Source organism: Dendrobates tinctorius, unplaced genomic scaffold, assembly GCF_039654945.1.
Source record: "Dendrobates tinctorius isolate UK_male_01 unplaced genomic scaffold, ASM3965494v1 ptg000128l, whole genome shotgun sequence".
Lineage (NCBI taxonomy): Eukaryota > Metazoa > Chordata > Amphibia > Anura > Dendrobatidae > Dendrobates > Dendrobates tinctorius.
Window position 1 is genome coordinate 6,614,511 of NW_027361796.1, and position 144,179 is coordinate 6,758,689.

Sequence of the window (144,179 nt, forward strand, 5' to 3'; positions counted from 1 at the left end):
TAGACAATCTATGGGGTATTGTCAAGAGAAGATGAGAGACACCAGACCCAACAATGAAGGCTGCTATCAAAGTAACTTGGGCTTCCATAACACCTCAGCAGTGCCACAGGCTGATTGCCTCCATGCCACGCCGCATTGATGCAGCAATTGATTCCAAAGGAGCCCAACCAAGTATTGAGTGCATTTACTGAACATACCTTTCAGTAGGCCAACATTTCAGATTGTAAAATCATTTTTTAAAGCTGGTGTTATAAAGTATTCTAATTTACTGAGATAATGACTTTTGGGTTTTCATTGGCTGTAAGCCATAATCATCAACATTAACAGAAATAAACACTTGAAATACATCACTCTGTTTGTAACGACTCTATATAATATATGAATTTCACTTTTTGTATTGAAGAACTGAAATAAATTAACTTTTTGATGATAAGCAAATTTTGTGAGAGGCACCTGTATACCAAAACAAAAAAAAAAAAAAAAAGTCAGGAGAGCCGACATGTCCTTTTAAAATATAGTTGTAGTGCAAGATCTCAAGTACTTTTTTGTTTTCTGCCTTTAGGATGGATTTCAACACTCCAGAAGATTTCCTTTGGAGGGAAGAATGAAAAAAGTGGTTTGGTACCCTGTTAGCCAGTAGAAAAAAATATATAAAGTGCTCTCAGTGAGAGAAACAAAATAGGAATCTTGTGGGTGCGATACCTTTTAATGGCTAACAAATAATAGTGAATGATGTTACAAAGCTTTCAAGACAACTTAAGTCTCTTCATCAGGCTGATATAACAAAATAATTGTTTCTTCAAATATTTTGTTATATCAGCCTGATGAAGAGACGTAAGTTGTCTTGAAAGCTTTGTAACAACATTCACTATTATTTGTTAGCCATTAAAAGGTATCGCACCCACAAGATTCCTATTTTGTTTCTCTCACTGAGAGCACTTTATATATTTTTTGGAGGGAAGGAAACTCCTACTTCCCATGTATTAGAGCACACCTGACAAGGCAGGCACCAACACCCTCTGCCGGTGAGACGCTGCACAGTGACCATTAGGACTAAGTACGGAACATGATATAACACAGGAAGTACAAGTAACATTAGTTTAGACCACATTAATGTTATGTAAACAGAGGTAATCCAGTGTGAACATTTTAAAAAGTCCAGAAATAATGTTCTCATGTGCATGAATGGAGTTCATAATACATATCCAGTTCAGTAAATTCATAATTATTTTTCCACATTCCTCTAGAAAATTCAGTGCAGTTTTCACGATTATAAAATAACCCTCTTCCCTCGGCATCGTAGTTAAGAATTGCCATCATCCATTTGTGATTATAGTGGTATAGTTAATGCAAATGCTTTTCCCATAGCTCTTTCACCGTCGTTGGCATGGTACATGCACATAGCACTATGGTGATGCTGCACAGAAAGACATCAATACACATACTGCTTGTATGAACTGACCCAACTGGATGGGAAGCTCCAGTCAGGGAACCTCCGCAGTAAGGAGTCAAGCTCAGGGGAGCGCCGATCCTCCCCAAAGAAATAATGTGAAGCTGCTGCAACCGTCACTATTCCATCGAGATCTTCATCTGAGCCCTAGACAAGAAAAAGCAAAAAGTCAGTGGTATACAATGTACACCATACGCAGCAAGAAAAGTGGGTTTGAGCACCCATTAAGGATGTAAACATTAACTAAAGAATTTATTACATCACCAAAAGAATTTGCTTTGGCATAACTTTTTGATCAGTGGAATCTTCACTGATCCTCAGGGCCGATGTACCAACAACACCTGTGGACACACGCTGTCTAGGGAAGTGCTGCATGATACATTTTAGTAGATCTAGTCATACCCCCCTACTGACCAGAAATTTGCAATTGAAAATCCTGGGAAGGCCACTTTAGTTCTATGCAGTTATATTTTGACATTGTCATGTGCTAGAAACTGGTTTGACTTTTCCAAGACCACTGTGTAAAGCCACCTTTATGTCTGAAAAGTTGGTTTTTAACAATGAAAAATGCAAAGTACTACATCTGGGGAATAAAAATGAAAAAAGCATATACAGAATGGGAGGAATAGGGCTAAGCAACAGCACATGTGAAAAAGACTTGGGTATACTAATAGATCACAGACTGAATATGGGTCAACAGTGTGATGCAGCAGCAAAAAAAAGGCAAATGCAATTCTAGGATGTATTAACAGAAGTATACAGTCATTATTTCCCTCTACTCCTCTTTGGTCAGACCTCATCTTGAATACTGTGTCCAGTTTTGGGCACCACATTTTTAAAAAGACATCAACAAACTGGAGCAAGTTCAGAGAAGAGCGTCCAGAATGGTGACCGGTCTGCTAACCATGTTCTATGAGTAACGGTTGCAGGATTTGGGAATGTTTAGCTTGCAGAAGAGAAGACTGAGAGGAGACTTAATAGCTGTCTACAAATATCTCAAGGGCTGTCACATTGTAGAAGGATCAACTTTATTCTCATTTGCACAAGGAAAGACTAGAAGCAATGGGATGAAACTGAATGGGAGGAGACACAGATTAGATATTAGAAAAAACTTTTTGACAGTTAGAGAGATCAATGAGTGGAACAGGCTGCCACGAGAGGTGGTGAGTTCTCCTTCAATAGAAGTCTTCAAACAGAGGCTGGACAGACATCTGTCTGGGATGATTTAGTGACTCCTGCTTTGAGCAGGGGGTTGGACCAGATGACCCAGGAGGTCCCTTCCAACTCAACCATTCTATGATTCTAAATTATACAAGCAACAATGCTGCCATAACATCTGGTAGCGTGAACTGTATAGGTTTGACTCATGGTTTGTCTGCCCATAAATATATGTGACTGTTCCACGTATAGATCTGCAATATTTGTTATTGGGTTACCCAGGGGCGTATCTTGGGGGGCAGACAGCTGGTGGGCACCATCGGGCCACCTGATGTGTGGGTCCGAAATGTCGCCCAGGGAACTACATTTTGCCACCCCCCAGAGTGAGAATCGTCCATTTTCTTAGCCAGCTATCAATGTGGGAGAATGTGAGTAAACAGTATGGGTAGGGTGGCTGGGAATGTGCAATGTGTTAGTAGACAGTATAGGCAGGGTGTGGTGTGCTAGGTATTTGTGAGGGGCAGTATAGGAAGGGGGAATATGAAGTGAACAGTATGGATGGGAATTGTGTGAGGGAACAGTCTTAGGGAGAAAAGTGTGCAGGAGCACAGTATAGAGACTGGGTAGTGGGGGGCAATTTAGAAAAAAGGCAGCATAGGGGATAGTGTGAGGGCACAGACAGAAGGGCGAGTGTGAGGAGACTTTGTGGCAAGGCCCAGTATGCAAAGGAGAGGACAGTGTGGAGGCCATGGACCATAAGGAGGACAAAGCAGGGGTCATATTTTGTGCACGGAACACAGTGAGGGGCAACTAATCATGGGCACAGCATAGAACAGATATTTTTATTCCATAGCATAACAATGATACTGTTATCTTTAAAGGGCCTTGTGTCAGGGTGTGATGCTGAAGACCGGAGAAGACTGAAGTCTGCAGAAATGAGCTGTGGATGTGAAAAGTCATCATGCCGTCTGCAGAAGATGGAGAAGGAAAGAAAGTGAGTGACTGCAATCAAAGACAATGTCATCTATAAAGGGTACCTCGAACTAGACATTTATTTGTGGTACTTACTACATCTCATCAGTGCTTTTGTTCCTGTATGGTTCATATTTTGATGGTGAGTGGTAACAACTCCCAGTATTCTCCTTACCATTTTTAAGGACATACTGGGAGTTTGTACATTCATGTGATTTACAATTGTTTATGTAGTTGACCTGACATTACAATTGGTTGCTGTAGTAAGCTTGGTATTGTATTCATGTACTGATACTGGTTCTGTTGCTGTATTTCTTTACTGCTAGTCTTTCTCGTGATGTATTTCTGTCTTGTTTGTGGTTGGGGGGTTATATTTCGCTACTTAAGGCGGTTATGGTACTGCATTTCTGTACTGATGGTTGTTGTGATGCTGTGTTTCTACAATGATGATGGTTCTAGTGATGTATTTTTGTACTGATAATTGTTCTAGTGATGTATTCATATACTGTTGGTGGATATGGTGATGTCATATACTGTTATTGGTTGTGATCCTGTACACATGTTGCAATCCATAACTTGTCAGATAACAGGATAAACGGCTGTGTTAATAAAGTATTTATGTTAGTAGCATTATCAAATTCAGCATTGTAGTAAACCATTAATATACTCACAGTTAGGATACATGTCTGCTTTCCGGTTCCAGCGGACATCACGTAACCTCTCATATGCAATTTTCATACTTACAGTCACATGCAGATGTGATTCAATTCCCTCTTCTCTCAGTGATACATGGGCTGCAGTTTATCACTGAACATTGACAGAATCAGGAAGAGAAGCTAGTCTGCACATGACTAAATGTGCAAATCACATATGAGTAGAGATGAGCGAACCCCTGGATATTCGGGTCGGGCCGAACAGTTATTAAAAAAAAAAAGAAAAAAAAAAGTTTGGGTACCAGAACAGTACCCAGATCCCATTCATTTGAATGAGGAGCCCGAACATCCAGTGTTTGCCATGCTGTCATGTGCATGACAGTGCGGCAAACATTGCTTCTGATGAGCAGTAAAATCATTACCGCCGGCCAGACCACCGCGGTTCCTGCAGCTGCTCCCATCAGCTGATGCCTGTTGCCGCTAATAACAGCTAGAGCAGGCGCTTGCGCTCTAAATAATAATAATAAAAAAACAGAGTGGGTTCCTCTAATTTTTGATAACCAGCCAGGCAAAACTCAGCTATCAGCTTTAGCAAGGTTGGTTATCAAGAATAGAGGGGTCCCCACGCTGGTTTTTTAATTATTTAAATAATTTGACAACCAGCCTTGCTAAAGCAGACAGTTGGGGGCTGGTATTCGCAGGATGGTAGGGGGCCATGGATATTGGCCTCAATAGTGCAAAAATAGCTGCCCACAGCCGCCCAGAAAAGGCACATCTATTAGATGCGACCAATTCTGTCATTTTGCCTGGCTCCTTCCACTTGCCCTGTAGTGGTGGCAAGTGGGGGAATATTTGTCACCTTTGTATTGTCCAGTGACATCAAGCCCACTGCTTAGTAATGGAGAGGCGACTATAAGACACCTATCCATTACTAAACCTATAGTTGTATTGCAAATAAATACACAGCCAGAATAAAGTCTTTTATTTGATATAAAAAAAAAGTCCTTCTTTAATTTAGAAATAACAAAAACACAGCTCTGCTCACCATTCCATTGAATCCCTTGTCTCCTTTTTACCGCAGTGAAATTCTCCGGAGGAACTCACCTCTGCTCATTGGCCCGGCTGGGTATGCAGCCTCAGTGACCTGTGGTAACCTCGATGATGTCACCACTGCTCACGGAGGCTGTGCTCGCAGCAGCTCATTCATCAGTGGTTGTCAGCTTGGACAGTCGCATCATGGCACTGTCCAGGTTAAAAACTATTAATCACCAGACATGAATTACGGCGTGAGACAGAACATCGGACAGGTGAGGGATACGGTTGTTTTTTATTTTTGTTTTATTACAGGGACAAGAGATTCAAAGAAACTGAGGGTGAGTATAACGGTGTTCTTTTTAAATAAAAAAGGAAAAGTGTGTTTTGTAAGATTTTATACTTGCTGTGTGTTTATTTACAATATAACTATAGGATTAGTAATGGATAGGCGTCTCATTACTAAGCCGTGGGCTTGATGTCACCAGACAATACAAAGGTGACATCAATCCCACAAATATGAACTCCACTTGCCACCGCTACAGGGCAAAGCGTAAGAATTGGCGTAAGAATTGGCGCATCTAATAGATGTGCCATTTCTGGAGCAGCTGTGGGCTGCTATTATTAGGCTGGGTGGTAGGCAATATACAAAGCCCCTTACCAGCCCCCAGCTGTCTGCTTTAGCAAGGCTGTTTGTCAAAAATAGGGGGGATCCCACGCAGTTTATTTTATTTACATAATTAATAAAAGTGTGTGCTTACCTTAACTTCAATCCAGAATTTCCATGCAGGAGCCTGCAGGCCATGGGAATAATATATAAAGTAGTCGCCTCCACTGCTGGATACTGGTATCCCATCACCCAGTGACCAGCTGGACAGCACAGATGTTTCATGTGGACGGATGTACACTGTGATATGACTGGGTCCTGCCAGAGATGTATGTAACAAAGTGTATATTTACACTGACATCAGGAATGCACAACAACGAGCAGTATGTCTGCTATTATACAGGGGTAAAGAGCTGGTATCCAAAATTACTAAAGATTATCTACTGAATAAAAAAAATATAAAAATATAATTTTATTATGCACCAAATGATGCCGCTTTTTTCGCTTCTTAGATATTACTCTGTTTTAATTCATAGGATTATGGGAAAAAAGAGCAAGGTACCTTTAACTTCAAAATTCAGACGTACAGCACCCCACGGCATTTCTTCTTTCGATTCTAGTTTAAAATCCATGTCCTCGGAGACTGGAGGGGGAGCAGCAGGTATGTACCAATTTTTTCTGTTGAGGAAAAAAAAAAAAAAAAATCCATTTGAGCTGATTTGATCTAAAATAACTAAATTAATACATTCACATTTCTTTAAAAACTTCATGAACAGCAAATGGGTAGACAGCCATATTCTCTACCTTGTGTACACATCTGTTCTCTCAGACTACGATAGTTATAGGACTAAATGTGGGGTAACAAAGCACCGCAGTACAAGATTAATGGTGGTAATGAGACAAGTGCACCGACATACTAAATATCTGCATCTTTGTGAGCACATACTGGAATTACATTTATTCCCATTATCACAGATCGATATTGTTCAGTAGTGCTTGTAAAAAGAAGCACTTTTCCCATTTTACTGCTTAAATTTGTGGCCATTCTTGTGATATTAACTTGTTCACGACATGCACAGTATAAGTATAGCACAAGTCGGCAGTGGGTGTTATGGGAGTGGGCTTGTGAGCCCAACGCATACCCAGCAGATGATGGCTTTTTTGGCTCCGCACCACCTGCGACTGTTAACCTGTTAAATGCCGCTCTCAATTTCTAACAGCGGCATTTTCACACACATCAGCATGGGGGTACGTTACTCCATCCACCCATGACGTGTGTGGCCTGTTTGCTATGACAGCTGGGGGTCTATTGAAGACCTCCATGCCCATCAATATGGAGCTTGAGGCCAGGCTGCAAAGGAGACCAAGATTTCTGCTATATTTAGTAGACGCAGATTCAAATTCCTTAAGGGGACTATTAAGAACAGTGAAAAAAAATGTTTTGAATAATAAAACAAAAACATAAGTTCATATTACCCCCCATTCTCCCAATTAAAAACAAAAAAAGTGTAATAAATTTATATATACACACACATATACATACACACACAGTGTAAAGATATGTGGTATCGCCGGGTTCAAAAAAGTCCAATCAATGAAAATATAAAAATAACTACAGTAAACGGTCTGGGATTAGGAGGCAACAGCAAGTTCCAGAGATCTTGGCTAGCTTAAGAGTTCAATAGAAAAGAACTTGTAAGCACTGCACATGTTCTGCTGTCTAGTAGCAGTGATCAGGCTCAAAAGCAACAAGCACTAAACAAGAGAAAAGTCTGACTATCTCAAGAATGGCTGAAAAAGCTCAGTAGGGTTAGTCCTACATTAACCCCTTAATGACCGCCGATACGCCTTTTACGGCGGCAGTTAAGGGTACTCAGCGCTACTTTTTCACGGCGAATAAAAATAAGTGTATACCGCCAAAAAAAAGTCAGATTTTCCATTTAATTTCTCTTTCATCTGATGTGATTGTACATCAGAGGAGAGCGAAATAAGATCCCCCGATACCTCTGGTGTCCCTGCAACCCCCCGTGAAGTTGCTATGGCCACCGGAGTCTTCTTCCCGAAAGAAAATGGTGGACGCATGCGCAGTGTGCCCGCTGTGATCTGACGGCCGGCACCCGGCAATAATAGGAAATTTTTCCTATTGGTTCATTTTGATCACTGTGATAGACCCTATCACAGTGATCAAAATAAAAAAAATAGTAAATCAAATCCCCCTTTAATGCCCCCTTAGTTAGGTAAAAATAATAAAATAAAAACATTGTATTTATTTCCATTTTTTCATTAGGGTTAGAGTTGGGCTAAAGTGAGTCGGTCTAAAGTTAGGGTTAGGGTTAGGCTAAAGTTAGGGTGGGGGCTAAAGTTAGGGTTGGGATTAGGGGTGTGTTAGGGTTGTGGTTGGGATTAAGGTTAGGGGTGTGTTGGGTTAGGGTTATGGTTGGGATTAGGGTTAGGGGCATGCTGGGGTTAGGGTTGGAGTTAGAATTGGGGGGGGAGTCCACTGTTTAGGCACATCAGGGTGTCTCAAAACGCGACATGGTGCCACCATTGATTCCAGACAATTTTGCGTTCAAAGAGTCAAACGGTGCTCCCTCCCTTCTGAGCTCTGCCGTGTCCCCAAACAGTGGTTTACCGCCACATATGGGGCATCAGCGTACTCAGGACAAATTGCACAACAACTTTGGGGATCTAATTTCTCCTGTTACTTTTAGGAAAATAAAACATTGTGGGCTAAAAAATCATTTTTGTGGAAAAAAAATGGATTTTTTATTTTCACGGCTCTGCCTTATAAACTTTTGTGAAGCACTTGGGGGTTCAAAGTGCTCACCACACATCTAGATAAGTTCCTTGGGGGGTCTAGTTTCCAAAATTTGGTCAAATGTGGGGGTTTCTACTGTTTAGGCACATCAAAGGCTCTGCAAACACAACATGATGCCCGCAAACCATTCCATTAAAGTCTGCATTCCAAAACGTCACTACTTCCCTTTCGAGCACAGATGTGTGCCCAAACAGTGGTTACACCCCCACATATGGGGTACCAGCGTACTCGGGACAAATTGGACAAGTTTTGGGGTCCAATTTCTCCTGTTACCCTTGTGAAAATAAAAAATTGTGGGCTAAAAAATCATTTTTGTGGGATCTAGTTTCCAAAATGGGGAAAGCTCTGCTATGCACCCAAACTGTGGCTTTTCCCCACATATGGGGTATCTGCGTACTAAGGAGAAATTGTATAACAAATTGTGGTCCATTTTCTCCTGCTACCCTTGTGAAAATAAAAAAAAATGGTTCTAAACTACATTTTTTGTGATAAAAGTAAAATGTTCATTTCTTCCTACCACATTGCGTTAGTTCTTGTGAAGCACCTGAAGGGTTAATAAACTTCTTGAATGTGGTTTTGCGCAACTTGAGGGGTGCAGTTTTTAGAATGGTATCACTTTTGGGCATTTTCTATTATATTGACCCTCCAAACTCACTTCAAATGTGAGGTGGTTCCTAAAAAATGGTTTTGTACATTTTGTTGGAAAAATGAGAAATCGCTGGTCAAATTTTAACCCTTATAACGTCCTAACAAAAAAAAAATTATGGTTCCAAAATTGTGCAGATGTAAAGTAGACATGTGAGAAATGTTATTTAAGAAGAAATTTGTGTGACACCACTCTCTGATTTAAGTGTACGAAAATTAAAATGTTTAAGATTGCCACTAACATGAAGTACAATATGTCACGAAAAAACAAACTCTGAATCAGTGGGATACGTTGAAGTGTTCCAGAGCTATAACCTCAAAGTGACAGTGGTCAGAATTGTAAAAATTGGCTTGGTAGGTAAGTACCAAATTGGCTCTGTCACTAAGGGGTTGAACAAATACTAACCTTATTAAGCTGTGCACAGGGAAATACCAAGGGAACCCGCAGCATGGACCTTCATGACAGGGAGCCCTTACTGTATCATTTAATTCCGGTATATGAGGAGTGATGTGCGTTATTCCATTGTAATCAAAGCCATTTATCCATATCCCAGAGTCTCGCTTTACCAGATCTCCATTCAAGTTGTGAAAATTTCGGGTGGTGTGCTGGAGGGATATAGAATGGGAAGTGAAAGACGGTTCTTCAATACACAAGAATACAATGGGTGAGATTTACTAAAAGGTTTCATTTTTAAAAAGTACAAAGAACAGACAGGAGGACCTTTCCCCAAGTTTTTAGTGTTGAACAGGACACATGATGCAATAGTGGTGTTATCAGATAGGGTGCCCCGGCATTTGATACCCCTTTATACATTTCAAGTGAAGTAGTACGTGTCGGTTTTATTAGAAACTAGCTGAAGAGCCCGGCGTTGCCCGGGCATAGTACTTAACTGTGGGTCCCGCTGTCTTCCTTAACAGCCCCGCTCTCCACCTGCAGCCCCGCTCTCCACCCGCCGTCCCGTTCTATCCCTCCGCAGCCGCGCTCTACATCCGTGTCCCGGTGTCCTCCCACAGCCCCGGTCTCTTCGTTCACAGCCCTGCTCTCCCGCTCTCTCCCTATACAACCCCACTGTCTTCCTTCCTCCACATCCCCGCTCTCCATGCACCACATGCGGTGACGCCGGGACCAGGAGAGGTGCGCAGATTGTTAGTTCGGCCAGAGTGGGCGGAGCTAGAACGGAGCTGCAGCGCATGTGATTGGGCGGCCTGCGGGAGCATGGCCTAGCGCGGTCGGCCAGAGTGGGCGGAGCTGCAGCGCGTGTGATTGGGCGGCCTGTGGGGGGCGTGGCCTAGCGCTGTAGTAGGCCGCAGTAGAAGAAAAACAAGAAAACCTGGAGCAGCACCACAACAATACTTTATTGAAGTGCACGCTTCTCCAACCAGTGTTCAATTGGCATAGCAGGATAAATAGCAAAAAACAGGGAAAAAGCACATGAAGTCAAAAAGACTGAACTTTAAAGTTCACTTATTTTGACTTCATGTGCTGTTTCCCTGTTTTTTGCTAAATATATATATATATATATACACACACTAGCTGAAGAGCCCGGCGCTGCCCGGGCATAGTAACTAACTGTGGTTAGTTATAGCAAATTATAATTATCCTCCATCCCATAGTCCCGTGCCCATATACCCATCATACATATCCACGATCCCATAGGCCCGTGCCCATATACCCATCATACATATCCTCCATCCCATAGTCCCATGCCCATATACCCATCATACATATTCTCCATCCCATAGTCCCATGCCCATATACCCATCATACATATTCTCCATCCCATAGTCCTATGCCCATATACCCATCACACATCCTTCATCTCATAGTCCCATGCCCATATACCCATCATACATATTCTCCATCCCATAGTCCCGTGCCCATATACCCATCATACATATCCGCCATCCCATAGTCCCGTGCCCATATACCCGTCATACATATCCTCCATCCCATAGTCCAGGGCATATATATATATATATATATATATATATATATATATATATATATATATATATATATATATATATACACACATACATATACATATACATATATATATATATATATATATATATATATATATATATATACATATACACACACACACATATATACATACACACACACTAGCTGAAGAGCCCGGCGCTGCCCGGGCATAGTGGCTAACTGTGGTTAGTTATAACAAAATATAATTGTCCTCCATCCCATAGTCCCGTGCCCATATACCCATCATACATATCCTCCATCCCATAGTCCCATGCCCATATACCCATCATACATATTCTCCATCCCATAGTCCCATGCCCATATACCCATCATACATATTCTCCATCCCATAGTCCTATGCCCATATACCCATCACACATCCTTCATCTCATAGTCCCCATGCCCATATACCCATCATACATATTCTCCATCCCATAGTCCAGTGCCCATATACCCATCATACATATCCTCCATCCCATAGTCCAGTGCCCATATACCCATCATACATATCCTCCATCCCATAGTCAACCATTATGACATCATATTGCGAGGCGGGGCTTGCAACCTATGATGACATCAGCATCGCCATGGCAACCATTATGACATCATAATGAGGGGCGGGGCTTGATACACACTTTTTCCCCATTATGTAGATAGGGGCAAAATTGTTTAGTGAATTGGAACGCGCGAGGTTAAAATTTTGCCTCACAACATAGCTTAGGACGCTCTCGGGGTCCAGACGTGCGACTGTGCCAAATTTTGTGGCTATAGCTGCGACGGTGCAGATGCCAATCCCGGACATACACACACACATACATACTGTACATACATACATACACACACTTGAGCTTTATATATATTAGATAGATACATCTATCTATCTGAGCGTATTGTCCCACCCATTCCGCATAGCCACATTCACTATATTATCCCACATCATCCCGTCAGCCAGAGCCACTGGGCTACTATCCCCAGTTTCCCACATCATCCCGTCAGAGCCACCAGACTACTTCCCCTAATATCCCACATCATCCCGTCAGAGCCACCGGACTACTACCACTAATATCCCACATTATCCCGTCAGCCAGAGCTACTGGACTACTACCACTAATATCCCACATCATCCCATCAAACAGAGCCACCGGCTACTACCACTAATATCCCACATCATCCTGTCAGAGCCACCGGACAACTACCCCTAATATCCCACATCATCCCGTCAGAGCCACAGGACTACTACCACTAATATCCCACATTCATCCTGTCAGCCAGAGCTACCGGACGACTACTACTACTACTAATATCCCACATTATCCCGTCCGAGTCACCGGACAACTACCCCAAATATGCCATATCATCCCATCAGCCTGGTGTCAGAACCAGAGTGCTGAGTGGAACGGTCCTAACTTCCATACCGGGGATCCCTTTAAGAGAGGCCTGGCGTCAGTACCAAAGCGCAGAATGGATTTGCCCTCACTTCCATACCAGGGATCCCTTTAAGAGGGGTCTAGGGTCAGAACCAGAGTGCAGAGTGGATTTGCCCTCACTTCCATACCAGGGATCCCTTTAAGAGGGGCCTGGGGTCAGAACCAGAGCGCTGAGTGGAATTGCCCTAACTTCCATACCAATGATCCCTTTAAAGAGAGCCTGGGGTCAGAAGCAGAGCGCTGAGCGGAAGGGTCCTAGCTTCCATACCGGGGATCCCTTTAAGAGGGGCCTGGGGTCAGAACTGGAGCGCTGAGTGGAACGGTCCCTAGCTTCCATACCGCGGATTCCTTTAATAGAGGCCTGGGGTCAGAACCAGAGCGCTGAGTGGATTTGCCCTCACTTCTATACTGGGGATCCCTTTAAGAGGGGCCTGGGGTCAGAACCAGAGCGCTGAATGGATTTGCCTTCACTTCCATACCGGGGATCCCTTTAAGAGAGGCCTGGGGTCAGAACCAGAGCGCTGAGTGGATTTGCCCTAACTTCCATACCAATGATCCCTTTAATAGAAATCTGGGGTCAGAATCAGAGCCCTGAGGGATTTGCCCTAACTTCAATACTGGAGATCCCTTTAAGAGGGAAGATGTGCCTATGGGACTATGGGATGGAGGATGTGTGGGTATATGGGCACGGGAGGGGGTGATTCATTTCTCGCATGTGCTCTTTGCTCCTTTCTGGGGGGCAGACAATGGCTGGGAGCTTATGTTACCGGGGATGCTATATTTCTCCCACCCGGCCAGTGTCTGCTGAGGTGTTGTGGAGTGGGAAAACTGTAGCTCATAGCAACCAATCACAGCTAAGCTTCTTTTAAACAGTTCTGGTGAAATGAATGATGCTTAGTGATTGGGTGGGGCTCTGTGGAGTCGGCGTGGCCGATACATTCATCTATTCTATTTCTAAACACTGTTTTTCAGTGATCACTTTGTATCTCCGTTCATACTGCACCCACACACACAAATGATACACCATTTGAAAGGTAAACTTGCCCCCTTCAGCAAGAAAATAGCCAAACAAACCACACATCCACGATTTGATCTCAAAATACAGTTTAAACATTAATTTTCATAAACCTGCAGTAAGGAAAAATGACCTGCAGGTGGCACCACAGTACCCCAAAGCACACTACCACAAAGCTGCTTACAGACATCACAAACAAATCCAAACATTTGCCTTGGGGGCTTTCCAGCTTGCGGAACTGCTTGCCCAGGGTCTTTTAGCCAAATTGGAGGATTGCACACTTCACTGCAGGTGAGGCACATATGCAAACACATTTGTAAACATGCACTGCCTATTGAATTGCACACTTGCTCTGTTCATACTCCACCCACATAAGCAAATGATACATCATTTGAAAGGTCAAATTACCTGCAGGTGGCAGCACACTACCCCAAAGCACACTACCACAAAGCTGCTTACAGACATCACAAACAAATCCAAACATTTGCCTTGGGGTCTTTCCAGCTTGCTCAAGTGCTTGTCCAGCCTATTTCAGGCACATTGGAGGATTCCACACTTCACTGCAGGTGAGTCACATATGCAAACACATTTGTAAACATACACTGCTTTTTCTCTGATTACTTCGCCCCACACACACGATACACCATTTGAAAGGTAATTTGCTCCCTTCAGCAAGAAAATAGCCAAACAAACCACACATTCACGATTTTATCACTAAATACAGTTTAAACATTAATTTTCATAAACCTACACAAATACACAATGACCTGCAGGTGGCACCTCAACCGGAAGACTTTTTTGGCCTCTACTTATCAAACCAATTTATTGTATTACCAATCTACATATATAAATACCTGTCTGTGTTCATCATTTCATGAAATACATTTACATTTGACCAGCTTGCTTTTTCTGAAATTGCCTGCGCCCCCGACGACCAATGTGCAAAAATTTTGCACGGGCCAAGCTAGTTTTTATATATATTATTGCAGTCCTCCTTTTTGATCCATGTTAATTATAATAGTTTTAAAGCTCTTAACAAAACTATGGGTTTTTTTTTACATTTTTTTGTAAAACCGATTACCTGCAGGAAGATCCTCTTTGGTTTGGGGCTGTCCATGTTGGCACTGTAGGGGAAGAACATCCCTGAACACACAAGGATAAATGTCACACCCGATAGAACTAATAATGACAGCATTATTGTTTTAGTGCTTTTAACAAGGTAGACAAACTTGACCTACAAGAAAACAAATGTTATGACATCTAAAACTGAAAATAATTGAAGTTAACAATAAAATTTAATATGTATAAAATTATAATGACCAGATTTTATTTTATACAAGAAGCTGCATTTTTAGTTAGGATTAAAAAGTGTGCGAGTCCAACGCCATGTACACAAGTAGTGCAAATGCTGTTTTTTTATTTCTTATGTTTCTTGTAGGTGTCCGTAACAAGATACAAAATAACAATCTTCTCTGATTATTGCATTTTTGCTGCACTTTCCACCTTTAATTGATGCCTTTTTGGTGCAGAAATGAAGCAACATTTTAAAGTGCGCTTTTTTAGTACAGAAAAGCTTTGATACACATCCACTTTTCCTTTAACTGTAAAACACAACAGATTATCAACACACAAAAAACCCCACAGTGTTAATGTCCCATGAGAACATGGGTGTATAATCTAGATGCAGCTTCCTATGAGCGAAAAGAATGCTGACATGACATCCTTCTTGATCACAGAGAAAAGTGTGCAAGAGCACAGTTCTCGCTCTCCTCCTGCCAGACACTGATCTGTCTTATCGGTACAGGGCAGGAGAAAAGCCCATTAGGACCTGCACATCACAAAGGCTACAGGTCCTGAGCGGCAGAAGCAATTTTCAGATCATATGATCAGTGAATGCCTGGAAGGAACATCAAATTGGTGTAGTTTATGTTAGGCGTCGAGTTTCCCCCCACTGCACAGGGAGAATCTCAAGCCATGTCCTCTGTGGTCTCGCATTCCTCTGCAGAGACGTCGGTCCAGGCATCTTGCCCAGGCTGATGCTAGGCGTCTGGTTGCTCCTTCTGGCTCTGCTATAACCCCATGCTTGAGTCAGCAGCAAGTAGACGCCTCTGGGACTAAGCCCTGTCTTTTGGGTACTGAGCATGCCCGTGGGACGTCCGCTCATTAGAAATCGGAGGTCACATGCGCAGGTCCTGTTCCTGCTCGGATTGGTCCACTACTGGGAAGGACGCCACATGGCCGCTCTGCCATGCGCTAGTATAGACTCTTGTTGGTATATGTGTGAGTGATGATGGATGCATGTAACTGGAGACTGACTTATTAAGGTTCCCCTCCCTTGGATATGCATGTGTTAGGGAACTGTAGTAGAGTCAGCGCCTATCAGTGGCATTGCCTTTGTGCCACAGCGCTTCCATTCACAGCACTCCACTTAGCGCCATATTGTGCCATCCAGCCGCAAGTAGCTGCAACAGCCAGTATTGGCGCCATGCGCAAGCTGTGTTCTTTCCTGGCCCTAATCAGGGAGGTTAGTGGCGTCTGCCAGAGCGGTGCAGCGTGCACCTTGTGTGCTTAAACTTCCATTGTTCTCCCTGGCACCGCAGTTTCGGTGTCAAGCACTAGTGTGTCTAGAGGGACTCTAACCCAGCGTCTCAGGGGCAGAGTCCTGTGACTATACACTATTGCTCATGCTGCCGAGCTCTGTGAGCATTAACAGGCTCCGGCGTTTATGTTGCAGCGGCTCTGTGAAGCAACAGAGTTCGCTCCTGTACACACCGGGTCAACGGTTAACCTGCCGGTGTGCAGTTAGTGCTCCGCCATTATTTAGCTGCAGTTTACCATCTCTGCACGGTGGACCCCGGGCTGCGAACGCACCTTATACCATCTCTTTTATTCGGTGCGTTCTGCAAGCCCTTAACAGTATACATGTATACAAAGAGTGTAATATGCTAATTGCCCCTTCAGAGAGAAAGAGGACTTGAACTCTATAGCGCCACCTGTTGGAAGTAGCGATCTTACAATCACAATCGACCCTTTAACGATATATATATATATATATATATATATATATATATATATATATATATATATATATATATATACACATACACACAGTATATATATATTTTTTTTTTTTTTTTTTTTTTATTACATAATGCTATAAAGAAAAATTGACAGAAAAAATCTATTACCAATTACACTACTTCTACACAGATAAATATACTTACAAAACATGTCATCAAAACGACTGTGCAAATGACGAGGAAGGAGGCCATAACAACATCTGGTGGGATTTCTGTACCACTACGGCCAAATATAGGGGTGAACATCTCAAAAACTGCCCATACATGATAGGTTGTGTGCAAATAAGGGTAAAATAACCCAAGCAGATACACCGCTAAGTATCTATAAGAGGAACCTGCGGGAAAATAAATGAAAAATTATTTTATGCAGGAATATTAAAATCAAATTCCAGGACATATAATGGTAAATTATATATCTAGCCATGTACAATATTCTGATTTGTCCCATTCACGGTTTATCCTTAAGGGTATGTGCACACGCTGCGGATTCTGCTGCGTTTCCGCAGCGTTTTTGGCTCTGCGGGTCCACAGCAGATTTTGCTGCGTTGTACAGTACCTTTATTTCCTATGGAAATAAAAAAAAGCTGTGCACATGCTGCGTTTTTTTCCGCGCGGTTTTGCTGCGGTTTACAATCCGCAGCATGTCAATTGTTTGGTGCAGAAACGCTGCGGTTTTACACCTCATCCATTATGAGGTGTAAAACCGCAGGGCAAAACCGCAGATAATCCGCAGATAAACCGCAGAAAAACCGCAGCACTTTGTCCTGCGGATTTCCTGCGGTTTTCTCTACAAAATCCGCAGAGACTAAAAACTACGTGTGCACATAGCCTTAGTATGGGAAACTGTAACTTGTGATCTCTAGTATAGACAACACAACACTTTTAAACCCCTTCCCGCCTGAAGCCTATTTTCACTTTTCTGACCAGGCAAAATTTTTCAATTCTGACTTGTGTAACTTTATATTGTAATTACTCTGGAATGCCTTTACTTATACCAGTGATTCGGACAGTTTTTTTGGGACAGATTGTACTTCATGATATTACCAAATTTAGGTTGAGATGATTTGCGATTAGTTATGAAAATGTGTAAAATTTGACAAATCTAGAAAGATTTGCAATTTTTGAAATTTGATTTTTATTGTGCCCTCAAAACAAAAAGATATGTTGCACAAAACAGTTAATAAACATTCACCACATGTCTACTTTATGTCAGCATCACTTTTGAAAGTTTTTTTTTTTTAAGGAATTTAGAAGGGTTAAAAAAGTTTAGCAGTAATATTCCTTTTTTTCCAATGAAATTTACAAATCCTAATCCGCACACATGTCTCCCATACATTAGCTACTTCTGCTGTCCTGTCTCTATTGAGAAGCAGTAGTAGTATGGAAGACACTATACAATCCAGCACTGGGTTGTGTCTGTCTGCTCCTCCGCATTGCTTTACCTTCCCCTCTACAATGACTTCAATAGGAAGTAGTAATCTGATCTCTCAGTTAGCTGCACTTCTGGGTGAATGATGCTTTCAGGGGGCAGGAAGAGTGGCTCATGTGGCTGCAAAGCATATTGTTGATAGTATATTACTAAAGGTTATTATATTGGCTTGTACTATATATATATATATATATATATATATATATATATATACAGTGCCTACAAGTAGTATTCAACCCCCTGCAGATTTAGCAGGTTTGATAAGATGCAAATAAGTTAGAGCCTTCAAACTTCACACAAGAGCAGGATTTATTAACAGATGCATAAATCTTACAAACCAAAAAGTTATGTTGCTCAGTTAAATTGTAATAAATTTTAAACATACAAGTGTGGGTCAATTATTATTCAACCCCTAGGTTTAATATTTTGTGGAATAACCCTTGTTTGCAATTACAGCTAATAATCGTCTTTTATAAGACCTGATCAGGCCGGCACAGGTCTCTGGAGTTATCTTGGCCCACTCCTCCATGCAGATCTTCTCCAAGTTATCTAGGTTCTTTGGGTGTCTCATGTGGACTTTAATCTTGAGCTCCTTCCACAAGTTTTCAATTGGGTTAAGGTCAGGAGACTGACTAGGCCACTCCAACACCTTGATTTTTTGCCTCTTGAACCAGGCCTTGGTTTTCTTGGCTGTGTGCTTTGGGTCGTTGTCTTGTTGAAAGAAGAAATGACGACCCATCTTAAGATCCTTGATGGAGGAGCGGAGGTTCTTGGCCAAAATCTCCAGGTAGACCGTGCTATCCATCTTCCCATGGATGCGGACCAGATAGCCAGGCCCCTTGGCTGAGAAACAGCCCCACAGCATGATGCTGCCACCACCATGCTTGACTGTAGGGATGGTATTCTTGGGGTCGTATGCAGTGCCATCCAGTCTCCAAACGTCACGTGTGTGGTTGGCACCAAAGATCTCGATCTTGGTCTCATCAGACCAGAGAACCTTGAACCAGTCTGTCTCAGAGTCCTCCAAGTGATCATGAGCAAACTGTAGACGAGCCTTGACATGACGCTTTGAAAGTAAAGGTACCTTACGGGCTCGTCTGGAACGGAGACCATTGCGGTGGAGTACGTTACTTATGGTATTGACTGAAACCAATGTCCCCACTGCCATGAGATCTTCCCGGAGCTCCTTCCTTGTTGTCCTTGGGTTAGCCTTGACTCTTCGGAAAAGCCTGGCCTCGGCACGGGAGGAAACTTTCAAAGGCTGTCCAGGCCGTGGAAGGCTAACAGTAGTTCCATAAGCCTTCCACTTCCGGATGATGCTCCCAACAGTGGAGACAGGTAGGCCCAACTCCTTGGAAAGGGTTTTGTACCCCTTGCCAGCCTTGTGACCCTCCACGATCTTGTCTCTGATGGCCTTGGAATGCTCCTTTGTCTTTCCCATGTTGACCATGTATGAGTGCTGTTCACAAGTTTGGGGAGGGTCTTAAATAGTCAGAAAAGGCTGGAAAAAGAGATAATTAATCCAAACATGTGAAGCTCATTGTTCTTTGTGCCTGAAATACTTCTTAATACTTTAGGGGAACCAAACAGAATTCAGGTGGTTTGAGGGGTTGAATAATAAATGACCCTCTGAATAAACTTTTCACAATTTAAAAAAAAATTAAACAAAGAAATAACATTCTTTTTTGCTGCAGTGCATTTCACACTTCCAGGCTGATCTACAGTCCAAATGTCACAATGCCAAGTTAATTCCGAATGTGTAAACCTGCTAAATCTGCAGGGGGTTGAATACTACTTGTATATATAGAGAGAGAGAGAGAGAGAGTTTACTGAAATGACAGTGACCATTTGAGCACAGACAATACCTTGATGGACAGATTCTTGTTCAGCAAACAGTTTTGTGACAAACGGGAAAATCACCCACATGGCGAAGAAGTAGGCAGAGCAAAGACCTTTCTGAGTAAGAAGCATCATCGGTATGCCCCAAGAAAGTAAGGAAACATCGAAGAACAGGTCTCCCAAATACTGTCTACTTGTATTCTGAGGAACATGAAAAACAAGTATGGTCAAAACACATCTACGTTCTATGCCACTTCCCGCATCCACTATGTGATTTCTAATAACTGTAATCTCACAAAGGTACATTAGATAAAGACATACTGAAATCGTAGAATATAGGACTCCTAACAATTAAAGGGATTATGTGGCTACAGCTACAACTGTGGTCATGTTGCGCGTGTCCAGATAAACATAAAATCATAAACCAATCTGCACCAGCACGAGTAAACTTTACTGCACACTAGTGGGTGGCTACTGGGCTGGAGCACAAGTCCCAGACACTGGATGCCAGGTGGGTGGCCTTGCATAGAATGACTTACAGTTCAGGACAGCAAACTGAATCTGCCCAGGTAAAGAAGAGTCTAGATAAAACTTCTTCATCTTAAAATTGCCATATAGAGGTGATTGTTTACATAAATAGAAACATAATTCAGATAGACATTAAAATTGTTTTTCCACTACGAATTTCACCAACTTTCAAATGTCCCAACTCTTTCTAACAATCAACTTTGTAATATACTCCTATGACCTGCCCTGCTCCTGTAAGCTCATCTCTACGGGAGCCATCTAGTCTTTTGTTGCGATTCTGGCTCTGCTACTTTAGGTTTGGCAACCGGAATTGGATGGACTGCGCTGCACAAGTCATTGGTGGTGGCGAGGCTACCTCTCAATGAGTGACAGCACATTTCACGCTCCTCCTCTGCACAAATCCTGCCGATGCTTTGGAGTGCCATTCCTTCAGCTGACAAGTGCTGCTTGTTATTAGAAATTATATATCACCTGGCTTGTCAGCTGAAGGGACTACACTTCAAAAGCTTCAGCAGGATCCAAACAGAGAAGAAAGTGAAGCCTGATCTAATGATCAGCTCATCACAGAGCGGTTCAGCTGCATTGGCAGGACACAGGAAGGAGGAGGAGAGTGAAGTCTGATCTGGGCATGCTGTCACTCACAAAGGTAGCCTCGCCTCCACCAATGACTTGCACTACTCAGTTCCTCTGATTCCCGTTTCCAGACCGGAAGTAGCAGAGTCAGAATCACAACAGAAGACTAGATGTCTCACATAGAAATTAGCTTATAGGAGCAAGGCAGGTAATAGGAGTATATTAAAAAAAACTGATAGGAAGAGTTAGGAGATATGTTAGGGATTAGTAGTGGAAAATCTCTTTAACGCGAGTGATCCTTTCACCAATTTGAGCTTGTTAGGCCTCTTTCACACTTCAGTTTTTTACAATCAGTCACAATCCGCCAGGTTTTGAAAAAAACGGATCCGCAATTTTCTTTTGAGGATCCGTTTTTTGCCCCATTGACTTCCATTAGTGGCGGATTTTGACGGATTGCCGTCCGTTGCATCCGTTTTTTTTGCGGATCCGCCAAAAGTTCCTGTCCGTCACCATCCTCAAAGATTTCAAAACGGAGCTTGCAACGTTTTTTTCTGTGGCGGATCCTCCAGACACTCATTTAAACCGAAATTCTTTCTGGGTGCCGGACAAAAAAAAAAAAAAAAATTCTCTCTCTCTCTCCTTTTCCAGGATCCGCCATCCGTCCTTTTGGCGGATCTTGACTGATGCAAAAAACTGAAGTGTGAAAGAGGCCTTAAGCTGTCCACATCAAGGAATGGTGGCTGTAGAGCTGAGTTAGACAAAAAAAAATGTATTTCTCCTCTCCTTTTCAGAGATAATAGCTTGTAAAGTATAAGTTGACTGAATGGAACCAAAGCTAGTCTCTGGGAGCACGTACTTCTTCAAGTGCATGAATTTAAAGAATACAGAGCAGACAGCGTCAATTACGGGAGAAAAGAACACGCCCTCTTCTCATGGCTGATCTCAGGAGCTACTGAGTAAAGAAAGCGAGGAGCTACGCAGCCATGGCTTTACATGGAACCCTCCTTGGCTCTTACAAGAGTTTATCCAATTACATTTACAGTGATAAAAACCCATGTCACCCTAAACGCTGGCCCCTTAAAGCAGCGGCTCAGGCATGGGAGGTGCTTAGAACCATGCTTTATATCATTACAAACATTTCCAGATCTCATTCCACAGCAGTCAGTGTGGGAGGTATGTGAGAGCTGACAGAACCGTGAGATGAGAGTGGGAAGTATTTGTAAAGATACATAACTCAACTTAGCTGTATCTCTGCAAAGTAGCTGCCACATTATGTGGCATTACAAACACTTACAGCTCTCATCCCACAGTGCGGTCAAGTCTCACCCTCCCCCACACTGACAGCCATGAGACGAGATCAGGAAGAGTTTATAATGATACATACCATATTTTTCAGACTATAAGATGCACCGGACCATAAGGTGCACCCCAAATTTTGGGGTGGAAAAGAGCATAAAAAAAGATTTTTATAAGATGGGGGTCCGTCTTATTGTCTGAATTTAAGGTATCTTACCTGAGGGCTGTCGGTGGTACAGCGGGGTCACAGGAGGCATGGTCCTTCCTTAGGAAGTCAGCAGTGGCAGAAGTGGGGCAATACTGCAGTCCCGGGGTGCGATGCTGCGGGTCTGGTGTCGGCGGTGAGGCAGAGCACCGGAGCAGGGTTCCCTCGTCAGAATTCCAGCGGCAGAAATGTGTCCACGTCGTGGCCCGGTGTATCACCGGTTTCCCTACGGCCATCTTCCTGAAGCTGTGGGCCGCCAGAGGCTTCAGGAAAATGGCCGCCGGAGGCCACTTTCCGGAAGCCGAATGCTGCGGAGATCTCAATATGTGCACGCTCGGCTTCCAGCGGCCATTTTCCTGAAGCCTCCAGCGGCCCACTGCTTGAGGAAGATGGCCGCAGGGAAACCGATGATGCACTTGACTCTGCACGGCGTGGACACCGGGCTGCGGCGTGGAGACATTTCTGCCGCTGGCACCATGAGGAAGGGACCCTGCTCAGGTGGACTCCGCACCGTCCACTGCCGCAGCATCGCCACACCTCTGCCGCCGCTACACCACTGCTGCAACCCCCTGGTAAGCCTGCGTTCGCATTTTAAGACGCACCCCCCATTTTCCTCCCAAATTTTGGGGGAAAAAAGTGTGTATTATAATCCGAAAAATACGGTTACTCCGCTGTATATTCACACAGTAGCTGCAAAGATCAGTGAGAAGGTGAAGTACGTACCTGAGAGAGAAATCTCTGGTAATGCCCAGATGAACGATAAATTACAACACAAACTTTAAAAGCTAATACCTCCACATCATAGAGAAATTATAAAAAATTCTAACTATCTTTTACATTTCTCTGCAGCCACTATTCCAACATGCTCAAACTGGTGAAAGGTCCTCTTGAATTGCAACTAACATTTGAAAAGAAAATATTAGTGACGAGTACTATGGACAAGCAGAACAACAGACTCAATAAAAAATTACTGACAAAGCCTAGAAAATATTGAGACTTTTGGAGAATGGTTTTGGTCTGCAAGTTTAATATGAAAAGTCATGGAAGATTAAAAACTTTTCACTACAGCCGATAGCCCCATTCGACATTCACAAACTAATGATGATAACATATGCTATAAACTTACAGCAAAATAGAAGATTTTAGCCATGGTGTGTATCAGTATGAGTTTAGCCACAGCAGCGGTGCCATACAGACCCACAGCGACATAAAAGTGAGTATACCAGGACAAGGCATTGCCAGTGAGAGAAACCAGCACAGACAGAATAAGGACCGTGACAAGCGCAGAGATCCAACTTGTTACATTGATGAACAGTCCAATCATGAGATCTCGTGCATAGTTTGTACCTAAAGCCATATAAAAATATTTAACATATCACAATCTATAATAATAAAACATTTTCAGAAGTTTTGCAATTTCACAATGGCCACCAAGAATATATAATATACCCGCGCTTTAACAAATTCAGCAGTCTCATTATCCCCATAATAGTGATGTTGAGTAGGCAAATGTTGGATGAGCTTTTTTTCCCTAAGCAACATTCAAGTAAAATACATTTGCTACAGCATCCAATAATTCTCAACATGCTTCATTATGGCATCAACAATACAGAAACATAAAAATTAAGTTTATTGGTGTATACAGTTAGGTCCAGAAATACTTGGACAGTGACAAAAGAGTTGTCATTTTAGTCATTTACCAACACAAATTCAAGATACAGTTATATAATCAATATGAGCTTGAGGGGAGACTCTCAGCTTTAATTGAAGCTAATTTGAGTAAGGGTTTAAAAATTACAGCTCTTTAATATGAAGTTGCCTCTTTTAATGGGATCAAAAGTAATTTGGACAATTATCTCAATATTTCAAAAGCTCTTTAATGGGTTGCATGAGCCATTCCCTCATTAGTCCATCATCATTTAAGCAGGTAAAATGTCTGAAGCAGATTCCAAGTGTGGCATTTGCAATTGGATGCTGTTGCTGTGAACCCACATCAAGCGGTCAAACGAACTCTAAATTGTAAGTTAAACAGACCATCATTAGGCTGAAAAAAAAGAAATCCATTAGACAGATAGAAATGTCAGGAGTGGCCAAATCAACAGTTTGGTACAAACTGCAAAGAAACAAAGAAAAAAAAACAAAAGGTGCACTGGTGAGATTGGGAACTCAAAGAGGCCTGGACTTCATAGGAAGACAACAGAGGTGGGTGAAAAAAAAAAAAAAAAAAAACACCTTCACAACATCCACCCAAGGGAAGAACTCTATACAGGAAGTAGATGTTCTTCTATCTTATTTTGACCATAATGAGAAGTCTTAATAAAAGCAAATACAGACAGTTCACCACAAGAGGCAAAGTATAAATCAGCCTCTAAAACAGAAAAGCCAGATTACACTTTGCCAAAAGACATCTAAAGAAGCCAGTCCAGTTAGGGAAAAGCATTCTTTGGACAGGTGAAGCAAAGGTCAACCTGTACCAAAATGACGGAAAGCAGAAAGTATTGAGACGGCTTGGAATGGCTCATGATCCAAAGCACAACACATCCTTTGTAAACATGGTGGAGGCAGTGTGATGGCTTGGGCATGTATGGCTTCCAGTGGCACTGGGTCACTAATGTTTATTGATGATGTGACTGAAGCAGCCGGATGAATTCTGACTTGTACAGGGCGATGCTTTCTGCTCAGACTGAACCAAATGCGGCAAGGTTGATTGGACGACACTTCACAGTACAGATGGACAATGACCCAAAACATACTGCGAAAGCAACCCAGGTGTTTAAGGCAAGGAAGTGGAATATTCTGCAGTGGCCGAGTCAATCACCAGATCTCAACTCCATCGAGCAGCATTTCTGCGTTATTTGTCTCATTATGCATTTCAAAACGTTTGTGGATCTTTCTGCCTTTCAACGACTAAAGTCAGCTGCAGGATAGGCAAAGCATCACAAAGAAGGACACTCAGCATTTGATGACGTCCATATATTCCATACTGCACGCAGTCATTGCCTGCCAATGATTCTCTACAAAGTATTAAAAATCAACATTTTATTTAGGCAAAGTTAATTTGTCGAATTACTTTTGAGCCCCCGAAATGAGGTTTTGTAGAAAAATGGATGCAATTCCTAAACATTTCACAGGATATTTTTGTTCAACCCCCCCTTAATGAAACCTGATAGTCTCCACTTCAATTACATCTCAGTTGTTTCTTTTTAACCCCTTAGTGACAGAGCCTATTTGCAGCTTAATGACCGGGCCAATTTTTACAATTCTGACCACTGTCCCTTTATGAGGTAATAACTCTGGAACGCTTCCATGGATCCTGGTGATTCTGAGAAGGTTTTTTCGTGACATATTGTCCTTCATGTGAGTGTTGAAATTTATTCGATATGACTTGCGCTTATGAAAAAAACGGAAATATGGCAAAAAAGATTTAAATTTTGCATTTTCCAAACTTTTAATATTTATGCCCTTAAATCAGAGAGATATTTCACACAAAATACTTAATAAATAAGATTTCACACATGTTTACTTTACATCAGCACAATTTTGGAAACATTTTTTCTGTTAGGAACTTATAAGGGTTAAAAGTTGACCAGTGATTTCTAAATTTTACAACAAAATTAAAAAAACCATTTTTCTTAGGGACCACATCACATTTGAAGTCACTTTGAGGGGTGTACATGACAGAAAATACCCAAAAGTGACATCATTCTAAAAACTGCACCCCTCAAGGTGCTCAAAACCACATTCAAGAAGTTTATTAACCCTTTACGTGCTTCACGGGAACTGAATTAATGAATAAATGTTAACATTTAACTTTTTTTTTTTTTTACAAACATTTTACTTCAGAACAAATTTTTTTTTAATTTTCACAAGTGTAAAAAGAGAAAATGAGCCACAAAACAGCGCAGCAAGCACGTAGTTAACCCCACCCATCGGTGCCCGTGTCACATGACCGCGGGTCGCCGATGGGTTGGCATGACAACCCGGGGGCTGCAGGAGACGCCTGTGGTTGTAATAGCCGGATAGCTATGAGCGCCGCCCAGCAAGCATACAAAAAGTAAAAAAAAAAAAAAAAAGTTTTTAAAAAAATATAAAAGATCAAATCACCCCCCAATTCACCCATTCAAAATAAAACAATAAAAAAAATGAAACATACACAAATTTGGTATCACCACGTTCAAAATCGCCCGATCAATATATAAAAAATTAATCCGATCGGTAAATGGCGTAGCGAAAAATCAAAAGCCAGAATTATTTTTGGTCGCTGCAACATTGCAATAAATGGTGATCAAAAGATTGCATCTACACTAAAACGGTATCAATAAAAACATTAGCTCAGCGTGCAAAAAATAAGCTCTCAATCAGCCCCAGATCCCAAAAAATGGCGACTTTTTTAAATTATTTTTGCCATCTTTGGATTTTTTTCATCACTTAAATAAAAAAGAACCTAGACATATTTGGTGTCTGTGAACTCGTAATGACCCGGAGAATCAGAATGGCAGGTCAGTTTTAGTATTTAGTGAACATGGAAAAAAACAAAAAACCAATTGTGGAACTGCACTTTTTTGCAATTTCACGCATTTTTGCCCGTTTTCCAGTATATGACATGGTAAAACCAATGGTGTCGTTCAAAAGTACAACTAGTTCTGCAAAAAAAAGCCCTCACATGGCCATATTGGCGGAAAAATAAAAAAAAGTTATGGTTGTGCGAAAAAGGGGAGCAAGAAATGGAAACACAAAAACAGAAATATCCCTGGGCCTTAAGGGGTTTTAAATTACTGTTTTAGCGTGATAAAAACCCAGATTCATGCTAGGGGTCTGCTGTCTCTGCATTTGTGATGCCAAAATAAACCAAGTTGATTATTAATGGATACTGAAAACACCTTCTTTTACGATTATCATCCGCACAGTCAGGACTACACCGACAGGTCATGTAACATCAATTCGAAGGAGATCCAGCTCGCGGGCAATGAACATAACTTTATTCACACAGTTTATCTTCTGTGACGCACCTATGTGAAGAGATGTCTATTGCCCGTGAGATGGACATCCTTCGAATTGATTGATTCCACATTGTGACAGAGCTGCAGGAATATACTAACAGTGAGCTAGATACTTTTCCATAACACCTTTATACACAGCTGATAACACAAGATCCACTATTCACAATAAGAGATGGTCACAGCTCCCCTCCTCCCCCTCCCCGCAGAAAAACCATTGGCCGGATGAGAGAAGGAGCAGAGAATACTTTAAAAATCTGAATTGGTCCAGAGCGTGAAAAAAAAAAAAAAGCAGGAAGCATGAGTCTTGTATTAGGACTAACGAGCCATGTGAAAAATATATTTAATATGAAAACCTGATGTCAGGAATAGGACACTTTTCGACGACACATTCTCTTTAATGCATAGTAGGAAATCTTACCTGCTCTTCTATATTTAATGGTCTTTTTGCTCAAATAAAATAGTGTGACAGCCGCTATAATATAGTTTATAATAGTTCCAATGCGTGCCGGATAAGACACAACAAACAAGCCACTGACATCAAAGAAGATCAAATTGCCATGGCGGAATTCTGACGAGTCAGCGAGAAGGGGAGAGGACGCTAAATATTTTACAACACCCAGTATGTTGTCACCTAGGAGGAAGCAGACAAGTAATGTATCACCAATGTTTAGCATGGGACAAGAAGAAAGCAATCAGAATTTGCAACGACCATGAGATCTTATATCTAGTATGAAGAGCGAAAAGCAGACACATCCTTCTCCCCTGAGCACATCTGCCTTCAGAGGAGAAAGAACAAACTTTTCGAATACCTAATGACTGCTAATAAATTATAACTTTTCTACAAAATTAAAAGGTTAAAATCTGCACATTGGAGAGCTAGAAGGTAAAAGGGCAACATTAACTGTTCATTATTAGAGGGGTAACTGGAGAAATTAAAGGAAAGTCTCACGTACCTGCCCTTTGAATAGAGTCCGTATGGATCCTGTCTGCCGTGTCATATTTTGTGTGATAAATGTAACCATTTTCAATAAAAGCCAGATCAATACCTACAACGAATTCAATAAGTTTTATAAATGATCTATCATTTGCAAAGAATGTCTGATTATATATATATGTACAGATGTGGACAAAAGTATTGAGAATGGCAGTTTTGGTTTTCATAAAGTTTGCTTCATCTGTTTTTATAGTGCCAATTTGGATTACCGTATATACTCGTGTATAAGCTGACCCGTGTATAAACCGACCCCCCTAATTTTGCCACAAAAAAACTGCGAAAACTTATTGACTCGTGTATAAGCCGAGAGTGGAATTCATAGACTATGCCCCCATATGCTGCTCCATAGAATATGCCCCCCCATATGCTTCTCCATAGTTTATGCCCCCCATATGCTGCCCCATAGACTATGCCCCCATATGCTGCCCCATAGACTATGCCCCCATATGCTGCCCCATAGACTATGCCCCCATATGCTGCCCCATAGACTATGCCCCCATATGCTGCCCCATAGACTATGCCCCCATATGCTGCCCCATAGACTATGCCCCCATATGCTGCCCCATAGACTATGCCCCCATATGCTGCCCCATAGACTATGCCCCCATATGCTGCCCCATAGACTATGCCCCCATATGCTGCCCCATAGACTATGCCCCCATATGCTGCCCCATAGACTATGCCCCCATATGCTGCCCCATAGAATATGCCCCCATAGGCTGCTCCATAGAATATGCCCCCATAGGCTGCCACAGAGAATATGCCCCCATAGGCTGCCACAGAGAATATGCCCCCATATGCTGCTCCATAGATTATGCCCCATATGCTGCTCCATAGATTTTGGCCCCATATGCTGCTCCATAGAATATGCCCCCATATGCCGCTCCATAGATTATGCCCCCATATGCTGCTCTATAGATTATGCCCCCATATGCTGCTCCATAGTTTATGCCCCCCATATGCTGCAAAAAAAAAAGCCATACTCACTTCTCCTAGGTCCATCGCCGCTGTTTTCCGCTTCTTGTGTCAGTGACTGTTCAGCCAGCAGAGGGGCGGCGCGCACTAATCACGTCACTGCGCCCCCTGCTGCCTAAACGTCACTGACATAGGATGCAGCAGAAACAGCGATGAGCAGCGATGGACCGGGGGACAGGTGAATATCGCTATACTCACCCATCCTGCCGCGGTCTCTGGAGCCTCGCTTCTCCACTGTCTCCCTTCTTGTCTTCAGCAGTCACGTGGTACCACTCATTACACTCATGAATATGCGCATATTCATGAGTGTAATGAGCGGTACCACTAGACCGCTGAAGACAGGAAGGGATACAGTGGAGAAGCGAGGCTGCAGAGACCACGGCAGGACAGTTAAATATGATCTCTGACACCCCCGCTCCCCCTCCCCCACCGACCCCCAAGTATATGACCCGTGTATAAGCCGAGAGGGGGACTTTCAGCCCAAAAAAATGGGCTGAAAATCTCAGCTTATACACAAGTATATACGGTAACTCTAAAGTGTTATAAAGAGTGATCAGATGAATTGTAAAAAGATACAAAATCCTTGCCATGAAAAATGTACATAAATCAGAAAAACACATTTCCACTGAATATGCCCTACTGCAAAATTACCTGATTACATAATTTCAGTGATTTTCTCGTTAGCTAAGGAGAAAGTGTAAATGAGGACAAGGCAGCTGATACCATCTGTCATGCTGAAGCCAGCAGACTGGTTTCTAAAAAAAAATCATTGAAATAATTTTCTTCTGTTAACCATGGTTACTTCCAAGGAAATGCATGCAGTCATCATTGCATTAAATGAAGAGTGCTTTACAGGCAAGTACAATACTGCTTGTAATATTGCCCCTAAGTCAACAATTTTTTTGTGGTTATCGAGAACTTCAAAGAGGTTCAATTGCAAGGAAGAAAACTGCAGGCACCTAAGAAAGTCCAGCAAATGCCATGACCAGTTCCTAAAGAAAATTCAATGGAGTCGGTTCAACAGCTGGGCAGATCTTGCTCAGGAATGGCAGCAGGGAGGTGTCAGGGCATCTGCAGAAAGTACAGAGATGGACTTCAGAGGAGTTATTTTCTCCGATAAAACCCCTTTCAGACTGTTTGTAATATCTGGAAGACTGGTTGTCCGGAGAAGAAAAAGTGAGCGCTACTATGAGTCACGTGTCATGCCCACAGTAAAGCATACAAAATCATTTATGTGTGGGGTTGCTTTTCATCCAAGAGAGTGTGGTCACTCACAATTTTGCATAAGAACATTACCATGAATTAACAATATCATGTAAACATCCTTCAAGAGCAACTTTTCCCAGTGATCCAGGAGCAATTTGGTGATGAACAATGTTTTTCCAGCATGAAGGAGCATCAAGTCACAAGACAAAAGTGAAAATTTAGTGACTCAAGGAACAAAAGATTGAAATTCTGGGTCAATGACCATGAAACGCCTCAAATCTCAATCCCATTGACAACCTGTGGTCAATACTCAAAAAGCAGATGGACAAACAAAAAACACAGAACATGTGATACATGTCAAGCACGGATTAAACAAGAATGGGTTTGGCCATCAATCAGGATTTGGCTGATATTCAGTTCAAGGGGAAAATACAGAAATCTTGAAAAATAAAGAACATCGCTGTAAATATTGAGCATTTCCATAAACTTGTCAATAAAATCTTAAAAACTTATTAAATGCAAGAGTTTATTTCTGTTAATGTTGATGATTATGGAGGGGGGTGGCCTGGCAGCTGACTAAAATGGCTGTGTGAGTACTGAGTTCCCTCTCACCCAGAGCCAGTTCAGCAAATTACATAGCGTTCATTCTACTTTTTATGGCTCATCCCTCTCATCTACCACCTGGCTTGCTGACCTGAAGTAGAAGAAATCAGAACAATCAAGGAAAGCTGGAGTTTTACTTCACAGAAGACAGGAGCTAAGAGGGCACTGAGACCTCCATTAACAGCAGGGTCTCCGCAGAAGGCGTGTTGCCCCTGTGACCCCGACAACTCCGGCGGAGTTGTGCTTCCCACTCACCGGGTTCAAGATATAGTTCCCTGGCAGACATGGAGGAGGATGTAGTTCCATCGGGGAGGCAGAGGGATATTTCCTCTCCCACGGTTAATTTTAGCTGCACACAGCCAGAGACTGAACGAAGAGCTGCAACTGTCAGCAGGGGAATCAGCCAGCTCTGTTACCTCCAATACTTCACTGTTGTGAATTCCCTTGCTTGGACTTCTGAGCAGGAGCTCCCTCTGGTGGTTACTGGGCATAGTGGAGATAGCCAGTTTGATGGAAGTTTGCCACCTGACGACAATGATTGGGAATCTGGGATTACTGGCTGGGAGCATATAAGTGAGCAGGCTTCCCTTAGTGGTTGCTGGTGATTTCCTCCTTGTGCATTTGGAGTTTTTTTGTCTCCTGCCTGATCTGCATGGTTCAGTTAAGTGATTCTTTTGCTAATCCTTTGCATCTAATCTGGTTGTGCCTTTTTTTGCTTTCTGCTTTGTAGCGAGGGTTCTGCGTACTCCTTGCTGGAGGCAGTGCTGGGCCCCACTCCATATGTTACAGCTTGTGTCAGTTTGTTCAGTCCCCTGTTATATTAGTATCCTTTGCTTTGCTTCCAGTTCACACCAGAGTGCTGATCTAGCGGGGGTGAGGTCGTGTGGCCTCAGGTTTTTTGTATATCAGATGTGTTGGATTTTTTAAGGTTTTTGCGTGATTGCAGACAGTATCTTTTCTGTCCTGTCCTATCTAGATAGCTTGGGCCCCACCATTTGCTCAGTCTATTTTCTGCCTATGTTTATGTCTCATCTTGTCTCACCGACAATATATGTTTGGGGGCTGTCTATTCCTTTGGGGGATCTGCTCCGGGGCAGTTTAGATTTCCCCTTTCTGTCTTTAGGCTTAGTTAGTTCTCCGGCTGTGCCGAGGCATCTAGGGCATCATAGGAATACTCCAAGGCTACTGCTAGTTGTGTTGTCACGATCAGGGGTTTGCAATCCGCTTAGTTACCAACCTCTCTGGTTTCCTGGTGGGTTAGCCTGTTCCTGCCATCCTCCTTGGTGACCCATTCATAACACTTGCACTGGCATGTTTCACTACATCAGATGAACTATCATCAGGCAACTTACTTAGAGACATGCTGGTAGCCTTGAGCAGTTCTATGCAAAAGGATTTTGCCACTTTAGTATTGCCTATACAAACTCTAACTAAGGAACTAGATGAGAGTATCTCACATGGAAAAAAAAATGGGAGACTTTGCCAAATCACAAAACAAGCTGATAGATGCACATAATGAACTCTCAAATGATTTGGAAGCCATTCAAAATAAATTTGTGGATTTGGAAGATCACTCTGGTCAAAACAATGTAAAATTGCGAGGAATACCAGAAGATGTGCCTCCTCAAGAACTGAGGGGATTCATTCAAGGTTTGATTAAAGCAGCCATCCCTAACTGCTCCCCATTAGACACCATCATTGACAGAATCCACAGGGTACAACGTCCAAAGCACATACCTGAATCAATGCCCAGAGATGTCTTTGCTCATATCCATTTCTTTCATATAAAAGAAGACTTACTACTCCTTTCTAGAAAAAAGGGAGAACTCCCACACCCTTATCAACAAATTAAAATCTTCGCAGATGTTTTGGCAGCGGCTCACAGTTTCCGCAGATTATTAAATCCCATCACTTTTACGCTGAGAGAAAAGCAAGTGACATATAGATGGGGTTTCCCGCAGAATCTTCGCATAAATTACAGAGGAGAGTGGCACACGGTTACCTCCTTGGAAGAGGGAGAAAACCTCCTGCGCAACTGGAACATTACACTAATAGAACCCACTCGCCATCACAGATCCCACCCACAATTCGTGGAAGCCGGCTGGCAACTTTCTTCAACTAAATTCAAGTCTAAGCGCTGAATGATAGAATCTTCTTTATCTGGTTAGAGAGGGAATCGTGTACCTTTTTCAGCCAATCAGGCAGATCTATTCCCCCCCTCATCTGGGTTAGTCACACAGAATAACTTTACTTGATTTGCTACTTAATTGTTAATGATGGTTAAATTAATGTTTTGTATTTTTATGTTCTTTTTACATACAGGCCAATTCTGAACATTTGGTGGATTTTGGTTAAGATGGAGTTGATGTTGCACATCTGTATATGGTTGGTCACAGATTTTATCTGGCTTCAGCATTTTCCTAAGTATAAATATGGTGATTAAGATATGTTCAATTAATGTTAATGGTCTTAACAGTCCACAGAACAGATCTTTTATGTGGAAAGAAGCGGTTTCCTCTAAATACGATATCTTTTGTGCCCAGAAAACTCATATTATCCATAGAGATGCTGGTATGCTGGCAAACTGCAAAACTCCCTTTTTCCACATGTGTTACAGGCAAATTATAAGAAAAAAAGAGGAGTATGATGCTAGCTATCAGCAGCTCTATGGCATTCTCTCCAATATGCTTGGATTCTGACTCACAAGGGAGATACATTATTAATGGAACATGCAAGAATTATGTAATATATACCATTGTAGTAATTTATACACCTAAAATTTCTCAGTTAAACTTTCTGCGTAAGTTAATGAAAAATGCAAACAAAGTAAAACAAGGCCATGTCATCTATTGTGGAGATTTCAATTTAACACATGATCTTGAATTGGACTCTTTATCAATTTACAAAAGACACTCCCCCCAGTTGGCATCTTTAATTAACAAAGAAGATCTATATGATATTTGGAGCATCCATCATATGACTGAAAGAGATTATTCCTTCTTCCCATCGGTCCATAACACATACTCATGCATTGATTTATTCTTGGTGAGCAGATCGCTTCTAGATGATATTGTACTCTCGTCCATAGGCCTCATTACATGGTCGGACAATGCCCGTTAATGTTACACGTGGAGGAGAGACACTCGTCTCCTCCCACTTATCTTTGGAAAGCTAATTCGTATCTTTTATCTTCTACACAAAATGTAGAGTACCTCCAAAACAGTCTACAAGAATTTTTTCAAATTAACGCCAATTCAGTGGATATTCCTTTCCACCTACGGAACTCACACAAGGCATACATGAGAGGGATTCTTATTAAACTAGGCCATAAAATTAAACGAGAAAGGGATAAAAATCTTTTATGAAATTCTCTCTGAAATCCAGAATCTAGAAGACTTAAACAAACGTTCCTTCAATAGAGAAAGAGCTGGTAAACTATGTAAGCTTCGAATTCAAATCTTCAAAAAATAAAAGCACATTATTATTCTCAAGACAATAAAGTTGGGAAATTATTAGCGAATAGACTAAAATCCAGAGAAATTAAAGCAAAAATACCCTATCTCAAAAATGGTCCTCAACAACAGAAATTATACAGCCCTAAAGACATTGCAAATAAATTTAAGGAATATTATTCCTCACTTTATAAAACTTATCCTCTGCTCCTGACCATATCCCTCCCAATTTGTTGGACATTGAGTCCTTCCTAGCAAATCTTAGTCTACCTTCCCTGTCTAAGGATCAGTTGGTACAGTTGAGTGCCCCTCTTACTAATGCAGAAATAAAAAATAAAACATCTTATCTCTACCATCACATAAAGCACCGGGCCCTGATGGTTTTTCAAACATGTATTATAAAGTCTTTATAGATCAGTTAACTCCATATCTGACAGAGACCCTTCAGTATGCGGTTCTTCAGGGTTCATTTCCCAAAGAGATGTTATCAGCTACAATAATAACATTACCAAAACACGGCAAGCAGCCAGACATCCCACAAAATTTTAGACCTATATCCTTATTAAATACTGACATTAAGATCTATACTAAATGCCTAGCGACACACCTCTCCCCCATTCTCCCATCGTTAATATCAATAGATCAAACTGGCTTTATAAAAAGGAGACAGGAGGCGGATAACACAAGGAGGGTCATAGACTTGATTAATGTGATAAACAAAAGGATGACTCCGGCGGTCCTGGTGGTTTCGGATGCAGAGAAGGCGTTCGACCGGGTTAACTGGTCATTTGCCTTCTCGGTGCTGGATCGAATGTGGTTCAGGGGCTCAATACTGAATACTACTAAAGCCCTTTATTCCACACCCTCAGCAAAAGTTTACGCTAATGGCACCTTATCGGATTAATTTTTAATAATAAATGGAACAAGACAGGGATGCCCCCTGTCCCCCCTGGTGTTTGTGCTCACTAGTGAACCTTTGGCACAAGCCATTAGGCAAAATGAAAGAATAAAGGGGGTGAAGAGTTTTGGAAGTTCAAATAGCATTTCATTATATGCTGATGACGTGATTTTTAACCTTAGCCGGAGCGTGAGAATTCACTTGGGGAAGCCTTAGAGACAATCAAACATTTTGGAAACATGTCAAACTATAAAATAAATGCAAACAAATCCCAGATTCTGCCTTTAAACACCCCAGATGAGGTTCTACTACATTTACAAAAGAATGTTCTTCTTGATTGGAGTCAGGACCATATTACATATTTAGGAACATCAATAACTATATCTACATCAACTTTATATGAATCAAATTATCTTCCTTTATTGCAGGCTCTAGAATCTGTCCTAAATAAACTAGGCCAATACGAGATTTCATGGGTGGGATGTGTTGCAGCCTTCCAGATGTTCTCATTACCCAAATTATTATACTTATTTCGCACTGTTCCAATCTCGATCCCAAAAACTTTTTTCTGTCAGATAAGCAGAATCTTAAACACTTTTGTGTGGAGGAACAAAAGACCTAGTTTATCTAATCACCTCATGAAAAAATCTAAGAAATTTCGGGTGCTCAGCCTCCCTAATAGCCATGATTATTATCTAGCTTCCCAATTAGATCAAGTTAGAGCATGGTGTAATGGAAATAATACTTGTAATTGGGGTTCAAATTGAATCACAATGTGAGGCCTCTAAAAATCTACAAGCTCTATTTAGTGCATCTTTGATTTCTCCAACTAAAAAGATAGATGCTCTTCCTCTGACGGTGTCAACCATCTCTAGCTGGAAAGCATTCCATAAAAAAGGTTCTAACGCCTCAGCACCGGTTATGTCCATAACTCTATTGGAAACCTTAGAACTCTTAATACCAGATCTTAATATTAAAGGCTGGACAAAACAAGGTATTGTTCTAGTGAAAGATTTGTATGAAGGTTCTAACCTCCTCTTTTGCTTTTTTACATAATCATTTAAAAATTACCAATAAAGAGTTCTATAAATATCTCCAAATTTGGCACGCATTACATTTTCCGATATCAGAGGGAACGGATAACTCAGGATTAATAGTGACTCTTTCTAGTGCTTCATCCAATAAAGTGGGCCAAAAACTCAATTTAATAGACATGAAAAATGTTTTTATAAAGTCAACTCCCTTTTTATCGTGGGAAAAAGAATTGAATAAAACATTCTCAAGTAGTGAATGGACAAGCTCACTAGTTTTTGCAAAACACACACCTTCAAATGTGCCTCTTATCTTGAGTCCTACATGAAAATGGTTAAGATAGTATTACACTCCAATGAGGCTTCACTCCCTGTTCCCCTCTTCTACTCTGCTGTCGTAACTGGCCAAAAAGTTTCTTTAATCCACACATTTTGGAGCTGTCCAGTAATCACTTCCACCTGGTCATTTACTTTTCATCTCATCTCTTCTCTACTCCACCAAAAAATAAAACCATCTCCTTCTTTAGCACCACTTTTGTTAGATATACATTCTATTTCCTCGAATGGAAGAGCAATTGCCTCTCATAATCTACTAGCCACAAAAATAGCGATTACAAGATATTGGAAGTCCCCAGGAATTCCTGCCAACGAAGAGATAATACAATCAATAAATAAAATTTGTGCTTTTGAAATTTTTTAAAAAAATTCACACAAAAATAAGTTACAAGTTTTTAATGTTAATTGGAAGAGTTGGTTGAATCATCCAGAAAATATTGTTCCAATTTAATTGTAGTCATTAATGAATGCAATCCTTGAAATTGTCAGGAATACCGCACTGCACTTGCTCACTGAGCCAGTGCGCGTGTCCTGAGTACAAAGACTGTGCACAAAGATACCTGCGGAGCGGGCAGCAGTGGTGACAATGCATGCTCCAGGACCTGAAGCACGTGACTGCTGGGGGCGTGGCATAAGCTCCACAGAGCTAGGAGCTGCAGGGAAACTCCTAGAAAGGTAACTACGGGACAAGTTACCTAGGGGCACAGACAGAGACAGAAACCAGATCAAGCTGAGGTCAAAGCACGAGATAGCAATACAGTACCAAAGGGTTAGACAGAATGGATAGTCAGGACGTAGCAATAGATCAGAAAACCAGAACGGGCATTAGACGGTACAATAGGGGAAAACTGTAACGGAGTAACGATAGCCAAGCCAGGAGGTCAGAACCAGAAAAGACAATAGTACCAAAACGAGAGACGGAGTACAGAGTGAAGGAACAAGCCGGGTCATACACGGGAAGCAAACAACGCAGAGTACACGCACACCAGGGGTCAGACACACCAGAACAGCAGTATAACTGACAGAGAATGCTAGTTTGGAGTGAGTATAAATACCCCTCCCAGATCCAAAGAGGCCGGCAAAAGTTAACCCTGTGAGAACAGGACATTAACCATGTCCCAACCATGACAGAAATCTGTTGAATGCAGCTCTGTATGTTATGTTGTATTTTATTTTCTGTTGGTTTAATCCCTATGTAGACTTCAATGTTTGTCAGTCTAAAGTATTGTATACACTGTTGTTATTTTCTTAAAACCAAATAAAAAGATATTTTTTTAAAAAAATGTTGATGACTATGGCTTACAGCCAATGAAAACCCAAAAGTCATTATCTCAGTAAAATTAGAATACTTTATATCACCAGATTAAAAAAGGATTTTAAACTCCAAAATGTTGGCCTACTGAAACGTATATTCAGTAAATGCACTCAATACTTGTTCGGGGCTCCTTTTGCATCAATTACTGCATCAATGCAGCGTGGCATGGGAGGCGATCAGCCTGTGGCACTGCTGAGGTTTTATGGAAGCCCAGGTTGCTTTGATAGCAGCCTTCAGCTTGTCTGCCTTGTTGGATCTGGTGTCTCTCATCTTCCTCTTGACAATACCCCATAGATTCTCAATGGGGTTAAGGTCAGGCGAGTTTGCTGGACAATCAAGCACAGCGATACTGTTATTTGTAAACCAGGTATTGATACTTTTGGCAGTGTGGACAGGTGCCAAGTCCTGCTGGAGAATGAAATTTCCATCTCTAAAAAGCTTGTCAGCAGAGGAAAGCATGAAGTGCGCTAAAATTTTCCGCTAGACAGCTGCGCTGACTTTGGGCTTGATAAAGCAGAGTGGACCTACACCAGCAGATGACATGACTCCACAAACCATCATTGATTGTGGAAACTTCACACTAGACCTCAAGCAGTTTGGATTGTGTGCCTCTCCACTCTTCCTCCAGACTCTGGGAACTTGATTTCCAAATGAAATGCAAAATTTTCTTTCATTTGAAAACACCTTGGACCACCGAGCAACAGTCCAGTTCTTTTTCTCCTTGGCCCAGGTAAGAAGCTTCTGGCTTTGTCTATTGGTCATGAGTGGCTTGACACAAGGAATGCAACACTTGTAGCCCATGACCTTGATACGTCTGTGTATGATGGCTCTTGAAGCAATGACTACAGCAGCAGTCCACTCCTTGTGAATCTCCCCCAAGTTTTTGAATGTCCTCTTTTAACAATCCTTTCAAGGCTGCAGTTATCCCGGTTGCTTGTGCACCTTTTTCTACCAAACTTTTTCCTTCCACTCAACTTTCCATTAATAAACTTGAATACAGCACTCTATGATCAGCCAGTTTCTTTAGCAATGACCTTTTGTGGTTTACCCTTCTTGTGGAGTGTGTCAATTACTGCCTTCTGGACATCTGACAAGTCAGTAGTCTTCCCAATGATTATCGAGCCTACTAAACAAATTAGAGGACCTTTTTAAATGCTTAGGAAGCTTTTGTAGGTGTTCTTTGTTAATTATTCTAATTTACTGAGATAATGACCTTTGGATTTTCATTGACTGTAAGCTATAATATATATATTTCCTTCTCACCCCCATTCTCGGGTCCTCTACCAGAGGCCTGGGAGATTGAGGGTTCTGCGCAGGATCTTAGTTGTTCCCAGTATTGCGCATTTCTGGACAGAGAGCTCAGATGTTGCTCCTAGGATCTGTTGTAGCCATTCTTCCAGCTTAGGGGTCACTGCTCCAAGTGCTCCTATCACCACTGGAATCACTGTTGCCTTCACCTTCCACATCACCTGGACTTAGGAGGACTTAGCCCATATGCTGTGCAGATGTTCCTGTATACAATTCCCGCTTCTTTGTTGTGACGTTCAGTATACGCTGTTCCTGCTTTCATTTTGCATCCTGTCACTGTGTTGGACGGTTTCAGAGGTTTCTTTGCATGGTCTGCACCTTGGGTCTTGTCTTGTGTGGTATATTCCTGCTTCTATGGATCTGGCACTTAATGCTTGCTCTTGTGCTGCTCTGATAACTGGCAGGGCATGTGTATTGATGGCGTGGATTTTATTCTTCCTATTGAGCTGGCTCTTCAGAACCTGTCTTAGCCTTTGATGGTATTTGGATGTTGCTGCTTTCCTTGCCTCCTCATCATGGTTACCGTATCCCTGTGGGATGCTGAAATACTGGTAGCATGTCTGTACATCTTCTACGTGCCCTGCTGGTAATTCCAATCCATCGGTCTTGACTACCTTGCCTCTCTTTATTACCAACCGGACCAACCGGCAGCACATCTCCAGTCCGAAGGACATCCTGATGTCTTCACTGTAGATCCTTGTCAGGTGGATCAGTGAATTGATGGCTCGTTTGTTTTTCACATACAGCTTGAGGTCATCCATGTAGAGGAGGCAGCTGATGGTGCTTCCACTCTTGAACTTGCATCCATAGCCAGACTCTAACTATCTGACTGAGGGGGTTCAAGCAATGGAGACAGTGCATCAGTTTGGTATATGCCGCATTTGATGGGTCACTTGTGCTAGTTGTCTTGAGTTGACTTACAATGTTGTTCTTTTTAGCCCCATTGAGTTTCTGAGGAAGGTTCTCAATTTCCTGTTGACATTGTAGAGAACCAAGCATACACAGATCCATGTGTGTGGCATTGAGTCATAGGCTTTCCTGTAGTCAATCATGGCTGTTCTGAGATTGGTCTGTCTGGGTTTTAAGTCTTGAGCGACTGGTCTACCTACTGTGAGCTGGTGCTTAGAGCCTCTGGTGTCGGTCACGATGCCTTTCTGAGTTGGATTCATGTACTGGTTCATATGGTTCTGTAGCTTGGTGGCTATGATGCCTGACAGGAGTTTCCATGTTGTTGTAAAGCAGGCTATTGGGCGGTAGTTGGATGGAACTGTTCCTTTATGAGGATCCATCAAGATCAGCACTGTTCTACCTTGTGTTAGCCAAGCTGGGTGGTGGCCTTCTTCTAGCAGTTGGTTCATCTGCTTTGCCATGCGTTCATGTACCGCTGTAAATTTCTTTAGCCAGCAGGTGTGGATCATGCCTGGGCCAGGTACTGTCCTGCTCTTCATGTTCTTGACCCGCTGTTGGATGTCAGATTTTATATATATATATATATATATATATATATATATATATATATATATATATATATATATATATATATATATATATATATATATATACACACACACACACACACACACGTATACACACATTCATATACACACACTGCTCAAAACAGTATAGGGAACACTAGAACACCACATCCTAGATATCTCTGAATGAAATATTCCAGTTGCAAATTTTTATTCATTGCATAGTGGAATGTGTTCAGAAGAATAAAACATATCAATTATCAATGTAAATCAAATTGAATATTCCATGGAGGTCTGGATTTGGAAAGATAATCAAAATCAAGTGGAAAATAAAATTACAGGCTTATCCAACTTAAGTGGAAATGCCTCGTGACATGGAAAAAGATGTTCAGTAGTGTGTGTGGCCTCCATGTGCCTGTAAGACCTCCCTACAATGCCTGGGCATGCTCCTGATGAGGCGGCGGATGGTCTCCTAAGGGATCTCCTCCCAGACCTGGACTAAAGCATCTACCAACTCCTGGACAGTCTGTGGTGTAACGTGATGTTAGTGGATGGAGCAAGACATGATGTCCCATGATGTGCTCAATCAGATTCAGGTCTGGGGAACGGGCGAGCCAGTCCATAGCTTCAATGCCTTCATCTTGCAGGAACTGCTGACAAACTCCAGTCACATGAGGTCTGGCATTGCCCTGCATTAGGAGGAACCCAGGGCCAACCGCACCAGCATATGGTCTCACAAGGGATCTGAAGATCTCATCCCGGTACCTAATGGCAGTCAGGCTACCTCTGGAGAGTACATGGAGGGCTGTGCGGCCTCCAAAAAAATGCCACCCCACACCATTACTGACCCACTGCCAAACCGGTCATGCTGAAGGATGCTGCAGGCAGATCGCTCTCCACGGTGTCTCCAGAGTCTGTCACTTCTGTCACATGTGCTCAGTGTAAACCTGCTTTCATCTGTGAAGCGCACAGGGTGCCAGTGGCAAATTTGCCAATCCTGGTGTTCTGTGTCAAATGCCAAGCGTCCTGCACGGTGTTGGGCTGTGAGCACAACCCCCATCTGTGGACGTCGGGCACTTAGACCATCCTCATGGAGTCAGTTTCTAAACGTTTGTGCAGACACATGCACATTTGTAGTCTGCTGGAGGTAATTTTGCAGGGTTCTGGTAGTGCTCTTCCTGTTCCTCCTTGCACAATGACTGAGGTAGCGGTCCTGCTGTTGGGTTGTTGCCCTCCTATGGCCGGCCCCCTCCACGTCTCCTGGTGTGCTGGCCTGTCTCCTGGTAGCACCTCCAGCCTCTGGACACTACGCTGATAGACACAGCAAACCTTCTTGCCACAGCTCGCATTGATGTGCCATCCTGGATGAGCTGCCCTACCTGAGCCACTTGTGTGGGTTGTAGAGTCCGTCTCATGCTACCATGAGTGTAAAAGCACAACCAACATTCAAAAGTGACCAAAACATCAGCCAGAAAGTACTGAGATGTGGTCTGTGGTCCCCACCTGCAGAACCACTCCTTTATTGAGTGTGTCTTGATAATTGCCAATAATTTCCATCTGTTGTCTATTCCAATTGCACAACAGCATGTGAAATTGATTGTCAATCAGTGTTGCTACCTAAGTGGACAGTTTGATTTCACAGAAGTTTGATTTACTTGGAGTTATATTCTGTTAAGTGTTCCCTTTATTTTTGTGAGCAGTGTGTTGACATTAAACTCAGAGGTGGACAGGAATCGCCTCCAGGTTCTAGCATAGATATATAGATATTTGTGGTAGTTTGTTTTCTGCTTTTCAGGAGGGTATCAATTAAATTTTTGGAGAAACCTCTTTTCTTCAACAGTGCCCTCTCAAACACCACGCCGTCAAATGGAGTCCCGCTACCTGTGGGTGGTTGACTGGCCCCTGGTAGAGAAGATCCGGAAGGTTCCGCAGTACCCAGGGATCGCATACTGACATGGCCCTCAACCCTGCGAACCAGGTCCTTCTGGGCCAGAAGGGGGCAATTAATATGATCCTTGCTCGATCTTCCCTTATCTTTCTTACTACCAGAGGTAAGAGGCTTAATGGTGGGAAGGCGTATGCCAGAGAAAAGTCCCATTTTATTAGGAAGGCGTCCACTGCCATGGATTTTCCCTGGGGTTCAGAGAGCAGAATGTTTTTTCCTGTTTTCTTTGGTGGCAAAGAGGTCTACCTCCGGCTGACCCCATTTGCGGACAATCAGGTTGTAAATGTCCGTGTTTAAAGCCCATTCTCCTTGCCTTAGGGCCCTGCGGCTTAGAAAGTCTGCCTTCAAGTTGTTTTTCCCCCTGATGTGGAGCGCAGTTAAAGATTGAACATTTTCCTCGGCTATCTGAAAGAGACGTTCCGTTATCCGCATCAGGGCCTCGGAGCGTGTTCCCCCTTGGTGGTTGACATAGGCTACTGCTACCTGGTTGTCCGAGAGGATCCTCACATGATGACCCTGTAGGTACATAATGAGGTTTTTTTTTTTTTTTTAAACTGCCAACTCAATCGCCAACAGTTCCCTCTGGTTAGATGAGGTTTCAGTATCGGAGTCCCAATGTCCCTGTACCACTATGTCCCCCATATGGGCCCCCCAACCCAAGGGGCTAGCATCTGTGGTTATTATGCGGGTTATCTGCGTCAGCCAGGGCACCCTTGAGGATAAGTTATTGTCATCAAGCCACCATCTAAGAGACGTAAGAGTCAAAGGGCTTAAAGATATCTGACCCTGTAGAGACCCCTCTAAGGCCCTGCTACTAACTAGGACGCCTTTCTGAAGGGATCTAGTGTGAATTTGTGCCTACCTGACTGCTGGGATACATGAGGTTAGAGAGCCTAACAGAGACATAGCTTGCCTGAGAGTCATGGAGGAACTATTAATTGCCCGAAGTACCTGCTGTTGTATATGTTCTAACTTATCTGATGGCAGAAGGCACTGCTGAGTTTCTGAATTTAACAGTAAGCCTAGGAACTTTTGGACTCTTAGGGGCTGAAATCGGGATTTCTCGTAATTTATTATCCATCCAAGGCTCTCTAGGCTGGATTTAGCCTTCTCTATCTGGGATAGAAAATGGTCCACCGAATTCCCCACAATCAAAAAATCGGACAATACGGGACAATCAAGATATCGGCCTCCTGAAAATGAGCCATGACTTCGGCCACTATCTTCGTAAATACCCGGGGCGCTGCTGAGAGACCAAAGGGAAGAGCTCTAAACTGAAAATGACGGATTAGACCGTCTATTGAAACCGCCACTATCAGGAACTGCTGGAAGTCTGCGTGGATAAGCACATGATAGTATGCGTCTTTCAAATCCACGACTGCCATAAAACACCCTTCAAACAACATCTTTATTGTTGAACTGATGGATTCCATCTTAAAGGTGCGATTAACCAAAAACTCATTGAGGGAACGTAAATTGTTGGTTCTGAATGTTTTATCCAGCTTTTGGAACAGGAATAAGGGAGAGTAGAAGCCTCTACCTCTCTCCGATTCCGGAACCTCTACCAGGATATTTTTCAGGCACAGGCTCAAGACTTCTGCTTCTAAAGCAGCTTGCTCAAGGGGCGAAGATCTTAAGGGAGTTGGTTTAACCCCTTTCCTACAATGGACGTACTATTCCGTCCATGTGACCTGGGACCTAAGTCCCAAGGACGGAATAGTACGTCTAGTGCGATCAGCGGCGCCCACGTGGTGAGCGCCGCTGATCGCGGCCGGGTGTCAGCTGATTATCACAGCTGACACCCGGCACAATGTGTCAGGGGCGGTCACGGACCGCCTCCGACACGTTAACCCCTTGCACACCGTGATCAAACACGATCGCGGTGTACCGGGGGTTAAGGGGAAGCATCGGCAGGGAGGGGGCTCCCTCCGTGCTTCCCTGAGCCCCCCACGGCAGCGCAATGTGCAGCGCTGCTGCGGGGGGCTCCTTTCCTGCAGGTCCCCGGATCCAATAAGGCGGCGGGGACCTCCGGGGGCCTGCAGGAAGCTGGCTTCCTCACTGCCCGCAGAGCGCAGGCATGAGGAAGCCTGCAGCAGTGCCTGTGACAGATCGCTGATCTGTCACAGCGATCTGTGATGTGACAGATCAGCGATCTGTCACATGACAGTTGTGTCCCCTCTGGGACATTGTAATAAAGTAAGAAAAAAAAATAAAAATCGCTAATTAAAAAAAAAAAAAAAAACACATTCCCCAATAAATTCATTTTTTAGAAATAAAAAAAATAAAAAAATAAAAGCACACATATTTGGTATTGCTGCGTCCGTACCAACCCGCCCTATAAAACTGTCCCATTAGTTAACCCCTTAAAAAATAAAAAACGAAGCAAAAAAATGATTTATCATACCGCCGAACAAAAATTGCAATAACGTGCGATCAAAAAGACGCATATAAATATCCATGGTACCGCTGAAAACGTCATCGTGTCCCGCAAAAAAACGAGCCATCATACAGCATCATCAGCGAAAAAATAAAAAAAAGTTATAGCTTGCAGAATAAAGCGATGCAAAAATAATTATTTTTTATATAAAATTGTTTTCATTGCATAAAAACGCCAAAACATAAAAAAAGACACAAATGAGGTATCGCTGTAACCGTACTGACCCGAAGAAGAAAACCGCGTTATCAATTTTATCGCACGCGGAACGGCGTAAACGCACCCCCCCAAAAGAAATTCATGAAACGCTGGCTTTTGTAAATTCTGCGTCCCAAAAAACAAAATAAAAAGCGATCAAAAAATGTCACATGCCCGAACATGGTACCAATGAAAATGACAACTCGTCAAAATATAGAAAACTTATAGCTCTCAATATGTGGTGATGCAAAAACTATTTTTACAATAAAAAGCGTCTTTTAGCTGCCAAATATAAATACCGCCATAAATAGTAAATCAAACCCCCCGTTATCACCCCCTTAGCTAGGGAAAAATAATAAAATTAAAAAAATGTATTTATTTCCATTTTCCCATTAGGGTTAGGGCTAGGGGTGTGTTGGGGTTAGGGTTGGTGTTAGAATTGGGGGTTTCCACTATTTGCGCACATCAGGTGCTCTCCAAATGCAACATGGCGTCCAGATTCCAGCCAATTCTGCGTTGAAAAAGTCAAATGGTGCGCCTTCCCTTCCAAGCTCTGCCATGCACCCAAACAGTGTTTTACCCCCTCATATGGGGTATCAGCCTACTCAGGACAATTTTCAAAACAACTTTTGGGGTCCCATTTCTCCTGTTGCCCTTAGGAAAATAAAAAATTGGGGGCAAAAATATCATTTTTGTGGAAAAAAAATGATTTTTTTAATTTCACACCTGGGCGTCATAAACTTCTGTGAAGCACTTGGGGGTTCAAAGTTCTCACCACACATCTAGATAAGTTACTTGTGGGGTCTAGTTTCCAAAATGGGGTCATTTGTGGGGGGATTCCACTGTTTTGGTACAACAGGGGCTTTGCAAACGCGACATGGTGTCCGATCTCAATTCCAGCCAAAAAAGTCAAATGGCACCGCTTCCCTTCCGAGCTCTGCCATGCGCCCAAATAGTGGTTTACCCCCACATGTGGGGTATCAGCGTACTCAGGACAAATTGCACAATAATTTTTAGGGTCCTGTTACCCTTGGAAAGATAAAAATTGGGGGTGAAAAGATCATTTTGTGGAAAAAATATTTTTTTAATTGTACCGCTGTACGTTATAAACTTCTGTGAAGCCCTTGTGGGTTCAAAGTTCTCACCACATATCTAGATAAGTTCCTTGGGGGGTCTAGTTTCCAAAATGGGGTCACTTGTGCGGGGTTTCCACTGTTTAGGTACATCAGGGGCTCTCCAAACGTGACATGGCGTCCGATCAGAATTCCAGCCAATTTTGCACTTGTGATAAAACACTCCGGGATCGGCTTTGCTGGGGTCAAAGGTCACGTGCATTCAGCATGAAACTCAGGCGCAGAGCTGGGATTCGGGTGTAACTGACCCTGGGTCAGGTTTATTAACGGTGAAAGCAATGCAAAAGGAAATAAAACATAAAATAAATCCTTGCCTGTCCGGCACTAACTAAACAATGGACAACCTAACTACCAACTGGCGGGCTTCTCCCGTCCAGCCAAACCACAGTTTCAGTGGGCACTGCTTTCACTCACGTGTGTCTCTCACACAGACAGGCTCTCTGTGTTCCCAGGCTGAGACACTCACACAACCACCTGGCATCCTTTTATATCCACCTCCCATTATTCATTAGCAAGCAGGTGCGATAGTGACCAGACTAGGCCACATAGGAAAGGAATCTGGGCGAGATATACCTGCCCTCATCCACTATTCCCACATGATTCTCACATATCCCCCCCTCTGCTCAGACCACTCCGGTCGAGCAATGACACCCGCCAAACAGTGCACTCGGGACAGGGCATCTGAATTTCCCATCTGAACCCCTGGGCGGTGCTCCACCGTAAAAGCGTAGGCCTGCAGGGCAAGGAACCACCGGGTCACCCGGCTATTCCGTTCCTTGTTCAAGTGCATCCACTTGAGAGGGGCATGGTCAGTGATCAGCCTGAACTTTCGGCCCACCAGGTAATATTTGAGGGCCTCTAGAGCCCACTTAATGGCGAGGCACTCTTTTTCTACGACTGCATACCTTTGCTCGTGTTTATTCAGCTTCCTGCTGAGATAGAGGACTGGGTGTTCCACTCCGTCCCTCACTTGTGACAGTACAGCCCCGATACCGGTATCAGAGGCATCCATTTGTACCACAAACTCGCTGGGGAAGTCCGTAGTCACCAGTACGGGCTGAGAGCAAAGTGCCCGTTTTAGGCTATGGAAGGCTTCTTCAGCCGCTAAACTCCATTTAATCATGACGGAGTCTTTCCCTTTTGTAAGATCCGTCAGGGGGGTAGCGATGGCTGCAAAATTGGGTATGAACCGGCGATAATAGCCGGCGATCCCCAGGAAGGCTTGCACCTGCTTCTTGTTGACAGGTTGTGGCCAGTCCTGAACCGCCTGAATCTTATCAACCTGGGGTTTAACAACACCCCTCCCAATTACATACCCCAAATACCGGGCTTCTTCTAGCCCGATGTGACATTTCTTGGGGTTCGCAGTTAGACCTGCCTCCCACAGGTCATCAATCACAGCTTGAACTTTCTGGAGATGAGTCTCCCAGTCCAAGCTGTAAATGACAATGTCGTCCAAATAGGCCGAAGCGTACTGCTTATGTGGCCTCAGGACTCGATCCATCAGTCTCTGGAAGGTCGCCGGTGCTCCGTGCAGTCCAAACGGCATATACACATACTGAAATAGACCTTCTGGGGTAGCAAATGCCATCTTTTCTCTGGCAGCCTCCGCCAGAGGGATCTGCCAATACCCCTTTGTTAGGTCTAGGGTCGTAATATACCGGGCTTTTCCTAACCGATCTATTAACTCGTCGATCCGGGGCATAGGGTAGGCATCAAATTTTGAGACCGCATTCAGTTTCCTGAAGTCATTGCAGAACCGGATTGTGCCGTCTGGTTTAGGAATTAACACAATCGGGCTGGACCAAGCACTGTGCGATACCTCAATGACACCTAACTCTAACATTGCCTTCACTTCTCGGGAAACGGCTTCACGGCGGGATTCGGTAGGGCTTTACGTTAACTGTGACACCAGGTTCCGTTACGATGTCATGTTTCATTAGCGTAGTCTGCCCGGGTTTTTCTGAGAAAAACTTTTGGTTGTGAAGTAGAAACTGCCTGACCTCAGTCTTTTGCCGCTCCGAGAGAGTCTCTGCAACCCGTACCTCTGGTACGGTATGCGAGCAGACGGGACGGGCCAGCTCCGCTGACAAGGCAGACGGATCTTTTCAGGGTTTTATCAGATTTACATGATAAATCTGTTCAGGTTTCCGTTTACCTGCCTGGTATACTTTGTAGTTTACTTCACCAACTCTTTCCTTAATCTCAAAGGGGCCCTGCCACTTTGCCAGGAACTTACTGTCCACTGTGGGGACCAGGATCAACACGCTATCTCCGGGTGCAAACGTACGGATCTTGGCGCCCCTATCATAGATTCTTTTTTGGGCTCCCTGAGCCTGTATCATGTGTTCTTTGACGATAGGCATAACAGCCGCAATACGGTCCTGCATTTGTGTGACGTGATCTATCACTGTTTTAAACGTAGTGACCTGACCCTCCCAGGTTTCTTTTGCAACGTCTAACAGTCCGCGAGGACGTCAGGCGCACAATAACTCGAAAGGCGAGAATCCCGTGGAAGACTGGGGTACTTCCCTGATGGCAAAAAGCAAATACGGAAGTAAATAGTCCCAGTTCTTCCCATCCTTGTCTATCGCCTTTCTCAGCATCTGCTTCAGAGTTTTATTGAACCGTTCGACCCACCCGTCTGTTTGAGGGTGATACACGGATGTGCGTAACGGTTCGATTTGTAACAATCGGCAGAGCTCCTTCATTACCCTGGACATAAAGGGGGTCCCCTGATCGGTGAGTATCTGTTTTGGTATACCGACCCGACTAAACACATGCACCAGTTCCTTGGCAATCGTCTTGGTGGCCGTGTTACGCAAAGGGATGGCCTCCGGGTAACGAGTGGCATAATCCAAGATGACCAGGATATGTTGGTGTCCACGTGCAGACCGTGGAAGGGGCCGAACTAAATCCATCCCAATCCTCTCAAACGGGACTTCAATAATAGGTAGGGGTACCAAAGGGCTACAGAAACGGGGCTTAGGTGCAGAGGCTTGGCAGTCAGGACAAGACTCACAATATACTCGAATATCGTGATGCATGCCTGGCCAAACAAAACAGTGTAATATCCTTTCGGTGGTTTTCTGGACTCCCAGGTGACCTCCCATCACATGTCCGTGGGCCAGGTTCAGCACCTGCCGCCGGTAGGGTTTTGGCACGACTAATAGTTGCACCGTATCTTCCCCCTTTTTCTCTATCTGATAGAGTAAATCATTCTCCAGAACCATGTAAGGATATGCCAGCCTACAGCCAGGTACTACGGGTACCCCATTTATCACTTTTACATTTGTCCTAGCCTGAGAAAGGGTAGGATCCTTCAGTTGCTCGCTTTGGAAGTCATCTTTCTGAACTTCTACATCCGGCAAACGGGGAGGTGGACGGCTGTCGGCCTCCTCCTCTTCCCCGGTCTCCTCCGTATCACCCGCCATGACTGAAAACGGGAACTGCAGGTCATTTCTCGCAGACTCTTCCCCCGAGTCTTCCGGGGAGACCTCTTCCTGGGGTTCGGGACCCACACGCGCCCTGGGAGAAGAATCATGTACACTATTACCCGAGGGCATCAACTGATTCTCCCACAATTGCCAGAAATGGGGAAAATCCCGGCCCAGGATAATATCATGCAATAACGCCGGGACGAGTCCCACTTTATGTTGCACAGACCCATAGGAAGTAGTAATGCATATGACCGTGGTGAGGTACAAACAGGTGTGTCCATGCACACACGTTACAGAAAATTTGTCTGATGGTCCAGTCGGGGCTGACACCAGACTGGCCTTCACCAGAGTCACCACACTTCCAGAGTCTAACAATGCCACCACATTTTTGCCATCAACAGTTAAATCACACAAGTGTTTTTCCACATCCTTTTGACCGGCATTCACACTCACTACCCGTGTAACCATAGACATACGGTTTTTAGAGTCTGTGACGTCGCACTGCATGGGTTCAGTAGTGACCGGACAGTTCGCAGCAATATGTCCCATCTCTTGGCAGCGGAAACACCCAACGAGCCCCTTGCTTAGACCATAGTTCGTTACTCTCGGCCTCGCAGTGCGGGCAGTCCCGTTTTCCTCCCCCACTGTCTTAGGGATTTTTCCATCTCCCCTACTCCCTGGAACAGTCTTACCGGTTCCACGTGAAGATGATGAAGAACGAGGTGGGGTAGCGTCGTCTTGGAGTCCTTCCGCCACGGAGTAACGTTCAACCAGATCCACCAGTTGATCTGCCGTCGTAGGATTTCCATGGCTTACCCACTTCCTCAGGGCTGGCGGTAGAGCTCTCAGATACTTGTCCATGACGACTCTCTGGATTATCTCTGGCGCTGTCAACACCTCGGGTTGTAGCCACTTCTTCGACACGTGGATCAGGTCGAACATCTGTGACCGCGGTGGTTTATCCGGCTGATAAGTCCATTGATGCACTCTCTGTGCACGGACAGCGGTCGTCACTCCCAGCCGGGCCAAGATCTCGGCTTTCAGTTTGTCAAAGTCCTGCGCAGCGTCAGGCTCTAAGTCATAATAAGCCTTTTGGGCCTCACTGGAAAGAAACGGGGCAATCAGGCCGGCCCATCGAGCCTTCGGCCATTTTTCTCGCACCGCCGTCCGTTCAAACGTGGTCAGGTATGCCTCGATGTCATCTTCGGTCTTCATCTTCTGCCAGTACCGACTCACGTGAATCACTCTCGACTCTGCTTCCAGATTAACCTCAGGTAAGCTTGCCAGGCGCTGCGCCACCTGCTGGAGAAGCGAACGATCGGTAGCTGTCATGTCCACCAACTCCTTCAGCTGGGCCATCATCACCCGATTAGCTTCTTGCTGGACGGCGGTGGACTGTACCAGCGCTTTCACCACGTCCTCCATGCTCATGCTTGCAACGTGATGCCCGCGTTCTCCACCACAATGTGATAAAACACTCCGGGATCGGCTTTGCTGGGGTCAAAGGTCACGTGCATTCAGCATGAAACTCAGGCGCAGAGCTGGGAATCGGGTGTAACTGACCCTGGGTCAGGTTTATTAACGGTGAAAGCAATGCAAAAGGAAATAAAACATAAAACAAATCCTTGCCTGTCCGGCACTAACTAAACAATGGACAACCTAACTACCAACTGGCGGGCTTCTCCCGTCCAGCCAAACCACAGTTGCAGTGGGCACTGCTTTCACTCACGTGTCTCTCACACAGACAGGCTCTCTGTGTTCCCAGGCTGAGACACTCACACAACCACCTGGCATCCTTTTATATCCACCTCCCATTATTCATTAGCAAGCAGGTGCGATACTGACCAGACTAGGCCACATAGGAAAGGAATCTGGGCGAGATATACCTGCCCTCATCCACTATTCCCACATGATTCTCACACACTGTAAAAGTCAAATGGCGCTTCTTCCCTTCTGAGCTCTGCCATGCGCCGAAACAGTGGTTCCTCCCCACATATCAGGTATCAGCGTACTCAGGACAAATTGCACAATAATTTTTGCAGTCCAATTTCTCCTGTTACCCTTGTTAAAATAAAAAAAAAATTGAACCTGAAATATTTTTTTTGTGAAAAAAAGTTAAATGTTCATTTTTTTTTTTTAAATATTCAAAAAATTCCTGTGAAGCACCTGAAGGGTTAATAAACTCCTTGAATGTGGTTTTGAGCACCTTAAGGGGTGCAGTTTTTAGAATGGTGTCACTTTTGGGTATTTTCTATCATATAGACCCTTCAAAGTGACTTCAAATGTGATGTGGTCCGTAAAAATAAAATGGTGTTGCAAAAATGAGAAATCGCTGGTCAACTTTTAACCCTTATAACTTCCTAAGAAAAAAAAAATTTTGGTTCCAAAATTGTGCTGATGTAAACTAAACATGTGAGAAATGTTACTTAAGTTTTTGTGGTGTGCCATATCTCTGTGATTTAGGGGCATAAAAATTATTAGGGGCAATTTTCCAAGTTGGAAAATTGCGAAATTTTCAACATTTTCGCCAAATTTCCATTTTTTTCACAAATAAACGCAAGTTATATGAATTAAATTTTACCACTAACATGAAGTACAATATGTCACGAGAAAACAATGTCAGAATCACCGGGATCCATGGAAGCATTCCAGAGTTATGGCCTCATAAAAGGACAGTGGTCAGAATTGTAAAAATTGGCCCGGGAGTTAACGTGCAAACCACCCTTGGTAGTGAAGGGGTTAAAGGTATCCCGTGGAACATAACTAAACTCCAACCTGAGCCCCGTGGATATTACGTTTCGCACCCAGTCTCTATTGGTGATCTGCAACCACGCTGGGAGGAAGGCCGACAGTCTACCCCCCACGGAAATTGCTAGTCATTGGCTCGGTTTCTTTCGTTCTCTTGACGAACGCCTGAACATGAAGCCCGTACCTCTTCTCCTTCTATCCTCCCATCTGGGACGGTCCCTATTAGGTAAAGGATTGCGCCTCCTCCCCTGACTGAATCTCCTTCCATTGAATGGACGTCGGTAGGATGCGGACCACAGATTCGGCAACTTTTTCTTATCGTCCCCGGCTTTCTCAAACAGCTCATCCAGGACTGCTCCGAACAAATATTCCCCCTCACACGGGATAGTACAGAGTTTTGCTCTGGATTGAATGTCTCCCTGCCAGCACTTTAGCCACAGGGCTCTACGAGCCGCATTGGAGAGTCCTGCTGCCCTGGCTGCCATTCTTACCGTATCAGCAGAGGTGTCTGCTAGGAAGGCTGTGGCCTCCTGGATTACTGGTAGGGCCCCAAGAATTGTCTGTCTAGACGTTCCTTGTTTCAACTGCGACTCTAACTGGTCCAACCAGATCATCATGGACCTGGCCGTACATGTTGAGGCTACTGCTGGTCTTAAAGAGCTTTTAAGGAAGGTATCTGCCTTCCTATCTAAAGGATCTTTAAGGGACCCCATGTCCTCGAAAGGTAGTGAGGACATTTTCGATGCCTTCGCGATTGCCGCATCTAATTTGGGAGCCTTGTCCCAAGTGTTCACCGTCGGATCATCGAAGGGGTATCTACGTTTGAGGGCTGGTGGTAGCGAACATCTTATCTGGTTTCTTCTACTCTCTACGGATTAGATCTTGAATCTTTTCGTTCAAGGGGAAGACTCTTCGCTTCCTCTGCTCCAGCCCACCGAACATGACATCCTGCGTGGATAACTGAGGTTTAGGCTCCTCCACCTCCATTGTTCCTCTCACCGCTTTTACCAGCTTGTCCACCCGTTCAAGCGGCAGACAAAACCGACCAGAATCCTCCTCCTCTGAGGAGGAAGAGGGAGATGAAACCTGGGAGTCCTTACTTCTCCTCCATTCTACCGAGGAATCTGACTCCACCGGATCCCCACCCCTTAAGCTTTCCGGTTGGGACAGGGATTTCAGGGTTTCCTTCATCTCTGCCCTGACTATGTCCTTTAAGCTTGCAGCTAACTACGGCGATTCCTCCTCCACTGTCTGCTGGATACAGGGGGGACACAACCTTTTGGGGCATGAGTCCGGTAACGGGCATGCACAAAGTGCGCATTCTCTGTGTTGTTTTACTCGTGGATATCTTCCCCTTAAAATAAAACAAAACAGAGGGAGGCCCCGTCACTGAGTGAACATTCACGTAGATCACTTACCAGTGCCGTAATTAAGTACCGGAGAATGAGGGGGATCTTTCTCAGTCGATGCTCCTGTCCGTCTAGAGGAGCTTTTATGACTAAGTTGGTCACTTCGTCCCGCACGCTCCTTACTGTCACGGGACTCCTTTTTCTTTTGTTTGACCTGCCGAAGGTCCTCTAGGGGCGGCAGTGATGATTGTCGCTGCTGCTGCCGCCGTTGCTGCTGCTGCTCTTGATTGCTCACCATTACTGCGTGCAATAATGTGGCCAAAGCATGGAACCCATCTAGGGCCCTGCTTATATACCCCTCCTCTGGACAGCAGACATGATGCGCCCCCCCCAATTGGGCCCCCCTCCCCAGCTGGCGCCGCCATTGGCCGGTGGTCCGGCGTTTACCAGCGCCTCTCCCGATGGGCGCCGCCATCTTGGGGACCTCGCGCCTGCGCAGTGGCGCCGCCGACCTGGAAGCGCCCCCAGGCTCCGCACCCGACATCACCGCGACCCCGTGCGAAACAGGAAGTCCTTACACAGCGCTCCCCGGTAACACGCAGCCGCGCCGGCCCCCGACCACCGCAACCGCGCCGCCGGAGCCGGGAGACCCCGGGGGGCATACTCACCGGCGGGGGCTGATCCTTCCCATGGAGCCGGACATCCTCCGGACGCCGCTCCCTGCTGTATACGCCACCGCCGTGCCGCCCATCCAGGACCACCGTGGCGTCTTCCAGGAGCTCCGCACCTCACCGAGGTAGGAGACCCCCTCGCTACCTTTACCGGCCGGCCTGGGATCCAGCATTCCATCTGTAGGATTCCATCCCCTCAGGAACAGGAAACCAACTGATGCGTGGGAGAGGTGCCGCCCTTTTGTATCTGTAGGTTTTCTGTTCCGGAAGGGCGGATCCCCTCTCTCGTGGTGCTGTCATGTGACTCCGAATAAAATAAAAAATCATTTTTTTTCCCTCAAAAATGATTTTTTTTTAGGCCTCTATTTTTTAATTTCCCAAGGGTAACAGGATAAATTGGACCCCAAAAGTTGTTGTCCAGTTTGTCCTGAGTACGATGGTACCCCATATGTGAGGGGGAACCACTGTTTGGGCGCACGGCAGGGCTCAGAAGGGAAGGAGAGTCATTTGACTTTTTGAATGGAAAATTATCTCCAATTGTTAGCGGACACCATGTCGTGTATGGAGAGCACCTATGTGCCTAAACTTTGGAGCTCCCCACAAATGACCCCATTTTGGAAACTACACCCCCTAAGGAACTTATCTAGATGCATAGCAAGCACTTTGAACCCCCAGGTGCTTCATAGAAGTTTATAAGAGCCGTGAAAATAAAAATATTTTTTTTTTCCCTCAAAAAATGATTTTTTAGCCCGCTATTTTTATTTTCACAATGGTAACAGGAGAAATTGGACCCCTAAAGTTGTTGTCCAGTTTGTCCCGAGTACGCTAGTACCCCATATGTAGGGGGAAACCACTGTTTGGGCACATGTCGGGGCTTGGAAGGGAAGTAGTGATTTTCTGAAATGCCGACTTGATGGAATGGTCTGCGGGCGTCATGTTACATAGTAACATAGTAGCATAGTTTTGAAGGCTGAAGGAAGACCTTATGTCCATCTACTTCAGCCTATTTTTAGTGCAGCTGTTCTGCATTGTTGATCCTGGGGAAGGCAAAAAACCCACAGAGAAGCAAATTTTCTCCATAGGGAAAAAAATTCCTTCCCCTAAGCTGGGTCAACCATCTACCTATAATATTCTGTTATTCGTAACCTTCTATACTGTTACTCACAAGAAAAGCATCCATTCATTTCTTAAATTCATTCAGTGAGTTGGCCATCACCACTTCCTCAGAAAGAGAATTCCAGAGCCTCACTGCTCTTACCATGAAGAACCCTCTTCTATGCTGGTGCAGAAATGGTCTTTCCTCCAAACGAAGAGCATGCCCCCTTGTTCTTGTCACAGTCCTTGGTACAAACAGTTCATTGGAGAGATCTCTGTATTGCCCTCTGATATACTTGTACATACATACATACATATATTAGGTCTCCCCTAAGTCTTCTTTTCTAGAGTAAATAGACCTAATTTTGATAACCTTTCTGGGTATTGTAGTGAACCAACTCCGTTTATCATTTTAGTAGCCCGCCTTTGAACCCTTTCAAGTTCAGTAATGTCTTTCTTGAGCACCGGCATCCAAAATTGCACACAATACTCCAAGTGTGGTCTGACGAGTGATTTGTACAGAGGGAGAATTATGTTTTCATCTCATGTCCCCAGACCTCTTCTAATGCATCCCATGACCCTATTTGCTTTGGTGGCAGCTGCCTGACACTGGGCACTCCAATTTAGCTTCTTATTGACTAAGATGCCTAAGTCTTTTTCCATGTCTGATTTCCCCAGCAGTTTCCCATTTAGTAAGTAATTGTAGCATCTGTTTCTCCTTCCCATGTGCATAACCTTACACTTATCTGTGTTAAACATAATTTGCCATTTTTCAGCCCAATTCTCCAATTTTACTGTGTAAACCATCCGCTAGATCATAAATAAATATATTAAATTTCAGGGGGCCCAATACAAAACCCTGTGGTACCCCACTAGTAACCCTGGCCCAATCTGAGTATGCCCCATTAATAACCACTCTTTGTTTTCTATCACTAAGCCAGCTACCTTCCCATCTACACACATTTTCCCCTAGCCCAAGCTTTCTCATCTTACTTGCCAATCTTTAATGTGGGACAGTGTCAAATGCTTTAGAGAAGTCGAGATAAATGACATCCAATGATTCTCCTTGGTCCATTTGAGAGCTTACATCCTCATAGAAGCTGATCAGGTTAGTTTGACAGGAGCGATCCTTCATAAATCCATGTTGATATGGAGTTAAACATTTATTAACATTGAGATATTCCATAATGGTATCCCTTAGAAACCCGTCAAAAATTTTACCCACACCAGATGTTAAGCTTACCGGCCTATAGTTTCCAGGTTCCCTTTTACACCCCTTTTTGAATATTGGTACCACATTTGCTTGCCGCCAATCAAAAGGAACAGACCCTGTTTCTATAGAGTCTTTAAATATAAGGAATAGAGGCCTGTCTATCACATTACTTAACTCCCTTAATACCAGAGGGTGAATGCCATCAGGGCCTGGTGATTTGTCAATTTTAATCTTACGAAGGCGGTTCTGCACTTCTTCCTGGGTTAGGCAGGTAATACTTAATGGGGAGTTTACATTATCACTCTGCATTTCCCCTGGCAAATCCTTTTCCTGTGTGAACACTGTTGAGAAAAAAGTATTTAAAACATTTGCTTTTCCCACATCGCTCTCTATGATTTCACCCTCATTGTTCTTTAAAGGGCCGATACCATCAATTTTAATCTTTTTACTGTTTATATGATTAAAGAATAGTTTGGGGTTTGTTTTACTTCCCTTAGCAATGAGTCTCTCAGTTTCCACTTTTGCTAAATGTATTTGTTTTTTTACACATTTTATTTTTTCTCTATAACTTTTTAATGCTTCTTCATTGCCTTCTTGTTTTAGCTTCTTAAATGCCTTGTTCTTGTTATTTATTGCCCTTTTTACATCCTTATTTAGCCACATTGGTGTTCTCCTGTTCCTAGCCCTTTTTATTTCTGTACGGTATGGCTAGCTCGCAGTGGATGTGTAAAACTGATTTAAATATTTCCCATTTATTTTCTGTGCTCCTATTTTTGAGGACATTGTCCCAATTAATTTGGCGAAGGTCCTCTCTAAGCTGATCAAACTTTGCTTTCCTGAAATTCAGCATTTTTGTAACCCCCTTCCAGGGCACCTTACTGAAGGACAAGTGGAATTGTAATATATTGTGGTCACTGTTCCCTAGGTGCCCATCGACTCGTACTTCTGTCATTCTATCTGGCCTGTTGCTTAAAATTAATTCCAGAAGGGCTGTCCCTCTAGTTGGGCCCTGCACAAGTTGTGACAGATAATTATCCTTGGTCACTGACAGAAATTGGTTTCCTTTCTGAGATACGCAGGTTTCACTTTCCTAGTCTATGTCGGGGTAGTTGAAGTCCCCCATAATAATCACCTCATTGTGATTTGCTGCTTTGTCTATTTGTTTCAATAATACATTTTCAGTGGTTTCTGTTATATTTGGTGGCTTATAACAAACCCCTATGAGGATTTTATTACTTTACTCTCCTTGTATCTCCACCTCTTCATTTCCCTCTTGTACATCTTCTCTTAGTGTGGGCTTTAAAGTGGACTTTATATATAGACAGACTCCAACCCCTTTCCTTTTTTTACGATCCCTCCTAAACAAATCATAACCTTGCAAGTTAGCCGCCCAGTCATAGCTGTCGTCTAACCATGTCTCAGTTATTCCTACTATGTCGTATTTTTCCTCATATATTACCAACTCCAGATCTTCAATCTTATTGGTCAGGCTTCTTGCGTTGCTCAGCATGCAGGAAAGAAGTTTTGCTACCTTTTTTCTTAGCTTCCTTCTGAGTACCCTGTCTTGGGTCCTCTTTACCACATCTAGTATCCTTGATTAGTTTGTCCTTCTGCTGCATGTTCTTGTCTGCTGTTTTTCCTCCCATCCCCTCTTCTTCTAGTTTAAAGCCCTCCTGATGAGTGTGGCAAGTCTTCTGGCGAATGTGTGTTTCCCAGGTTTTGTGAGGTGTATCCCATCTCTTGCGAGAAGTCCATCGTAGAGGTAATTCACGCCATGGTCCAAGAATCCAAATCCTTGTTGCCTGCACCACCGTCGTAGTCAGTTGTTCACCTCTAGTATCCTATTCCATCTTCTGATGCCATGGCCATCGACTGGGAGGATTGATGAGAAAACAACCTGTACGTTCCTTTCCTTTATTTTCTTCCCCAGAATTTCAAAGTCTTCGCAGATAGTTGGTAGGTCATTTCTTGCCGTGTCGTTTGTGCCTACATGTATCAGTAGGAAAGGGTAGTCGTCCTTGGATTTGAGGATAGTTGGTATCCTGTTGGCCACATTCTTGATTTTTGCTCCTGGGAGGCAGCATACTTCTCGTGCCGTTATGTCCGGCCTGCAGATAGTTGCCTCCGTGCCTCTTAGTAGTGAGTCGCCCACAACTACCACTCTTTTCTTTCCGGACGCACTGCTTGTTGCTCGTGAGTGTTTTTGAGTGTCATTTGTTTCCGTTTTTGTTGACAGAGTAACTTTTGTTGATAGTGTCTCTTCTCTTGTAGATACGGTATCATCCTGAGCTGTGCCATTTTTGTTCTCCAGCATGAGGGCTTCATATTGGTTGCTAAGCTGTGTGGGTGGTGATGACCACTTGATCCGTTTGCTTCTTTTCGTCACATGGCTCCACTTTTCAGCCTCTGTATGTGCTCTGAAGCTTTTCTCACTTTCCGTTTCCTGAATGGTTGCTTCTGCTTCATCCATGAAGTCCTCATGTTCTTTAATTACCTTCAATGTTGCTTTTCTTTCTTCCAGTCCCTGCACCTTTTCCTCTAAGAGGGCAACAAGTTTGCACTTCTGACAGGTAAAGTTGAGTTTTTGGGTCGGAAAATCCGTAAACATGTAGCATGTGTTGCAGGTGACCATGTGGATTTTCTTCTCTTCCATATTGCTGATGCAGTCCATGATGGGTGTAAACTTGCGCGCCGTCAGGCGCGCGGTTTTGCGATGTCCTCAAACAACAAGACCCGGCAAGTCCCAGCGATCGATCAGCTTAAGGCGACTCTTCTCCTCTTCCCAGAATGCACCGGAAAAATGCAGATGAGCTTCCTGCTTCTCCAATCCCTGGTTTTGCGATGTCCTCAAACAGCGAAACCCGGCAAGTCCCAGCGATCGATCAGCTTAAGGCGACTCTTCTCCTCTTCTCAGAATGCACCGGAAATCTGCAGATGAGCTTCCTGCTTCTCCAATCCCTGGTTTGCAGAGCCCCTGATGTGCCTAAACAGTAGAAACCCCCCACAAGTGACCCCATTTTGGAAACTAGACCCCCCCCAAGGAACTTATCTAGATGTGTGGTGAGCACTTTGAACCCCCAAGTGCTTCACAGAAGTTTATAACGCAGAGACGTGAAAATAAAAAAATCATTTTTTTTTCCACAAAAATAATATTTTCAGCCCCCAATTTTTTATTTTCCCCAAAGGAACAGGAGAAATTAGACCACCAAAGTTGTTGTACAATTTTTCCTGAGTACGCCGATACCCCATATATGGGGGTAAACCACTGATTGGGCACACGTCGAGGCTTGGAATGGAGGGAGCACTGACTTTTTGAACGCAAAATTGGCTGCAATAAATGGTGGCGCCATGTCGCGTTTGAAGACCCCGTGATGTGCCTAAACAGTGGAAACCCCTCAATTCTAACTCCAACCCTAACCCCAAGACACCCCTAACCCCAATCCCAACCATAACCCTAATCTCAACCCTAACCACAAGCCTAACCCTAATCCCAACCCCAACCCACCCCTAACCTCAACCCTAATTCCAACCCAAATTCCAACCCTAACCCTATTTCTAACCCTAACCCTAATTCCAACCCTAACCCTAATTCCAACCCTAATGGAAAAATAAAAATATTTTCTTTATTTTATTATTTGTCCCTACCTATGGGGTTATAAACGGGGGGTTTATTTACTTTTTTTTATTTTGATCACTGTGAGAGTTTATCACAGTGATCAAAATAAATGAATGAATCTGCAGCCGGCAGATTCCAGCAGGCGCTGTTATACATGGGTCACCGAGGAGGAGAGCAGGTCCAGGCTAAGCCACAGAAACCCAGAGAGGTTGGTACCTAAGCGGATTGCAGACCCCTCATCCTATCCACACAACTAGCAGCAGCCTGGAACGTACCTACGATGATTCTAGACGCCTCGGCACAGCCGGAGAGCTAACTAAGCCTAAAGCAAGAAAAGGGGAAATCTAAACTGCCCCAGAGCAGACCCCAAAGGAATAGATAGCCCCCAAACATATACTGTCGGTGAGACAAGATGAAAACACAAAACACAGGCAGGATAATAGACTGAGCAAATGATGGGGCCCACACTGACTAGACAGGACAGGAAAGGAAAGACACTGTCTGCAATCACGCAAAAAACCCTGCAAAAAGTCCAACACCAGACGTGTTGGACTTTTTGCAGGGTTTTTTGCGTGATTGCAGACACAAAAAACACTGAAGTCACACGACTTCGGCCCCCACTATATCAGCACTCTGGTATATTCTGAAAGCAGGGCAAAAAGAGACCAATCTAACAGGGGAAAAAATAAACTGGCACAAGCAGTAACACATGGGCGGTGATTCATCACTGCCCCAGTCAGAGCTGGCTGACTCGCACCAAGAAAAGATAGACAAAACCAGATCAAACAGAATAGCAAATAAACCACTTAGCTGAACATGCAGGGACAGAGCTGGAGAAATCAGACCTCAGGAGGAACAGGAAGCAAAAACCAGCAGGGATAGAGGGAGTCGGCTGTCTTAAATCCCAATCTGAAACCCCAGATCTCCAATCGTCATCATCATTATCAGGTGGCAAGCCTCTGTCAATCAGATCAGCTCCATTACCTCCAGTAACCACCAGAGGGAGCCCAGAAAGAGAACTCGCAACTCCTCTGTCGATCTGACCAGCTCCATTACCTTCAGTAATAACCAGAGGGAGGCCAGAAAGCGAATTCACAACAAGGCGCACTGCGCATGCGCCCGCCATTTTTCAAGATAGCAGTGCCCATGATCCGAGACGGCGGGACACCGGGACGGCCAGAGGGACGTCGGAGGCACCGTGGAGGGTGAGGGGGGGCGGAGGGAAGGGGAGGGGGAGCAGATTATGACGGCGGCTGCCGATCAGCGCCGTCAGTCGGTGGTGGCAGACGATTGGCGCCGTCAGTCGCAGGGCTGTGGAGTCGGAGTCGGTGCTCATTTTGGTGGAGTCGGAGTTGGAGTCAGTATAAAATGGACCGACTCCGACTCCTAAAATATATAATAAATTGGGTACAGTAATTCAATGCAGGATGTGCTGAATATTTTTTCATAGGAGTTTGGGAAAGTTATGAAATGTCCTATAAATGGCTGTTATATTCCTGATCTAAGGCTACATTCACACACAGCGTTTTTCCTGTGTTTTTTGAGGATACGTTTTTCAGCTGCAAAAGCTGATCATCTTTTTAAAAAACTGCATCACCTGAAAGGTTTTTGAGCTCATAGATAATGTTTTCAATAGCAAAAGCAGATTAGAAATCTGCTCTATCCATCCATTTATCCATATCTGTCTATCCAAATCGTATCTGTACCAAAAAGAATGAAAACCGGGTAGCACACCAATATATATTCTATTCTATCTAAATATCTTGATTATTGGATCATAAAAATGATTAAATGTCTGAGGTTCACATTGTACTACAATAAATTTTTCACTTAAATATAAGCAATATGTGTGGGAGTCGGAGTCGGTGTAAGGGAAATTGAGGAGTCGGAGTTGCAGGTTTGGCTTACCGACTCCACAGCCCTGGTCAGTCGGGGTCTGATTGGTGTCTCCAGCCATGTCTGATGCTATTGCAGCATCGGCCAGGCTGGATTGTAAAATTTCACCAAATTTCATTGGTGAAATATTACAATCACTCTGATTGGCTGTTAAAAGTGAAACAGCCAAACACAGCGATCGTAGGCACATGGGGGCTAAGCCACACCCCCTGGGGTTAACTATACAGGGTCCTCTGTGGGCAGGTCGGGTGACCTTTCAGTGACCCCGGTCACCCGACCCGCAGGGGGGCAATCAATTCACGACGCCACACAGGCATCATGGGTCGTATTGGCACGACTTTTCATGACCCCTATGTGGCGTCAAAGGTCGGGAAGGGGTTAATGCTGGATGAGAGAGCTTGGCTCATAATCTCCATTCTAGTTCTTCTAGTTCACCCTAAAGGTTTTCAATGGGGTTGGGGGTCACGTTTCTGAGCAGCCGGTCTAGTTGCCTGCGCAGTTTCCCTGATGTACATGTACCACAGAATGCAGGAGGTACTGTGCATCTCCTGCATTTTAGGTATTTTAAAGGGGGTGACATCCCCTTTTGTCACATGAATATAAAAGAAATTAAAATGAAAAAAATATTACCTCCTGTAATTGCTATTTTTTTGCTAAGGTTGGTGCTGTTATGTCATATGACTGCTGCAGCCCATCAGCAGCCACTGATCAGTTATATTCACTTCACTATTCTGTCAGAGCAAATATTCGGTCTTAGGGAATACCAAAAGGCTGCAGCTGATCAACAGCTACTGATTGGCTGCAGAAGTCACATGACTGTCATATGACCGCTGACAGACAGACCGTTAACATAAGAAGAGCAGAACCAGTCCAGGGGGTAAGTATATGCTGCTTCTTTTATTTTTAATTATTATTACTTTATGTGGATATGTTTACCTATTAAGACGGGATTGTACAGTAGGGAGCAATCCCTTTAACACCTTAAAACGTCAACAAGATTTACTACAGTTAACGCAGGGAATTGTACCTCAATGTATATTAAAAACATTCGTAAAATATAATTAAGTATTGTCTTATATAAGCCACTGACCAGGTATATTTCCAAAATCTCTGTAAATACGGAAATCTGTATCCGATGGAATAATGCCACTCTGAAATATTTCCTGGGCCACCACAGATGCAAATGGGTGAACTGCAGCTTCAGAATAGGCTTGAACAAGCCATGGATTTTCAGGACCTGTAGTAAAAGTGATAGAAAAAACCCATAAATTAACACCATAAATTAAGTGATTTTTATAGAGATAGAATCATTTCCTGTGCCGGTGCCATTCCAGTGGTGTCAGGACTTGATCTCCTGGGGCTCACAAGAGGTTGTCAAGTGAGCCATTCTTTGACTTGACAGAACAGCCAGGACACCATTACTCCACAAAGGAACACTCTACCAGAACAACATGGCTCCATCAAGAGGGACACAGATTTGACATACTACAGGATGTCAGCTTAGGGGACCATAACCCCAGCTAAAAGAACACACATCTGCTCCATTGACCATCACTGAACCCATGGATACATTTGGAGAAGCCAGGCTGAGACCATCCGGTCACCTGGCCACGTGCTTCAATGGACTGTCAGCTTCCTAAGCTTGTCATTACCTCCTCTCTGTGGGTGCTCGCCAAAAGCGGGGTGCCACAGGTGGGGATAGTTGTCCGTGGAAGCCCCAAAGTCCTGGTGAGCCAGCAGAAGGGTTAGACTCTGCAATTTTGCACCATCTTGTGCATTTGCTGAGATTGTTCTATATGTTATTGTCTGATGGTGGTTCAATAAAGTATTGCCGCGCTGTTTCACCCTCATTTTGTGTTCTCTGAGTGGTATTGTGCCCACAGGAAAGGAGAGCGGGCGTTCAGTGGGATGAGCCCTGGTCCATTTGGTCTCGGGCCAGCGGACGAGAGAACCCACTTGACCCCCCAGTGTCTGCACATTGGGCTTTACCAAAAAGCTCTATCTTGGCATCATCTGTCCACAAGACAATTTCACAGAAGGATTTTAGCTTACTGATGTACATTTTGGCAAACTGCGGTCTAGCATTTTTAGGTATCTGTCAGCAGTGACGTCCTCCTGGGTCTCCTGCAGTAGATATTCATTTTATTCAAATGTTGACAAATAGTTTGCACTGACACTGATGTACCCTGAGCCTGCAGAACAGCTTAGATATCTTTGGAACTATCCTGCGTTGCAACCTTTCGTCAATATTTCTTTGCCATCCACGTCCAGGGAGATTAGCCACTGTACAGTGCCATGGGTTGTAAACTTCTTGATTATGTTTATTGATGGACCAAGGAACATCAAGATCTCTGGAGATAGACTTCGAACCTTGAGATTGTTCAAAATCTGGACAATTTTGGTTCTCAAGACCTCAGACAAGTTTTCTCCTTTTCCTGTTCTCCATGCTTAGCTTGCCATACACAGATGCACAACGCAAAGATGGAGTCAACATCTCCCCTTTTTATCTTGTTACCGGTGTGATATTCATGTTGCCTACACCTGTTACTTGCCACAGGCGAGTTTGAACGAGCATCATATGCTTGAAACAAAGTGGTTTACCCCTGATTTTAGAAAATTGCCAATAATTTTATCAGGCCTATTTCTTGGGTTTTGTGTGAAATGATGTCCAATTTTCCGTTTTTTGTGTGTTTTTCTAATACACACAAAGATACACGTTTGTTTAAACAAAACATGGGTAATAGCAATAATACACACATGTAAATAAACTATGCAAGTTTGATATTGCGGTACAGACCTGGAGAATCAGGTTTCTGAGCCAATTTAAATGCACAGTGAACGCAAAAAAAAAAGAAATCTAAAAAAACTGGGAATGGTGTCCTTTTTCGCCATTTCGCCTTACTTGTAATTTTTTTCCCAATATACAGTGAAATATGTGGGAATATGAATGATGATATTCAAAAGCACAACTCGTCCCCCCAAAAAAAATTCCTTAAATGGCTTCACTATATAAAAAAAAAAAAAAAAAAAAAAAAAATGTATGGCTCTCGGAAGAAGGAAAAGGAAAAACGAAAGCAGAAAAATTAAAACTGGTCTGGTCATTAAGGGGTTAACTGGGTGAGGAGCACAGTGGCTAATCATTTTACTTATTTAATGACGGGAGAGCACAGTGGCCAATTTTTATTCTTAATAGGAAGATACAGTGCCTAATTTATACTTTTATTAGATGCGTGAAAAGTGTTTAATTAAATTCTAGTCAACGGGAACAATTAATTTACATACCTAATAGGGAGTGCACAGTGGCCAACTATATAGTAACAGTATGGGGCATACTTCTTTGCAGGGTCAGAATGTATTTTTTTTTATTCAAAGGATCATATACTTTATATGCAACATTGTTTTCAGTGGTGCGATGATCTGCCAAAATTGCCAAAATAGCCAGGAGTGGAAGCCATTTGTGCAACTAACCCAGCAGACAACAGTTGCCAAGAGAAATCATCATAAATGTCAGGAGCATAAGAAAAAGAAAAGAAATAAAATTATTCCATTCCTATATGTCACCTATAAGCCATTGGATGTAAATGTAAGTACTTATTGTGAATTTATACTGCATAACATGTACAGTGCTGATGGCAGTAAGAGTCTTGTTTTTAAAATAACCTCCCATATTATGTATACTTTTTTCTTCTTATTAGTGTCCTTCCTTATATACACAAACATTCATTACTACATACAGTGTCCTCCTTTGTGTATAGCGCCGTCCAATACTATTATACAGCACTCACACTTAATGTCAGATAAAGTCATGGTAGAATACATTTTAGCTAAAAAAGCATCGGAGCATTATGTTATGTTATAGAAGTAATTTATGTCAGCATGTTTCTTACCGGTCTGGAATACCAGTTCTTTCCCTCCTACTCCTGCAGCCTCCAGGTTGATAAAAGCACGAACCAACTTGGCCCATTGGTGCTGTGTGATGAATCCATGACTGCCCTGTCCAGAGAAAATAAAGCGAATGGTTACATGTTTCACATGTCAGTCATTACATGTCCAGTGCTATTCCACTTTACTAATGAAGTAAGCCAGTATACACTCACTGGCCACTTTATTAGGTACACCTGTCCAACTGTGTGTTAAGACTTAATTTCTAATCAGCCAATCACATGGCGGCAACTCAGTGCATTTAGGCATGTAGACATGGTCAAGACAATCTCCTGCAGTTCAAACCGAGCATCAGTATGGGGAAGAAAGGTGATTTGAGTGCCTTTGAACGTGGCATGATTGTTGGTGCCAGAAGGGCTGGTCTGAGTATTACAGAAACTGCTGATCTACTGGGATTTTCACGCACAACCATCTCTAGGGTTTACAGAGAATGGTCCGAAAAAGAAAAAAAATCCAGTGAGCGGCAGTTCTGTGGCCGGAAATGCCTTGTTGATGCCAGAGGTCAGAGGAGAATGGGCAGACTGGTTCGAGCTGATAGAAAGGCAACAGTGACTCAAATTGCCACCCGTTACAACCAAGGTAGGCAGAAGAGCATCTCTGAACGCACAGTGCGTCGAACTTTGAGGCAGATGGGCTACAGCAGCAGAAGACCACACCGGGTACCACTCCTCTCAGCTAAGAACAGGAAACTGAGGCTACAATTTGCACAAGCTCATCGAAATTGGACAGTAGAAGATTGGAAAAACGTTGCCTGGTCTGATGAGTCTCGATTTCTGCTGCGACATTCGGATGGTAGGGTCAGAATTTGGCGTAAACAACATGAAAGCATGGATCCATCCTGCCTTGTATCAACGGTTCAGGCTGGTGGTGGTGGTGTCATGGTGTGGGGAATTTTTTCTTGGCACTCTTTGGGCCCCTTGGTACCAATTGAGCATCGTTGCAACGCCACAGCCTACCTGAGTATTGTTGCTGACCATGTCCATCCCTTTATGACCACAATGTACCCAACATCTGATGGCTACTTTCAGCAGGATAATGCGCCATGTCATAAAGCTCGAATCATCTCAGATTGGTTTCTTGAACATGACAATGAGTTCACTGTACTCAAATGGCCTCCTCAGTCACCAGATCTCAATCCAATAGAGCATCTTTGGGATGTGGTGGAATGGGAGATTCGCATCAGGGATGTGCAGCCGACAAATCTGCGCCAACTGTGTGATGCCATCATGTCAATATGGTCCAAAATCTCTGAGGAATGCTTCCAGCACCTTGTTGAATCTCTGCCACGAAGAATTGAGGCAGTTCTGAAGGCAAAAGGGGGTCCAACCCGTTACTAGCATGGTGTACCTAATAAAGTGGCCAGTGAGTGTATATTAACAGTGCTCCGTCTATTGAGAAACATGGATTTTTGTGAGTACTCACCGTAAAATCCCTTTCTCCGAGACGCTCATTGGGGGACACAGGTACTGTGGGTGTATGCTACTGCCACCTGGAGGCAGACACTAAGTGAACAAAAAAAGGTTAGCTCCTCCTACGCCGCATACACCCTCGTCCCGATTGCGGGCGGAAACCAGTTTAGTGCAACAGCAGTAGGAGAACACAAAAATAAATCAGCCTTAATGCAGAATACAATATGTCTGGAAAAGGGCCACCCTAATCTCAAAAAGGAAATAAACAAGCGCCAACTGGCTCATAGGGTGGGTGCTGTGTCCCCCAATGAGCGTCTCGGAGAAAAGGATTTTACGGTGAGTACTCACAAAAATCCATGTTTCTCCTTCGTCTCATTGGGGGACACAGGTACTGTGGGACGTCCTAAAGCAGTCCCTGGGTGGGAGATTGACTCTCCGATCCAAGCCACCTGCACCTCCTGTCTAAAGGTGCGCCACTGCTGCTTGGAGAATTCTTCTACCCAGGCTCGTATCTGACAAAGCCTGTGTATGCACATTGTAATATTTAGCAAATGTGTGCAGGCTGGACCAGGTTGCTGCCTTGCATACCTGCTCCGCCGAAGCACCCAAGAGGCGCCCACTGCCCGAGTAGAGTGCGCTCTGATACCTGCTGGAACCGGCGTGCCTCTTGAATAGTTAGACGGATCCATCTGGCTATGGTCGACTTTGAGGCTGCGAGTCCCTTCCTGCGCCCTTCGGGGAGCACAAACAGCGCGTCCGTCTGGTGAAAGGGTGCCGTCCGCGACACGTACGTTCTGAGTGCTCTCACTAGGTCTAATGTGTGAAGCGCTTTTTCCACCTGATGTACTGGCGCTGGGCAAAATGAAGGCAGGACAATGTCCTCATTAATGTGAAAAGAGGACAAGACCTTCGGCAGAAAGGGGGGAGCTGGTCTGAGAACTGCCTTGTCCTTGTAGAAGGTGAGAAACGGTGCTCTACAGGATAGGACCACCAACTCCAAGACTCGCCTAATGGAAGTTATGGCTACCAAGAATACCACCTTCCTGGAAAGGTACGACAACGAAATTTCCCGTAATGGCTCAAAAGGAGCTTCCTGCAGGACACTCAAGACCAGGTTAAGGTCACAGGAATCTAGGGGCGCCCTATAGGGAGGTACCATATGCGAGAACCCCTGGATGAACATCCTCACCTGCATATTAGTAGCGATTTTTCGCTGGAAGAGGACAGACAAGGCTGATATCTGTCTCCTAAAGGAACTCGGGGCCAACCCTGAGTCTAGGCATGACTGAAGAAAAGCCAAGATGTTGGGAATAGAAAAAAACCAGTGGAGCAACCCCACGATCTCGACACCAACCAAAGAAGACCTTCCACGTGTGATGGTAAATTCTTGTCGAGGTAGGCTTCCGGGCGCTAACCATTGTTGCGATCACTTTACGCCCAAACCCCGCCTGGGTCAGAATCCAAGATTCAACGGCCATGCCGTCAAACACAGGGCCCCTAAGTTCGGGTGGCAGATCTGCCCCCGAGACAGTAAGTCTGGACGCTCTGGCAGACGCCATGGAACGTCTGCGAGGAGCTGCACTAGATCCGCGTACCATGCCTGACGGGGCCAGTCTGGGGCCAGCAGAATTGCTGGAACCCCCTCTGTTTTGATTTTCCTGATGACCCTCGGAAGTAGCGGCAGCGGGTGAAACAAGTATAGAAGGTGAAACTGGTTCCATGGTAGAACCAACGCATTGACAGCGATCGCTCGTGGGTCCCGAGACCGAGCGACAAACACAGGCATCTTGGTGTTCACCCTGGAGGCCATCAGATCCACATCCAGTGTTCCCCACCGCTGGCAAATCTGCTGGAAGACCTCGGGGTGCAGGGCCCTTTCCCCGAGCACGACCTCCTGCCGGCTGAGGAAGTCCGCCGCCTAGTTTTCCACGCCTGGTATGTGGACTGCTGAAATTACCGAGCGGTTCTCCTCGGCCTAGCGAAGCACGTGTTCCATTTCGCTCATGGTTGTCTTGCTGCGCGTGCCCCCTTGATGATTTACATAAGCCAACGTTGTGGCGTTGTCCGATTCAATTCGGACAGGACGACCTGCTAGAAGGTGCTGGAAATGCTGCAGCGCCAACCGCACCGCTCGTATCTCCAACAAGTTGATCGGGAGACGTGCCTCTTGTTGCGACCATCGTCCCTGAGTCGTGTGATGGCGGAAAACCGCTCCCCAACCGAGTAGGCTCGCTTCGGTTGTGACCACCCGCCATTGATCTGGGGGAAAAGGTTACCCCTGAAGGGAGGCATCCAGCATCCACCACCGTAGTGACTGTCTGACTTGAGAGGACAACCGGCAGCGATGATCGAGCGTAAATGGGCTCTTGTCCCAGGCTGACAAGAGGGCGTGCTGTAGGGGACGAAGATGAAATTGGGCAAACGGAATCGCTTCCATTGCCGCCACCATCTTCCCCAGCACCCTCATCCCAAACCGAATGGAATGAGGGACTGGTTGCAGAAGCTTCCGGACTCCTTGCCGGAGTGCTAGAGCCTTGTCTTGAGGGAGAATTACCAACCCTCGGAAGGTGTCGAAAATCATCCCTAAGAAAGAAATCCTCTGGGCTGAGACAAGGGACGACTTCTTCCTGTTGACCAACCATCCCAGGTGGGTTAGGGTATCCAGCATAATGCTGACATTTTCTTCGCATGCCCGAAATGAAGGGCCTTTCACCAAGAGGTCATCTAAGTATGGCAAGACGACTATACTCCGAGAGTGTAGAATGGCCATGGGGACTGCCATTACCTTTGTGAACACTATGGGGGCGGTGGCCAGCCCGAAGGGTAGTGCTACAAATTGGAAATGCCGACCCTCGATGGCAAACCGTAGGAACCTCTGATGTGGAGGAAAAATAGGGACGTGCAGGTAGGCGTCCTGGACGTCGATCGAGGCCAAGAATTCTCCTTGCTCCATGGCCGAAATAACTGAACGGAGAGATTCCATCCGAAAATGTTTGATTCTGATGAACCTGTTCAGGAGCTTTAGGTCCAGTACCGGCCTGACTGTCCCATCCTTTTTGGGGACCGCGAACAGATTGGAGTAAAAACCCTGCGTCCTCTCATCCTCTGGTACGGGAGCAATGACCCCGTTGAGCTGGAGTACCTCGATGGCTCCCGACAATGCCTCAGCCCGGGCTATCCACTTTGGGAAGCCGGGACAGAAAAAATCATCTTGGAGGATATTTGACAAATTCTATTTTGTACCCGCCGGTCGACACCAATTCCGTCACCCACGCGTCGCGTGCTACCGCGACCCAGACGTGGCAGAACCGGAGCAGATGGCCACCTACCCTGTCGTTTTTTGGGTAACGGGCGCCCCGAGTCATTTAGCTGAGGGTTTTTGGGATCTGGCTCCCCTTGACCTGGGCTGGCGAGCCCGCATCCTGCCCAGCGGGTTGGCTCTATATGCGACCTGTCGATCCTTGTCTTGGTTGTAGCAAGCTGGAGCGGCGGAACTGGCCGCTGCCATCCACCCAGGGTTGCGAAATGCCCGAAACCGCGCCTGAGGAAACGGTGGTTTGATTTTCTGCTGCGGAAGAAAACTGCTTTTTCCCCCCGTAGCATCAGAGATAAGTTGGTCCAATTTTTCCCCGAATAGGCGACTACCCTGATAAGGCAGGGAAGTCAAGGATTTTTTGGAAATCGAATCGGCCCGCCACATTCTCAACCATAGGGCCCGCCTAATGGCGATTGTATTTGCCGCTGCTAGTGTCGCGCAATTAGCCGCATCTAAGGAGGCATTGATTAGTCACCCGCCATTGCAATCTGACTTGCTATCTGACACCTCCGCCGGCAGGTCCCTATCATGCAGGAGCTTATTTAATGACTCAGACCATGACATCATGGCTTTGGCTACCCAGGTCGCTGCAAATGAGGGAGAGAGCGCAGATCCTGATGCTTCATATACTGAGCGGGCCGAGATTTCTATGAGCCAATCTGTGGGGTCTTTAATGGAAGAGACACTAGGTACCGATAATAAAGTCTTCGAGGCCAAGCGTGACACTGGGGGATCCACGACTGTAGATTCCGCCCATTTTTTACAGAACTCTGGTGCAAACGGATATCTTGTTTCCAGCGTCTTCTGGACCGAGAAACGCCTGTCCGGTAGTTCCCTGTGACGCTGTACTATGTCCTCGAACTCCGGGTGACTGTTAAACACCCTATGCAGCCGCTTGGCCCTCTTAAAGGACACCTTATGACCTGAGACTAGGGGGACGTCATCTTCGATACCCAAAGTCTGATTGACAGCTTCGATGAGACTGTCAACCGTTTCCAGACACCCTGGAGTATCCAGGTCCAGGGCCTCATCTGCGTCATTATCTGAACTCTGCTCGCTCCCGGATAATGGCGATGGTGAACGAGACGCCGTACTCACGGATGCCGAAGCAACGGACGAGCCCGGAGAGACAGTGTGGGTTCTTTTCCTATGCGCCTGCCTAGAGAGAGTACGGCCCCTGCAGGCCGGAGGCTCTAGTGAGGTGATGATCCCTCCCAAATCGGCGAGCCGCCACCTCTGCTCCTATCTGGGGCCTAAAGGGTCTCGATCGCCTTCGTTAGCGATGCCATAGACCGTGAAAGCGATAAAGTCCATTCCAGGGGATCCAGACCCCTGGGCTCCGACGCAGGGGAGGGCTCCTGGGCGCGTTCGGAGTCACAGGCTTCACATACTTTTTTACTCTGCGCTCGTGGAAAACTAGACCCACAGGAAATGCATGCGGCATAAAGAAACGTGTGCGATTTCCCTTTTGCGGTCATATTGCTGTCAGGCTCAATAACCTCCTCTGCTTTCTATAAGAGGGTTGACGGAAGGGAGGAGGAGGAAACCAACCCCCCCTTATCGCACGTAGCACGGCTCTAGGGTCGGGGGTCGCCCTTACCCTGATCCTGTGTCCCCACGTGCTCCTGCCGCTGCCTCTGCGCTGCGCTCTCCTTTCTCCCTTGAGTAGGCCGAGACGTCCTCTCCCGGTCGCGGCCTACCCTCTAATGAGACCGGGGGCTCAATTTGTTCGCGTCCGCCCTAGCCACGGGGGGCGGCGCCGGAAATGACATCACGCCGGGGGCGGGACTTCCACCCGCGGCCTAAATTTCTACCCCTGCCTGCCACGCGTGCGCTGGCGGCCCCGCAACCATGGCGATCCCGCCGGCCCTTCTCTGAGCCGCTCCATGGACCGACATCCGCGCTGGGGGGGTAGGGTAGGAGGGAGGAAAGGAAATGCTGTGGACTAGGTGAACACAACCTTCCGCCTCGAGCCTTCTCAAAGGAGCTCTCGGAACGCTGCCGCAGGGCCCTCCCCAGTCCTCCATACCTGCGATAACCTCCACTACAGATCCAGCGCAGCAGGTAGAGGGGATGGGATAATTTTTTGGACGGTGCAGGCATCCTAGCTCCGTCCCCCCTGCAGGGGCGAGGAGAGGGACCGTCCGCCTCCATGCAGCACCGCTGTCTGGCGTTGGTGGAGCAGTGGGGGCCGCACAGACTAGTCTTGTGCCTCTGTGCAAGCCCATGGTTTCAATACCTAGGGGTGGGCAGGGCTAAATCCGGCAGTATGTCCCACGTCGCGGGAGAGGATACGTGGAGGGATACTCGCACGTGCTCGCTCGTTGATGGTTTGGAGAAATCGGATCCTTTCAATAGGATGCGTTGCCCCTGTCTTATCTTCATAAAATAAAAAAGAAAAACAGAAGTCTGGGGAAAAAGACCCAGATATGTCCCACATTTGCGGGAAAGGATACGCGGAGACGATACTCAAGGCGTGCTCGCTTGTTGATGGTTTGGGGAGATCGGACCCTTTCAATAGAATCCGTCGCCCCTGTCTCATCTTCATGGGAAGAAAAAAAAAAATAGTCTGGAGACATCCAGACGTGTGTGCCTCCAAAGGACACTAAGCAAAAAACTTGTTTCCGCCCGCAATCGGGGCGAGGGTGTATGCGGCGGCGGAGGAGCTAACCTTTTTTTGTTCACTTAGTGTCAGCCTCCAGGTGGCAGTAGCATACACCCACAGTACCTGTGTCCCCCAATGAGACGAAGGAGAAAATAAGGCGTGAATTATATAATCCTCATTCTTCAGGAGCACATGGCTCCTCAGGCTCCTCGCTACCAACCGCATAAGTTTAGAATGGTATATACCCGAGGATTAGCACAATGTATTCAGGAAAAAACTCGTTTTTATGGCTGCTCTTTATATTTTGGGAAAGTGGGGTCCCAGCAGTATGCCATCACTTTATAAGATAAGAACACCCCTTTAATACCTGAAAGTATGCTTAAGAAGGAAGATACTGATTACCTGCAAAATATTCTCTTCTGCACCATTGAAAAGGAAGATGACTGCATGTTTCAGAGGAACAGATGTGCTCGACAAGGAGCTCAGGATTTCAAGCAAAACAGCGCAGCTCACGGCATCATCACTGGCACCTACAGTAATATTACATTGTTTATCTGAGAGTAACGTCACATTATGATCATGAGAGGTGAAAGTAGTGCATACACCAAAAAGCAAGAGTTACGGAAGGAATTTTTAGAAGGAACGGATTCCAGTGGAGTATGGAATACAGCTATAAGCCCTGGCTCATCATTATGCGTCTTTTTAAAATTACTTTTCTTTTTTTGTTATAATATTTATTCCCTTTTTTTTTTTTTACATCAAATTCTTCTAAACGGCACCTGTTGGTTGAAGAATATTGTGCAAAATCAAATTTCCCCTTTCTATATAGAGTAAAAAGGCACATGATCCTTTAAAATGTTGCACGTTATTATTCAACTACAGAAAAATAAAGTTACAGTAGATAGATTTTGTACTCCGATATAGCACAGGCGTACAATTGTACAAAAAGTTTCAAATGATGAATTAGGCGAAAACATTTGGATGAGTGAATGACGATAAACATGCCCAGAATGTCAAAAAAAAACAAAAAAAAACGGACAATGCCAAGTTACCTCACCCATCCCTTATGGACTGAGCTCTCGCGAGCAGGGTCCTCTCTCCTCTTGTACCAGTCGTAACTTGTATTCTTTAAGATTATTGCACTCGTATTGTATTATGTATACCCTTCCTCACATGTAAAGCGCCATAGGATAAATGGCGCTATAATAAAACAATAAACTTAAAAAAGGAGAACATTAAAAAAATTGAATAAAGTGCAAAAAGTCACTATTTGCATTTTTTTTCTGGAGTGAAAATTGTTCTAAGACGATGATGAATCAGACCCATTGTCTCAAAGTTTCTGGTTCTGCTACGGTTTAAAACAGAACTACCTGATTGTACACAGCCAAATGTCAGTTTACAGACTTTTATTAATCCTCATAAACAAGACTTGGGGTATTCTTAATCTATAAAGAATGTGACAAAAGGGTCAGTTCTCCTATTGGTTGTATTGTAAGTCAGCATAATAAGATTAATAATGTTGGGCAAAGGTGCAGTCAGAAGGTCTTATAAATCATGCCGAGGTTGGAACGCAGTGCACGGACTGGCCGACGGCTCTCCCGACCCAAGCGTGACAGCTTCATGTATTTGAATATTTTGTTTCCGAATCTAATATTTAAATTGAAAAGTTTCACAGAAATAAATTGTGTAAGTTGCAAAAAATAAAATTGATGGATGAACGGTAAATGTAAATTAAAGTTATCAACCAATTACAGGCTGGATTCCAAATCACCCAGCAAAAAAAGTAAAAAATGTAAAGTGATTGGATACTACCATGTGCATAAATTTCATCATGACAACTCAAAATGTGACTGTGTGTATGCCCCTTCCTGTATGCATTCCCAACTATGTCTGGTCATGTACCTGATGAGGACTATTAATGGTGTCCACGGAGATCTCCTCCCAGACCTGGATCATTGCATCAGTGATTTCCTGTAGTCTGTGGCAGTCAATATCCTAGTGGTTTTCAATTGTATTAAGGTCTCGGCAACAAGAGGGCAGGTTAATTGCATCACTGTCTTCATAATCCAGAAACTGCCCAATCAGTTTGGCCACGAGGTCCAGCATTGTCCTTCATCAGTAGGAACACAGGAACCACTGCAACATTGTAAGGTCTGACAATGGCTCTAAGGATTTCTCCAAAGGTACCCAAAATTCAGGGTGCAGTTATCCATCTTTTGGATGTTTATGTGACCCACCAAAGTTATGCCTCGCAGACAATCACTCACCCCACCTTTAAATTGGTGTGACTGGAAGATGTTACAGGAAGCACAACGTTGATTGCCGAATCTCCAGGCTTATTTTTTTAACGTCTTCATTGTGAACTTGCTCTCAACTTTAGATTACCGAGTGCCGATGGCAGACCTCACAATTCTGGTCTTCTTTGGCAATTGTCAATTGAGCTACCCAATGCACGGCTGTGAGCACATGTCTCACGAAAGGACAATGGGTCCTGATGTCACCCTGATGAAGTCGGTTTTTGACAGTGTGGTTAGAAACATGCACAATAGTAACCCATTATAGGTCATTTTGTAGGGCTGTGGTGATGATCCTTCTTATACAACAGATCAAATACCAGTCCCTTTTCTGGGTTGATACCTTCTAATGGGCCTGTCTGACTCATCTCATGTAAAGGCCCACGTACTGGTACCTGCTGCCTGCTCTTTAAACTGTGCTGGGAGATATAGCAAATATTGGGATGGCATGTATGGATGTAATAAATTGGACTACAGGTTCAACCAGAATGGGCCGCAGGTACTGCCTCATGCTACCCGCAATGGCAAGACATTTGCAAAAATTAAAACTAAAATCGGTCAGGAAAGATAGGGATATTAATGGTCTGTGACCATCACCAGCCAAAATCATTTCCTTTTTGGGGGATGTCCTGCCATTTCCTCTTCAGTACACTGTCACTTTCATTTGCACCAAAGCAGGTGACAATGTTTGAAAACCACTTATGATCCCCAACTGGACAGATTTATATCCCTAAAATGTAATTAATGTAATTCACTTTGGGTTATACTGTGATGTTTAAGTGACCCATTATTTTTTTTAAGCAATGTAAATATCAGGAAAAAAGTGAAAAAGACAAAACAAAAACTAAAAAACCTGACTACATTGTCACAGTCTCTACCTTGTCAGCACCAACCACACCAGCTCACCTGAACCACTGTGTAATGGTTTGAGATAATACAAAGTTACACATTAATTTTTAGGTTCTGCATGGAGCTCTGCTTCAACAGACTTATTTTTATATTTTTTGAGTTTGATGTTCACTCACAGTGTTCCCTAGACCATCTTGCATGTATTGAAGTATGAATTAAAAGAATCCAAAGTTGTACTAAAATTCAGCAGATACTTTCAGAGAGGATCATGACATTACAAACGTTTCTGCCAAAAGTGACCCTTCCATATACTCAAATTATGTCATTCTTACCTGGGGTGTTGGCTACAGAGTCAAAGTGGCAATTTGCTAGCACAGCATGCTGTGACCCTCGAGCCGGCTCCAATTTTACAGCAATGTTAGTTATATTATCATAGTAGCTGGTAAAACCTCCAAGGAAGTCTATGCTGAACGAGCCAGTAGGTCTTTGGATATCCACTGCAATTTTGTGGATCTTGCTGCTCTTCTTTTCTATCTCATTGAGCTTGTCCAATATGTAGTTAACGGCGAGGATTTCATTTGCAGGACTCCCTACTGTCCTGGAGTCTATAGCGGTAATATGTTCCAAGTAAACCCTGCAAAAACCATAAAGAGAATAACAAACTTCAGCCAGAAAGATCACATTTCAATGAATCTCCATATTTACTGAATATAATGGGATTAACATGTACAAAACATAAAAGTCGTTAAAAATTTACTAGCCTTCCTATGAAATACAATGCTGACCTTGAGATTAAAAAATGCCATCTACCAGGAACCCCTATGACTGATGTAGTCCGTCAATTATATTAAATTCTGCCATTTGGGCCATTTTGGTATTGGTGAGCCTTTCCCATGTATGTTGTGGTGGGTAAATTTGGATACATTTACTGTGCATGAGTATAATTATCTATCTAATGTGCACAGTTTTTCTTCTTATACACATGCCCGTGACAGATTCAGGTCAACGCTATACTTTCTCTATGCAGTCAGACATGGGTGGAGAATACTGTATAACATTGCCTGGCTACAATCTTAAAAGAAAATTATTTCTTTAAAAGAGAACCTGTGACTTGATTTATGCTGCCCAAACCATGAGTAGCATGAATCAGGGACCGGCTTTATGACTACAGGCATGTATATGTTTTTCAGAAATGACAGGGCATTTCAATGAAAACATAGTTAGAAGATCCATTTGGTGACCATAGCCATAGAGAGACCTGTAAATCACCTGGAGTGGGGCTGGGAAAAGCCAGCCAAGAGCGGAGCCAGACTAGCTTTGCATCTGGCTATGGACCATGGTACGAATCAAGTGACACGTGGCCTTTAAACATATATTGACTGTTAAAGTGCAATAATTTGGTGTCACACTGTGACTGTACATAAATAGGAAAAGTGACCCTGCTCTGTCCCTAGGGTTGGGACCCCAACTATCCCTGCTCCCAAAGGTAACTCGGATAGTGAGGTTTGGGCCACCAGCCTTACTGTTCTCTTGTTATACCTTAAGCTAGGAGACCTGTGACAGAAATGCTAGTGTATTAAGGCAAGACAAACGGGAATAACAAAAAGCAACTAACATACAGAACACTCAAAGGTAGAAGTATATAGGGAAGGGTAGGAATGTACAAACCAAATGGGAATAGGATCCTGAGGAAAGCATGCACCCACAAACAGCATGCAACAATCTCAAGCAGCAACAATGATCTCCAACTCAGCACAGCGACTCAAGAAGCTAGCAAGTAAACTTTCACTGGCGAGGAGCAAAAAGTCTGGCCAGATTTTATAAAGAGAGGAAATGACCACATCAGGAACAGCTGCGAGTTGGTGCTGGAAGTTTCTAACCAGCATAGATAGGGTAGTTAACCTCTTCTACACCCAAGGAACCAAAATCCATTTAACATGAAACACAAATGCACAAGTTAAATGGAAAATCTGTGATTCACAATACATAGTGATTTTCTAACCTTAGATCTCCCAGGAGGATGTGACCCACTTATGTATTTGGGGCTGTGAAGAGATTGACCAGGGCATTGATCAATGAAATAGGTGGCAGGTAAATATCTGCTCCCATGATCACTATTTTGTCTTGAATATCAGAAGTTCAGAGAAACACCAGAAACATTTACAAAACGTGTGTGATGATAGTCATTACTCATACTGTAGGCTACTCCTGTAGTAACAGCCAACTTTACATTGGGGGTAAGGCTACACAATGCAGTAACAGTGATGAGCAGTTTAATGCACAAGTGAAGGATTTAAGCCCCCACTTAAGAATAAGGGATTGTTCCAAAAAAAATCATGGCAGATGCTTAAGCTTTATCGAAGAAAAATAATAGCAGGGAACTTTTAAAACGGAGAACTAAGAGGAGGAGGGGATAGACCCCCATCACAGAGTGTAATCCTTAAAATTAAAATTTTAATCAGATAAATGGCAAAAAAAAACCACAATAGAACATAAAAGGCCACTCAGAACTAAATTGCAGGGACACAAGTTACTATATAAAGTGCACATCAATATAACATAACAGTAAATATAGACTGAGCAGCGTCATTAATTAGGGTAACTAAGCCATTTAGTCATAATGCCTAGAGTTGCATGTGGTCAATTAACATATGCATAGACATCAATATGGTACTGCTCAAATCCTAGTCATGTAAATAGAGATGGTGGCTCATAGAATATGTAGCTCATATAGTGAAAATAGTGCGATGTACAAATAAAATGAACCAAAGTGATAGTGCAATCACAGGAACAGGCGGTGGAAAAAGGCAACCTAACCGCCATATAGGCACAAGATAAAGGAAAGGAGAGAATAGTTACTGAGGTAGATATAAAGTAACAGACGTGTCCCCGAAGCCCCAACGCACGTTTCGTTTGTACTTCTTCAGGAGGCATAGTGTATTCAGAGGCCAGTACTAATGGCACTATATGGCACTGCTATAAATATACCCAGTAATACATGACATAGTGTGGCCAAAAGTTCAAACGAAATGTGCATGGAGCGGAGGGGACACGTCGTTACTTTAGATAAAAAGTGCTAAAATTTTGGAAACTCTTGCATTCACACCTACATCCGCCCCCCCCCCCCCCACGCACACACACACACCCCCATAGAGTTTTATTAATCCATACACACATTAGTTTTAGAAATGAATCAGTGCCTCCTCGTCCGTGAGACTCAGGGCATGTCTTATTGTCATCCATTTTGTGAATCAGAAGGGCTATTAAAATCTATGGGGATCCATGTAAAACTGATGAAACACGGAAGACAAGCTTTGTACTTCAGAGTTCCATCAGAGTTTCCTCCATTTTTAACTGATCCATTGGTAAGAGTCAATAGATAAAAATAAAGTTTATTCCACCTGCTTTCGCAAAAAAAAAAAAAAAAAACAAGAGAAATAAAACAACATTTGCAACTAGAATGACCCGGAGAAAAAAAAAAGTAAAACAGAAGAAACACATGGATACGGGACTGTGTCTATAGGATGCTTTGCATCACTACCCTGCGAGACCTGCCCCCTTAGTGAACACCATAACTGACACAAAATAAAAGGGCCCATATTCTTTGAAATGTATGGCAGATTTAGAAAAATAAAGTAAAAAGAAAACACTCAAAAAGAGAATATTACAAGAGCAAGTGTAACCACTTTTGACCTGGAGTCAGATCCTCCAAGTATAAAGTCATACAGTAATAGGGAGGGATCTTTATGAAATATTTCCCAAGCAATCCAAGAAACAACACCCTTGATATAATGGAATAAATAATAGCAGAAAGTTATGCTTATCATGCAACATAGGTGTGTCTCATAAAATCTGATAATCTCCTGAAACCTGAAAAGCCAGCTGCTGCAGAACAGGTGGAACTCTGTAGTAGTATTCATTGTGTTGTAGGTGGAAGACCTAGTCAGGAAATACAATATAATCCCCAAGTGTGAAACTGTAAAACTGTAGTGTCAATGAAGCCTGTAGAATAAGATCCATTTATTGACTTCTCACGAAAAAGAGCGATCAGGAGAACAAAGTTTGCATTCTAAAAAATGTCCATGACAAGGCGCTGGACATGGAAAAACTTTAAATAGGAACAGTAGTTTAAATTTATATTTCCATAAATCAATAGTAAAAGGTGAAGATAAGAAATTTTCTTCTATATCTTATTAAAGAAAAATGGCCCTTTGATCACTTATCTGTCACTTTTTTCATCCCCACCAACACCAAGATCAGTTTGGAAGAGAGAAGGATTATTAGCTCGTTAAGAGATTAGGCTAAATGCGGCCTAGAGAGGCAGATACAGATAACGTGCACCTGTTTTCTAAAGGGGGTTTTACACTAAGCGATATCGCTAGCAATATCGCTAAAACGTCACTGGTTTTGTGACGTTATAGCGATATTGCTAGCGATATCGCTATGTGTGATACTTACCAACGACCGGCTCCCCCGCTGTCCATCGCTGATCGCGCGAGAATGTCCGGCTCCATTTCTCGTCGGGCGCTTCCTGCTAAGACTTCCTGCTGTGACGACGAGCGACGCGTGGAGGCGGGCGGGAGGACGTCAGGATCGCTGTGTGTGAATGGTAAGTATCGTGCGCTGCGTCGCTGCTGCATCGCTGTGAGGTCTTTCTGTATGAAAGCTCACTAGCGATCATTTAGCGATGCACCAGCGATCCTGACCGGGTCGGATCGCTGGTCGGATCGCTGGTGCATCGCTAAATGTAAAAGGGCCTTAATACCTGTTTCTTCTTACCCCCGTACTGGATTAAAAGGTTGACCGTCCTTAAGGTACTGTCACACTTAGCGATGTACCAACGATCCCGACCAGCGATATGACGCGGTCAGGATCGCTGGTACATCGCTAAGTGGTCGCTAGTGAGCTGCCACACAGGAAGATCTCACCAGCGACATCGCAGGGGTCGGGGGTCACTACTTACCTGTCAGACGAGGCGATCCTGACGTCCTCCCACCCGCGTCCACGCGTTGCTCGTCGGCGCCACAGGAAGCGCCCGACGGGAAACGGCCCAGGACATTCTCGCGCGATCAGCGATAACCAGCGGGGGAGCGGTCGGGGGTAAGTATCAGATATAGCGATATCGCCAGCAATATCGCTATAACGTCACAAAAAACAGTGAAGTTATAGCGATATCGCTTAGTGTGACAGGCCCTTTAGAGTGACTGCAGATTTGTACCCTAACTGCAGACTTGTGAATCCTCACAGAAAGTGCACTGCAAAGATTCTCCGGTTCCAGGAGCGTGGGCGCGTGACTGCAAGTATGTAATTTGCATACATGCAGTCACAAGCCGACTAGACGTGCAGACTTACTCTATGCAAGCGTATTGCACGAGACTGGACATGTCTAGTTGGAATGTGGCCGGAAGAATCTAAATTGCATGCTTGCAGTCACATGACCGCCGCAAGCTCTGAAGAATCTTGATCATTCGCATAAAGTGACTACAGACTTGTATCCTAGGGCCACACAACTCCTTTAACAGTCGCACTGCTCAGTATTACTGCAGAATGTCCTCCTTGCTACTACTGCCAATGAAGCTTAGACACAAAGATCGGCAAGTAGAGGGGAAATAAAATACAAATGTCATACTCAAATCATAAAAACAACAGCGATGCAAATCATCAGTACACAGCGGAGTACGTGTGACAGGATGTGAGGATCCTCCATTATACACAACCGAGCACTTGTGACACGTAATAAAACCTCCATTACACACATCAGAGCACATTCGTGATATGATGTGAGGAACCTCCATTATACACACACCCCGAAGCAGATGTCACGATGAACCATCATTATGTGAGGAACCTCTGCACTGGAGCACGTGTTACACATGCGAGTAACCTTCATTATACACAACGGAGCACACGTTATGAATTTGAAGAACCTCCATTATACACAACAGAGCAGATATCACGAATGTGAGGAAGCACCATTATAAATACTGGAGCGCAGATGTCACGGATGTAAGGAACCTCTACACTGGAGCACGTTACACATGCGAGATAGCTCCATTATACACAACGGTGCTCATATGTGATGGATGCGAGGAACCTTCATTATCTATACTAGAGCAGGCCCGGGAAAACTGCAGCCCGCGGGCCACATCCAGCCCCCCCGAGTGTTTCTGTGCAGCCCACTCACACTCAGAGGGTAGTCCAGTCAAAATACGATTAAAAAAAATCCTTTACCCTGAACAAATTCCAAGAAAGCGTTTTATTGTTTTTTATTGGTAGTATTATATGTAGGGAAAAACATACTAAAAGTTTACCAAGATAGGGTTACCACAAAGGGTCCAAATGTGACGTCAAAGAATATGGCCGTCAAAGCTGTAAAATGTTAAATGCGACTCGCCTTTCAGTGTCTATCATATTTTTTTTACAATTATTACTATTATATTTATTATTTAACGATTTATCTCCTTTTACAGAGCTGATAATGATGGAAAGTCAAGAAACTTGCCCCTTATGCAGCCATGAAGTAGAAGATGACGGAGAAAGAGTGGTGATTGGTGCGAAAGGAGCTGAAGGGATCAATAAAGCCAGTATTGAGAGGGGCATTAGCACTGTGGTAGCTGCTGGAGCACTGGTGCACAAGAGATGTCGTATGAACTACATAAACAAGAAGCAAATAGACTTGCATAAGAAAGCTACTTCTGTACATTGTTCACCTGCCAAGAGAGGTACACGGGTGTCTACTGGATCCTATGATAGCACGAAGCAGTGTTTGTTCTGTGGACATGAAGTGGTGAAGACAAGATCTAGTAGTGATTTCGATGACTATAGCTTTGTTAAAACGGATGGATTTGTAAGGTCCATCTTGTCACATTGCAAACAGCGTAATGATGACTGGGCAATCACCATTCAAGGGAGAACCACGTACTTTGGGAAGGACTTACATGCTGCAGACTGTCTGTATCATCGTTCATGTGACATTAACTTTCGGACAAATTACGGAATTCCTATGTGTCATGGTGGTGGATCTACTACAAAGAAACCGCGGAAGGTAGGGAGGCCGATGAACATGGACCAAGAGCAAGCGTTCTTGAGAATGTGTGCATTTCTCGAGGACAACGATGAAGAGCAACTGACTGTCACAGATCTTGCAAAGAAAATGACGGAGTATCTTGTAGGACACAGTGCTGCCAATAGTAATAAATTGCTGAGGTATAGGCTGGAGGAGAGGTATGGCGATTCGCTATTCATAGCAGAGTGTGAAGGGTTGCCTAACATTGTAACGTTCTGTGAAAAGACCAGAATAATCCTGAGGGACTATTTCTGTAGTCAGGAAACGGATGAAGAAGCCCAGAAGAGAGACATCATAGAGACTGCAGCCAAACTAATCAAGAGCGATATCAAGTCTAAGATCCCATCTTCAACCGATGAATATCCCAAGACTTCTTCGCTTGAATGTCAGTCTGCCTTAGATTATCTCCCACTGAGTTTGCTTTGCTTGCTTGAAACCCTCTTCGTTGAAAAGGACATTCACAGGAAGGTCGCAAGCATTGGACAATCAGTTGTTCAGGGTGTACGTCCCAGGGCTGTAGTAGCTCCATTGCATCTTGAGTTAGCAGTCCAGCTCCATCATCATTTCAGGTCTCGATTTCTTGTAGACAGTCTCCCAGCCATGGGATATTGTTCAACATATTGGGAAGTTCAGCGATTCGAGGAAAACCCTGCCGCTTCTGCTGGCCAGGATGTTGTGAGTTCATTTTCCCCTTCGTCACTGAGGTCTGGTGAACTCCCTATTCTGTTGAAGGAAGGTAATGAGCCTGATTATCAGGCACCTGAACCTTATGAGGATGACTGGCTGAGTGGAGTCACGGACTGGATATAAGGCTGTCGACGCCCTTCTGCCCTGCGGGTGATTTCTCTGTGGACTTCTAGGACACCAGTCTGATTCCTGCTCCTCTAAGCTAAGTTTTTCTGCTTTGCCTGTTTGCATTAGTGTTTTGTTTTCCTTGCTTTTCTGGATTCTGCCATTCCCTGCTGGGGTGAGCTGAATCTCCTTTTGCCTGTAGCTCTGTCTTCAGAATATTCCTGAGTACTGACATAGCTTTTTTGAAGCCTAGCGTCTTCAGGGCCTTTTTCACTGTCAGTCTGTTGGCTCTTATTTTCATAGGGTTTTTCACGGATTGCAGACAGCAGCCTTCCTGTCCTTTTCTATCTAGCTAGATTGGGCCCCGTCTTTGCTCAGTCTATCTTTCTGCCTGTGTTAGTGTTTTCATCTTGCTTCACCGTCATTATATGTTGGGGGCTGCCTATTGCTTTGGGGTCTGCTCTGGGGCAGTTTAGTTTTCCCCTTTCTTTCTTTAGGCCTAGCTATTTCTCCGGCTGTGATCGAGGGGTCTAGGGCATCGTAGGAACCCCCCACGGCTACTGCTAGTTGTGTTGATAGGTTCAGGGGTCTGCAATCCGATAGCTGCCAACTTCTCTGGTTTTCTGGACTTAGCTAGCATTTCTGTTTTTGCCTCCTACGGTGACTCAATCATAACACCAGGATGTACTCGGTGGTACCATAGACAGACTGGATACGGCACTGCTGTTCACTGCGGACAACGTCGATCATAATATCATCACGTTAGATGGGAAGGGGACTTTCCACGGCATGGGGATGGTAGCTACTGTGACTCCAGGAAGGAAGGTCAGTCGCACTGTTCTCAGACGGAAGACTGCGGACTTGGAGATAGTTGAACAAAGCAGAGTTGATGTAAGGGAATACCGTTTCGCAAAACACACTCACCGAAACATAAAATTCAAGCCCTTGCCATTTCTCGACGCCATTGACCATCGCGTTGATGTATCGTGGGAGATGTCTTTACGCTTCAAACAGCCTGCACCAAGCGGGAATGGAATGATGCACATGCTACATAAAGACTGTGATCATCCGGGGTCGTCTTCGGTAATCTTCCTGCCCATCATTGACATGTATTCCGGAGACAAGTCATGCATCTTCTCTACTCTTGAGTATCTGTGCCACCTTGCTGATAAACACCGATCCGCTGCAGTTGTTACATTCGATCAGCCACTCTACAGTACTGGAAAGCGTCAGAAATCAAACACGAGGTGCCTGAAGACAGCCCGGTTCGAGATGTTGTCCTGATGCTCGGGAGCTTCCACACATTGATGAATCTTATAGGTGCCATAGGAACGTTGATGGATGGGAGTGGAATCAAAGAGATCTTGGGAACAATTTACGGTGACAATGCTGTGCAACACATCATGAATGGAAAGGCAGTTCAGCGTGCAGTTCGTGGCCATCTCCTCCTTGATCAGGGTCTTACTCAGCAAGTTGCAGACAAAGTACTTTGCGACCATCCCGGTTTTGCAGACCTGTTGCAAGAACTTGAGCAGTAGTATGCTCGGACACTGACAGGGGAGAGTGATGACTTGAATTCAGTTATCACTTCTACCTGCCTTAGTGAAATTGTCCACCTCTTGTTCACCAACAGAAACGGATTATCCACTCACTCTCGCACCAGTAAACTACGGCTGAATTACCAACAGATGGTTGGAATTGCAAGGGAGCTTATCGAGGCCGATCATACAGGACCCTGGCTGATGCACCTTCATGCTGTAGCCGAATGTTTGCCCATTCTTGCAGCTGCTGGGCATGGGAATTATGTGAAGGCCGCCTACCTTTACCTCCAGTCTATGACCACTCTGGAAGATGATATGCCAGTCTTCCATAGATTTATGAATGGCTTGCATGTTGTAAGGCGGACTGATCAGTACTGGGCAGGCCTGGGTTGCGACTTAGTCATCGAGCAAGTACTGATGCACTCCCTAAAAACTGCAGGAGGACTCACCAGAGGAAGTGGAATGTCCGAACATCAGAGAGCCTTGTGGACTGTCTGTGCCAGTGTCCTCTTCCTACAGTGATGCAATGCAGGGTTTCACTCGCCAGAGCTTTGTCACCAGTGAACAACACAAGGAGGCAAGAACGTCAAGGACGAGAAGAGATCGTGAAGAGCTGGAGAAAATTGCAGATAAACTCGGGACCTTTTCACCTTTCTCTGATGAAGTGTTTCTTCACAACATTATCACCGGTTTCAATGCAAATAAGGATGTGAATGTCCTTATCCTGTTCACCATTGGCAGAGAAATTGTGGTAACAATGGAGGGTCAATCACTGTTTTCTGTTAAGTACAAGCGGTCAATGAAAGCCAAGACCCTGGCATCCAGTGAGGCTATTGACGTTGCTAAGGACAAAACAATAGACCCCGCTCTTTTGTTCCAAAGGTTTCTTGTGGTGTCTCAAACTGCTGATCTTTCCCTTGATGAGGTGATGGCCTATGAACTTTCACCATACCCACCATCCCTCTTTGAGGCAAAACATCTCTTACGCAAACCAAACAAAGCACAACTGATGGCTGCTATAAAAGAACAGAGTTCAGATGACGCAGTACTCAAGGATGTACCAGAAGTGGAACATTATGTTCTTGATGGAGGTTCTCTTCTCCATCGACTGAAGTGGTCAGAAGGAAAGACATATCGTTCAATCGCTGAAGACTATGCATCTTTCACACTAAAGCACTATGGTAAGGCTACGATAGTATTTGATGGTTACATTGGAGGACCAAACACTAAGGACATTACCCATCAGCGACGGCGCAAAAAACCAACAAGTAACAAAGTTAACATTGCTGAAGGAATGAAATTTGTCGGGAAAAAGGAGGACTTCCTTTCGAATGTGGAGAACAAACAGTCTCTTATCAATCTCATTCCACAGCGCATGAATGACAGAGGTTACCACGTAATACAATCAGAGGGGGATGCAGATGTGGAGATTGTTAAGGCAGCAGTGTCAATGTCATCCAACAAAAGTACTAGTCTCATTGGCGAAGATTCAGATCTTTTGGTGTTGTTACTTCATCATGCGTCAACAAGCGATGGCAACAAGCTTTATTTCTACTCGGATAAAGGGAGTCCTGCAACAGTATACGACATTAAGGTTATGAAGAGGTTCCTGGGAAACCATGTCTGCAGCAGTTTTCTGTTCCTTCATGCATTCACAGGTTGCGATACCACTTCCGCAGTTTTTGGATAAGAAAAAAAACTTGGTCTACACAAGGTTTTGAAGGGAGACTCAGTCTTAAATAGCTGTGCTAAAATCTTTTCCACATCTAACAAAAACAGAGCTGAGAATGAAGACGCTGGGTGTAAAGCGATGGTGGCATTGTTCGGGGGCAAACCTGGAGACAATCTGTCTGCAATGAGGTATTCTACTCTCTGCAAAAAAGTTGGTTCAGCCAAAATCTTTGTTACACCTAAACGACTGCCACCGACCTCCTCTGCAACGAAGTATCATGCCCTTCGGAGTTACCTCCAAGTGAAGCTTTGGATGGACAATGGTGAGGCCATGGACACTACTGAATGGGGATGGGAACTGCAGAACAACAGTCTAGTTCCAGTGATGATGGATACTTCACTCGCGCCAGAAACACTTCTGTCTCTGCTGTGCAGAGTAGGTCACAGCACCTGCGTTGCTTCCTTTCACACTGTGGAATGAAAGTAGTGGGGCTGTAGTTCATGTTCAGGGAGAGCAGCTAATTAGCAGCCACTAAATCTCACTGGCAGCTGATAGGAGATTCCTACTGAATATGGGGTCCAGCAGTGAAGTGTCCCCTCACCTCCACTACATGCAGCCTGCAGATGGGATATTCTATGTGCTCCCCAAACTGCTCTTCTGCTCCACCGTGTACTCTGCTGCCTCCTCACCTGTGTATGGGAGGGTTAATCCTTACCTCCCTCTTTGCTCCCAGCTTGTGCTGTTGTATGTCCTGTGCAGGAGAGGTAAGGGTTAAGGCCCCCATAGTGGCCTATCACATTCACACCATAGACTGCAGTAAGGATTTCTCAACCCCTGCCTGTCAGCTCCTGCCCCATATGTGATGTGGATCTCTGCATGTGGAATAGTGGAGGGAGAATAACTTTTTTTCCAATATTCCACCTGTTGAAGTCTATGGGTGTGCAAAAATAAAAAATTGGATGCCATATGAATCATCCGTATAGCATCCGATTTTTACGATACATTTCCATTACTAACACAGGACACTCTACTTCTTTTAAATTTTATTCACTTCTGATGTCTAAAAATGGATGCCATACAGATAATACAGATGAAAAATTGTCTTTTTCTGGATGAAAATCAATTTTTTTCATACGCTCATGTAAGCTTCATCACATAAGCAACTGCTTTTTATAAAGGGATAAAATTAATATTATGCAAAATTAAAGGGTGATCCAAAACCAAAGGTGACGTTCATACTAAAATTAATTCAATATTCTAATATATTTCAGTTAAAAAATTTCTACCATTCGTTATCTACTTCAACTTCCTGTCTGCTTGTGTTTTTTTATTTCCAATGACATTTTGTTTGAGAATTCCACAGCATTTTGGGGGACTCACATGGTATGTCATTAGGGGGCAGAGGCTGCGGTCACTGCCACAGCTGCTTTCCCCACCATGAAATGAAGCATCATCTGTTTCAGAGACTGGACTGATCCCTGCCGGGTCATCTCTTCTCCTTAGAGTCAGCAAGGGAGCGCACTGTCACTGTGCATTCAAAGGAATATAGCACAAGAAACTCATACTGAGCATGCATCAGAATTTACGTACAACGCGTTATCAGTAGCGTTGAGCATTCCGATACCGCAAGTATCGGGTATCGGCCGATACTTGCTGTATCGGAATTCCGATACCGACTTCCGATATTTTTTCAATATCGGAATTCGGCATCGGAATCGGAAGTTCAAAGTTGATTGACAGCCTGACGTCATCATGATGCGCGGTGTGTGCGCATCATGATGCGCCGTCATTTCGGGCCTTCCGGGGGTCTCTGCCGGCCTGCCGGGGGCTGTGTGGACTGCCCGGGGTCTGTACCGGCCTGCCGGGGGGCTGTGCCGGCCTGCCGGTGGTCTGTGCACCCTGTGGGGGTCTGTACCGGCCTGCCGGGGGGCTGTGCCGGCCTGCCGGTGGTCTGTGCACCCTGTGGGGGTCTGTACCGGTCTGCCGGGGGGCTGTGCCGGCCTGCCGATGGTCTGTGCACCCTGTGGGGGTCTGTACCGGCCTGCCGGGGGGCTGTGCCGGCCTGCCGGGGGGCTGTGCCGGCCTGCCGGGGGGCTGTGCTGATGTCCGGGGGTCTGTGCAAGCATCGTCCGATGGGACTACAAGTCCCATCTGGCGATGCCTGCTACCATGACAGTGATTGACACATTAGCCAATGATGGGACAGTAGTAGTCCCATCATCCGGCTAATGTGTTAAATGTTTAAAAAAAAAAAAAAAATACTACATACATACTACATACATACTACATACATACTACATGCATGCTACATACATACTACATGCTACATACATACTACATACACTCACTGGCCACTTTATTAGGTACACCTGTCCAACTGTGTGTTAAGACTTAATTTCTAATCAGCCAATCACATGGCGGCAACTCAGTGCATTTAGGCATGTAGACATGGTCAAGACAATCTCCTGCAGTTCAAACCGAGCATCAGTATGGGGAAGAAAGGTGATTTGAGTGCCTTTGAACGTGGCATGATTGTTGGTGCCAGAAGGGCTGGTCTGAGAATTTCAGAAACTGCTGATCTACTGGGATTTTCACGCACAACCATCTCTAGGGTTTACAGAGAATAGTCCGAAAAAGAAAAAAAATCCAGTGAGCGGCAGTTCTGTGGCCGGAAATGCCATGTTGATGCCAGAGGTCAGAGGAGAATGGGCAGACTGGTTCGAGCTGATAGAAAGGCAACAGTGACTCAAATTGCCACCCGTTACAACCAAGGTAGGCAGAAGAGCATCTCTGAACGCACAGTGCGTCGAACTTTGAGGCAGATGGGGTACAGCAGCAGAAGACCACACTGGGTACCACTCCTCTCAGCTAAGAACAGGAAACTGAGGCTACAATTTGCACAAGCTCATCGAAATTGGACAGTAGAAGATTGGAAAAACGTTGCCTGGTCTGATGAGTCTCGATTTCTGCTGCGACATTCGGATGGTAGGGTCAGAATTTGGCGTAAACAACATGAAAGCATGGATCCATCCTGCCTTGTATCAACGGTTCAGGCTGGTGGTGGTGGTGTCATGGTGTGGGGAATTTTTTCTGGGCACTCTTTGGGCCCCTTGGTACCAATTGAGCATCGTTGCAACGCCACAGCCTACCTGAGTATTGTTGCTGACCATGTCCATCCCTTTATGACCACAATGTACCCAACATCTGATGGCTACTTTCAGCAGGATAATGCGCCATGTCATAAAGCTCGAATCATCTCAGATTGGTTTCTTGAACATGACAATGAGTTTACTGTACTCAAATGGCCTCCTCAGTCACCAGATCTCAATCCAATAGAGCATCTTTGGGATGTGGTGGAACGGGAGATTCGCATCAGGGATGTGCAGCCGACAAATCTGCGCCAACTGTGTGATGCCATCATGTCAATATGGTCCAAAATCTCTGAGGAATGCTTCCAGCACCTTGTTGAATCTCTGCCACGAAGAATTGAGGCAGTTCTGAAGGCAAAAGGGGGTCCAACCCCTTACTAGCATGGTGTACCTAATAAAGTGGCCAGTGAGTGTATATACTACATGCATGCTACATACATACTACATGCTACATGCATGCTACATATATACTACATGCATGCTACATATATACTACATGCATGCTACATACATACTACATGCTACATACATACTACATGCTACATACATACTACATGCTACATACATACTACATACATACTACATACATGCTACATACATACTACATACATACTACATGCATGCTACATACATACTACATGCATGCTACATACATACTACATGCTACATACATACTACATATATACTACATGCTACATACATACTACATACATACTACATACATACTACATGCTACATACATACTACATACATACTACATGCTACATACATACTACATATATACTACATGCATGCTACATACATACTACATGCTACATACATACTACATGCATGCTACATACATACTACATGCTACATACATACTACATGCTACATACATACTACATGCTACATACATACTACATACATACTACATACATGCTACATACTGCATGCTACATACATACTACATGCATGCTACATACTACATGCTACATACATACTACATACATGCTACATGCTACATACATACTACATGCTACATACATACTACATATATACTACATGCTACATACATACTACATATATACTACATGCTACATACATACTACATATATACTACATACATGCTACATACATACTACATATATACTACATGCATGCTACATACATACTACATATATACTACATGCATGCTACATACATACTGCATGCTACATGCATACTACATACATACTACATACATACTACATGCTACATACATACCACATATATACTACATACATGCTACATGCTACATACATACTACATACATGCTACATACATACCACATACATACTACATACATGCTACATACATACTACATACATGCTACATACATACTACATATATACTACATGCATGCTACATACATACTGCATGCTACATACATACTACATGCTACATACATACAATACATTCATACAATACATACATAGACATACAGTACATATAACATAGAGTAACATACTTACCAATACTTGTCACATTGTTCCCCGAAGCCATTGTCTTTTCCGGAATAAATATTAACATAACAAACCACAAAAATACTCACCCACGATCCGAAGCAGTCCACGAGTGTGTCCCACGACGATCTTGGGTAGAGAACTGCAGCATCAGATGATGCTGCCGTTCTCTACGGGCTGCAGGAATCCAATGACGGAAGGTAGGTATCCTTCCGCACTGTATTCCTTCGCCACTTAAAAAAAAAAAAAAGTCCCTAGTCTCACTTTATGCCATTGCTGCGTGGGAAATTCCCACACAGCAATGGCATAAAGTGAGACTAGGGACTTTTTTTTTTTTTTTAAGTGGCGGAGGAATACAGTGCGGAAGGATACCTACCTTCCGTCATTGGATTCCTACAGCCCATAGAGAACGGCAGCATCAGCTGATGCTGCAGTTCTCTACCCAAGATCGTCGTGGGACACACTCGTGGACTGCTTCGGATCGTGGGTGAGTATTTTTGTGGTTTGTTATGTTAATATTTATTCCGGAAAAGACAATGGCTTCGGGGAACAATGTGACAAGTATTGGTAAGTATGTTACTCTATGTTATATGTACTGTATGTCTATGTATGTATTGTATGAATGTATTGTATGTATGTAGTATATATGTGGTATGTATGTAGCATGTAGTATGTATGTAGTATGTATGTAGCATGCATGTAGCATGCAGTATGTATGTAGCATGCATGTAGTATATATGTAGTATGTATGTGGTATGTATGTAGCATGTAGTATGTATGTAGCATGCATGTAGTATGTATGTAGTATGTATGTAGCATGCATGTAGTATATATGTAGTATGTATGTAGCATGTAGCATGCATGTAGTATATATGTAGTATGTATGTAGCATGTAGTATGTATGTAGCATGCATGTAGTATATATGTAGTATGTATGTAGCATGCATGTAGTATATATGTAGTATGTATGTAGCATGTAGTATGTATGTAGCATGCATGTAGTATATATGTAGTATGTATGTAGCATGCATGTAGTATATATGTAGTATGTATGTAGCATGTAGTATGTATGTAGCATGCATGTAGTATATATGTAGTATGTATGTAGTATGTATGTAGCATGCATGTAGTATATATGTAGTATGTAGCATGTAGTATGTATGTAGCATGCATGTAGTATGTATGTAGCATGCATGTAGTATGTATGTAGCATGCATGTAGTATGTATGTGGTATGTATGTAGCATGTAGTATGTATGTAGCATGCATGTAGTATATATGTGTTATGTATGTAGCATGTAGCATGCATGTAGTATGTATGTAGTATGTATGTGGTATGTATGTAGCATGCATGTAGTATGTATGTAGTATATATGTGGTATGTATGTAGCATGTAGTATGTATGTAGCATGCAGTATGTATGTAGCATGCATGTAGTATGTATGTAGTATATATGTAGTATGTATGTTGCATGTAGTATTTATGTAGTATGAATGTAGCATGTATGTAGTATGTAGTATGAATGTAGCATGTATGTAGCATGTAATTTTTTATTTTTTTTTACATTCAACACATTAGCCGGATGATGGGACTACTACTGTCCCATCATTGGCTAATGTGTCAATCACTGTCATGGTAGCAGGCATCGCCCGATGGGACTTGTAGTCCCATCGGACGATGCCTGCACAGACCCCCGAAGCCTGCACAGACCACCGGCAGGCCGGCACAGCCCCCCGGCAGGCCGGCACAGCCCCCCGGAGCCTGCACAGACCACCGGCAGGCCGGCACAGCCCCCCGGCAGGCCGGCACAGCCCCCCGGCAGGCCGGCACAGCCCCCCGGCAGGCCGGCACAGCCCCCCGGCAGGCCGGCACAGCCCCCCGAAAGGCCCGTACAGACCCCAGAGAGGCTGTACAAGGCAAAAACAGGGTTTTTCTTATTCCGATACCGGAAGTCCCATAGACTTGAATGGGACTTCCGGTATCGGAATCGGCGATACCGATACTTTTTTTTAAAGATCGGCCGATCCATTCCGATCCGATACTTTGAAGTATCGGACGGTATCGCTCAACTCTAGTTATCAGGTGAGCAGGACTAGCCGAGCCTCCAAAACAGACATCACTGATGGCACCTAATTTCAGAGAGGGCGTAGATGCTGCGGAAGTGATAGCAGCTTCTGCCCCCTGATGACGACTAATTCAAATATGCCAGCATGCAATGTTAAATCTCAAACAAAATGTCATGGGACGTAAAAAAAAAATAAGACAGGAAGTCAGAATGTAGAGGGTACGTTAGGGAATTTTTTATTGAAGTATATTGGAAAACAAGATTAGATTATTACACTGAATAGATATACATTTAACATGAAATTCACCTTTGGTTTTGGACCACCCCTTTAAGTTCAGCCAATTGGTTTGGCCCTCCAGAGCAGTGCCAGTTTCTCATGTGGCCCCTTGGGGAAAAATAATTGCCCACCCCTGCACTAGAGCATGTCACGGATGTCAGAAACCTTCATTATACACACAACGAAGCACGTATGTGACGGATGTGAGGAACTTCCATTATACACAATGGAGCCCGTGACGGATGTGAGGAACCTCCATTATACACAATAGAGCATGTGACGTATGTGAGGAACCTCCATTATACACAATAGAGCACGTGACGTATGTGAGGAACCTCCATTATACACAATGGAGCACGTGACGGATGTGAGGAACCTCCATTATACACAATGGAGCACGTGACGGATGTGAGGAACCTCCATTATACACAATAGAGCATGTGAGGAACCTCGATTATACACATTGGAGCACGTGACGGATGTGAGGAACCTCCATTATACACAATAGAGCACGTGACGGATGTGAGGAACCTCCATTATACACAATGGAGCCAGTGACGGATGTGAGGAACCTCCATTATACACAATGGAGCATGTGACAGATGTGAGGAACCTCCATTATACACAATAGATCACGTGACGGATGTGAGGAACCTCCATTATACGCAATAGAGCATGTGACGTTTGTGAGGAACCTCCATTACACAATAGAGCATGTCACGGATGTCAGAAACCTTCATTATACACACAACGAAGCACGTATGTGACGGATGTGAGGAACCTCCATTATACACAATGGAGCCCGTGACGGATGTGAGGAACCTCCATTATACACAATAGAGCATGTGACGTATGTGAGGAACCTCCATTATACACAATAGAGCACGTGACGTATGTGAGGAACCTCCATTATACGCAATAGAGCATGTGACGGATGTGAGGAACCTCCATTACACAATAGAGCATGTCACGGATGTCAGAAACCTTCATTATACACACAACGAAGCACGTATGTGACGTATGTGAGGAACCTCCATTATACACAATGGAGCCCGTGACGGATGTGAGGAACCTCGATTATACACATTGGAGCACGTGACGGATGTGAGGAACCTCCATTATACACAATAGATCACGTGACGGATGTGAGGAACCTCCATTATACACAATAGAGCATGTGACGTATGTGAGGAACCTCCATTACACAATAGAGCATGTCACGGATGTCAGAAACCTTCATTATACACACAACGAAGCACGTATGTGACGGATGTGAGGAACCTCCATTATACACAATGGAGCCCGTGACGGATGTGAGGAACCTCCATTATACACAATGGAGCCCGTGACGGATGTGAGGAACCTCCATTATACACAATGGAGCCCGTGACGGATGTGAGGAACCTCCATTATACACAATGGAGCCCGTGACGGATGTGAGGAACCTCCATTATACACAATGGAGCCCGTGACGGATGTGAGGAACCTCCATTATACACAATGGAGCACGTGACGGATGTGAGGAACCTCCATTATACACAATGGAGCACGTGACGGATGTGAGGAACCTCCATTATACGCAATGGAGCACGTGACGGATGTGAGGAACCTCCATTATACACAATAGAGCATGTGACGGATGTGAGGAACCTCCATTATACACAATAGAGCACGTGACGGATGAGAGGAACCTCCATTAAAGACAATGGAGCACGTGACGGATGTGAGGAACCTCCATTATACACAATAGAGCACGTGACGGATGTGAGGAACCTCCATTATACACAATAGAGCATGTGACGGATGTGAGGAACCTCCATTATAGAGTTGAGCGACTTTGGTCGGATCGGGTTTCATGAAACAAAATTTGTTTCAGATGAAACTGGTCCGACTAGGGCAAAAAAAGTCGGAGTTTCGTCCGAAACCCGACCCCAATGCAAGTCAATGGGGAATAAAAGTCGGCATTGAGCGGATGACATTCATCCATTCAATGCCGACTTTTATTCCCCATTGACTTGCATTGGGGTCGGGTTTCGGACGAAACTCCGACTTTTTTTGCCCTAGTCGGACCAGTTTCATCTGAAACAAATTTTGTTTCATGAAACCCGATCCGACCAAAGTCACTCAACTCTACTTCATTATACACAATAGAGCACGTGACGGATGTGAGGAACCTCCATTATACACAATAGAGCATGTGACGGATGTGAGGAACCTCCATTATAGACAATGGAGCACGTGACGGATGTGAGGAACCTCCATTATACACAATAGAGCACGTGACGGATGTGAGGAACCTCCATTATAGACAATGGAGCATGTGACGGATGTGAGGAACCTCCATTATAGACAATGGAGCACGTGACGGATGTGAGGAACCTCCATTATAGACAATGGAGCACGTGACGGATGTGAGGAACCTCCATTATACACAATAGAGCACGTGACGGATGTGAGGAACCTCCATTATACACAATAGAGCACGTGACGGATGTGAGGAACCTCCATTATACACAATAGAGCACGTGACGGATGTGAGGAACCTCCATTATAGACAATGGAGCACGTGACGGATGTGAGGAACCTCCATTATACACAATAGAGCACGTGACGGATGTGAGGAACCTCCATTATACACAACAGAGCACGTGACGGATGTGAGGAACCTCCATTATACACAATAGAGCACGTGACGGATGTGAGGAACCTCCATTATACACAATAGACCACGTGACGGATGTGAGGAACCTCCATTATACACAATAGACCACGTGACGGATGTGAGGAATCTCCATTATACACAATAGAGCATGTGACGGATGTGAGGAACCTCCATTATAGACAATGGAGCACGTGACGGATGTGAGGAACCTCCATTATACACAATAGAGCACGTGACGGATGTGAGGAACCTCCATTATACACAATAGAGCACGTGACGGATGTGAGGAACCTCCATTATAGACAATGGAGCACGTGACGGATGTGTGGAACCTCCATTATAGACAATGGAGCACGTGACGGATGTGTGGAACCTCCATTATAGACAATGGAGCACGTGACGGATGTGAGGAACCTCCATTATACACAATAGAGCACGTGACGGATGTGAGGAACCTCCATTATAGACAATGGAGCATGTGACGGATGTGAGGAACCTCCATTATAGACAATGGAGCACGTGACGGATGTGAGGAACCTCCATTATACACAATAGAGCACGTGACGGATGTGAGGAACCTCCATTATACTCACGAGAGCAAAAATTCAGAGGACAAATGGAGCAGCATAACATAATGCATATGACAAAACCTTTACCGGGACTGAAAATGAATATTCATTGGAAATGGGGGAAGGTAGTTATCAGTCACTCATCTAAACATTTCATGACAGCAATTAATGTGCGAGGACAAGGTGACCTCGCGTGACATGTTCATATCCTCTGCAAATTAATGAAGGTAATAAAAAGGTACAGGGAGCCACTATCAGTGTGTTGAGAATTTATTGCTTATATGAACGGATCAGGGAAAATTACAACTAAAGCACAGTTGAACTCTGACACCATTTTCTGCAGTTACGGTACATGACATTTATCTGATGCCTGGTTCAGGGTTCATACCGCACAAATATTGTGTGAACATATCTCTGATTTTTTTTTATTTAGAAAGAAAAAATGCAAATTGTAAGTACAGTATCTTTCTTGTCATTGCGCCTTCAAATTTATCTGCCAAAATGTTTACAGTTAGCATTCATTTGACAAATGTTTTTTTGCTTTCCAGAGAGATATACAGTGCCTACAAGTAGTATTCAACCCCCTGCAGATTTAGCAGGTTTGATAAGATGCAAATAAGTTAGAGCCTTCAAACTTCACACAAGAGCAGGATTTATTAACAGATGCATAAATCTTACAAACCAAAAAGTTATGTTGCTCAGTTAAATTTTAATAAATTTTAAACATAAAAGTGTGGGTCAATTATTATTCAACCCCTAGGTTTAATATTTTGTGGAATGACCCTTGTTTGCAATTACAGCTAATAATCGTCTTTTATAAGACCTGATCAGGCCGGCACAGGTCTCTGGAGTTATCTTGGCCCACTCCTCCATGCAGATCTTCTCCAAGTTATCTAGGTTCTTTGGGTGTCTCATGTGGACTGTAATCTTGAGCTCCTTCCACAAGTTTTCAATTGGGTTAAGGTCAGGAGACTGACTAGGCCACTCCAACACCTTGGTTGCCTCTTGAACCAGGCCTTGGTTTTCTTGGCTGTGTGCTTTGGGTCATTGTCTTGTTGGAAGATGAAATGACGACCCATCTTAAGATCCTTGATGGAGGAGCGGAGGTTCTTGGCCAAAATCTCCAGGTAGGCCGTGCTATCCATCTTCCCATGGATGCGGACCAGATGGCCAGGCCCCTTGGCTGAGAAACAGCCCCACAGCATGATGCTGCCACCACCATGCTTGACTGTAGGGATGGTATTCTTGGGGTCGTATGCAGTGCCATCCAGTCTCCAAACGTCATGTGTGTGGTTGGCACCAAAGATCTCGATCTTGGTCTCATCAGACCAGAGAACCTTGAACCAGTCTGTCTCAGAGTCCTCCAAGTGATCATGAGCAAACTGTAGACGAGCCTTGACATGACGCTTTGAAAGTAAAGGTAGCTTACGGGCTCGTCTGGAACGGAGACCATTGCGGTGGAGTACGTTACTTATGGTATTGACTGAAACCAATGTCCCCACTGCCATGAGATCTTCCCGGAGCTCCTTCCTTGTTGTCCTTGGGTTAGCCTTGACTCTTCGGACAAGCCTGGCCTCGGCACGGGAGGAAACTTTCAAAGGCGGTCCAGGCCGTGGAAGGCTAACAGTAGTTCCATAAGCCTTCCACTTCCGGATGATGCTCCCAACAGTGGAGACAGGTAGGCCCAACTCCTTGGAAAGGGTTTTGTACCCCTTGCCAGCCTTGTGACCCTCCACGATCTTGTCTCTGATGGCCTTGGAATGCTCCTTTATCTTTCCCATGTTGACCATGTATGAGTGCTGTTCACAAGTTTGGGGAGGGTCTTAAATAGTCAGAAAAGGCTGGAAAAAGAGATAATTAATCCAAACATGTGAAGCTCATTGTTCTTTGTGCCTGAAATACTTCTTAATACTTTAGGGGAACCAAACAGAATTCTGGTGGTTTGAGGGGTTGAATAATAAATGACCCTCTGAATAAACTTTTCACAATTTAAAAAAAAATGAAACAAAGAAATAACATTCTTTTTTGCTGCAGTGCATTTCACACTTCCAGGCTGATCTACAGTCCAAATGTCACAATGCCAAGTTAATTCCGAATGTGTAAACCTGCTAAATCTGCAGGGGGTTGAATACTACTTGTAGGCACTGTAAATGCATACTGCGATGTACAGCATATTGAAATACACATTCATATCTATTGCCACTTTCTTCTGTTTGAAAAGGGAATCCGTCAGCAGGTTTTTAGCATTAAATCTTAGAGCCCCATAATGTGGGGGCACATAGCCGGATTCCAGGATGTGCTACTTACTAGGCTGTGCTTTGTAGTTTCCATACAATCAATATTTTATCAGCAGGAGATAACTAGAGGACTAGTTTTCACATGCAACGGGAATATGTGGGGGTTTTGGCATTTCCCTTAGGTCAATTTAACAATTCGTGGAACCATATCCTGTTAGTGCTTTTTGGCCAAGAAGATACTTGGCCTCGACATATTTAGACATCATTCAAAAATAGAAGAGTGGAATTTGGAGCTGACCACTGGCAAAAGTATTCAACCACGTAGACAGATGACAATTAAAATGGTGTCATGGGTTACGAAGACTTGTTTTTCTGATATTTTTCTAGGCTTTAGAGAACTAAGATTAACCATTTCTTTAACAGCAGAATAGCTAATTTGTGTAAATCCTGCTCCCCACCACTGATTATATATTGCCAAGCAATTGCCAGTTGTGATGGATCTCACAGGGGAAGGGGGTTGTCGACTTCACTCAACTATGGGGAGGGGAGAGAAGGACCCATGTCAGTCAGGGAACTGCAACGAGGGCAAATAAGGCTTCCCTTATACGTACGAGTTACAGAGGCGCTCTCAGTGAGGGGGGATATATATCAACCTCCTGGACATCACTGCCAGAGTTCCTCACTAACACAGTACGGTATGCTACCACCACTTCTTCGTTCGACATAAGCCCCGTCCGACAGCAGGCTTATATCAGGTCAAAAACAATCCCAAGTAGTGTATAATAACCAACGGAGCATGTAGACATGGGGATTCGTGTATTGCGATAAAAGAGCAGCCCAAGATTCATTTTATATTCAATCGCCGAAGAAGCGCACTAGAAATATACAGGTATATATTTACAAGAACAAATATACAGGTATACAGTCAGGAGTGTAGTACAAGGGTAGGGTACAGATAGGTTACAATTACCGTGTTATGTAGCATGTGACCACAGGGAGGCGATGATGGATCACATGTACAAATTTTAGTTACGGTTTTTCCTTGGCCGCGTCAGCTAACGGGTCCTCCTGCCAATAGAAAACTGAGCTCAAAATGAGGAGCAGCCTCTTATCGCCTAGGCTGCTCCCTCCAACACTCTCTGCGCCCACCCCTGGGCTGGGCCACCTCCCATATCTGAGAGTATGATTTTCCAGCCAGGACCAAGGATGGCCCATAGCTTTCCGCCCATAGCTCCAAATCGGTCCGCCCCGCCACTGGGTTCCACTGGATTTTATCTGTGCATAGAGACTAAATGCGGCTACTGTATTTAATTCCTGGTAGCTATGATTTATAACTCAACGCAGATTCTGATAATATGCTTGGCTAGGCTCAGAGATATTGCATTCTGTTATTAGAGGTCATTTTCTACATTCCATATCTTACAGCCTTGCACTGGTTAGCCTGGGACCTGTTGTGCCACGATGTCTCCATGTGCTTGAATGAACAAAGGGAACCACTTGGCTGTAGCTGCACAAGAGTCTACACCCTTGTGATAATGCTGGCGACACATTGGCTATGCCTTTTGGGCCCCCCTGGAGAGAGGCTTCAAAAGAGCTCTTGCTAGAGTTAAAGAAAAAAATTGTTCCTGGGGAATCCCAAGGGTGGGGACTGAGTTTGGGAGCAAGTATTTTGGCCCACAGCATCTGATAGAGAATTCCATCAGATAGAAAAATGATATCAAGTAGCTATAATTTACCCATAACTCACACCAGTGTATACAAGAAGCTTCCAATCAAGGTTGTGGGTGTGCAACAGTGGTGGACTGTATTGTTACATTCCTGCCCCTGAAGACAACAATCGCGTAATGTAAACGATGTCATGTGCAGTGTGAACTGCTTATTACGGTTTTAGGTTTTTCAATTCTGGGCAAAACTATGGGGCCTAAGTCCTGAGACCCCCACCGAACACTGATAAGACCTCTCTAAAGCCCCCGTCACACACAGCGAGATTGCTTGCGAGAGCGCTGCCGAGTCACAAGTTTTGTGACGCAACAGCGATCTCACGAGCGATCTCGCTGTGTGACACGTATCAGCGACCGGCCCCCCCTGCCGGGTATCGCTGATCGCGCTCTAATGTCCAGGCCATTTTTTTGATCGTTGGTCTCCCGCTGGCCAGCACGCATTGCTGCGTGTGGCAGCGGGAGACCATCGATCAGCGAGCTCCCAGTGCTGTAAGCAGATGCTGGGAGCTGGTATCCAAGGTAAACTGCGGGTTTCTAAGCGCCGCGCGCGCTTACTTACCCGCTGTTTACCTTGGATACCAGCTCCCAGCGCGAGCACGCTGGTATCCAAGGTACACAGTGGGTAATTAAGCGACGCGCGCTTGTTACCGCGTCGTCGCTGGTCCTGATCGCTGGTGAGATCTGCCTGTTTGATAGCTCACCAGCGATCATGTAGCGACACACCAGCGATCCTGACCAGGTCATATCGTTGTCGGGATCGCTGGTGCGTCGCTATGTGTGATGGGGCTTAAAGTGTGCAGCCAAGGACACAAGAGTGCACAGCTCCAGACTGAGGTTACTAAAGGAGCGAGTATGCATTCAATAGGTAGTCATAGGTTATGTCAACTCTCAGGCCATATTCATAGTTTGAAGACAGTTAACACAGATTTGGTGGTAAATTTCACTCTACCCCTTTGCAAACCATTGCATTGGGTCAAATCCACTCTAAAAAAAATTCAGCAAAAGCATGAACATCCTACAGATCGACTTCTATTGAATCCATAATCTCTGCGCACACTCGGGGTGTGTTCTCCTGCCTCTTAAGGATTCGTTCCCACAATGAACTTTTAGGCTATGTGCCCAAGTTAGCGTTTTTAAACGCTCAAAAAAACGGACTTCTTCCCAGAAACCGCGCGCTTTATTTCCGCGCGTTTTTGATGCGTTTTTTTCCGCGCGGTTTCTGGGAACATTGGAAACAGCTAAAATCGCGGACCTATGCGGAAATTAATGAGCATGCTGCATTTTTAGCCGCTAAGTGCTTTCTGAGCGGAAAAAAACGCATGCATTGGCACAAAAAGCCAATAATGCATTAAATTGAATGGGAAGCTTCTTTTAAGCGTTTCTGAAGCATCTGATCCGGCATAAACGCTTCAAAAATGCTTAAAAAAACGCAACTTGGGCACACAGCCTTAAGGAGTTTTATAGTTTATTGAAACGGCCAGGCAACATTTTACTTAAAAAAAACTCTCATTTAAAAAAAAACAAACAAAAAAAAAAAAAAAAGTTACTTACCGGTAACGGGATTTCTCAGAGCCCATGACGGCACCACGGAGGGGATCCGCCCATCAAGGACAGGAAACCTACAGATAAAAAGGCAGTACCTCTCTCCCGCATCAATTGTTTAGAGAGCACGAGAGGACCTCCAGGTTAACAAATATTTAACATTACTATGAAGCTTAACAGAAACAAGGCGTGACTATATATAAGTAATAATGTTAACGAAAAAAAGTGTGCACACCAACACGTGAAGGGAGGGAATGTACGGGTGCCGTCATGGGCTCTGAGAAGTCCCGTTACTGATAAGTAACTAGGTCTTTCTCCTTCCCTCATGACGGCACCACGGCGAGAATTGCAGAAATTGTACATTAGGGAGGGACCACCGGTTCCAGAACCCTTCTCCCAAATGTAAGGTCTGAAGGAGAGGATAGATCCAGCTGTTAGTGATTAAAGAATGTAGAGGGGGAAGACCACATAGCAGCTCTACATATCTGTTCTATTGAGGCACCATCTCTTTCTGCCCAGGAGGCTGCCACCACTCTTGTTGAATGAGCTTTTATTTTCAACGGGGCAGCCGCCCCATGCGAGGAGGATGACAGGTTGATGGTGTCCCTTATCCTTCCTGCCAGCCTGCCCTTATAAGCTTTTTTTCCCCTTTCGAGGACCCTGAAAGCACACAAAGAGAGACCTATCCTTCCTACACTCCCGGGTGGCCGCTATTTACTGGATTAGGCACCTTCTGATGTCCCTATTTTGGAGATTGGGACAAAAAGAAAGGAAGGAGATCTCCTGAGATCTGTGAAACCACTACGCCACTTTTGGAAGGTAGGCCGGGCCAGTCTTAAGAATAACCCTATCCTTTAAGATTTGTGTGAAGTGAGGGCTGACCGAAAATGACTGTCACTGACCCTACGAGCTGATGTTGAGAGCTACAAGAAGTGATGTTTTAAGGGACAGGACTCTCAGCAAAGCCTCTGACAGGGGTTCAAAAGGAAGTTTGGTTAGGACTGTAGGGACCAAGTTTAAATCACACGGAGGAGTACACCAAGAGGGGATGGGTCTAGACCTGGCTGATGCTTTGATGAACCTGGATATCCACAGATTCCCAGCCAGGTCATAATTGTACAGGGCCCCCAAAGCCACGACTTGTACCTTTAAAGAACTTGTGGCTAGCTCCTGTTCCAATCCCTTCTGCAGAAACTCTAAGATGGCTGTTAGTGAAACCCCCCTTCTATCTTGGAACCTGAAGCTGAAATGAACTTCTTCCAGGTTTTCCCATACAGTTTGGTGGTTACAGGCTTTCTACTTTGTAGTAAAGTGAAGACTAGATTTGGTGAAAACTCTTTGTTATTCAGGAGAGCCCTCGCAAGTTCCAGGCTGTCACGTGCAAGTTTGTTACTTGAGGATGAAGAAAAAGGAAAAGAAGGTCCAGAAGTACCCATGGGTCGTAGATGGAAATCATCCTCAACCAAGAAAACCCATGTCCTCTTTGGCCAAATGGGGGCTATTAAGATCACTCTTGCTGTCTTCCCGAGCTTTCCTCAGAACTGCCGGAATCAGGACAATTGGAGGAAAAGCATATGCTAGATGGTAGTCCCATGGACTCATGAAGGGGTCTAACGAGACGGGGTTCCCAATGGGGTCTATGAGCAGAAAGTGTCTACCTTCCTGTTCTGGCTGTTGGCAAACAGATATATGGCTGGACAACCCCACTTTTCTGAAATCTGATCGAACACTTCCTGATTCAGTTCCCACTCTCCTTGTCTCAGCTGGGTCCGACTCAGGAAATTCACCCTGCAATTCTCTACTCCCCTTTTATCAGATTTCTGGCTGACAAAATTTCCTACTATAATTCTCTGGTGTGTACCTGAGCCCATTAAATGGCCGGAATACAGGATGTCATGGACCCTAGGAGGGACCTTGCTTTCCACAAAGTTGTAGAAGGGAGGTCCCTTACTCGAGATACCAGTCCTGTGATTTTCTGAACCTTCTAAAGTTGGAAGGCGACACTCCTGTTTGATTGAATCTAGTATGATACCCAGGTATTCTTGTATCTGGCTCGGCACAATTTTGGATTTCCCTAGATTCAAAAGCCAGCCTAAGTTGGTCAAGGAACTCATGACTTTCTCTAATTGGTTCTTGCAATGTCGGGGGGAGTTGCCTATTATCAGGAAATCATCTAGATACAGGATAATCGGGATATCTTGTTCCCTCAAATGCGCCATCACCTCCGCCACTACCTTGGTGAATACCAGTGGAGCTATGGCTAGCCCGAATGGGAGGGCTGTGAACTGATAGAATCTCATCACCCCATATATTGGGACCGCCACCCTGAGTAAGTACCGATGGTCTTTGTGGATGGAGACGTGATAGTATGCGTCCTTTAGGTCCAGAACAGTCATGAAACAGAATGGAAACAGAATTTTTACGGATGTCTTTATTGTTTCCATGTTGAAGGTTTGAACTTTCAGTAAGTAGCTTGTTCAGTTTCTTGTTTCATCCAGCTTTCTCCTCAGGAGCAGGGGAGAGTAGAATCCTTCACCTTTTTCTTGGTGAGGGACCTCTTGAAGGACTGCCTTCCCTACCAAGGTGTATGATATACCGTGGCACAGCCGTGTTGGTGCTCAAATAGGTTCCCACAGCAAGACAATTATGGAATAAAATTTGGCACTTAACTTGAGATATGATGAAACTTGAATAAACGTTTCGGTCACCACTAGACCTTTCTCAATACACTGCAAAGAGTATGTAACAAGGTAGATAAACGAAAAAAACAAAACATTTTTGTACAATGAGGTACAAAACCTAAAATAAGAGACTAAATAAAATTCCAGTGTATTGTGGCAAAAGTGGGAAGGTGAGGTAAGGAAAAAGGGAGGAAGAGTACATACTCAACTGCTCATGAGAAGTCCATGTTAGAATTAGCAATGCCTAAAATGATAAAATAATGTTGGGGCCTGGTTCATACTGATGGAAATCAATGTGATAAGTGTGGTAAAAGGTTATTCACAAGGGTAGGGTATCATTCAATAAATACACCCGGTGGGTGTCGTATGTGGGACCAATCCTATATATGAAAAAATTATTTATTAGGGCTTTGGACCTTGAGTAACTACATGCGTGAATTGCCTATAATACTGACCGATGTCCGGAGGGACTGGTATGCTGTCCCGATGCAGGCTCTCAAATGGCTGTCGTGATGAATGTATACGCCAAATAGTGAACTAAAATGACAAGGAAAAGGGCAGAACTATAAGTCACCAAGTATGCCGGAAAAGGTGTAGAGAGGTGACTGACCTAAATGTGCCGGATGGGTATATGATCCATGAAACAGACCCTGAACAAGCCTGTGTTCAAGATACAATGTATTATATTATAATGTGTCCCAGAGGAGTCTAGTGTATATATATGATAGAAATGTGCTGCTTACCACTGTGGTGTTGTGACCCTGTATGTGGAAATCCTGGTAAAATTGCCAGAGAGGGTCTTGTGTAAATATTATAGATGTTGGTGCCAGATATCACAGATGAGAACATATAGCACGGTCACAAATGTAATGATCTTACTGTTGGTGGGTGGTGGCGTAGTGTGCCTTGATTAAACTCGGTTTGGGCAGTGTGTGTGCAGGAAGAGCCAGTTTGTAAGGCCTAGAGGCGGGAATAGCGCTCCCATCGGGACCGGAAGTGACGTCGTGATGTTTGCACTTGTGTTTGTGTTCCACCGGTGCCCAAGAATGACGTCGGTATGCGTTTCACTGGGAAACGTGTGATATGTCCATTATTATGGAAATGAAGAGGCGGGATTACAAAGGGTTTCTATGATGGACACATGGCAGCAGATAAGGAGAGGAGGAGGAAAAATCAAGGGGGGAGGAAGGCCGGGAGGTGATTTGCAAGTCATCAATCAATACAGACAGCTCTGTAAAAAAAATAGATATGCTAAGGTTTCTTTGGACCTGAGGAAGTGGCAGATTTGCCACGAAACGCATCGGCACAATAAAGCTTTCAAGAAAATTTCTGTCCTTGTGTGGTCAGCGCGGATACATTGAAAAACCCGGTCTTTTTCTTCCTCCTTTGTGACATTGGTATCTACAGGTGTCTGCGGCGACCACTGGTTCCTTTCACATTCTGTAAGGGGTTGTGACTGTTCACAACCTGTAAAGGTGAGTGCACTAACCGTGTATTGTCACCCAAAATATCACTTTTATCATCCTATGTGCACTCTCTTTCCTGAATTTTAATTGTTCTTTACAATAAAGAGATATTTTTTATTCTGAAAGTACCATTTCGTGGGGCCATTTTTTTTTACTTTGGTTACCATAACAGTGATATTACAGATGTCTCAAACAGACTGAAGGGTCTTCATCGAAGAAAATAACTTTTCCCCAGTCCTCGGCAGTCAATCACTGTACTTACTGCAGAATGTCACCTTGTCCTTGCTCACTACTAGGACAACCCCTTCTCATACCCCACGCTTGGCCCCAATAAAATAAATAAGCCAATATTCACTACCCGTGCCCACGCTGTTCACGCAGAGTGCGGTATTTGCTTTCCTCAGGGCTCTCATGCGAGTGTTGTGATACGTGACCACGGTGCCCAATAAGCGTAGGCATCACTGTCCCTGACAAATCGAACATAAAGAGGAAGTCCAGGCTGCAACTGATCTCTGACTTCCTCTTCATGTTTGATATGTCCGAAGGCAGGGGCATTGATGCCAGCGCTGACTGGCCACCACGTGTCACAACAACCACACAGGAGCCCTGGGAGAGCAAGTGCCGACACCGCGAGAACAGCTCCGGCACGGGAGGGGAGTATAAGCTTTTTTTATTTTATCGGGGCCAAGCGTGGGGTGACAAGGAGTTGTCCAAGTAGTGGACAACTTCTTTAAGATTTTTCTTTGAGAAATGGTTTCTTTGCTGCCCTTTTTGACACAAGGCCAGTTCCCAAAAGCATTTTCCTCATTGTGCCTGCAAATACACTGGCACCTGCCTGCTGCCATTCCTGAGCAAGCTCTGCATTAGTGCTGAATTAATCCCTCAAATGAATCCACTTGGAGACAGTTCTGGCATTGCTGGACTTTCCTGGGCAACCTGAAGCCTTCTTCCTAGCAACAGAACCACTTTCTTTCAAGTTTGAATATCCAATAAATGCTTGATTTAGTGGCAATCTTACATGCAATATCCTTGCCTGTAAAGCCCTGTTGATGCAAAGTAATTATGTATGAGTGACTGTCAGTCTTCGTAACAATATACAGTTACGGCAAAGTCCCAAGACAAAAAGTGGCAAACTTTGTGAAAATTAAAGTTTGTATCAGTCTCAAAACTTTTGGCCATGACTGAACACCCATTGAATTGTGACAAAACCTCTCATTCCAGATGGAGGTGGTTGCTTCATTACAACACTGGTTTCAGATGGGTGCATTCTTGGACTGATCGCGGCTATCCCAACACAATCGTAAAGCCACACATTTGCCTATAAGATCGGTGCGGAAACGCACGGTCAGTTCAGGCCTGGTGTAGATCAGCCAGTCCTATCTGGTCAGACTTTCTAGAAGGGCGCTGGACTTCCAAACACCCATCGGGGGATAAGGCATCCACTCACCACACCCAGAAAGTGGAACATGGCCAGAAACTACATCAAGGCCAGCGGGTGGAAAGTTTTCATTTTAATAGGGCTGTCCCTAAATTGTTACTTTTGTCAAGTCTAAGTGTGTCACTTTCTCATACAGACAGTATGGGCACACACTGCGTACATGAGACGGCACAGAGCAGCACCTGACTGCTTGTTCTACTAGTGTCACGCTGGGCAGATCGCGGGGGCCACGCTGGGCAGCCCTGCACATCACACAGCCCATGCTGATTGGCCGTCCACACATCCACTCCCGACAAGTAGCCTGCACGTACCTGGCACTGGTGGCATTAAAGCTGGTGCCGCTGGCACCCGGCGTCACTAGCTGCCGCAATGAGAAGTGCACCAGTCCTCTGATGCTGAGCACATAGAGCAGCAGCACGGCCGGGACTCCAGCTCCAAACAGCAAGCCACGGCTCCGGGTCTTCCGTTCATTACCACCGTTATCTTCCCGCCGGTTCCCATGGCCGGCTCCGGCCCCAGAACTGAGCACATTGTGCCGGGACCGGCGGACAGTACCTCCCGACCTCTCCATGCCTGACACACTGGAGCTCCGCCTGCCGCTGCCATGGGAACTCCCAGCCAACCAGAACCCGCGCTGTCACTGAGCCGGCCAATCATACTGCAGCGGGAAGCAGCTGACAAGCAGAGACTTCCCGGCCGTCCTTGCCGGCAAATAACAAGGGGCGGAGAGGGTCAAACGGCCCGCGCTCCTTCATTAGCCGAGAGGTGAGCGCTGCGGCCGAGCACATACTGGAGCTCCCCAGTGACTGCACACCGCCGCCTCCTCCTGACGGGACTGTGACTGCACACCGCCGCCGCCTCCTGACGGGACTGTGACTGCACACCGCCGCCGCCTCCTGACGGGACTGTGACTGCACACCGCCGCCTCCTCCTGACGGGACTGTGACTGCACACCGCCGCCTCCTCCTGACGGGACTGTGACTGCACACCGCCGCCGCCTCCTGACGGGACTGTGACTGCACACCGCCGCCGCCTCCTCCTGACGGGACTGTGACTGCATACCGCCGCCGCCTCCTGACGGGACTGTGACTGCACACCGCCGCCGCCTCCTGACGGGACTGTGACTGCACACCGCCGCCTCCTCCTGACGGGACTGTGACTGCACACCGCCGCCTCCTCCTGACGGGACTGTGACTGCACACCGCCGCCGCCGCCTCCTGACGGGACTGTGACTGCACACCGCCGCCTCCGCCTCCTGACGGGACTGTGACTGCACACCGCCGCCTCCTCCTGACGGGACTGTGACTGCACACCGCCGCCGCCTCCTGACGGGACTGTGACTGCACACCGCCTCCGCCTCCTGACGGGACTGTGACTGCACACCGCCGCCTCCTGACATGACTGTGACTGCACACCGCCGCCTCCTGACGGGACTGTGACTGCACGCCGCCGCCTCCTGACGGGACTGTGACTGCACACCGCCGCCGCCTCCTGACGGGACTGTGACTGCACGCCGCCGCCTCCTGACGGGACTGTGACTGCACGCCGCCGCCTCCTGACGGGACTGTGACTGCACGCCGCCGCCTCCTGACGGGACTGTGACTGCACGCCGCCGCCTCCTGACGGGACTGTGACTGCACGCCGCCGCCTCCTGACGGGACTGTGACTGCACACCGCCGCCTCCTGACGGGACTGTGACTGCACACCGCCGCCTCCTCCTGACGGGACTGTGACTGCACACCGCCGCCTCCTCCTGACGGGACTGTGACTGCACACCGCCGCCGCCGCCTCCTGACGGGACTGTGACTGCACACCGCCGCCTCCGCCTCCTGACGGGACTGTGACTGCACACCGCCGCCTCCTCCTGACGGGACTGTGACTGCACACCGCCGCCGCCTCCTGACGGGACTGTGACTGCACACCGCCTCCGCCTCCTGACGGGACTGTGACTGCACACCGCCGCCTCCTGACATGACTGTGACTGCACACCGCCGCCTCCTGACGGGACTGTGACTGCACGCCGCCGCCTCCTGACGGGACTGTGACTGCACACCGCCGCCGCCTCCTGACGGGACTGTGACTGCACGCCGCCGCCTCCTGACGGGACTGTGACTGCACGCCGCCGCCTCCTGACGGGACTGTGACTGCACGCCGCCGCCTCCTGACGGGACTGTGACTGCACGCCGCCGCCTCCTGACGGGACTGTGACTGCACGCCGCCGCCTCCTGACGGGACTGTGACTGCACACCGCCGCCTCCTGACATGACTGTGACTGCACACCGCCGCCGCCGCCTCCTGACGGGACTGTGACTGCACACCGCCGCCTCCTGACGGGACTGTGACTGCACACCGCCGCCTCCTGACGGGACTGTGACTGCACACCGCCGCCTCCTGACGGGACTGTGACTGCACACCGCCGCCTCCTGACGGGACTGTGACTGCACACCGCCGCCTCCTGACGGGACTGTGACTGCACACCGCCGCCGCCTCCTGACGGGACTGTGACTGCACACCGCCGCCGCCTCCTGACGGGACTGTGACTGCACACCGCCGCCGCCTCCTGACGGGACTGTGACTGCACACCGCCGCCGCCGCCGCCTCCTGACGGGACTGTGACTGCACGCCGCCGCCTCCTGACGGGACTGTGACTGCACGCCGCCGCCTCCTGACGGGACTGTGACTGCACGCCGCCGCCTCCTGACGGGACTGTGACTGCACGCCGCCGCCTCCTGACGGGACTGTGACTGCACGCCGCCGCCTCCTGACGGGACTGTGACTGCACACCGCCGCCGCCGCCTCCTGACGGGACTGTGACTGCACGCCGCCGCCTCCTGACGGGACTGTGACTGCACGACGCCGCCTCCTGACGGGACTGTGACTGCACGCCGCCGCCTCCTGACGGGACTGTGACTGCACGCCGCCGCCTCCTGACGGGACTGTGACTGCACGCCGCCGCCTCCTGACGGGACTGTGACTGCACGCCGCCGCCTCCTGACGGGACTGTGACTGCACGCCGCCGCCTCCTGACGGGACTGTGACTGCACGCCGCCGCCTCCTGACGGGACTGTGACTGCACGCCGCCGCCTCCTGACGGGACTGTGACTGCACGCCGCCGCCTCCTGACGGGACTGTGACTGCACGCCGCCGCCTCCTGACGGGACTGTGACTGCACGCCGCCGCCTCCTGACGGGACTGTGACTGCACGCCGCCGCCTCCTGACGGGACTGTGACTGCACGCCGCCGCCTCCTGACGGGGCTGTGACTGCACGCCGCCGCCTCCTGACGGGACTGTGACTGCACGCCGCCGCCTCCTGACGGGACTGTGACTGCACACCGCCGCCTCCTGACGGGGCTGTGACTGCACGCCGCCGCCTCCTGACGGGGCTGTGACTGCACGCCGCCGCCTCCTGACATGACTGTGACTGCACGCCGCCGCCGCCGCCTCCTGACGGGACTGTGACTGCACGCCGCCGCCTCCTGACATGACTGTGACTGCACGCCGCCGCCTCCTGACATGACTGTGACTGCACGCCGCCGCCGCCTCCTGACGGGACTGTGACTGCACGCCGCCGCCTCCTGACGGGACTGTGACTGCACGCCGCCGCCTCCTGACGGGACTGTGACTGCACGCCGCCGCCTCCTGACGGGACTGTGACTGCACGCCGGACCCGCTGTGTCACTGTGATGTCTGTCCTGACAGGACTGACTGCACGGAACCCTACTGAGGTGCTTGTAGCGCCAGAGTGTGAGCTGCGCTTCCTTCCTAGCTGTCATGCACACAGCCTCTGCTCCATGGGCCCCAGTATGGTAGCCATACAGTGCTGACATTGACATTACTCCTGACCTATAAGTTAAAGGGATTGTCCACTACTAGGATAACCTCTTCTCAATCTGGATTTTTGCCCCCATTATACTCCCCTCGCGGGCCGGCGGTGGTCTAGCAATGTCAGCATTCTTATTATGCCATGTGAGCCCTCTGCCCAATCAGGGCTGGTGTCACTGTCCCCGCCTTTGGCCATAGATATAATCCAGAGAAAGTGAGCAGCCAGCCGCAGATGTGATTTCCTGTGACCACAACTGGGACACTGATATTACGCCTACAGGATTTTTCGTATCGCATCCAACTCTGTTTATAGACAATAATATAAATTGGTCCTCTCTTTGCAGCTGTAGATTAGCCTTCTATTAAAGTGCACCTGCCAGCTGTTTTGGCCGATATAAGATGCGGCCGCTGCCTTTCAGGGCTTATCTACAGTATTCTATAAGGCTGTATATAAGCCCCCGGTCCAACCTGAAAGAGAAGAAAAATAAGTTTTATTATACTCACCCGGGGGCGGTCCGATCCGGTGGGTGTCGCAGGTCCGACACCTCCCATCTTCTTGCGACGTCGCCTCCTGCTTTCTTCCTCGCTCTCGGCATCGCACTTCTATGCAGGTGAACTTCTCTCCCCTGCAAAGTACTGAGAGGCCCATCGCCTGCGCACTGCACTGCGCAGGAGCGTGATGCTGGGGAGCGAAGAAGCAAGCAGGAGGCGACGTCGCAAGAAGATGGGAGGTGCCGGGCCCAGATGTGCGACACCCATCGGACCAGTCCGCCCCACGGGTGAGTGTAAAAAAAAAAAAAAAAAAAAAAAAGTTATTTTTCTTCTCTTGCAGGTCGGACCATGGGCTTATCTCAGGGCCGGACTGGGACTAAAATTCAGCTCTGGCATTTGAAGTTACACAGGCCCACTTGTCACATGGTGACTTTATAATATCTTTGTACACTTGTAGGTTACAAGAAGTGAGTGGAGATTAACACGACTATATAACATGTAGTCAGAGCTGTGCCCAGGATTTCAGCTCAGTCCTATTTATTGCTTTTAGGTACAGTCCCCTTTTGTACGCACGGTGACAGAATTCCTGTCAGAACTGCTATCCATTGGGCAACCAGACCCTCTGGTCATAGCTGCCCCTATCATACCTCCCAACTTTTGAAGAAGGGAAAGAGGGACAAAGACTGCGCGCGCCGCAGCAAATTTTAGGCCTCGCCCGGCCACACCCATTTCACAACTAGTCACACCCATGTCCACGCCTAATTGCACCCATTTCATAGAATCGTAGAGTTGGAAGGGACCTCCTGGGCCATCTGGTCCAACCCCCTGCTCAAAGCAGGATTCGCTAAATCATCCCAGTCAGATGTCTGTCCAGCCTCTGTTTGAAGACTTCCATTGAAGGAGAACTCACCACTTCTCGTGGCAGCCTGTTCCACTCATTGATCACTCTAACTGTCAAAAAGTTTTTTTCTAATATCTAATCTGTGCCTCCTCCCATTCAGTTTCATCCCATTGCTTCTAGTCTTTCCTTGTGAAAATGATAATTAAGATGATCCTTCTACAATGTGACAGCCCTTTAGATATTTGTAGACAGCTATTAAGTCTCCTCTCAGTCTTCTCTTTTGCAAACTAAACAATCCCAAATCCTGCAACCTTTCCTCATAAGACAGGGTTTGCAGACCGGTCACCATTCTGGTTGCTCTTTTCTGAACTTGCTCCAGTTTGTTGATGTGTTTTTTTAAAATGTGGTGCCCAAAACTGGACACGGTATTCCAGATGAGGTCTGACCAAAGAGGAGTAGAGGGAAATAATGACTTCACGTGATCTAGACTGTATGCTTCTGTTAATACATCCTAGAATTGCATTTGCCTTTTTTGCTGCTGCGTCACACTGTTGACTCATATTCAGTCTGTGATCTATTAGTATACCCAAGTCTTTAGCACTGCTGATCACACTGACTGGTACTGAGGGCACAGTGGCTGGCATTATGGGCACACTGACTGGCACTAAGGAAGAGAGAAAACAGAGAGAGAGAAAGGAGAGCAAGAGAGAGAAAGGAGAAAGAACAGAGAGAAAGAAAGACCATCCATATATTGTCTCTACACAAAGGACATAACATCTGCCTGCTCTTATTGCAGTAACTTAAAACCACAGAGGGGTCTCATGGGAGCGTGCTAGCAGTGTCAAACATGGCAGCTTCTCAGAGCTAGCAGGTGGTTTGTAGACTATTAGCTATTGTCTGTAGATGGAGAGAGGACACAGCATATTTGAACTGCCACAGCTTAGCCCATCATCCATTCATATCATAAACAGTATTTTTTAAAGGGGCCAATCTGGGTCAACCTTTGAAATATGGGTTATGGTCAGGACTACAAAAAGCTGGGTGACTCAAAGAGAAGTTGTTCACAGGTGAGGGCTGCCTAGGGCTGATGCGATCCATAATTCCCTTCTCCTTCCCTCAAGGAAAACAGAAGCTAGCAGTTGTTAGAAACGTTTAGATATTTCTGTGATTTCTCCCTTTTTATTTCATAACTGTTTTCATGTTTGTGTGTCGTTTGATTTTTACCTTTTTGTATATTTATTGTAAGTACTGCATATTTTCCTATTAAAGCTTAACATCTTTAATAACTTTAGCCCTTGTATGCTCTAAAATAATCTGTAGCCCTTGAGAGAGCCAGTAACCTTTTGATTGTCTGACAGTAACATATGTTGGGGACTCATCATTCTGTGTTTGATGAGTGGTGGCGGGGTGTTGAATTTGGGTGTTCTGTATGTGTTGGGATGTGATTTATGCTCCCTTTATAGCCTAAAACAGAGGTTAAGAGTTGGATTGAGTGAGAGGAGATAAATTAACCCCTGCAGGCGCACTCCATGTCACATGCTGAGAAGTGTGGACGTGACAGGGGAGTTCTCAAGTTTGAAAGTTATCCATGGGATGACTGAGTGTGCTCGTCACTACTCGTAACTCACACGACCATCAGTGTGTTTGGGATGCTCGTTACTCGGCTAGTATTTTTTTTAATGCTCTAGTTCCCACCTGACATGTTTGGTGCTTTTTAGGCAGCCAATAAACATGTGGGCATTGCCTGGCTGTCACTTTAATGCCGTAGCCATCTTGGTTGTGGCATCACTGTGATTGGCTTGCTGCATAGCGCCATCTGGTCTATATAAGAACCTTGACACCATGCTCGTCACACTGTACCCCAGAAGGCAGAGTAGGGAGAGGTGCTGGTGAAAGAGGGACAGAATTGTAGCCGCATATTAGCTAGGGATTGAACCACATTAACATTTCTTTTACGTACAACAGCCCTTAGGGCTAATGATAACCAATAGTAATACTTCTGTTAGCAGCACTTAGGGAAAGATTGTGCTGAAGGGGTCGTGTAGGACAGGATGGGGTGAATAGCACTTCCTTTGTGCTGCAGCCTGCAACTCATACCAAAACCCCTTCTCAGAGCTAATAATCTTCTTTTTCCTGCAAATTGTTCGGAGCGTGTAAATATTATACACCATTTTTACTGCAGCAGTTGTGCGTCAAAAGCACATAGCCAGACTTGGTTGGATCTCTATATTGGTCTTGCAGTGTAAGGCTGGTTTCACACATGGGTTGGGCAGAGCTGTGGATGGCTGCATACTTCCTCCGTTAAGCCCTATCCACTGCCACACCTCTTCCATTCAGCTCCACCTGTTAGGCGTCAGGTTCCGGGCGCTGCACAGAGGGAATCCCGACCCTTGCTGTCGACGGTCTCCCATTTTTCTTCGGCCACAGTGGAGCCTGCTCAGCAGACTCCTCGATCCCGGCATTCTGCTCACACCAGCAGTGTGGGCTCGGTTGCTGCTGCCACCTGTGGTCCAGTTATGACAATGCAGCCTGTCCTTCCGTCGCTCCACTGAGCATGCTCATGGGCGATCTCCCATTGGGGATCGGGAGTCACATGCTCAGGTCCTTCAGTTCTGATTGGACCATCAGGGGGATCAGGAAGGTCCCGGAAGGACACGGCTATAAAAGGTTCGCATGACCACACCGCGATGCGCTATGATAGACTCTGAGGCTATAGTGCTTAGTGTATGTGTGATGATGGATGAATGAGCCTAGTGACTGACGCATTTTATTTCCCCCCTCCTTGGATATTACGTATGAGTTAGGGTTAGGAATCAGAGTCAGCACCGTAGCTCTGACACTGCTTAGCGCCGCAGTGTGTCTCCTCGTCATGCACAAGTGCCCTGGGCGTCAGCCAGTACAGGCCTCTGGACTACTGCTACCGCAGCGTCCGCCAGAGCAGTGGTGTCCGGCTTTCCCCTACACGCCTTCTCCTCATTGTTTAGCTGCAGCTGGTCACCTCTGCACGGTGGGACCCAGGCTGTGAACGCATCTCAAATATTATTCCATCTTTATTATTCGGTGCCTTCCGCCAGCCCGTAACACCTCCTGTATGGGTATGCAGGCCATGCTGATGTATGCGGATGCCTCCGCTTGTGCCGACCACAATGAAATGCAACATGTTGCGTTCGGCGCAGCGTCAAAACGACACAAGCGGAGGCATCCGCAGACAGATAGGTCCATATATATTTGGACAGAGAACATTTTTCTAATTTTGGTTCTAGACATTACCACAATGAATTTTAAACAAAACAATTCAGATGCAGTTGAAGTATTGACTTTCAGCTTTCATATGAGGGTATCCACATTAAAATTTTATGAAGGGTTTAGGAGTTTCAGCACCTTAAAATGTGCCACCTGTCATGATCCAGGTTGGATCATGACAGGTTTTGCTCAAGCAACCTTTTTTTTTCCTTTAAGCTGTTTGCTTAAAGATAGTTTTGCCCCCCGGTGGCCGTTAAGGTACTGTCACACTTTGCGATGCACCAGCGATCCCGACCAGCGATATGACGCAGTCAGGATCGCTGGTGCATCGCTAAGTGGTCGCTAGTGAGCTGCCACACAGGCAGATCTCACCAGCGACATCGCAGGGGTCGGGGGTCGCTACTTACCTGTCACACTAGGCGATCCTGACGTCCTCCCGCCCGGCTCCACGCTCGTCTCTCCACAGGAAGCGCCGCAGGAAGCTGACGACGAGAAACGGTCCAGGACGTTCTCGTGCGATCAGCGATAACCAGCGGGGGAGCGGGTCGTAGGTAAGTATCACACACAGCGATATCGCTAGCAATATTGCTATAACGTCACAAGTTATAGCGATATTGCTAGCGATATCGCTTAGTGTGACAGGCCCTTAAGGGTCATTTCACAGTGGTGTCTTTAGTTCTAGTTTGCCCCCGGTGGTGGCTAGCATGATTACACGGGAATCACTAGCAGGTGTGATTACTCTGGCTCTTGTCTATAAAGGAGTGTCATGTGGTTTCACTCACTGTTGGTGATACTGGTCATTTCCAACCATCCTTGGTGAAGGAAGGAGTTTGAGAAGAGTTCCTTGCAGCTTACTCAGCGTCCTGGTGTGGATGGAGCTACAGAGTGGAGTTCCTTGCAGCTCTGACAAAGCCTTGGAGAAGTAGCAGCTATTCAGGAGGAAAGCTGTACTCAGGTGCTGGACTCTGTTGCTGGGAGCGATAGCAACAGAGCAAAGCTAAGTGGTGGTTTCCCTGTTTGTGTATTTTTCCTTGTGTGTGTTTTAGTGCAGCAGTGGGATTAGTCTCTGCACCATCCAGCTTACTAGTAAGGGATAGGTGCAGGGTGAGCTAGGGTTTAAAGGTATCCTGCTCAGCAACAGGTGAGGAGCCTGTATAGGGAACATGAGGAGTGCAGGGACACTGGCTCAAGGGAGTGCAAGAGGTCTCCACGTCCCCATTCCCTAGAGCAGGGCCCACCGTTGTAACTGTTTTCCCCGGTGTTCCCCTTTACACGTGTAATTGTTTAAATTTGCCCTGCTGGAGGCGGTGTATCCAGGGTCACGAGTGTCTTAGAAATTCGCCCTGCTGGAGGCGGGGATCCAGTCACATGTGACATCACACTACCCTGTTTTTAAAGGGGCCAAAAGTAATTGGACAATTGACTCCAAGGCTATTTCATGGACAGGTGTGGGCAATCCCTTCGTTATGTCACTCTCAATTAAGCAGATAAAAGGCCTGGAGTTGATTTGAGGTGAGGTACTTGCATTTGGAAGGTTTTGCTGTGAAGGAAACATGTGGTCAAAGGAGCTCTCCATGCAGGTGAAACAAGCCATGCTTAAGCTGCAAAAACAGAAAAAACCCATCCGAGAAATTGCTACAACATTAGGAGTGGCAAAATCTACAGTTTGGTACATCCTGAGAAAGAAAGAAAGAACTTATTAACTCATCAATGCAAAAAGACCTGGGCGTCCACGGAAGACAACAGTGGTGGATGATCGCAGAATAATCTCCATGGTGAAGAGAAACCCCTTCACAACAGCCAACCAAGTGAATTACACTCTCCAGGAGGTAGGCGTATCAATATCCAAATCTATCATAATGAGAAGACTGCATGAAAGTAAATACAGAGGGTTCACTGCACTGTGCAAGCCACTCATAAGCATCAAGAATCAAAAGGCTAGACTGGACTTTGCTAAAAAACATCTTAAAAAAGCCAGCACAGTTCTGGAAGAACATTCTTTAGCCAGATGAAACCAAGATCAACCTCTACCAAAATGATGCTAGATTTTGGCTCATCTTTCATCATTTTTAAGAAATCTCAATATGGAAGAGGCCAGGAGCCATTTGGTGAGCTGCATTTCTTGCTACATGTTCACAGACTTACCAGTGGAAAAGCCAAACTTCACATGCCACAAATGCAAGCTTGTGTCCCTGTTGGAGGAAAAGTTGCAAAATCTCGAAGAGAGGTTAGCTACGTTGAAGATCATTAAGGAAGGTGAAGAGTTCTTAGACAGAGCAGAATTATCTCTTCATGTTACAGAAAGAGAAGAAATTCGAAGTGCACCTGAAGAAACAGAGGAATGGAGACGTGACCCAGAGAAGCAGGAGGATCAGGAGGCAGTCAGCACCCATACTGCTCAGGAACCAGTACCAGGCTCTCACGCAGGAAAACAATGAAGAAATACATCAGGATAAGACTTTGCCAACAAACAGCAACCTTGTACGCCTTCAGAGTCCTGGATGGAGAAAGAAAAATGTTGTGAAGAAGAAAAGGAGAGTGGTGGTCATGGGGGATTCCCTGCTGAGAGGAACAGAGGCCGCTATCTGCAGACCGGATATAACTTCAAGAGAAATGTGCTGTATTCCAGGTGCAAGAATTAAAGATGTGTCTGACAGGATATCACGACTCTTCAGACCTACAGATGACTAACCATTCCTGCTACTACATGTGGGGACAAATGACACCGCAAGAAATGACCTGGAAACCATCTGCAGAGACTTTGAAGACTTAGGCAAGAAAGTGAAAGAACTGGGAGCACAGGTGGTCTTCTCTTCCATCCTCCCAGTGGATGGCCATGGAACAAGGAGGTGGAATAAGATTCTGCAGGTGAACAACTGGCTACGCCAATGGTGCCGTCAGCAACGATTTGGATTTCTGGATCACGGAGTGAATTACTTATACGATGGACTACTTGCTAGAGATGGGGTGCACCTTACGAAGACTGGAAAGCATGTATTTGGAAGTCGCCTTGCTACACTTGTAAGGAGAGCTTTAAACTAGAACAACATGGGAAGGGAAGCAAAAGACCAGAAAAAGCCATACACCTGACAAATGCTATTGAGAACTCTGCTATTAGAAGTGGAAAGGAAGAACAAAGACAAAAGAATCTAATTTATAAAAATATTGGAGAAAGAGAAACCAATCACAAACTAAAATGTTTCTATACTAATGCACAAAGCATGGGCAACAAACAAGGAGAATTGGAACTACTAACACAGGAAAAGAAATATGATGTCATTGGAATCACTGAAACTTGGTGGGACAATACACATGATTGGAATACAAGACTAGAAGGATACAACTTATTTGCAAGAAACAGACTTGATAAACGAGGAGGGGGTGTCGCACTGTATGTTAGAAACGCGTATATCTGCACAGAGATTGAAGCTTCAGAGACTGGGAGTTCTGTGGAAACTGTTTGGGTAAGAATACAAGGACAGAACAATGGAAAGGACACCATTGTAGGCATTTACTACAGGCCGCCTGTGCAAGCTAAAGATATGGATGAACTCTTTATGCATCAAATGGCCAAGTTCTCCCAAAAATATGACATAGTTGTCATGGGAGATTTCAACTATCCAGACATTTGTTGGGAATCTCTCTCAGGCAAAACTAACAGGTCAAGGAAATTCTTATCCTCTCTTGCTGACAACTTTATCTTCCAAAAGGTAGGGGAGAAAACAAGGGGAACTGCTACCTTGGATCTAATCCTTATAAACAGGGAGGAAATGGTTGAGGAGGTTAAAGTGGCTGGGACCCTAGGAGGTAGCGACCATGCTATTTTAGAATTTTGGATAACTAGAGGCGGAAGACCTGTGAAGACTCAGACGTCAAGGTTAGATTTCAGAAAGGCAGATTTTAAGGGATTCAGAAAGATAATTGGAGGGATCCAATGGCTGGATATCCTTAAAGACAAAAATGTCCAGGAAGGATGGGAAATCTTGAAAAATGAAATTCTCAAAGCACAGTTGTTAACAATTCCGAAAAGAGGGAAGAATAGGAAGCATTTAAGGAAACCAGGATGGGTGAACACAGAACTTAAGCACATGCTAAAAAGGAAGAAAAAAATGTTTATAAAATGGAAAGAGGGAGGCATATCTAAAGAAGAATATAATGCTGTTTGCAGAACCTGCAGGGCACAAATCAGATTATCTAAAGCTGAAAATGAATTGAGGCTTGCAAGAGATGTCAAAAGCAATAATAAAGGATTTTGGGGATATGTCAAAAGTAAAAGAAAAGTCAAAGATGCTATAGGATTTTTACAGGATGAAAATAATGAAATGGTAAGACAGGATGTTGAGAAGGCTGAACTTTTAAATTCCTATTTTGCATCTGTTTTCTCTCAGAAAGGAAATGTAACATCAACTGTTATTCACTGTCCTATTAAGGGAATAGAAGAATCCAGCATATCTATAAACAGAAAGATAGTGAGGAAACACTTGGCTAACCTAAATGAATTCAAGTCTCCAGGTCCAGATGAATTACACCCCAGAGTACTGAAGGAGATAGCAGAAGAAATTTTTAACCCCTCTCCATAATCTTTGAAAATTCTTGGAGAACAGGAGAAGTGCCAGAAGACTGGAGAAGAGCAAATGTTGTTCCTATCTTCAAAAAGGGGAAGAAGGTGGACCCAGGCAACTATAGGCCGGTGAGTCTGACTTCTATACCAGGAAAGATCTTTGAACAAATTATTAAACAACATGTATGTCAATACCTGGATAAGAATGAAGTGATTACACAGAGTCAGCATGGGTTTGTAACTAATAAGTCATGTCAGACTAACTTAATTTCCTTCTATGACGGTATCACTGATTGGGTGGATCAAGGAAATGCTGTAGATATAGTATATCTTGACTTCAGCAAAGCATTTGACAAAGTCTCTCATACAATCCTTATTGAAAAATGACTAAGTATGGAATGGACAAGGCAACTGTTAGGTGGATTCATAACTGGCTTAGTGATCGGACCCAAAGAGTGGTCGTAAATGGCTGCACATCCAGTTGGAAGAATGTCTCAAGTGGGGTACCACAGGGCTCTGTCCTGGGCCCTGTATTGTTCAACATCTTTATCAACGAGTTAGATGAAGGAATTGAGGGTAAACTGATTAAATTTGCTGATGACACAAAGCTAGGAGGGATAGCTAATACTAGAGAAGAGAGAGAGAGGATTCAAAAAGATTTAAATAAACTGGAGAAGTGGGCAGCAACTAACAGAATGGTTTTTAACAGGGAGAAATGCAAAGTACTACATCTGGGCAATAAAAATGAAAAAAGCATATACAGAATGGGAGGAATAGGGCTAAGTGACAGCACATGTGAAAAGGACTTGGGTATACTAATAGATCACAGACTGAATATGAGTCAACAGTGTGATGCAGCAGCAAAAAAGGCAAATGCAATTCTAGGATGTATTAACAGAAGCATACAGTCTAGATCACGTGTAGTCATTATTTCCCTCTACTCCTCTTTAGTGAGACCTCATCTGGAATATTGTGTCCAGTTTTGGGCACCACATTTTAAAAAAGACATCAACAAACTGGAGCAAGTTCAGAAAAGAGCGACCAGAATGGTGACCGGTCTGCAAACCCTGTCTTATGAGGAAAGGTTGCAGGATTTGGGAATGTTTAGTTTGCAAAAGAGAAGACTGAGAGGAGACTTAATAGCTGTCTACAAATATCTAAAGGGCTGTCACATTGTAGAAGGATCAACTTTATTCTCATTTGCACAAGGAAAGACTAGAAGCAATGGGATGAAACTGAAGGGGAGGAGACACAGATTAGATATTAGAAAAAACTTTTTGACAGCGTGATCAATGAGTGGAACAAACTGCCACGAGAAGTGGTGAGTTCTCCTTCAATGGAAGTCTTTAAACAGAGGCTGGACAGACATCTGACTGGGATGATTTAGCGAATCCTGCTTTGAGCAGGGGGTTGGACCAGACGGCCCAGGAGGTCCCTTCCAACTCTACTATTCTATGATTCTATGATTCTATGATGGAAAGAGAAAAGTATGGCGAATGCGTGGTACAGGTCATGATCCAAAGCATACCACATCATCTGTAAAACACGGCGGAGGCAGTGTGATGACTTGGGCATGCATGGCTGCCAGTGGTACTCTGTCACTAGTGTTTATTGATAATGTGACACAGGACAGAAGCAGCCAAATGAATTCTGAGGTATTCAGAGCCATACTGTGTGCTCAGATCCAGCCAAATGCAGCCTGATTGGTCGTCGTTTCATACTACAGATGGACAATGACCCAAAACATAAAGCCAAAGCAACCTGTCAGGAACACCACACTGAACTTGCTCACTGAGCCAGTGCGTGTGTCCTGAGTAAAGCGAACTGTGCTCAAAGATACCTGTGGAGCGGGCAGCAGCCGAGAAGATGTGTACTTCAGAGCAGCAGGACCTGAAGCACGTGACTGCTAGGGGCGTGGCCTGAACTCCAGAGAGCTAGGAGCTGCAAGAGAACTCCTAGCAGGGTAACTGCGAGACAAAGTTACCAAGGGGCATAGACAGGGAGGATAGTCAGGATGTAGCCAATGAGTCATACACAGAGATAGCTGCAAGGTACAAGAGGGGCAAGCAGAGAGTAGTCAGATCACAGGCAATGAGTCATACACAGGGAGGGTAGCGAAGTACAGAATCAACAGTCAAACTCACAGCGGGGAACATAACCGGGTCAGAACCATATAAACAAGCTATAACAACGAACAGACACACAGAGGTCACCACACTCAGCCAAAGGCAAAAGTATAACTGACAGGGACTGGAGCTTCCCAGGGGTTTAAGAAGCTCTCCCAGAACCAAAAAGAGGCCACCTTCATTAACCCAGGTGTGTAGGTCAAAACCTGCACTGAGCTCCAGAAATTAACCCCTGACGTGCAGCTCAAAAACCTGCACTGGGATCATGACACAACCCAGGAGTTGAATAAAGCAAAGAAGTGGAATATTCTTGAATGGCCAAGTCAGTCACCTGATCTCAACCCAATTGAGCATGCATTTCACTTGTTAAAGACTAAACTTCAGACAGAAAGGCCCATAAACAGACAGCAACTGAAAACCACCGCATTGTAGGCCTGGCAGAGCATCAAAAAGGAGGAAACAGCGTCTGGTGATGTCCATGAGTTCAAGACTTCAGGCAGTCATTGCCAACAAAGGGTTTTCAACCAAGTACTAGAAATGAACATTTTATTTACAATTATTTAATCTGTCCAATTACTTTTGGTCCCTTTAAAAACAGGGTGGCACATGTTAAGGAGCTGAAACTCCTAAACCCTTCATCCAATTTAAATGTGGATACCCTCAAATGAAAGCTGAAAGTCTGAACTTCAACTGCATCTGAATTGTTTTGTTTAAAATTCATTGTGGTAATGTCTAGAACCAAAATTAGAAAAATGTTGTCTCTGTCCAAATATATATGGACCTAACTGTACATCAGCATGGCCTGCGTATCCAATGTTAAAGATAGGTACGCAGGCAGACATAGACAGAGCTGAATGGAAGAGGTGCGGCAGTGGGTGGGGCTTAACAGTGGACGGATGCAGCCCTCCTCAGCTCTGCCCAACGCAAGTGTGAAACCAGCCTTACGAGTCCATCTGAGGGTGCAAATTTTGCTGGCATTGTAATACTGCAATTTTTTTCAGCAGTGAAATTTTATAAGGCATTTCTTGTGCTACAGTTCTGCCTCCAAAACAAAATTTAAAAAAATGGTTAGAAATAGCAACGCTATATTGATGCTGTGTTCTAAGACATCCATCTGAAGTGGCCAATTTTTCCTGCCATTTTAAAACTGCAATGTTTTCTCATCAGGGATATATCATACGTAATATAAAAGGAGCAAGGCACGTGGTAAGTCGACATGATGTTGATGGTGAGCGCTGAGGCCAAGGCTGTGGGCAAGGTGAAACTGCATGCTGCGGGAGCACAATAAACACACATATCATGTCGACCTAGCTTCCTGTCCCTCTTTGTAGGGGGGCGCAGAACAGCACTCTAGAAACCAGACCAGTGTGAAAAGGTTGTTGGATGGATAGCAGATAATACTTCCAGTCACTTTGCCAGCACCACCCTGTCTTCCACACAGTCCAGTCTCAGTAGCCGTGATTCTGGACCATATAATCCTCCTTCCTCTCACAATGCCGCGTGCCCGGTGACAAGTGATCCCATGCTTGGACACTATGAAGAGCTGTTCACATTTCCATTTATAGATTCTGGCCTCTTGCTCGTTTTAAGTGGAACATGAGGAGATCGCATGTAGCAATGCCCAAATATTTGAGCAGTCACGCTCACAAGAAGGCGATGGTGAGAAAATGCAATTACTGTTGCATTATCTGGATGATGATGAGACACAATTGCCAACAAGTGATGTTACATAAGCAAGTCAGGAGGAAGACCTGGTTGTTGAAGATGAAGACGAAATGGTGGATGGAGTAATGAAGTCACTGACCCAACTTGAGAAGGTGACATGCAGAGCGAGGACAGCAGCGCACAAGGTAAGGATCCTCAGTAACAAAACAGGTAGGAAGAGGCATTGGAGTGGCCAGAGACACAAGGTGGGCAACTGTTCTGCAGAGCACCAGCACAGGTGAAGTTACCAAGCCAAGGGTTAGGTGTTTCTGAGTATGGCACTTTTTTAAAGACAGTCCAGTTAACCCCAAAAAAGGCCATTTGAAAGGGTTGCACAACTACCAGCCTGACCACCACCAGCATGCTCAGGCACATGTAAGCAAAACACCTGACTATTGGGGCTGTATGCCAGTGTACAGAAACAGTATCTGCTGATGAGACCACTGCCTCTTCCCCTTTCCTACATGCATGACAATCCCCTGCCTGTGATGTAGACGAAGATGCCTCCTACACTGCACCTGTCTTTGCCCACTTGCTAGCACCATCAGCAACCATGTCCTTGTCACAGCGCAGTGTTCAGTTGTCCCTACCCAAGTCCTTAGAACACAAGTCTAAATACATAGCAATCACAGGTTACAATACTAAATGGCCACATTTACAGACTGCCCTGCAAATGTTGCCGCTAGGCTTATGGAGGCAGAACCTTTCTGCAACCTCATGGTGGAGGCCATCACTCGGTTCCCAGACGCCACTATTTCTCCCGGTGTGCCATCCTCGCCTTACACAACCACATGTTCCATAACATCAGCCGTGCCCGGGCCAACGTTACTGGGAAGGTCTACTTAACCACAGACACCTGGACAAGTGCTTGTGACCAGGGATGCTACATTTCCCTGACGGCACACTGGGTGAATATTGTGGAAGCCGGGACCCAGTCAGACCCTGGGGTGGAACACGTGCTACCGACACCGAGGATTGCGGGCCCTGGTTCAGTTAGGGTTGCCCCCACCTTCTACAGCAGTTCCTGCACCTCCTCCTCACTGTTACTGCTGCTGTGCCTGCCCCTGCCTGTTGGCCCCTTACCTGTCCCGCTGCGGCCCGAGCTCCCTCTGCGGTGGATGACATCTCCAGCTCCACTCCGGAGTCCCGGCACGCTGTCCCTGCTCGGCCCCGCCGCGCTCCTCGAATTCCAGTCACACACTCTGCCGGGGCTTCCTGACATCTGCACATGCGCCCTGAGTCCCTTAAAGGGCACCCGCGCACCTCTTACATTTTATGCCTCCGGGTGTCCCAGCCTAGAAATCCCCAGCAACCAATCCGGGTAAGACATTGGGGTGTTTCAGGACACCTCCTCTAGGTGGAGGTGCCTGGTTACTGTTTGGATATGCAAATTGAACACGTTGAAACCCTATGGCTTAAATGTAGATTTTAAATTACAAGTAGTCCTTTAATGTGTTGTTTCTTGAATTGGTACATAAATCCTCTGTCCTGACTTGTTTTATTGACATCCTTTTTTCTTTTTCTTCTCTTACAGATTGGAACTTTGTCCCATGACTTGCCCCATTAACAACATTAATAAATAATGATATAATTGACCAGGCTTTTTTGCAAGGGATTTTTTTCTATAGAAAATTTTACACTTGGGATTATTATTCTGGGATTTGCCAGTAAGAACTGAAAAAATTCTAACCTCTGTACATGATTAGCTCTGAACTATTTGGTGCTCAAGGGGAAGCATTACACCCATTTGAAATTTGGGGTTGAGATACGAATCTCTGGCGGGGTTCTGTGTCTCCCTCATTTTCATATGGCAATTTACCAACCCCAGCAAATGAGGGGTGTTCTTTCCTTTTTTGGGTGTACCCATTTTCACCTGTGTTCATCCATCTCATATGGGGTTAATACTCTGCTATAATATATCACTATAATCTTGCTTGATGTATTTTTTACTATATAAAAATCAATTTATATCAAAATAATTTCTTGATATATCCCATCTGTTTATATAATGCTTCCTTACTTATTTTGAAGATAGCGCTCTGCTGCACTTTGCCATTGATGAAGATGGCGTCTATGAAAGCTGGACTCTCACTGCGCCTGCGCTATGAAGCGCTTTTTGTTTACTACTATCTCTCTTCCTGTCATGCGCGTTTTGATACCGCAGGACGCCGGTCAGCACACCTTTTCATGTGTTATGGGGTAAGCAATGAGGCTTATTAATTTTAATAATATGCACCTGGACACTGATCACCAATTAATATTATATTATACACTGTATTTAAACTAACACAGCAATAAGATTACACTGCGCTGTATTGTATCTATATACTAGAAATAGGCCCGATGCTATTGCATCGGGTGTGCAGTGGAATGAACGTCTGTGTTTCCTTAGTGGCGGGGGATTCAAATCCCGCGTGGCACCGCTCATTGGCTAAGCCGGTGGGGGATTTGAATCCCACGTTGCTCATTGGCTCACCCGGCGGGAAGCTCAGCCAATGAGCGGTGCCGCGCGGCTTTAGCAGGGTATTTGAATCCTGCGCCGCTCATTAGCTCAGCCGGTGGCAGCTCATCCCTATAATGGTATGCATGGCCCTCTCATCCCTATTCTGGTATGTATGGTCCCCACACTCCTGCCCCGGTCTCCGGAAGAAGAGAAGCGCAGCGGCAAAGCTCCTCCCGGTGAGGTAAGTATGTAAGGGGCGCTCAGCCAATGAGCGGTGCCGCGCGGCTTGGCGGGGGATTCAAATCCTGCACGGCAATGCTCATTGGCTCAGCCGGCAAGGCGGGGGATTTGAATCCCGTGCAGCTCATTGACTGAGCGCCCTTGCTGCTGCTTGGCTTGGCGAGGGATATGAATCCCGGCCGTCATATCGGAATACCCATATCTTGGGTGTTCCAATATGGTGGTTAGCTCTGTCACAGCTTCCGGCCGCGGTGGATTGTGGGATAGCTACACAATCGCAGGAAGCTGTGACAGAGCCGATTGCCAATTATATATTAGATACTTGAATGACACTTGGCACTTTTTGTATATCAAGGGGTTCTGTTTTATTTCACTGTAATTCTGTTAATAATTGTAATTTTGTACAACCTAAAAATACTTGGCATTTAACCCCTTCCTGACATCCGACGTACTATCCCGTCCACGGTACCCGGGCCCGTATGACCGTGGACGGGATAGTACGTCTACCGCGATCAGCGGCGCCCACGTGGTGAGCGCCGCTGATCGCGGCCGGGTGTCAGCTGATTATCACAGCTGACACCCGGCACAATGTGTCAGGGGTGGTCACGGACCACCCCCGACACGTTAACCCCTTGCACACCGCGATCAAACACGATCGCGGTGTACTGGGGGTTAAAGGGAAGCATCGGCAGGGAGGGGGCTCCCTCCGTGCTTCCCTGAGCCCCCCACGGCAGCGCAATGTGCAGCGCTGCTGCGGGGGACTCCTTTCCTCCAGGCCCCCGAATCCAAGATGGCGACGGGGGCCTTCGGGGGCCTGAGGAAGCTGGCTTCCTCAGTGCCTGCAAAGCGCAGGCATGAGGAAGCCTTCTGCAGTGCCTGTGTCAGATCGCTGATCTGTCACAGTGATCTGTGATGTGACAGATCAGCGATCTGTCACAGGACAGTGATGTCCCACCTGGGACTATTTAATAAAGTAAAAAAAAAAATAAAAAAAAGTGTAAAAATAATTTTAAAAAAATCGCCAAATATATTAGAAAAAAAAAAAAATATTCCCCCAATAAATCCATTTTTTGGAAATAATAAAAAAAAACCAATAAAAGTACACATATTAGGTATCGCCGCGTCCGTAACGACCCGCCCTATAAAACTGTCCCATTAGTTAACCCCTTTAGCGAACCCCTTAAAAAATAAAAATAAAAAACGAAGCAAAAAATAATGATTTATTATCATACCGCCAAACAAAAAGTGTAATAACGCGCGATCAAAAAGACGCATATAAATATCCATGGTACCGCTGAAAACGTCATCTTGTCCCGCAAAAAACGAGCCGCCACACAGCATCATGAGCGAAAAAATCTAAAAGTTATAGCTCGCTGAATAAAGCGATGCAAAAATAATTATTTTTTATATAAAATAGTTTTCATTGCATAAAACCGACAAAAACATAAAAAAAATCTAAATGAGGTATCGCTGTAACCGTACTGACGTGAAGAATAAAACCTCTTTATCAATTTTACCGCACGCAGAAAGGTGTAAACGCACCCCCCCCCCCAAAAGAAATTCATGAAACGCTGGTTTTTGTTCATTCTGCGTCCCAAAAATCGGAATAAAAAGCGATCAAAAAATTCCACGTGCCCGAAAATGGTACCAATAAAAACGTCAACTCGTCCCGCAAAAAATAAGACCTCACATGACTCGGTGGGTCAAAATACGGAAAAATTATAGCTCTCAATATGTGGTGATGCAAAAACTATTTTTACAATAGAAAGCGTCTTTTAGCGTGCGACAGCTGCCAAACATAAAAACCGCCATAAATAGTAAATCAAACCCCCCGTTATCACCCCCTTAGTTAGGGAAAAATAATAAAATAAAAAAAATGTATTTATTTCCATTTTTCCATTAGGGTTAGGGCTAGGGGTGTGTTGGGGTAGGGTTAGGGCTAGGGTTAGGGTTAGGGTAGGGTTAGGGCTAGGGTTAGGGTTAGGGTTAGGGGCGTGTTGGGGTTCGGGTTGGAGTTAGAATTGGGGGTTTCCACTGTTTGGGCACATCAGGGGCTCTCCAAATGCAACATGGTGTCTGATCTCAATTCCAGCCAATTCTGAGTTGAAAAAGTCAAATGGTGCTCCTTCCGTTCCAAGCTCTGCTATGCGCCCAAACAGTGTTTTACCCCCACATGTAGGGTATCAGCCTACTCAGGACAAATTGAAAAACAATTTTTGGGGTCCAATTTCTCCTGTTACCCTTAGGAAAATAAAAAATTTGGGGGCAAAAATATCATTTTTGTGGAAAAAAATGATTTTTTTATTTTCACGTCCGAGTGTTATAAACTTCTGTGAAGCACTTGGGGGTTCAAAGTGCTCACCACACATCTAGATAAGTTCCGTGGGGGGTCTAGTGTCCAAAATGGGGTCACTTGTGGGGAGTTTCAATAGTTTAGGTACATCAGGGGCTCTCCAAACGCACATGACACCCGCAGACCATTCCATCAAAGTCTGCATTCCAAAACGTCACTGCTTCCCTTCCGAGCCCCGACGTGTGTCCATACAGTAGTTTTCTCCCACATATGGGGTGTCAGGGTACTCAGGACAAATTGGACAACAACTTTTGGGGGTCCAATTTCTCCTGTTACCCTTGGGAAAATGAAAAAATTGGGGACTAATTGATCATGTTTGTGGAAAAAAATACGATTTTTTTATTTTCATGCCCGGGCATTATAACCTTCTGTGAAGCCCTTGGGGGTTCAAAATGCTCACCACACATCTAGATAAGTTCCTTGGGGGGTCTAGTTTACAAAATGGTGTCATTTGTGGGGGGTTTCCACTGTTTAGGTACATTAGGGGCTCTCCAAAGGCAACATGACACCCGCAGACCATTCCATCAAAGTCTGCATTCCAAAACGTCACTACTTCCCTTCCGAGCCCCGACGTGTGCCCATACAGTAGTTTTCTCCCACATATGGGGTATCAGCATACTCAGGACAAATTGGACAACAACTTTTGGGGTCCAATTTCTCCTGGTACCCTTGGGAAAATAAAAAAATGGTGACTAAAAGATCATGTTTGTGGAAAAAATACTAATTTTTTATTTTCACGCCCGGGCGTTGTAAACTTCTGTGAAGCACTGGGGGGTTCAAAGTGCTCACCACACATTTAGATAAGTTCCTTGGGGGGTCTAGTTTACAAAATGGTGTCATTTGTGGGGGGTTTCCACTGTTTAGGTACATTAGGGGCTCTCCAAAGACAACATGACACCCGCAGACCATTCCATCAAAGTCTGCATTCCAAAACGTCACTACTTCCCTTCCGAGCCCCGACGTGTGCCCATACAGTAGTTTTCTCCCACATATGAGGTATCAGCATACTCAGGACAAATTGGACAACAACTTTTGGGGTCCAATTTCTCCTGGTACCCTTGGGAAAATAAAAAAATGGTGACTAAAAGATCATGTTTGTGGAAAAAATACGAATTTTTTATTTTCACGCCCGGGCGTTGTAAACTTCTGTGAAGCACTGGGGGGTTCAAAGTGCTCACCACACATCTACATAAGTTCCTTGGGGGGGTCTAGTTTACAAAATGGTGTCATTTGTGGGGGGTTTCCACTGTTTAGGTACATTAGGGGCTCTCCAAAGGCAACATGACACCCGCAGACCATTCCATCAAAGTCTGCATTCCAAAACGTCACTACTTCCCTTCCGAGCCCCGACGTGTGCCCATACAGTAGTTTTCTCCCACGTATGGGGTATCAGCATACTCAGGACAAATTGGACAACAACTTTTGGGGTCCAATTTCTCCTGGTACCCTTGGGAAAATAAAAAAATGGTGACTAAAAGATCATGTTTGTGGAAAAAATAGGAATTTTTTATTTTCACGCCCGGGCGTTGTAAACTTCTGTGAAGCATTGGGGGGGTCAAAGTGCTCACCACACATCTAGATAAGTTCCTTAGGGGGTCTAGTTTCCAAAATGGTGTCATTTGTGGGGGGGTTCCACTGTTTTGGTACATCAGGAGTTTTCCAAACGCGACATGGTGTCCGATCTCAATTCCAGCCAAAAACGTCAAATGGCGCTGCTTCCCTTCCGAGCTCTGCCATGCGCCCAAATAGTGGTTTACCCCCACATGTGGGGTATCAGCGTACTCAGGACAAATTGCACAATAACTTTTAGGGTCCTGTTACCCTTGGAAAAATAAGAATTGAGGGTGAAAAGATTATTTTTGTGGAAAAAATATGATTTTTTAATTGTACCGCTGTACGTTATAAACTTCTGTAAAGCCCTTGTGGGTTCAAAGTTCTCACCACATATCTAGATAAGTTCCTTGGGGGGTCTAGTTTCCAAAATGGGGTCACTTGTAGGGGGTTTCCACTGTTTAGGTACATCAGGGACTCTCCAAACGTGACATGGCGTCCAATCTGAATTCCAGCCAATTTTGCATTGAAAAAGTCAAACGGCGCTCCTTCCATTCTGAGCTCTGCCATGCGCCGAAACAGTCGTTCCCCCCCACATATCAGGTATCTGCGTACTCAGGACAAATTGCACAATAACTTTTGCAGTTCAATTTCTCCTGTTACCCTTGGTAAAATAAAAAAAATTGAACCTGAAGTATTTTTTTTATGAAAAAAAGTTAGATGTTCATTTTTTTTTAAATATTCAAAAAAATTCCTGTGACGCACCTAAAGGGTTAATAAACTTCTTGAATGTGGTTTTGAGCACCTTAAGGGGTGCAGTTTTTAGAATGGTGTCACTTTTGGGTATTTTCTATCATATAGACCCCTCAAAGTGGCTTCAAATGTGATGTGGTCCTAAAAATAAAATGGTGTTGTAAAAATGAGAAATCGCTGGTCAACTTTTAACCCTTATAACTTCCTAACAAAAAAAAATTTTGGTTCCAAAATTGTGCTGATGTAAAGTAAACATGTGGGAAATGTTAGTTATCAAGTTTTTTGTGTGCCGTATCTCTGTGATTTAAGGGCAAAAAAATTCAAAGTTGGAAAATTGCGAAATTTTCAAAATTTTCGCCAAATTTCCATTTTTCTCACAAATAAACGCAAGTTATTTGAATGAAATTTTACCGCAACATGAAGTACAATATGTCACGAGAAAACAATGTCAGAATCACCAGGATCCATGGAAGCGTTCCAGAGTTATGACCTCATAAAGGTACAGTGGTCAGAATTGTAAAAATTGGCCCGGTCATGAACGTGCAAACCACCCTTGGGGGTGAAGGGGTTAATATGTGCTCACTGCTTAAAAAAGTTTCGCCTTTTGAACCGAAGCGTCGCATTGCACTTATGGGGTAATAAAAAAGCTCTTATTCACTCAGAAAAACTGATGTGCTGTTCCTGTTTTTGGATCCTTGTTATTGTTTAGCTATCGGCTAAGTGACTTAGGCCAGCACCTGCCACTTCGTGTGCTTATGTACCCTGCCCTACCCTGTACCATGCCCGCTGCGCTACTCTGCCAGCGTCCTGTACGTTTGCACCTTTGTACTCTGCTCTGTCTTCACCCTGTAGCTCTGCACTCCTGAGTGCTGTCCTGGCAGTGTATGCCTCTTCCCACTAACCCTCTCTCTCTCCGCAGCTATCTCCCCACTTCAGCCCTCCTGGAGTCCTGTCCCGGCATCCTCATCCAGCGTCCCACATGGACTTGTCTGGTCCCCTGGATCTGTATCCCTGGCTTCTGTACAATTGGGTTCTCAGTCCTCCCGCAGTTCTACTCGGTCCCACTCCCCCTTCACTATCCGAGCCTCCTCTCTTGGTATCGGCCACTGTGGTCTAGAGACCTCTGGGCTTGCCCCTGACGATCCCTGTATAGTGGTCGGTCTTCATTAGGTCAGCTCGCCCAGGGGTAGGTCTTTCCACGGTCCAGAGGGTCCACTCATACCGCTCGCCTCCCTGAGCAGGGAACACACTCACCCTCCATCTCAGAAACTTCAACGTTAGTCGCAAGCTGGGATCACTGCAGCACTGCCTCGACCAAGCGGCAACAAGCTCTGCTGAAGATAATCTGCTTAGGTGACAAACCACACACCGCCACAGAGCCGTTGAAAGGTCTAACAGACCAGACTGATATGAGGGTCTTGCCCCTGAACCTACAACCAAGCATGGTTGTGTGTGATAATGGCCATAACTCGGTGGCAGCTCTGAAGCTTGGCAACCTTGTACACCTGCCATGCCGGGCCCTCGTGCTCAACTTAGTGGCTCAGCATTTTCTCAAAACCTAACCAGATCTACCTGAGCTACTTATAAAAGTACGCCGTGTGTGTGCCCGTTTCCGTAAGTCAGCTACAGCTGCCGCCGCCCTGGCAGTGCTGCAGCAGCGTTTGCAACTTTCAGCTCACCGACTGGTGTGCAATGTCACCAAGCATTGGAGCTTGACGTTACATATGTTGGCAAGGCTTTGTGAGCAGCAGAGGGCAGTAGCTGAACACCAGCTACACTATGCCTGTCAATATTCCAGTCATCCTCCGTACTAAAGTGCTGTTGAGTGGGAATGGATGTCTGACATCTGTGCGGTTTTCCAAAACGTTGAGGACTCAATTAAGATGGTGAGCGGCGATGACGCCATAATCAGCATCACCATCCCACTTCTCTGTCTACTGAAAAGCTCGTTGCTCACAATTAAAGAAAAGGGGAAGAAATTTGAGATAGAGCAAAAAACTATACTGGGTGATGCTACACAGCCCAGCCTCATCTCATCTTCTCAAAGTAGATTAGGTGATAATGAGGAGGAGGAAGAGGAACAGGAGCTGGTTGCCTGGGCTACAAACGTTAGTACTGTAGTGCAGCGGTAGCACACTGTGCAGTGATGAGGCAGTGACCCAGCAAAGGTCAAAGTAAAACGTCTCTTTAATGTTCAACTCAACAAAACACAGAACACTATATCCTCTGTGACGCAGCCTGGAAACAGGACAGTCCACCTCCGGTTTGCAGCCGGGCATAAATCCTCTGGATTACTTTCACTAAACACGCCATTCATACTCTGACCAATTGCCATGGGCGACTGCACTGCCGTGTTAATGTTTTACTCACAGCATTACACAGTACACGATAGCCTCTGGATCACAGCCAGGAACCATATCCTCCAGTTTACAGTCACTAAACACCCCAGTCCTCTGACCAGTTGCCGTGGGCGACTACACCACTGTGTACGATGTGGATGCCAGGCTATTCAGCTGCCTTGGTTGTTTGGCTCCGCTGGCTTGTGTTGCCTCACACAGGTGGAGGCCTGCAGAGTCTTCTGCTCTGTACTCCTCCAAACACCAGACTAACACTGACTTTGACACACCCAAACCCTATACTGCAAGGTTTTTAACTAGCAACCTGTGGCCTTCAGCCACATGGAAAACCCAGCCGGGAATTAAACAGAGTGCAAAACTACCATCTTCAGTCTGTTTCAAACCACCAAATCCCAGAGCAGGTTTTCCCTAAATCTGCCTTGGACAACCAGCATGTCCAAGACCTATACTCACTTTAGTATGCAATGCAACCACAGCTACGCCTGTGACTGCAATGCCCTCTAATGGTATCAATACGCCTCCGTGCGCATCCTGGGGGAAACATACATTCACCTTCACATGTAACAACAGTCACTGCCTCAAAGTACCCACACCACCTTCATCTAGTATGTTCAGCGTGGATGGTTTGAAGACAAGGAGAAGGATAACGAGGAGGACAACATCTACAGTCATCCTCTTGGTGGGGACATGCAAGTTTTGGCTGTTGGCAGTCTAGCACATCTGTTTGAGTTTATGTTCCACTGCTATTCCCGTGACCCTCGCATTGTACACATTTTGGCCTACACTAATTATTGGTTGGTCACCCTTCTAGAGTCACGATACAAGGAAAACTTTATATCTCTCCTTCCCATGGCGGAGAGGTCTAATAAAAGGTGGAAGCTCCGGAAGGCCCTAGTTGAAGAATTATTCAAAAAATTCCCATCTGACAATGCTGACGGCAGAGGTCACAGCTTCATGGAAAACCAAGGCATAGAGACTAGGGAGATATACATCATATGCAGCAGAGGCAGGGGAACACTCTCAAAGGTCTGGAACAGTTTTCTCAGACCCTTCCATTGCCCAGGCCCTGATTTGCAGGGTACTCTGACAAGTAGGGAAAAGTTTTGCAAGATGCTGAAGAAGTACCTTGCTGACCATTCCAGTGTCCTACATGATTCCTCTGTGCCTTGCTCCTTACAACTATTGGGTATCCAAGCTAGACATGTGGCATGAATTCTCTATGGCTTGAAGATCCTGGCCTGTCCTGCCGCTAGCGTTTTGTCCCTCCGGGGGTATTATATGTGCATCCGCCTGTCAACTGAAAATGCTGACAACTGACTCTTATCAAAATGAGCAAGGGCTTCTCTACACCACCGGATGACAGCAGCGGAACATAAACTCAAATGCAGTGGGTTTTTTATTTTTTCTGGTGTACACACATGGTCAAAATTGTTGGTACTCCTCGTTTAATGACAGAAAAACCCACAATGGTGACAGGAATAACTTGATTCTGACAAAAGTAATAATAAATAAAAAATCTATGAAAATGAACAAATGAAAGTCAGACATTGCTTTTCAACCATGCTTCCACAGAATTAAAAAAAAATAAAACTCATGAAATAGGCCTGGACAGAAATGATGGTACCCTAAGCTTAATTTTGCACAACCTTTTGAGGCAATCACTGCAATCAAATAATTCAGTTAACTGTCAATGAGACTTCTGCACCTCTCAACAGGTATTTTGGCCCACTCCTCAAGAGCAAACTGCTCAGGTTGTCTCCTGTTTGAAGGTTTTCCAGACAGCATGTTTCAGCTTTTTCCAAAGATGCTCAACAGGATTTAGGTCAGGGCTCATAGAAGGCCACTTCAGAATAGTCCAATATTTCCTCTTAGCCATTCTTAGGTGTTTTTAGCTGTGTGTTTTGGATCATTATCCCTTTGCAAGACCCATGACCTGCGACTGAGACCAAGCTTTCTGACACTGGGTAGCACATTTCTCTCTAGAATCCCTTGATAGTCTTGAGATTTCATTGTACCCTGCACAGATTCTAGACACCCTGTGCCAGATGCAGCAAAGAAGCCCCAGAACATAACAGGGGCCCCTTCATGTTTCACAGTAGGGACAGTGTTCTTTTCTTGATATGCTTCATTTTTCCGTCTGTGAACATAAAGCTGATGTGTCTTGCCAAAAAGGTCCATTTTTGTCTCATATGTCCATAGGACATTCTCCTAGAAGCTTTGTTGCTTGCCAACATTTAGTTTGGCAAATTCCAGTCTGGCTTTTTTATGATTTTTTTCAACAGTGGAGTCCTCCTTGGTCGTCTCCTGTGAAGTCTACTTTGGCTCATACAACGACGGATGGTGCGATCTGACACTGATGTTCCTTGAGCTTGAAGTTCACCTTTAATCTGTTTAGAAGTTTTTCTGGGCTCTTTTGTTACCATTCATATTATCCATCTCTTTGATTTGTCATCAATTTTCCTCCTGCGGCCACATTCAGGGAGGTTGGCTACAGTCCCATGGAGATTAAATTTCTGAATAATATGTGCAACTGTAGTCACAGGAACATCTAGCTGCTTGGAGATGGGCTTATAACTTTTACCTTTAACATGTTTGACTATAATTTTCTTTGTAATCTCCTGAGACAACTCTTTCCTTCTCTTCCTCTGGTCTATGTTGAGTGTGATACACACCATGTCACCAAACAGCACAGTGAGTGTCTGTAACCCTCTATATAGGCCCACTCACTGATTCCAAGTTTGTAGACACCTGTGATGCTAATTAGTGGACACACCTTGATTTAACATGTCCCTTTTGTCACATTATTTTCAGGGGTACCATCACTTCTTTCCAGGCCCATTTCATCAGTTTATTTTTTTTTTCCTATGGAAGCATGGTTGAAAAGCAATGTCAGACTTTCATTTGTTCGTGTACATAGATTTTTTATTTATTATTACTTTTATCAGATTCAAGCTATTTCTGTAACCATTGTGGGTTTTTCTGTTATTAAAAGAGGGGTACCAACAATTTTGACCACGTGTGTATTCACATGAACCCCTTCCCACCCAAACATGGGTATGTGCTTCAGGATTTTGTATTTTATGTGTCATCCTCCTTCTCCACCACCATATCAACATGGTGCTCATGCTACCCTTGCTATAAAGTTTTTAAGGGTGTTTATGATGGCAACGTTAACAATTTTTAGAGGCCTACCTCGAACATTCTTTTATATATATATGTATACTTCACAGGGGTAATTGTTTTTCAGCCCATGCACTTTGTGCATGGGCATTACCAGTCTAGGATACCCATTCCTTAATAATGGGGAAAAAATGTTTTCGGAGGCCTTCTATTACGTCTCTTCAAAAGGGTATTGGAGTGTCTTCTAATTTTTTGCATCCCTTGCACTTAGTACATACTCTTTACCAGTCTAGGAGACCCAGTGCTTAGTAATTTGAAAATATGCTATTCTGAGGATCCACCTTCTAGTTGAGGGAAAAAAATTTAAGCCAAAAGAGCCGGTAGGTTATGCAAAACTGTATATATATTCATTTCAAACTGTGTTAACCCCTTAATGTCCAATGACGGACACAGTCCGTCATCAGACATCTCCCCTGCTTTGATGAGGGCTCTGGCGCTGAGCCCGCATCAAAGCCAGGACATGTCAGCTGTTTTGAACAGCTGACATGTGCCCTCAATAGGCGTGAGTGGAATCGCCGTCCGCCCGCACCTATTAATTAGTTAAATCCCGCTGTCAGAGCTGACAGCCGGCATTTAAATAGCACTTCCGGCCGCCGGGCTGGAAGTGAGCTCATCACCGACCCCCGTCACGTGATCGGGGGTCGGCGTCATGTTGCCTGGACAATCAGAGGTCTCATAGAGACCTCTATGGTTGTTCCAGGCTGATGGCTTTCAGCGCCGCCCGGTGGACGGCGCTGAAAGCACGGGAGTAAATCTGCTACATATGGGCGATCTGCTCATCGCCCATATGTAGCAGAGCCGATCGAGTTGTGCATGCTTCAAGCCTCCTTTGGAGGCTAATGAAACATGCCAAAAGTAAAAAAAAAAATGTTTAACCCCTTAACCCCCAAGGGTGGTTTGCACGTTCATGACCGGGACAATTTTTACAATTTTGACCACTGTCCCTTTATGAGGTAATAACTCTGGAACGCTTCCATGGATCCTGGTGATTCTGACATTGTTTTCTCGTGACATATTGTACTTCATGGTAGTGGTAAAATTTCATTCATATAACTTGTTTTTATTTGTGAAAAAAACGGAAATTTGGCAAAAATTTTGAAAATTTCGCAATTTTTCCAAATTTGAATTTTTATGCCCTTAAATCACAGAGATACGGCACACAAAAAACTTAATAAGTAACATTTCCCACATGTTTACTTTACATCAGCACAATTTTGGAACCCAAATTTTCTATTCTTAGGAATTTATAAGGGTTAAAAGTTGACCAGCGATTTCTCATTTTTGCAACACCATTTTATTTTTACGGACCACGTCACAAAAAAAATACTTCAGGTTCAATTTTTTTTATTTTACCAAGGGTAACAGGAGAAAATGGACAGCAAAAGTTATTGTGCAATTTGTCCTGAGTACGCTGATACCTGATATGTGGGGGGGAACCACTGTTTCAGCGCATGGCAGAGCTCAGAAAGGAAGGAGCGCCGTTTGACTTTTTCGATGCAAAATTGGCTAGAATTCAGATCGGACGCCATGTCACGTTTGGAGAGCCCCTGATGTACCTAAACAGTGGAAACCCCCCACAAGTGACCCCATTTTGGAAACTAGACCCCCCAAGGAACTTATCTAGATATGTGGTGAGAACTTTGAACCAACAAGAGCTTCACAAAAGTTTATAACGTACAGCGGTACAATTAAAAAACCATATTTTTTCCACAAAAGTGATCCTTTCACTCCCAATTTTTATTTTCCCAAGGGTAGCAGGACCCTAAAAGTTATTGTGCAATTTGTCCTGAGTACGCTGATACCCCATATGTGGGTGTAAACGACTATTTGGGCACATGGCAGAGCTCAGAAGGGAAGCAGCGCCATTTGACTTTTTTGGCTGGAATTGAGATCGGACACCATGTCGCAATTGGAAAGCCCCTGATGTACCAAAACAGTGAAAACCCCCCACAAATTACACCATTTTGGTAACTAGACCCCCCAAGGAACTTATCTAGATGTGTGGTGAGCACTTTGAACCCCCCAGTGCTTCACAGAAGTTTATAATACCCGGGCGTGAAAATAACATTTTTTTATTTTTTCCACAAACATGATCTTTTAGTCACCAATTTTTTTATTTTCCCAAGGGTACCAGGAGAAATTGGACCCCAAAAGTTGTCCAATTTGTCCTGAGTACACTGATACCCCATATGTGGGAGAAAACTACTGTATGGGCACACGTCGGGGCTCGGAAGGGAAGTAGTGATGTTTTGGAATGCAGACTTTGATGGAATGGTCTGCGGGTGTCATGTTGCTTTTGGAGAGCCCCTGATGTACCTAAACAGTGGAAACCCCACACAAGTGGCTCCATTTTGGAAACTAGACCCCCTAAGGAACTTATCTAGCTGTGTGGTGAGCACTTTGAACCCCCCAGTGCTTCACAGAAGTTTATAATGACCGGGCGTGAAAATAAAAAAATCATATTTTTTCAACAAACATGATCTTTTAGTCCCCTTTTTTTTATTTTCCCAAGGGTACCAGGAGAAATTGGACCCCAAAAGTTGTTCTCCAATTTGTCCTGAGTACGCTGATACCCCAAATGTGGGAGAAAACTACTGTATGGGCACACGTCGGGGCTCGGAAGGGAAGTAGTGACGTTTTGGAATGCAGACTTTGATGGAATGCTCTGCGGATGTCATGTTGCCTTTGGAGAGCCCCAAATGTACCTAAACAGTGGAAACCCCCCATAAGTGACACCATTTTGGAAACTAGACCCCCTAAGGAACTTATCTAGATGTGTGGTGAGCACTTTGAACCCCCAAGGGCTTCACAGAAGTTTATAATGCCCGGGCATGAAAATAAAAAAATTGTATTTTTTCCACAAACATGATCATTTAGTCCCCAATTTTTTTTATTTTCCCAAGGGTAGAAGGAGAAATTGGACCCCAAAAGTTGTTGTCCAATTTGTCCTGAGTACACTGATACCTCATATGTTGGAGAAAACTAATGTAGGCACACGTCGGGGCTCGGAAGGGAAGTAGTGAATGCAGACTTTGATTGAATGTTCTGCGGGCGTCATGTGCGTTTGGAGAGCCTCTGATGTACCTAAACTATTGAAACTCCCCACACATGACCCCATTTTGGAAACTAGACCCCCCATGGAACTTATCTAGATGTGTGGGGAGCACTTTGAACCCCCAAGTGCTTCACAGAAGTTTATAACGCCCGGGCGTGAAAATAAAAAAATAATTTTTTTCCACAAAAATGATATTTTTGCCCCCAATTTTTTTATTTTCCTAAGGGTAACAGGAGAAATTGGACCCCAAAAGTTGTTTTGCAATTCGTCCTGAGTACGCTGATACCCCATATGTGGGGGTAAAACACTGTTTGGACGCATGGCACATATTGAGAGCTATAATTTTTCCATATTTTGACCCACTGAGTCATGTGAGGACGTATTTTTTGCGGCACGAGTTGACGCTTTTATTGGTATCATGTTCGGGCACGTGACATCTTTTGATCGCTTTTTATTCGTATTTTTGGGACGCAGAATGAGCAAAAACCAGCGTTTCATGAATTTCTTTTGGGGGGTGCGTTTACACCGTTCCGTCTGCGGTAAAATTTATAAAGCGGTTTTATTCTTCGGGTCAGTACAGTTACAGCGATACCTCATTTAGGTCGTTTTTTATTTTTTGGCGCTTTTATGCAATGAAAACAATTTTATATAAAAAATAATTATTTTTGCATCGCTTTATTCTGCGAGCTATAACTTTTTTATTTTTTCACTGATGACACTGTATGGTGGCTCGTTGTTTGCGGGACAAGATGACGTTTTCAGTAGTACCATGCATATTTATATGCGTTTTTTTGATCGCGCGTTATTGCACTTTTTGTTCGGCGGTATGATAATAAATCATTATTTTTTGCTTCGTTTTTTATTTTTATTTTTTAAGGGGTTCGCTAAAGGGGTTAACTAATCGGACAGTTTTATAGGGTGGGTCGTTACGGACGCGGCGATACCAAATAAGTGTACTTTTATTGTTTTTTTTTATTTCCAAAAAATGAATATATTATTTTTTTTTTTTTAATTTATTTAGCGATTTAAAAAAAAATATTTTTACACTTTTTTTTTTTTTTTTAACTTTACTACATTGTCCCAGGTGGGACATCACTGTCCTGTGACAGATTGCTGATCTGTCACATCACAGTGACAGATCAGCAATCTGTCACAGACAGTGTGCAGGTTTCCTCCTTGCCTGCGCTTTGCCAGGCATGAGGAAGCCAGCTCCCTGCAGGCCCCCGAAGGTCCCCGTCGCCATCTTGGATCCGGGGACCTGCAGGGAAAGAGCCCCCGCAGCAGCGCTGCACATTGCGCTGCTGTAGGGGGATCAGGGAAGCACAAGCCCCCTCCCTGCCGATGCTTCCCTTTAACCCCCGGTACACCACGATCGTGTTTGATCGCGGTGTGCAAGGGGTTAACGTGTCGGGGGCGGTCGACACATTGTGCAGGGTGTCAGCTGTGATAATCAGCTGACATCCGGCCAATCAGCGACGCTCACCACGTGGGCGCCGCTGATCGCTGTGACGTACTATCCCGTCCCTCGGAATTAAGTCCCAGGGCACATGGATGGTAGCATGCATATCAGGATTGGGGGTGAGAGAACCATACATATCAGGATTGGGGGTGAGAGAACCATACATATCAGGATTGG

General features: G+C 45.0%; 1 protein-coding gene across 1 annotated transcript; it reads right to left on the reverse strand.

The window, feature by feature from the left end:
- Positions 1-903: 903 nt before the first annotated feature.
- On the reverse strand, positions 904-110,469 carry ERMP1 (endoplasmic reticulum metallopeptidase 1). Its single transcript, XM_073542648.1, has 15 exons — positions 110,133-110,469; positions 77,793-78,094; positions 74,720-74,847; positions 66,933-67,038; positions 64,136-64,282; positions 28,668-28,760; positions 28,133-28,345; positions 23,841-24,061; positions 20,139-20,313; positions 16,989-17,179; positions 14,846-14,998; positions 9,742-9,941; positions 6,435-6,550; positions 6,027-6,190; positions 904-1,597 (listed from the first exon to the last, which is right to left on the reverse strand). Exons 1-15 carry the CDS (start codon positions 110,390-110,392, stop codon positions 1,433-1,435), a joined length of 2,634 nt encoding a protein of 877 aa, XP_073398749.1. The 5' UTR covers positions 110,393-110,469; the 3' UTR covers positions 904-1,432.
- Between the last annotated feature and the right edge of the window lie 33,710 nt (positions 110,470-144,179).

What these genes read in the sequence shown, in the direction of transcription:
- ERMP1 (XM_073542648.1), bottom strand. Translation starts at nt 110,392, where the DNA reads ATGGAGAGGTCGGGAGGTACTGTCCGCCGGTCCCGGCACAATGTGCTC. An exon ending in TTTAATGCCACCAGTGCCAG is followed by an intron (nt 78,095 to 110,132) that starts GTACGTGCAGGC and finishes TGGTTTTTGCAG; the next exon opens with GGTTTACTTGGAACATATTA. An exon ending in AATTCTGGATTGAAGTTAAG is followed by an intron (nt 1,598 to 6,026) that starts GTAAGCACACAC and finishes TTTCTTGTCTAG; the next exon opens with GGCTCAGATGAAGATCTCGA.